Consider the following 144179-nt stretch of genomic DNA (forward strand, 5'->3'; position numbering starts at 1 on the left):
CCGTTCTCTTTATCCAGGTGTTTGTTTATCTTCCACATATGAGTGAAATCATGCAGTATGTATTTCTCTGTCTGGCTTATTTCATTTAACATCATACCCTCAAGGTTTGGATAGGATTCTTATTGTTTGACCTGGAACCTTGAATCCTTGAAGACTAGGCTGGACAGAATATTTTTTTAATAGTTCACTAAAACTATATTGCCTTACATTTATACAACTCCAGACACTTACAAAGCACCTACAATTTTTTAAAATTTTTAAGTGAGAAAAGTAAGGTTTAAGGAATAAACTGGCTTGCCCAAGGACACAGAGAGTTGACAACAGTTGTTTATTCAAATATTCAAAAGTTATTTATTTACTGAATACCTGCAATTCTATTTTTTCGCAATTTTAAGATGTAAAATTTTTTCACATTTTGGCATCTCTGTAATCAGGGTGAGTCTTAGAGCTGTTGCCCACTAAGCACTGACTGCCCTTCAGCATCAAAACTTGCAGAGTGAATGTCATCATCCAAGAATAAAATCTCAAAGACAATCACACAGCAATCTTTTAAGAAATATTGCTTCACCAATGCTCTTGATGGCTCAATGATATTGTGTGGAAAATAGGGCATAGTGACAACTTTTCATTGAAAATTAATCTGAAGAGTTTGACTCTGAGTGAGAAGTTGTTTCAGGAATAGCTTAACCAATTTTATTTTGGTTACATTCTCAATTTTAGAGTGTACAGTAAGATATATGATAAATCTATGGTCTTTCTAAATAAATCTAAAAGAGGTCTTAAGTACATAGAAATAAAAAGTCTAAAGTGACAAGGCATTATCCCATAGCTTAAATGGTGGCGTTTTTTATTTCATACAGTAAAATGATGGTGTATCTTAAAATTGATGTCAATTTTAACTTTTTACTCATAAAATGATGGTGTATCTTACAATTGATGTCATCTTAGATTTGATGAGATATAGCATATTCCTGGCTCACCTCTGATGCTGGATATTCAGAAATGATAAAGTCTCTGAAGCTTAAATTCTAGAAGGATGCTCAAAAGAAACAAACAAGGAAAATATCAAGAGTGAGTGATAAGTGCTATGTAGAGAATTGGAATTAGGTGACGTGAAGAAAGTGACTTTAGATTATCAAGTTTCTCACCTCAAGGAGGTGACTTTAAGCTGAAGAAGTAATAATGCTAGACAGGTGGAAGAGCCAGGACTGGAAGAGGCTCCTGAATACCAGCACTCTTGCCAACAGACCTCGGCAGGCTGATGGTATAGTTATTGTACCAAACCTTATTTACAGTTTTTCATTTCACTCTAGTGGCATAATTCTTATTTCAAAGTGAATGTGGACTTTAAATCATACCACTCCTTCATCTGGTCATTTTAAATGGAAATATAACGATCTTAGATGGGTGGTATTTTATGCAACAAAACACATCCAAATTTTGATGCAGTAAGTGACATTGGGAGAATGAATCTTGAAAAGCCCTGTGAAATGCAGAAAATAAAAACAAGGAAGGAAGGAAAGAAGGAAGAAAGAGAGAGAGAAGGAAGGAAGGAATGAAGGAATGAAGGAACGAAGGAACAGAAATACTTAACGTTGGCAGCGCACTCGGCGTCCCTGGGATCTGTCTCTTGCTTCAACAGTGTTTGAACAGAACAGACCCCTGGGACTCCCCTTCTTCCAGCCTCCAACCACCCTCCAACGTCTTTTCCAGTCGCAGCCTTCGGACCGACTTCTCAACCATCCCCTCCCTCAGGCGAGACCAACCAACACTGTTTTTTGAGCTCGGCTCCTTATAGCCAATCAACCACGAGCTCCCAGATCAGTCAGAATTATTCTACCGAAGTGGAGGTCGCCATCCAGTGGAGGCTGCCTGGTTAGCCTGTATCTGTGGCCCTCCTCCGCCTACCTCTCTCTGGGCTTCTATTTCGACCGCAGCGATGTGGCTCTGGAGGGCGCGTGCCACTTTTCCCGCTAGTTTGCGGAGGAGAAGCGCAAGGGCACCAAGCATCTCTTGAAGATGCAAAACCAGCGCAGCAGCAGCATGCTCTCTCAGGACTCACAGAAGCCGTCCAAGGATGAGTGGGGTACAACCCTGGGGGCGATGAAAGCCGCCACTGTCCTCGAGAAGAGCCTGAACCAGGCCCTTTTGGATCTGTATGTCCTGGGTTCTGCCCATGCAGACCCCCCCATCTCTGTGACTTCTTGGAGAGCCACTTCCTAGACCAGGAGGTGAAACTTATCAAGTAGGTGGGCAACCACTGACCAACATCCAGGGGCTCGTTGGCCCCCAAGCTGGGCTGGGCGAATATCTCTTTGAAAGGCTCACCCTCAAGGATGACTAGGAGCTTCCAGAGTCCAGCGGCCTTTGAGGGGCCTCTCTGGCATCCCCCGGTGTCAGAGCTTCTGCCTGAGCCTCTCCCTGCAGCCGCTGGATAGCTTTTTAACCACCCTGGAGCCCTTGGCCAAGCCGTGGACCAAATGGAAATAATAAAGCTTTTTGCAGCCGGGGGGGGAAAAAAAAAAGAAAGAAAGAAATACTTAACGTCAACTTTCTTACTCATGAAAACTTTTGCCAAAGCTTTAAATAATTAGACAAAACCAATATCAGAATTGAAGAATATCAATTTGGAGTTTGGGCAAAGAGAGAATTAATCTCATTGGGTTTTTATTCTTTGCCTGATTGATTGCCGTTTAGATAACAGGTATTTTAAACCAGGATGTTTATAAAAGAATTAACTAAAAAGTTCTTGGCCAGCAACCTTAGTTTTAAAGTATCAGGTTGTGATTCCAAAAAGAAGCTTACAAAAGAAGTGATAAAATTTTAAAAGATCCTGAAACATTTGGATCAAAGAATAATAAAATGTTAATAAAAAAGACACACAAGGTAACTCATAGGATAGATTAAAATTCAGATAGCGTGACACGAAAATGGTTAACAAGCTGTTAGGGACGCATAAGCCCTAAGAGAATTAACCGCTTTTTAGCCTAAACAGTTTTATGCTTAAAAGTTTACCTTGGATCCTAAACAATAACATTTCAATTTTCTTTTTAAAAAAAGCAGAAATAAAAGTTTTCATTCATTTTACATGTAATAAATATTTACTGTGCCCTAATATACCAATCACTGTGCTGGTGGTGGTGGAACTCTTCTTAACATGCCAGGATCAGCTCAAGAAATATAAAAGCAACTATAAACAGGTTATTAATAGTTTAAGACCTAAAACCTGAGGGGTAAAGTGGTACCTATGTCCATTCCAATTGAGTATCAAAGAGAATTGGTCTTTAGTTGGGACCATTAAGTGGCAATCCCATAGCCTCCTGCCTCTGGAACATGACAAGAAATAAATATGAAAGCCTTTCTGGGAAATGCCCAAGGGGACAAATAGCAATCAAGCTGCTGAACCCAGCTGCTCCCCACCTCCTTCACCCATTACGAATTGATGTTTCAGCTTTTATTTCCACCATTATAACCACTTTGGTAAATGAGGTGTTTGTGCCAATGTGTGGAGGAAAACTTTACAGACCAATAAGCATTTCTAATATCTACACTGAGAGCCAATCGTGGCTGAGTAATTTATTTCAAAGTGAAGGATTAGGAGGCTGATCAATTTAAATTCTGAGGAGGCCCATCAAACATAACTGAGTCTGGCTAGACAAAAATAGAAATAATTTTTCCTCAATTTCAGAAAGTGAAAAAGAGACAGGCATGACATCTGTAAATAAAGCAGCTTCTCTAAGTAAGCCTAGCAAACACCACCCAAGGCAGACAAGAATAATTTAACTGGATTACTCTGCTATTTAAACATATGTGTGTATTTGTGTCTGGTAGGGCATGGAATAGTTACTTCCGTCCTTAGCCAAAAGTAATCCATCTTGTTCCCTCAACATGATTCTAGTAGTTTCTCTGAAAATCTTATCTGCGAGGATAAAATGCTGTGTGTGACTGACTGCAATGCAAAAGGAGAAAAACTTTTCTAACCATTATAGATTCTGGGTCATTCTTCATTCCAAGCTTCATCTGTCATCTTCTCTACAGATCTCATCAATTCCCTTAAACAATCTCAAATAAATAATTTCCTGTCAAGAAAACATTACTGCTAGGAATATCAAGTTTTCCAATTAACCATTTATAGTTAAAGCCAGCCCTGGTGGTTAGCAGTTAAGGTTTGGTGCTTTCACTACGTTGGCTGGGGTTTCTTTCCCGGTCAGGGACCCACACCACCCATCTGTTGGTTGTCATACTATGGCGGCTGCGTGTTGCTGTGATGTTGAAAGCTATGCCACTGGTATTCCAAATACCAGCAAGTTCACCCATGATGGATGAGTTTCAGTGGAGCTTCCAGACTAAGACAGACTAGGAAGAAGGCCCTGGCCACCCACTTCTGAAAAATTGGCCATGAAAACCCTATGGATAGCTGTGGAGCATTGTCTGATACAGCGCTGGAAGGTGAGAGGATGGTGCAAAAAGACCCAGCAGGGTTCCACTCTGTTGTACCCCAGGCCACCAGGAGTTGGCATTGACTGGACAGCACTGACAACAACTTAAAGTTACTTCAAAAATCATCACAATGAAAGTGCTACATTGACACACTGGAGGAGAATCTTCAAATACACAATATCTATTTTTACTCGTCCTTTTTACTAATTGATATCATTAAATTCCACAAGTAAGAGTTACAGCTATGAAACATAATAAAATGATTCTATCATTTAGCAATGAAAAATAAACCAACCTTATCAAAAATTCGGAATCATTTACAAGACACATTATCAAACTCAATAAGTGGATGTAGATTTAATTCAGTATTTTGGAAATGTTTCTCAATTGATATTAATTATTTCACAATAATTAACCGTTCAGAAATTGTATGATTTTATAATTAACAAAGAATTTTCAAATTCATTCTTTTCTTTTTCTTTTGAAATTCACAGGATGCTGTGAATTAGGGCACAGATTATTATTCCCATTTTCAAGTGAGGATGTTATGATAAATGGCTTTGCCAAAGCCAAGTTGTAATAAGCAGAAGATCTGGCATCTAAGGGCAGTTCTTCTGAGTCCTAATCCAGGATTATTTTCACTATTCTGCCCTCCTAATATCTGTAAAGTACATTCATTCATTCATCTCTGGGTGTCTGGTGCTTTGCTAGGAAGAGTGGCACAGTTCTGAGGAAAAAGTATTGTGAACCTAGAATTATATAATCCACCTACTACTTCGAGAGTGAAGGTGGAATACAAACAATTTGAGACAAAAATTTTTAGATACACACAGAACCTGCGTAAACTAACTTCTCATAAATATACTTGAGATACAAGAATGAATGAAAAGGAACCCAGCAGAAAGGAACGGTATGTAAAAAAGTAATAATAAGTAGACACCAGGAAAGCACATTGGTAATCTAAATTAGAATTTAAAAATATAAAACAACCACAATTTGTATATGTTTAGAAAGGTTAGAATTAAAAAATCATAGACAACATTAAGTCCTTGCTTATTTGGGAGAAGGATAGAGATACTCCAAGTTTAGACTTGTTAGAGAAAAAAATTATTAAGAAGGTAGATGTGGGGGCTGGCCCTGTGGCCAAATCGTTAAGTTCGTGTGCTCCACTTCGGCAGCCCAGGGTTTCGTCGGTTTGGATCCTGGGCACGGACATGGCACTGCTCATCAGGCCATGCTGAGGTGGCATCCCACATAGCACAACCAGAGGCACGAATAACTAGAATATACCACTATGTATGTATTATGCACCTAAAGTCATAGCCTCAAAATAAAAAAAGTAAAAATGCCAAAATCATAAAGACAAATTGACAATCACGTAATTACAGTACAAAGTTTTAATGCTATGTATCAGCTAGCTGTTGCTCCATAAAAATTACCCTCAAATTTTCCATCTTAAAATAATTGTCATTGATTATGATTCATGAATCTACTCATCAGTTAACTAGTTCAAGTGCAGGATAGGCACAGTTAGGATGACTTATCTTTGCTCCACAAAGTTTCTCATCTTCTAGAAGTCTAGCCATGGCTTGTCTGCATGGCATGGTAGAGATTCCAGAGAGAAGGCAGAAGCACACAATACGTCTGTGATCTAGGCTCAGAGCAGGTACATCATTACTTCTGCTGTATTCTCTTGGCCAATGCAAGACAGATGGCCAGCTCAAACTCAAGACATGGGAAAATGGATTTCACCTCTTGATGGGAGGAGTTGCAAAGTAACATTGTTAAATCCATGGTTACACAGAGGTCATTCTTTAGGGCCATCAATGTAATCAATATACCACATTCACCTCTCTTAGAAATTAATAGATCAAGGGGATAGAAATATTGGTAAGGATAGAGAAGATTTAATAATGTAATTAGCAAGCTTGGTTTTATAGCTACATGATGATGGATGATAGATGGATGACACAGAGATATATAACCTTGCAAGCAACAAATAAACAATGTATTTTTCTTTTCACAGGAAACAGTTAAATTGAACAGAAAAGCAACCAGCGAATTTTCAACAATTCCCAAAGAACTTGTCATTTACATCAAAATATTTCATCATGGTACAACTTAATTAGAAAACAATAAAGTGAAAAAACCCACACATTTGGAGACTAGAAATACACTTTTAAAATAATTTACTGACTAATGAAGAAATCATAATGGTAATTATAAATATTCAGACTTAAAAGATATAAAAACACTGCATAAAACTTGAGGGATGATAAAAGAACAATTTCAGGGGAATTTATAACTTTAGATATGCTTAGAAACTAAGAAAGACTGACAAGGAGCAAGCTAAGCATTCACCCCAGGAAGCTGATAAAGCCTAAAGGAAGTAGAAAGAAAAAACTAAATAATAAAATTGATTGCAATCATTCAGAGAATATTCTCCAACCACAAAGTAATTAGGCTAGTTTATGTGAAGTAAGAAAACTATAATATTATTTAAAGGTAGACTGTGATAAATTACAAATATATATTGAGCCAGCCCTGAAGGCCTAGTGGTTAAAGTTCAGTGCACTGTGTTTCTGGGGCTGGGGCTCAGTCCCTGGGCGTAGAACCACACCACCCATCTGTCAGTAGCCATGTGCTGGTGGTGGCTCACATAAAAGAACTAGAAGGACTTACAACTACAATATATGTCTATGTACTGAGGCTTTGGGGAGGAAAGAAAAAAAAAAAGAAGGAAGATTGGCAACAGATGTTAGCTCAGGGCAAATCTTTCTCAGAAAAAAAAAGTATACATTGAAAAGTCTAGAGCAAACCACCAAAACTTTTTGAAGAAGAGGCATAACTTATATGTCAATAGTGGGGATAACATGAATAACATGAAATTGGAAATACCTTGAGGGCATTATGCTAAGTGAGATAAGCCAGCCAGAGAAAGACAAATACTGTATGACATCCTTTATATGTGGAATCTAAAAAAATGAACTTTCACGGTATAGTAATAATGGAAAACAGTACTGTATTATAAACATCAAACTTACTGAGAGACTAGATCTTAATTATTCCCACCACAAAAAAGAAATGATAATTATGTGATGTGATAGCTACATAATAATGCTATGGTAGTAATCATGTTCAATATATAAATATATCAGATCAACATGTTGTACACCTTAAACTAACACAATGTTACATGTCAATTATAGTGATAAAATAAATAACCAAAAACAAAATTAAAAAATAAAAATCAGAGAGAATAGTGGTCACCAGGCGCTGGGGAGTGGTGGATTTGGAGAGATGTTGTTTAAGGGTAAAAACTTGCAAATAGTAGATAAAAATGTCCTGGAGATCAAACGCACAGCATAGTGATCATAGTCAACAATACTGTATTATAAACTACAAAGTTGCTAAGAGACCAGAACTTAATTGCTCTTACCACAAAAAATATATCTGGAAAATCCTTAAATATTTGGAAATTAAACAACATTCTTATAATTAACTCATTAGCCAAGGAGGAAGTTAAAAAGAAAATTATAAAATATTTTGAATTTAATGAAAATAAAAACAACATATCAAAATTTGGGGACCCTATTAAAGTAGCGTATAGAGAGTGTATACAGGAAAAGGTATCACATTAAACACTTATTTTAGAAAAGAAGAGAGGCCTCAAATCAATGATCTAAGCTTCTCTTTAAGAAACTAGAAAACCAAGAGCAAATTAAACCAAAAGCAAGTTTAAGGCAGGAAATCTAAACATAAAAGCAGAATCAAATAAAATTGAAAGCAGAAGAAAAAGACAATAAAGAAAAATCAATGAAATCAAAAGCTGGTTCTTTGAAAAGATCAATAAATGAGATGAACTTCTAGCCCAACTGATCAAGAAAGAAAGTGAGAAACCACAAATTACCAATATCAGGAATGAAAAAGGACACATCACTACACATCCCACAGATCTTAAAAAGATAATAAGGAAAGAGTATTAATAACATTATACCAATAAATTTGACAATTTAGAAAAAAAAGGACAAATTCCTTAGGCACAAACTACCAAGGTTTACACAAGAAGAAAAAGATAACCTGAATAGCCCCATACCTATTAATAAAATTAATTTATAGTTAAAGACATTCCAATGAAGAAAACTTAAGGCTCAGATGGTTTTACTGGCAAATTCTATCACACATTTATGGTGTAAAGAGCATCAACTATAGATAAACTCTTCTGGAAAACAGAAGAGTGGGGAATGTTTGGTTTAACATTTGGAAATCAGTAAGTGTAATTCACCATATCAACAAACTAAAGAAGAAAATTCATGTGATCATCTCAATAGATGGAAACTAAGCATTTGACAAAATTCAAAGTGCATCTTAGAAAAACCCACAGATAGGGGCTGGCCCCGTGGCCGAGCGGTTAAGTTTGCGCGCTCCGCTGCAGGCGGCCCAGTGTTCCGTTGGTTCGAATCCTGGGCGCGGACATGACACTGCTCATCAAACCACGCTGAGGCAGCGTCCCACATGCCACAACTAGAAGGACCCACAACAAAGAATATACAACTATGTACCGGGGGGCTTTGGGGAGAAAAAGGAAAAAATAAAATCTTTAACAAAAAAAAAAAAAAAAGAAAAACCCACAGATAACATCATACTTAATAGTGAAGACTGAATGCCTTCCCCCCAAGATCTGGAACAAGCCTAGGCTATCCACTCTTACCACTCTACATTATACTTAATAAGGCAATTACTAATAAGGCCAATTTAGTAAGGAATAAGAAAAATAAATAAAAGTAATTCAGATTGGAATGGAAGAAGTAAAATTGTCCCTATGCACAAACATGACAATGATTATCTACAGAAAAACCCCAAAGAATCACACCAATCAGCAACTAGAATCAATACATGGCTGTAGGATACAAAAGGAATGTAAAAGATCAATTATATTTGTAGACACTAAAAATAACTACTGGAAATTAAACAGTACCATTTATAACGGAAACAAAAAACAAGAAGTACTTAGGAATGAAGCCCCTCCCCAAATGTGCAAGATCTGTGTACTGAAAACTATAAAATATTGATGAAAGAAATCAAGCAAGACCTAAATAATCAGAGAGAAATGGCCTCTTCATGGACGGGAAGACTCAACATTAAGCTGCCAGTGCTCCCCAAACTGATCTAAAGGTTTGACACAACCTCAACAGAAAGAATACAGCAGGTTTTTTCATATAAAAATTAACATGTGATTCTAAAATTTATATGGAAAAAACAAAGGAACTAGAATTATCAAAAAAAACTTTTTAAGAAAGTTAACAAAGTTTTGTCTCACATTCCTTGATTTCCAGACTTACTATAAAGTTACAAGAATCAAGACAGTGTGATATTAGAAAAAGGATAGATACATAGAACACATGAGTCCAGAAATAGACCCATACATACATACGGGGTCAGTCAATTTTCAACAAAGATGTCAAGTCAATCCAACGTAGGAGTTAGTCTTTTCAACAAATTGCGCTGGAGCAATTGAACAGCCATATGGCCAAAAAAAAAAAGCCTTGACCCATACCTCACACCATACACAAAACATAATTTGAAATGATCATGCACCTAAACATAAAACCAAAAACTGTGGGGCCAGCCCAGTGGCTGACTGGTTAAGTTCACGTGCTCCACTTTGGCGGTCCAAGGTTTCACCGGTTCTGATCCTGGGCATGGACATGGCACTGCTCATCAGGCCATGCTGAGGTGGCATCCCACATGCCACAACTAGAAGGACCCACAACTAAAATACACAACTATGTACTGTGGGGATTTGGGGAGAAAATGCAAACAAACAAAAAACCAAAAAACTGTGAAATTTCTAGAAAATCTTACAGATGTTGAGTTAGGCAAAAATTTCTTAGACAAAACACAGAAAGCACAAACCACAAAAGAAAAAAAAAGAATTAGACTTCATCAAAATTAAAAGCTTCTGTTCCCCAAAGGACAATGTTTAAAGAATGAAAAATAAGCCACAGACTGAGAGAAAATGCTTGCAAAATACATATCTCATTTTAAAACATGCTATCTAGAATTTATAGGAAACTCTCACAACTCAATTGACAGTTGGGTTGAGCACTAGGAAATGAACTTGGCAGGCTTCCTTAAATGAAGTAGGCATGGAAGAAAGAAGTCTACCCACTGAAGAATCCTGGAAAGCTACGAACGAGTCTTGGCCAGTTTGTCGCCGTCACTGGGAAGACCAGCATCTTCCGTTTTGCTGTGTGGAATTCATTCCAACAGCGACACCATGTGGCAGTGAGAAGCATATGCAACAGCGTACCAAGGTGGTAACTCCAGCAGGTTGGGTGTGGAAGCTGAACTCAAAACTTTTGGGGACTACATTGAGTCCCTAGAGTTCTTGGAAAATTCTAGAAGTGGAGACGACCTCAAAGGCGGGAGAGTCTGGATTTCTGCTGATTAGTCTGGTGGGTGTTCAAAAAGTTAATTGGAAAAATAAGAGAGAGAGAACTGTGCTTGTACCCTGAGTTTGTGAAGCATTTCCTGTTACCATAAATAGCACAACTATATGGTAACTTTATATATCTCTACAGTTTAAATGTAAAAGAATTTGTATTAGTTTTCTATTGCTACCATAACAAATTATCACAAACTTAGTGGCTTAAACAAGTTTATTACCTTACAGTTCCACAGGTCAGGGGTCTCATAGGGGTCTCGCTAAAATCAAGCCATTGGCAGGGCTCTGTTCCTTTCTGGAGGCCCCAGGGGAGAATCCATTTCCTTGCCCATTTGAGTTGTTGGCAAAATTCAGTTTCTTGTGGTTGTAGAACTGAGAACCCGTTTTCCTACCTGGCTGTCAGCTGAGGGCCATTCCTAGTGTGCAGAAGCACCCACATTCCTGGGCTCGTAGCTCTCTTCTTCCTTCTTCAAAGGCAGCAATGGCAGTTTGAGTCCACCTCTCACAGAATCTCTGACCTACTCCTGTACTCCCTCCCTCACATTTAAGGATACACGTGATTGGTAGATTCTAGGACCCTCGCAGATAACCATGGATCTCCCCATCTCAAGGTCTCTCACTTTGACCACATATGCAGTTTCTCCTGTCATGTAAGGTAATACATTCCCAGGTTCTGGAGATGAGGCTGTGGACATCTTTGGGGGTCATTTTTCTGCTTACCACAGATACAGGTTTTTTTTTTTAATATTTAAAAATCTAATCTTAAAAACATCTTGACTTTCCTACTGAGGAAAAGCCACACTTTTACGACTGTATTTACTCAGCCATTCCTAATGTTTCCTTCGGCCTGGTACCTTACTCCCCTCCATTCATCCTATACTAGAGTTAACCTGGGGTCAATGATGGGCTTCCAATAAACCTCCTGAAGTAGTGTGCAAAATTTCACATGTATGCTTATTTTTCTGGGGAAAAGGTCCAGAGTTTAGATCAGATTCTCAAAGTACCCTATGAAAGATCTTCCCCTGGGGAAAAAAAAACTACTACAAAAGTGTTTGTAAATAAGTGTGTTGCTTTCACTCAACGTACATTTTCACGCACCCACGTTTCTATGCATCTCGTTCTATGAGACTGGGTGGTGTAGTGGAAAGAGTATATAAGCTTTGGCTCTCCTTCAGGTATCTGACTCAAGCGAGAAGTGGCTAAGTGGTGACGGCATTTATCTAATAAGAAATAATGAAGGGTACGAAGCTTGATGGGAGGCACCAGATGAGAGCAATTCAGGACATAAGTTTGATGAACCTTCAAGATAGCCCCAAAAGCAAGAGGACATCATCTTACCTAAGGAAAGCTAAGAAAGTCATGTTGTCCATAATAAAATTAAAAATTTGGACATGATACAAGCTACCATAGACTGCAAGGATGGACAACAACATAAGGGGAAATTCTGTCACACATGTAGCAGATTATCAACAGAAAAAGTCAACCCCACAGAACAGAAATTCAATTTCCAGAGAAAAGTGTGAACTCAAAAAAACTCTCTTTATTCGTAATAGGCAAAAATGTCATCCATCTGTGGATGCATCCAGAAACCATTATATTAAGTGAAAATTACCAAGCACAAGATCCCATTTACACAGAAAGGGAAGTGGGCTGACTGAAAAGGAAACAGGAGAACTCTCTTGGGGTGAGGGAAATAAATGTTCCTTATCTTGGTTACACGATTGAATCTATTTGTCAAAACTCCTTGAACTGTACACTTACAATAAATTAGTTTTACTGAATGTAAATTACACCTCATTAGATTTTTAATATGTAGGGATACATACTAGGTTATTAACATGGATTGGGAAGGATGTGATGGGGAAGAAGAGAAAGTCAGGCAAAAAGGTAAAAAATAAAACCATTCTATTTAAAAATTGTATGATCCCATTTATGCATTTATGAAAAATGATATCCGTACGCATAAAAAAGCTTGTCAGCTATCCAATTCTGCAACACTGCAAGCCAATATTTGCATCCTTGGCATGTTCAAGTTCAGTGGCAGAGCAGGAGATGAAAGCCAGATGGTAATGGATTATGGAAGAGGAGGAGGAGGAAGTGGGACAGGGAGCGTAGCAAATTCACAAAGTGTTGGTTAAATTGTGTAGTTTACCCTTTGGGGCAGCAATGAAGAATGAAAGAGATGTGAGGGATGCTGTAAATACTGCAAGTGGCCTCAGGATATTTCCAAGAGTAAGTCCCAGCCCGTGTGTTTAAAATGATCATGTTTCTGAGAGAATCCACACATAGGGGAACAGCAGCAGCTCTTGGGGCAACAGAGGGTGACACTGGTTTTTCTGGAAGAAGCCAGTCTTGACATGGGCTGATTGTGTTTCAAATGCAGCCCGCAGGAACAAATGGCCCGTGTGAGCAGACAGCCAGCAAGCCTGAGTGGTTAAAGAAACTCCAGCTTTTCTGGAAGTCAGCCTGGGCCACTGTTGAGTATACAACTGTTCGTACCAAAATGAAGATAGTGCCACCTGGCTAGTTTTAATTAGTAATAATGTATACGCACAGAATATGGCACAAAACACGTACTCAGTGAGTGATACAGTTATATAATTATTCCCCTGCCTAGATAGGACTCTGAAACATACTAGGCAATCACAAAATAGCTGTTGGATGGATGAATAGACGAACGGATGGATGGATGGACGGACGGATGAATAAAACTATGAACAAATAGTCAATTCCAGTGAACTATCTATTTTCCCTGGACAGAGCTTAAACATCCTTTCCTCTGGAAAGCTATCTTCATCCCAGGCTACAAGCATTTTCTCACTTAATAGTAGAGGTTTCAGAGCCAGATTGCCTGTGCTTGAATTTCCACTCGACTACTCCCTGTACCTTTGGGCAAATCGCATAAACTCTCTACTCAGCTTCCTCAACTATAAAATGGGGCTTTACAATAGTACCTATCTCACAGGGTTTCTGTACAGATTAAAAGGGTTAGCACAAAAATATATTTATTAGACTGCCTGGCACATAGTAAGCATTCAATAAACATTAGCAATTGTTCTAATACTATATACCACATTTTACAAATTATTTACTTGTGTAGCCATTGAAAATAAGCTCCATGAGAGCAGGAACTTAGGCATGTTCTGTTCACTGCCTATAACTGTGCCCTGGCATTCAATAAATGGTTGTTGAATGAATACCTACCTACCAAAATGCCACAATTACATATAAATATGTATCTTTTTTTTTTCCTCAAAATTAAGACAGGGCCTTGCAAACAGTAGCTACACCACAGACATTTGTTGACTGAAGGAATGAATGGAGATGAACAGATGGAAAGTGATTTCAGACTACAGAGAGTACCACATCGAGGAGGCAAAAAAGCGATTTAGGTACATTCCACTTCATCTTTATAAACTTTTTATTTAAAAAATAAAATTATAAACAAAATACAGAAAAATATTGACACCTGTGATAACAAGGAAATGACTCCTAATCTTTAGAGCAGTTTGTTATCGTGGAAGAGCAAAACCATGAGTTTTATAAAGAAATTTTATTGTGCAAAGGAGGAATGTACTTTTCAAGGTTCATTTATAACAGGTATTTGGCATTGACCAAAAAAGTATTTCTAAGTATACATTCATCATTTTGTAGCATATTTACATTCAAGTTACGTTTTCAAATTCTATGCCAAATACAGTCTAACTCACCTTCAAAAATCCCTAAGATATTACTAGAATTCTGCTTATTTGATGGGAGTGCAGTATGATTTTATTAGAAAATAATTTTATATTCCTACCAGATCACTTATATTTTAACTACTTCAACAAAATTCACTGACCTTTTCTTCCCAGCTGAAGTCAAGCCTCTTCTAGACAATGAAACACTAACTGAAGTTTGGCCAGTAACAAAGTTACACGGTAATTTTTTTCTTGCCTCCTTAGAGACATTATTAAAACTTTGAACAGAGGGACACTAGCTCTGATAAATTACTTTTCCGTTTACAGTAGTTAGGACATATTACAGATATAAACTGCAGAATTTTCACTTCTTTTGCTGAACCACTTTCCCTTCCAGTTGTTACCAAATTCCTCATCAAAAGAAAACACGTTTGAAAACCCACATACTCTTCTGAAAACTTTTCTCCATTTTCCCCACACATTCCTCAAATCAGATTATTTATTTATTAACAATTTGTGAATTTCTTGCTTGGTTTGTCTAAATTACACTAGGGTAGCTATCCTAATTTGCTGATAATCTTACCATTTCATCTTTTAAATTAGGATGTTATTAAAATCAACATAAATTACAAATAGCTTCCATCTTTGCTATGGTTCTCTGAGAAATTTATCTGACCTTATTGCAGGGTCGAGATTCCATGGGGCCTGACTGTCTAGGCTTGGCAAAGAAAACATCAAGATTCGAAAATTCTATGCCTCCAAGAGATTCCAGACAAATCAAATCCACCCATAATTCTTTCTTAATTATCTCCAATAAAGCTCATTTTTCTAGTAAGAAAATTAATGACAAAACCATGGAGACAGATGGATTTCATTTAGCTGAGCTCTTTCTCATTTTCTTCAGGTCGTAACTTCTCCTCCAGTACACGCTGGCTGGCAGTTGGCAGCGGGCTGCTGCGTTGACACCACTTCTAACTCAGATTCACGAGCAAAGACCACTGCATCACCACTTACGTTTATCAGACACTGTGCCTATAAGAACGACAGGACATGTTCCGTCACAAACTCAACAATATGCTTGTATTCTTCTGTTAGACTAGGTGCGGTCCTGTATAGCCGTAAAAGCACAGGCTTATAAGTCATTAGAGAAAAGATAGACAAACCAATAGAAACAATGAGCAAAGGATTAGAAGGTAATTCATAGGAAAGAAAACTCAAAAAACCATTAATACAGTTGTTTAATTTCGTAAAGGAATCTTTAACAATTTTAAGTAAGTTATTATGTTAACAAAACTGATAAAAGAAATGTATCCTAAAATTTAACCTAAGCAACACTCCTTTGCCCCCATTAACAGAATTATATTAATTAGAAATAAACAGTGTGGTCCCATCATGGCACTTGGAACTGGAGAGCATCACAGTCCAAACTAGAGAGCATCTAACTCTCCTCGTCAGCCATCACTGCACAGTCAAGCATGGCTTAACCACGGGCACACGTTCTGAGAAATGTTTTGTTAGGTGACTTCACCATTGTGCAAACATTACAGAGTGTACTGAAGAGGAACAAAATTTGCCACCCCAAAATGTGTCTCCTTAACATGAGGATTATTTTAGGCTGATTATTTTTAAGTAACAAAAGACTCACAAAGTTTTTCTTGTTACCTCCCCCTTAACTGCCTAAAAGAATTCAGATTAAAAAAAGTCTGTCTCAAGAAGTGAGCTATCACCTTAGCATACCAAGAACTAGATGGTACACAGGGAGGAACCTAGAGAAGCCTGTTTGTTGGGGCTCCCCTCTGTGTTCTTCTGTTTCTGTGTGGTCAAACACTTGTTTTCCAAAAGTCTGCTCCTTTTCATCTTCTGTGAATTGCCTTCCTTCCCTTTGAAGTCCTTGACTCTCCCCACTCCCAACATCTTTTGTCTTTAGAGAGGATGATATGTAAAGTGAGAGCTTCAGCCATTTTTGGAGAGTAACTCAGGTTTCCTGGGTTTCTCCCATGTACATATGTTATCAAACTTTTGTTGGTTTCCTCTTGTTAATCTGTCTCATGTCAATTTAATGCTTAGATGAGCCAGAAGAAACTAGAAGGGAAAAGGAAAATTTCTTCCTTTCCTACAGTACTTACACAAACTAGATGGTATAGCCTACTAAACACCTGGGCCTTATGGTACTAATCTTATGGGACCACTGTCACATACGTGGTCCGTCACTGCCCGAAAAGTTGTTGTGTGACGTATGACTGTATTCCAAAGACCCACCAAGAAGATGGTGGAAACAGTAACTTCCAGAGGCATTTAAGAATAATAACTAGTCACCTGGGATGTAAAAACAGCATCTGACCTATGTATGACCATGGTTATTAATAAATTCATTAACATGTTTTAAGAATCTAGAATCAAAGACCTCTGAAGAGTAATTCTCTTTTGGGAAGGAGGGTGGAGGTGGAAAGAGCACGGGAGAAATTCAAAGCCTCCCCCACCAGAGATTTTTAACTACATCTCACCTGGTTTTTATTTGGATTCTCCATGAAGACACACTGCTTCATTATGTAGGAGACAACAGCATTCCCTCCTAACGCAGCGACATGAGCTCGCACCATTGCAAACACTTCAGCAATGAAAGCATGGAGAAACCCACTGACTCCTCCCTCCTAAACAGTAATGCACAAGAAAATCAAACTATGCACATGTGCACATGAATGTAGATAACATGTCAAAGAATATGTATTAAAACAGCTTAAATGGTCTTAATATAATGGATGATAATTTTAATTTCCTTCATAACGGAGATTTGCTGAATGAATGAACAAACCAACCAAGCTTTACTGAGCAGGTATCTATGATACAGATTACTATCCTTACTCTACAGATGATGAAATTGAAGCTCAGAGAATCTGTAATACGCCCATGACTAGCTATGATCACAGAGCTAGTAAATAAACGGCAGGGGAAGAATTCAAATTGTTCCTCCATCTTCACCGTCTCCCTCTATCAAATTGTTCCCATCATCATTCAGATAAACTGATGGGAAATATAAACAATGAAACTTCTCTGTATCCACATCTGCCATTCTGAACCATGTTCCAGTCACATTTGGTTCACTGTTTTTCAGAGGGAGAAAATGATAGAGCTAAATTACATAAACTATCCTCATAGACATCTATCTATAATATAGTCCCTTACTGTTTATAAATGTAAACTTTTAAAAATTGCTATTTAAATATATCTCAGGCAAATAACTACTGAGAAAACAAAGCTGTTCTTTCAGGGCTATTTGAAACCTCGAATCAAACGTAAATAAATCTGTTTTATTTACCATACGATAAGGATGTGGAATTTCTAATAATAAATGGGTTTAAACCCAACATAATTCTTGTGATAATACTAGCTACTATATCAAATTTGATAAGTGTAATCTAGAATCATCCAGATTACTGAAAAAAATTGCGTGTTACTTTTAGTAAAAACTAACAATTTGAAACCTGTTTGGTTTTGTTACTAATATCTTCAATCAGAGAAAATTCACAAAAACAATGAAATAACATGTATAAAATTACCTCACGAAGAGAAGTGGTTTCCCGAATAAAAAACATGTTGATTATCCCAAGATATTTAGTTATTTTTGCTCCCGGAATGAAAGAAAGAGGTGTCATCTTAACCACCCCAACTGTAGAATTTGCACAAGGTGCGGCAGAACGATTCCGGAAATTTCCTTCACCCATTGGACTTGTTTTTTCAACTGTCACAGCTAAAATCAGAGAAAGAGAGAAAAGCCTCAAGATCAGACGTGGATAACTCAGTTACTCCCTAAGGTTTCCAAAGAAGTGGTGACAACATTCAGCTCTCTGTGAGGCTAAGCCATGTCACGAAAGAAAAGAAATGCTCATGCACCGCATGCAATTAAAAAGAGAGAAAGAAAAACAGAAGAGGAGATGCTGGTATGGAAGTCTTTTGGAAGAAAAATGGCATTCCTGCAAAAGAAAATGTTGATGCCGTGTAGCCACACACACAATGATCGTTACAAAGTGAAGACAAAGAAAAAGCGGTACAGCATTCAAAATTATCTGCTGGAGGAACAAATTATTACAAAGAGAGTGTGAAAGTTGTTACATTTCCCAGTGCAGTTTTTTCATCTTTTTCAGAAGACTTCATCATTGTCAACTTGTAGATAAACCTTATGTTAACTAGTTACAATAGGTTCCTTTCCCAAACCTTTTTGATCAAACTCATAATTTTAAAAACTTAACAAATGATCCTGGCTGTCTAAAAGTTGTTTATAAAATAACATAAATAATAATAGCTACTGCTTGTCAAAGAACTACTATAAGCCAGAATATATATATCTAATTCTTACAACAACGCAGCAACATAGGTATTATCATCCCCATTTTGCACATGAGGAAACTGAGGGGCAGAGAAGTTAAATAACTTGCCCAAGGTCACACAGCTGTTAAAATGGCACTTCTAGGATTCAAAACCAGATCTGGCTGGTTCCATATCCTGTGAGTCTTTCCTCTAAAACATAGCTCTTTCCCTTTTAATATACTGTAAACTCTTTCACTCAAATACGTTTACCTCAAAGTCTACCAAAACACATGGAGTATAAAGAACATATAAGTAATGATCCTGATTCTAGCCGTGAGATAAGAGTTAAGCACTTTCTCTCTGGAAATCTCTCGTTTTCTTAGCCTTCTGGTATCACTCTCAGGAAACTGACATGCCATATACTACATGTACCTTGGGTCCTGGAAGTCTCTTCAACAAGATAGCTCATAATTTCCTTCCATTAGAAGGACATAATATCTATTTATATACTTTTAAGAATACCTTCACAAAAAGTAAAATTTTAGAACACAATTCTACCGTTAAAATGAACAAATCTAAAGGCCCTTCAGTAACTTTTGCTAAGTGACCATTAGAGTCTGCAGCTTTCACACTCCAATACATGGCTGATTGGCAATGTTATTACTGGGAGTAAGGTCTAGCCTTCCCCACTGGAAAATCAGGGATACGCTTCTCAGATCATAACGTGGTAGAAACATCCGCCTACTTGTCTTAATTGATCCGCGCCTTATGGTCTGAGCTTTCAGTTTAATGAGCTCTATCCAGCTGCTGCATCTGTCTGCAAAGGAACTGTAATCAACTGACGTTGCTGAAAACACAGACAGAAAACAAAAGAAAAAACAAAGAAAAAATATGGATGACGTCTCTTACTCGTCATAACACTCCTTTTGATGATGTAATTTAACTGTAACTTAGAAAAAGAATGGTCCTTTTCAAGTCAGGTAAGAGAGATAGTAAAGAGTCAAGCTTTAGACACTGATTTGTCCAAAACCAGGTTCTCAGTTAGTGGCTGAGCGCTTTTGGTGATGTCACAGTGGTGTGCTCTCTGACAGGGAATCAAAGTGGGGTCTAATGGAAATAGTGAAAGGACCATACACTGTATTTTAACCAACTTTATTTCCCATTCTTTTTACTTTAGAATGTTTTAGCTGCTTATATTTCAGGACTTTAATTTACAATCCAAACTTTGTGAATAATTCCCTTCCCTAGTTTTACCCTAAAATCAAAAATAAAAATAATGCGAATCAAATGTGGAAGAACATATGAAAAAAAAAACCACCAGTTGACTTATCTTTTTTAAAATACCTTCTTTCTACCATCAGTAACAGGAAAGCCAAAGGGTCCTTTTTTTCAATGTTCTGTTTCCATGCCAGACTGGCACCAAAGCTTCTGATAATATGGAGATGGGGAGGTGGGGGGTGAGCCTCATAAGTTTTCCTTTTAAAAAGAACTTTTACTACTACTAAGCTGAAAAAATAAAGAGCTAAATTTTATTTTTAGAAACTTTGAAACTATTAAAATCCTAAAAAATTTGAATATTACTTTAATAAATATTTTTAAGACACATTCTAACTACAATAAAGCCACAGTTTGGTGTCTATTCCACTGTCCAGTGCATTTCTCCAATGTCTGTATGTTTATGCACCACCACACTAGAATTTCACACCTTTGGTGACTATTTGCTTAATGAGACAAACTCACCTCTCTGTGCAGCTGGTATACCTGAGTTAGAACTTGCACTCTCCAGGTGTTCTAATAAGACAATATGAACAACATTAGCTTGGATGCTAAGGACAAGCCAGTATCTCTTCTTTGCTGTTTGTTAATACTCTCTATAACCCAGATGAACAGACGGAAATCTTTACAGCTTCATTATAAAAGCAAACCAAACAGAAGTATTTAGGTTTCAAATGCAGTTTCTATCGAAATACAACAACTAGCTCGGTTAACAAATACCATGCCAAGGAAGACTACTTGTTACTCTAACACAAAGAGAGTTTCAGAAACTTTACAGACACGAGAAAATAAACACAGGAACAATTGTTAGTAGGATGAAAGCAGGATGTGGGAAAACTGAACAGAGAAAAGGGTCAATGTGTTGGGAAGAAAATCTGAAATGAAACACGGAAGGGCAATACTTGTGGGGAGAAGAGCCAGTGAGATTAAAAATTAGACAAGGCAATGACCTGTGTCTCAGAGATGAACACAAGCTGCTTACTAACTGTACCCTCCCCTCACCACCAACCTCTTCATTCAAGGACTTCACTACCAACAGCTCCCTCTGGTGGTATCAAGACTTTATGGAACTAAAAAGCAACTGCTCTCCACAGAAATAACCAGGAATCCCAACTAGAATCACTCCCTCTCCAGCAACCTCATCAAAGCAGCATCCAGAATTTTCCCTGTATTTTATATTTTTATTATAGATACCTGAGGTATTGTACAAATTTAAACAGTACTATAAAAAAATTTCATAATCTATTTCTAATGCTCAGGCTCTACCCACACAAGCATATTTGAATGTTTGTTTCAAAGAATTTTTTAACTGAAGGAATAGTTACCAAGTTAGAAACAACTCATAAAAAACACTGAGAATAACTTGAGTCAGCCAGTTTTCTAAAAAATTTATCAACTAAGTAAATATATATTTTTGTCTGCCTAATGTGTTGATCTTTCGGTAATAGTCTTAAATGAATAAAAATTATACTTTTCAAAAATAAAATTTGTACAGAACGTTTCTGCTACTTGGGTACAATGGAAGTATGTCCCACACCCCCTCCCCATTTTTATAAAGCAAGTGACCATAAGCCAACACTGGAGAGCGTACAATGGTTAATATTCCTCTTACATACACAGAGTTGTTGAATAAAAAGGGATCACTAGGTAGGGTCCATAAAATGTAAGGGTACCATGCTGTGGACATGCCCTGACCATCATGCCCTCACACTGTACATTTAGATGGGAGAGTCTTCCTAATTCAGGATCCTGAGGGGCACTGGAAGCCTAAAAGGAGATAGAACCTACAGGAAGAAGACCAAAAGAGAACCGACATTCCAAGGTTTACCAGATCTCTAGCAACCTCAGCACCGAAAGAGACCCAGTGCAGAAGCTGGGAGAGCAAATGGCCTACCCTAGGCTTACAAATCCCAGGAGGGTCCCAGGGCTCTCCTGAGCAGTATTAGGCTTGGTGAGTACAGACTTATAGAAAATACAGTCAGCATTAGGAATTCTGTAAAGATTTAAAAAATGCAGGGATAGAAGGGAAAAGCTAAAAAAAAAAGTGAAAATTACTAAAATGAAATTATCTTCTACACTTCCATATTACCTAGATAACATGGAATTCCCCAGTAGCAGCTGTATATAATGGCGAATGCCCACAAAAAGAGCTGAAATACGTAGAAAGAATCTGCTCCCATGTATAAATATATCAAGTGAAAAAACAAAGGTACACAATGATCCACAAAATATTTGTATTTTGCTTGTTTGTTGTTTTTTATGGGTTTTTTTGGTGAAGAAGATTGGCCCTGAGCTAACATCTGCGCCAGTCTTCCTCTATTTTTTATGTGGGACACCTGCCACAGCATGGCTTGATGAGTGGTGTAGGTCCACACCTGTGATCTGAATCCACAAACCCAGGCCACCAAAGCAGAGTGTGTGAACTTGGCCACTACACCACCAGGTCAGCTCCAAATATCTGTGTTTTTTTTAAAAAAAAAAAAGGCTAAACAGACTATCTTTGCAGAGTAGACAATAAGCTGTTAAAAATAGCTCTTTCTTGGGAAGGGAAATGAAGGGAGCTTTATTTTGGACTATTTGATTTTTTTTGTAAGATTTGAATTTTTCATAATGTACATTTATTACTTTTCCCGAAAAATTTTACAAAGGGTGGAGCACAGAGGGGAAAAAGTGAGGGAAAATGTTTATCCCCTGCCCTCAAATATGCATGTATTGGAATTAAAATCCGAAAAAACCAAGTTTTTAAATTGGAGACATATTTAAGAGAAAGTTGAAGAGAGAAGATTTTTTACCTCACTTAAGGAGACCAGGGTCATCTTCTAACATGCCTGCTATAATCTCAACTTTCCTCTCAGAGAAAAGGCCCAAGATGAGCTGGTCCTGGCAGCAGATGAGCATCGGCACCTCAGACTCGTCTGAATACCTCAACCATCTAACGACCTCCGACTGTCAGCTCCTTCTGATTACTGTCTGGCTTCCCAGGTAATAGGCTTTTCAAAAGAGAAGGTACTACAGATACAAGCCGTCTAGCTCACTGACAAATTAGTAATTCCAGTTAAAAAGAAATAAACAAATGCAAACACAATCTCTAAGCCAATACTGAAAAAAAGACAACCTATTTCATACTCGAGGCAAAAAGCTCATTGAAAGTCTTTCGGGCTTCGTTGAGGAGCTAACGCTCAGTGTGGGCCATTTGCGTATCTATGTGGAAGAGTTCAAACACTTCTTATGGTAGGTCCCCATTCGGACTGCAAAGTATCTAGACCAAGCCACACAGCAGCCCACTCCTCTGACGATCCCCTTTCCCACTGAACACAGGAAAAAGACGATTGTGCTTTTTTAAGTCACCAGTAAGTGATAACCCTGTTATCCCCAAACAAAGAACCCTAGAAAGTGAGCGAGGCAAACAGAATATGCAGTTTATTCTCTTAGTATATTCTAGCAATACTTAACAAGTCCTAGTGGTGTGGGGAGATGGACTAACCTAGGTTAAAGTCAGTTTGGTGGCAATGAGCATATTGATGACAAACAGAAAAAAAATGTGGCAAGGATTCTTCCTCCCTCAATTATACATGCTCCTACGCTTCTAAAGTTTGAGACCTCTCCATTCTCCTAAATCATTTGTCATAACCAATGACAAAGGTATTATCAAGCTATGAGAAAGTTCTACACTGACCACTAACTCTTCTGACAACTTATTCACTGTGTAGCATTAGCATTTACAGATAATCTTTGCTCTGAACACAGTCATGCGACACATAATGACATTTCGGTCAATGATGGACTGCATATATGATGGTGGTCCTCTAAGATTAGTACCATACAGCCTAGGTGTGTAGAAGGTTCTACCATTTAGGTTTGTGTAAGCACACTCTAGGATGTTCACACAACGAAGAAATCGCCCAACAAAGCATTTCTCAGAATGTATCCCCATTATTAAGCAACGCATGACTGTAAATAAAAAATATTTGAGACAATCTTATTTGGTCATCTTAAGAAAATTACTAAAACTAAAAAAATTCCTGCAAATTCTGAAAAGATTCTCTGGTAGATTAAAATACAATATTATAGTTAAAAATAATTAAGGCATAGATAAAAGATATAAATAGCTTCAATTTGGATAGTCTACTAGGGGAAAAAATTCAACTATAATACACAGATAATATATACCTTAGATGACAAAGACAATTAGCTTCTCTATTTGGATCATTAAAGCTTCCAACTAAAGGTGTACAACCTCCTAAGCCGCTTGTCTCTCTTCTTCAATCCCTACCTGTGTTTCCCTGTCTGGTTCCAGGCAGCCACTCCTCCTCTCACTCCCATTCTTTCTATCTTCTCTTTCAAATCATCCCTGTTTTCTCCCAGTAACCCCATTCAATTTTCTTTGCTTTTTACTCCCTCTTCCTCTGACTCTGGATTTCACTGTCTCCAAGCTGCCTTGGAGAAGCGAGGATTCCTTATTCCTACTTCCCCATCAATTCTCTTTCCCTCCTTCCTTCCCATTTCTTGGATGAGTTTTTCAATCATTTCCCACTCTTCAGTTTCTGTTTTCCTCTCATTCTCCTTCCCCTTGGCATCTCCCTCCTTTCAGGACCTCCTAGTGTTTGTTGTGGCCGTCAATAACATGGAGAACTTTAGCATTTCTTATTGTCACTACCATTTGGCCATAGGACTAAATAAATATATTAAAACAAAAGAGAGAGAGAGAAAACAGACATGCAATGAACTGTTAATACACAAAGATATTTTTAGTCAGTATAAAGAATTATATATACTTGTAAGAATTCAGAATCATTAGTTGGCAGGAAAAAATAAAAACTAACTTTTGTAGTTTCTATAGATTTATATTTCTAATTGCTAGTTTAAAATTTGAGGCAAGTCACTGTAATTTAACAAGTTAAACTATCTTTTAAAATCAAATTTGGTTTAACAAAAAGTAACTCATATCACCTACAATAAAAATAAAGATAAAAAACTTCAAATGTAGATACCTAATTATGTACTACAATGCATTGAGGGGATAAGCCAATTTGTTTTCTTTTATACTGAAACCCAGAATTTGACCTACGCTTGTCACATCAGTCAGCAGCTGCTTAATGAAAAGAGTACTCCTGCCAGCCTACAGCTTACGCCATTGAACGTCAGGCTATCAGCCCAGCGTACAGCAAATGAAAGAGGAACAAGCTGGGTAAAAAAAACTTGTCTTCTATACAGTTTCATTCAACAGTATATAAAACTAAAATTGCCTTAACTAAGCCTTTTTAAAGCCTTAAATTCTCAGAATCTTAATGAAAACTATTATCCTATTATAGATTAGATTTATAAAGTATTTGATATATATTTATAAGGGTATATGATTGACACACCTTTGCCTAATATAAGTTCTTAAGCCCCACAATATGGTGTCTATTATCTCGAGATTTAGGTCTTTAGACATGTATCTAAAGTAATATACTAACCTTTTATAACAATTACATGCATAAAATCTATTTGGAAATTAACTACAGTCTATGAGAAAAATCACACTGATTTTCTTAATCAGATTATATTCACTCAGATTCCCTATTTTTACTATATTTGCTATATCTCTTTTGGTCTCTATTTTTTTTAAAGTCTCTTGAACACCACTTCAGAATAAAGTGGTAGATACTCAGAAAACTGAAGTGTAGACATTAATGATGAGGAAAAAGCATGGAAGTGGTACATAAAGTCTATTATAGCCACCTTTTTTCTCATAACACAGCCTCATATGAAAATAAGTAATTTATGTTGATGCCACATCACCTATGTTCCTCATAGTATTCATCAAAGAATTTTGATGACCTTCACATGATACTGTTCTTTAAGAAATCACTCAGGCTCAGCATCTTTTAATATTTCAAATCAGAAAAATTAAGCTAACTAGCAAGGTAACACCAAACCAACCATAAATTTGAGACATACATCAAACTATTTTGTTACCTTGAGAAACAAAACCAAATATAACAAAAGATGGAAGGAAAAAATTGAACGTGGATGGACAATTCAGGCCCAGGCTTACTCTACACAGTTAATTAGGATTCATGTAATTGAAGCATCTTTTCTTCATGTAATAGTCATTCATTTTCAATAACATGAAAAGATAAGGAAAGGTTTATCTACAAGTGAAAAGATGGAAGTATTAAACATACTGTGCATGGCTCTTGAAACCTCTCTGTCAACATGAAAGGAAATGAAAAATTTTAATAAATCATCCTGCTTGTCATAAGAACATTAAAAAGAATTTGAATTCAAAGTTTTCAGAATTAAAAAAAGAAAAGGGTCTATCAACTTAGCTAACTGACCTAACAAAACTATAAAAACTATATATTTATTTACTTAGTATCAGTAGTTGACTTTTAAGCCTCTTGTGGTTGCATATAAGAAAGCAGAGAAGTTTTTTGAATATTTATTCCTAACACTCTTACCTTCCTCTCTCCTGTCTGTTGCCTCTAAAGTGCTAAGCTTAACTTTTTCCAAATATTTCTATTCTCTATTCACAGCCTCCCTTCATGTTACAATGCTTAATTACTACATTGATACTAAAACATTCTATTACTACATTCTTCAGACATTTTCAAACCCCATTCTATTGTCAAACCTTCTGAAACACTTTGAGATAACTTTTCATATATATTTAGTATAGCCCATGTCCTCCTGAAAAGACTTGAGGGAGCAAAGACAATAAATAAGCATGCAACATAAACAACAATTTACAAAACTATTTACGAAAAGGTACAGATCAACTGTTGAGTGTTTATGCAATAGTCAAGGAAAAGCACATGGGTTTTGTAGTTCAACACTGAGGATGAAAAGTTTCATATCTATTAATATTAGATGTGACGATGTTGATCGTTATGAAGATGATGGCAATGATGAGGATAAAGGCGGCATGATCTGATTCAGCGGTTTTCAAACTTTTTAAAATCCCTCCTTCCAACAAAATCACATGCTGGATAGAGACCAACAAGCAAAAGCACACTGAATCGAAGCTGCTCTAGCTCTGGGGCAGGGGCCCAAAGACCTGTCCTGGCACTTCCCCACCCTCCTCCGCTCCCTTCCCACCCTTCCTCCTAGAAGACCATGAGGCACCTCTGAAGAAACTCTATGGCTTGGAGGAGCAGAGTTCACAAATTATTGGTTTAACTGATTTGAAGCTATTGGGAAAATTTTATCAATTTAATTAACAGAAGCTCAGTATGTCTCAGGTATAATTTAGCTTTTATGTTTTTAATAACAGGAACATGTTAATAATTGAAGGACCATGAACTATAGAAACCCAAGGAACCAGAGAATTTTAAAGACCACAGAGAATCTTAATCCTTTTGAATTTTACAGATGAGGAACCGAGGCTTAACTGGCTTAATTAGAGGCTAATTGGGCCAAGTTCTCCGACTTTATCAGTAGTAGAACTGAGAAGAGAACCCAGGTCTGTTGCTTTATTACGCCAGCTCAGGGCCCCTCTCCACGCTCCTTCAATGAATTGCAAATATTTTACTATTGTTCACATACGACTTATTCCTCTCAAATTCTTCTTTCCTTGTTCCTCAGATCACAGAGTATCATTTGTACAAAATACACTCATGACCACAATAAGCACTTGTTATAATAACCTTGGAAAACATTTTGAAAGCTACTGGAGAAACTATAAATTATCAACTGTAAGAGTTTAAATCTAATCTTCTACAGAATTCAGTAGCTATTAACAACACGGTAAAACTGAGCTAATAGGGGCTCCAAATCCACAAATACATATTCCTATGGCTTGGCAATTGACCAAATCTTTTTTGTTGCTAATTGGGTTTTTGGTTTTAACTTTTTCCCCCCTGCCTCCACCCTCAACCCTGACCTCCCCCTCCACCCAGCCCTGTCCCTTGCAGGATAAGGACACATGCAATGATACCTAAAAGTGGTTTGGAACTAACTCTGTGTGAAACAGAAGTTTCTGTATAAAGCCGGTGTTTTAAAAAAGAAAAAAAATTCTGTCTAGTCAGTTCAAGGAAGATCTTGACAGTTCTGCTTTTTATTCTGGAAGTTATTTTTAATTCATAAATCTGAACTGAGATTATCTTTGGATTTGATTTTTCCTCTCTATTCATTCTTTCAAGGAATTGAGGTATGCTAAAGTTCTCTATGGAGTTCTAAACTAGAATTTTAACTCAGAAGAAAAGGAAAGAGGTTACCAAGTTAGAAAGCTCAGAATCTGAAAGTAGCTTATCTTTTCTTCTTGAAAACATGAAACAGGATCTTTATCTACACAGATGAGCCTTGCGCTGATTTAGTAAAGACTCTATTGACATATATGCAATGTGAATATAAAACAATTCTGTATTATAACTAATTTGGTTATAACTTAGAAAGATAAAATAATTAACAAGTAGAAATCATAATTTCACTTGTATTATAAAATGTAAAACTTAGAAAAGCTAATTTGATTTTAAATAACAAATACATCATTTCTCAGAATAAAGAATTTAGGAAAAAACACAAATTACATTTATTATATATGTGATGCTATAAAACAAGGTACAGCAATTCTGGAAATTTTCATAATAAAAACTGTACTGAAATAAGAAAAGAAATGGAAAAAACTACCTCCCATTTTTCTCGAAAGATTGTACAGATCTAAGTAAATTTACTGCTATTCAGTTAAGGGACAATTATTTTGCATTTGAAAAAATGGCAGCATCCTGTAAGTACATAACAATGTTTCTCAATTATAACCAAGGCACCAAAAGACAGAAAGTTCATCCTTTTCTCATTGTACTGCCCCCACCCAAAACCTGTCTACATATCTTCTGAAGAAAATAAGTATTGTCTACGAAAACCCAAAAATTTTTGTAAAGGTTTGATTGTTGCTGGAAAAAAATTTACTGAATAGAATGTAAATATAAACTATACCATGTGGGAACAGGAACTTTGGGAAATCCAAACCTTTGAAAATAAAATTTAACACATTTGAGGAAGAAGAAGGGAATATCATATGAAAAATCACCTTATTATGATGAGATTACTCAAGAAACTAAAATGAGACGAACATTACTCTCCCCCCGTTATGAACATGAAGAAATATACAATGAGGAAATGAAGAAGAAATCCTCATCCCAAGATTAAGTAAGACTGCCTACGATGAAGAAGCAAGTGCAAGGAACCAGACACTAGGATTTGTGTTTGCATTTCCCTTGCTTAACCAACCTTTAGCTGGTGGAAAAGGATGAGAAGGAAGTGAATCTGAACAGAGTTCCAGTGGAAACTGCAGAAGTTCTTCATTATCTGTAGAGGCTTGGGAGGCAAGAAAAACACTAGTTATTTAGTAATGATCTATTATTAATTTTTTAAAAATTAAGAATCTGGGATAACAGACATATTCCCCCCCAAATCCAATTTATTCTGGTTATTTTCTCTTTGGTCTCTCCATGGGGACCCCTCACCTGTATGGTGTTGAGAGTGATGCTATCTTCCCTGGCAAGACTGTTGTGAGATTTAGAAAGGATAATGTGTAAATCTCTTAGCACAGTGCCTTGCAAATAATAAGCACCCAATAATTATTATTATTATCCTACTCTTGGTACCATACTAGTTTCTATGATACTTAAATCAGTTATTATCTATCTTTTTTGATAAATATCCTAACACATAATCATTTAATACACCTATCTGACAGTAATTCAATGCTATACATCTAGAATGTAATCAACTTAAAAAATTTCAGATCAATCATGAATATTCTATTTAGCCAAATACACTATTTCCCTCTCCTTTTTTTCAAAACAGATAAATGGTTCCTAATAATTTGGGTTTCTTTGGAATATATTAAGAATGGCACTTCCTAAATCTTACTGGATAAAGGACAACTCTGAGAATCTGCTGAATATTAAGGGAACTTTCCCGAGAAAAATACATGATACATTAGTAGGTTCTCAAATGCCTTAAGGACCTCCTCAGAGATCCTAGGATAGGAACCTCTAAATTACTGCAGAATTAAGCTATAATCTAAGTCTAAAAACCAGTAGCATTCTCTATGTAAATATACCAGTCAACTACGTATTCATGTGTGAAAAATATCGAGTCAGCCATATGCATATCCACACAGTTATTTCGACAAAGATAAGCAGAAAAGTGGCAGTATCTCTTCAAGAAACACTATCCTCTATATGTTATCACTGAACGATAAATGTAGATAGACATGAACTATGCTCCCAACCATCACAGGTTTACCTCTTTGCAGTGACTTCTCAACATGTGCTTTAGTGGTCTGTAAAGCCTGATTTTTGTCAAAAGTTATTGCAACTGCTGTGACCGTAACCTAGAATCAGAGAAACAATGATCAGCAAAACAACCATTGCCCAAAGAAGTTTCCCGCAAATCTTCTTCAGCACCATGGAACAACTTAGACTAATTGGCTAATTTGCCCTTCCTGCTTAAGATTCTCAAGGAGAACGACACATAAACTCAGATATTCAGACTACAACTAAGTCCAATATTTACACCTGAATCTAGATATTCCAGAAAGAGCTCAAGAACCTTCTCTAAACAATGGGACTCGAGGAACCCCACAGGAGGACACATGCAGTTCTGTGTGTATACCTATGTATACATTTGCTAGAGCACACATGTCACTCCACCTTCAGATAACCGGAGTTCAGAAAGATGAAACACATACGGTCTGATTCACACTAATACAGTTAAAAAGATTTTGAAGTAAAACAGCTTATACTTATTTAATTACAGTAAATTTATAATATTAAAACAGATCAGATAAAAGCTAAAATCTTCCTTAATGGTAGACTGAATCTTAATTACCTGAATTAACTCATCTTCAGGCAGGGATACTGTAAAATTTACATGGCAAAGGCAGCAGGGGATCATCGACCGTAGTTTAAAATACAGGCTCTAGACAATAGAAAATATTAGTATTATCACTTCTGTTAATTTAAAAATTTATAAAAACTAATTTTTTAATGCACATTCTAGAAAATGGAAGTTGAAAAGATCAAAACAAAGCTGGTCCACTTCTGTTTTGTCTATTCTCATATTAAGAATACATTTTTCATATTTAAGCAGACAATAAGATTAAATCATATTTATCACTAAGTCATAAAAAATAATCTAAGAAAAAGGTTTTTTCATACATACATATGCAATAGATGTTTCTGAAGTTTAAAGCTATAACACTTAAAATATATTTCTTTTACAGTATGCTATATTAACATGGAGAGGACAACTTTAGCATTTTACCTGATAGCAGAGTTAAGATTGACATGTAAATAAAAATAATCCAGCCCACAACTCTGTAAGGTAGTCCAGACAATATATACACTTTTCTTCTTTTAATTTCATGATTCTTAGAGTTTTAACCAAAATATAGTTATTCAGAAGGTTCCTACCTTGAGCAAATTTTCACAGAGGTCATTAAAGTTCTTATTGAGGGCATGATTAGTCAGGTTAAGGCTGCTTAACCGGATTACTCTTACTGATGTGAACATCTAAATACAGAGAGACATAATAGCAGTTATTTTATTATTTTTAACTGAAAACTGTAACAGTTAATAGAACTGCCAAGAACGAAAAATAATAACTAATGTGGTATGAAAAAGGATAACATTTCAGTTGCAATAAGGAGGTCAAAAAGAAAACACATATTAAGAAGGAACTTGCTAAAGTCAAGTATGTTTTATTTGCTTAAAATTAAGAATGACATGTTTACCTGTATTTCAGATGTCCAATTATTTATACCAGGCATAATTTCTGTATTACAACTATAAAAGCCTGCCAAAATAAATTATAGTTAAAATATATGATAATATTTCATTTGGTTTTGTGTTAAAGAATAACATTTTTCAATTACTACATGAAGTTCTAACTGTAAGATCCATTCATTCTTTTTCCCTAAAACTCTATAACTTCAGGAAACTTTAGACCATCTTATTAAATTATCAGGTTTTTTTAAATGTATAAACAGAAAAGGATTTATTAAAAATCAGTTCATCTAAGTTCTAACATAAATATTTTTAAACTGTATGTTCTCAGCCTTGGAGCAGCAAAGCACCTAACAGGATGTGACACTGATAAAGTCTTTAAAGTAAAGTCTATAAAGTAAGTACTATAATAATTATGAACTAAAATACTGATATGCAAAACTAGTCTCATCTCAAAGATAATTTTCTTCTGTTCACCTGAAGGAGGAGGAACGTCAGTGAGTAGAGAATGTACATCTTCCATAGCATCTGTGTCATCAATCTGAAAATAAAAGGATTAAACCACTACATAAGTAGTAAATATATAATCATTTCAAGTTTTTAAAAATAATTTTTAGTTACTATATAGAAAGCATAAGAGTCAAGGAAAAGTAGAGCCATTTTCCCCTAAGTATAAAACTTGAAAAAAATCTTTTTAACATCTGTACATTTCTCCACAGTAATAATTATAAACACTTCTAAATGAAATATTTTACATTATGAAGTATACTGAGTTGGGAAAAAAAAAAAACCAAGCCTTTTCTCAAGCTGTTATGAGGGTATGTTTCAAAAGACTTAACAAAGATACCATAAGCAATCATTATCTCTATTTGTTAAATTAAAGGCGTACAATTTAAAAAAAAAATCTTTTGACTAAATACAGAACTGCTTTAAACTAGAATTGAGTAGGGATAAATTTAAAAGCATGTCTAAAAACGGTAAGTCCAAATCCTCTATTTCTTACATCACAATATTCCATCGTGAATAATAAATAGTGAAAATATCCAACTGGACATTATTGACATTCATCTGTACACTGGGGGTCTAAGTCCTGACTCACACACTCTAAGCATCCCCCCCACATCACCCTTGGATGTTCCAGAACCACTTCCACTTCACTTTAGCTACCCACAGTCACAGCCATACCTCAACCCACTATTCCCCAAAACACTCCACACCCAGATGTCAAGTATACTCAACTACAGTCCCTTCTCTTACTGAATGTGCACCTTGCCCTCAGTCTTTCACCCACATCTGCAGCACTTCTGTTCTCTACTTAGCCAGGATCCCAGGATCAGAAATAACCAATAATGCTCTAGATCAAACTTCTGGTAATGCTAAAAATCACCTGGAGAGTTTGTCAAACAGATTCCTGGGCCCTACCCTGAAATTTTCATTTACTAGGTCTGAAGTAGGGGCCCCAGAATTTGCATTTCCTACAAGCTCCCAGACCGTGCTGAGGCAACAGGTAGTCACAGCACACTTTAAGTAGCCAAGTAACCCGGAACTCTTTACCTCCTGAACCTGACGTATTCTTTCCCCAACCTCCACTTCCTTCCATTCTCAGTCTGTAGAAAAACATGAGAAGGCACAAATCCATACAGTTTGAGATTTTTTTACAAATTAACACCCTCATCTCAGTTAAGCCCTGTGTATCTCCCATGGCTGACATCCTGATCACATTCATGGGCACCGTTCTAGACTCTTCCAACCTCCAATCCCATCCCAATATAATTCTACCATTAGTTCCTGCTTTACTGAGATCAAAGCATCTGATTTCTTCTCTCAACTGCTACCTTACCACAACATTTCTGAGTATCCTCATTTATTTTCTTTTCCTTCAATATCAAAGGAAGATCATCTATCTCTTTCAAAGCTCACCATTCTACAGGGGAGGGGAGGGGAGCCGATCTGGGAGGGAGCAGGCAGGCTCCATAAACCTTTCATGCCACATTTCTTCTCCAGAGACGTTAGTTCTGAGTGTGTTTTTATAATGCAAGTTCATTTATAGCTTCCGAATTCAGAAAACGTTACACCCAGAAGTCACAGTGCTTACATTATTATAATACATGTAAAAATGTTATAATTATAGTAACATGTTATAACATATAAAGCAGGTAATAATTATAGTAAGTGAAAGAAGCATACTTTAATTTATTTAAATTCATTCAGGCTTACGAAAATAGCTCCAAGAGTTTAACATTATTTTAATTTTGTTTCAACCCATACATTATTTTTTCCAGAACCATCTCCATTATTGTATCAGTAATCTGGTATTACTAATATTACAAAAAATTACTGGTATTACAAAAAAATATTACCAAGATCGATATTTTCAGGTTTGCTGTAACTTCTATAATAAAATATTCTTTGATATTTATAGCAGTTATAATGATACAAAAGTATCACATCAATTTAGGATTTGATGGTAAAAATGTACACCTTATCTCCCAAAAACTCTAAGAAATTAGTCCAATGCAATAATACCTCCAAAACAAAAGCATCTTTTTTCCCATGTGAAAGGTCCAATTCCGTAACTTCATCAGAGCTTTCTGATTGAGATCTTAAAAGTCTTGAGCGTTGTCTAGGTTCTGGGATGGGTGATCCTATAATCTCTTCAGATATCTCCTGAAAGACATGTAATTGCTCTGTACCATATAAGACTGTCTTTTTTAGTTTGTTTTTTGGGGTTTTTCTTTTTGGTAAACTGCAATCTTTTCATTTTTTTCATTGAGGTATAAGTGACATATAACATTATATTAGTTTCAGGTGTACAACAAAATGATTCGATATTTGTATACTTCAGTTTGGTTTTAAATTTTTATATTAATAGACAATTACCCGTGGGGGAAAAAAGTTTGTAAAATATATTCACTGTCTATAATGATAACCTTTATAACTCTAACTAACTTTTTATAGAGTACATAGGAATTTCCTTTGATTGATAATAGCAGCCTTGAAACACTAATCCAGAAACTTCATACTATCACAGACACAGAAGGCAATACTGACATCTAGTGTACAGAGAAGACACTAAAATGAATAGGGAATCGGCAGTCCTTCCAGCTCTGAAGTATTTTCTACTCAGTGTTTAAAAGTCCTAATAGCTCATAAAGAACTAAAGATTTATGTCCCCAAATAGGATTCTACTCTTTTATATCTTTCCTTATCCAGCGGTAACTTTTCAAAGCTCCACATAGTAAAATATAGAACATGATAAATGTATGTATATGTATGTATGTATACATAATACATATATTATGCATGTATTTGCTGTGCAACTTACTAAGCTAAACAAACTTTGGCAGTTACAATAATAATCTTTTAGAGGTAAGTGTATGATGAAATCTTATATGGGTCTGTGAGCTTTCACCTATTCCACAGCCAAAGAGTAGAGCTAACTAGAGGTTCTAAATATCTGTTGGCCACAAGGAATATCGGGAGAATGTGGATATGTGAGCACAAATGCTAAAGGCATAGCCTATTGTTGGCGTAACAAAGCTATCTTTTTAAAAAACAAGGAAATTATAAGAAAACGTTTTTCAAAAACATAGCTTTAAATGTTCACTGCTAGTACACACATTACAAAAGACTACCACGAGTTTCATAACAGCTATCTATGCATTCCTTTCACATCCATTTGTTTTATTTGCACTCCAAATTAACTTGCCCTACACAAATTTGACAGGGAGCCTACTATAATGACTATAAAATGAGAAAGAACTGCAGTTCAGAGGGAAAGCAGTTTGCTGGGTTTGAAAACTAGCAAGTGAGGAACCTGTCTAGAGCACTTCTTTTGACTCTGAGTGAAATGTCCTTCCCACTAGATTTCACCTTTCTTTTTGTAACTTTACAGTAGTTTAAAATTCAGTTATGCCTCTGTTGACTGTATCATGGACCTAATAAATTAACTTTCTGGTATTTAATATATTTTAGATTCATACCGAGGTTTTATCTCTGATACTGTTATTCTAAAAGTTCTGCACCTTATTTTGATACCTCTGCTTGACAGAATTATCTCCATTTAAGTGGTACTACACTACTGCATTAGAAACATCTTGGGGGGCCGGCCCCGTGGCCGAGTGGTTAAGTTTGCGCGCTCTGCTGTGGCGGCCCAGGGTTTCGCTGGTTCAGATCCTGGGTGTGGACATGGCACTGCTCGTCACGTTGAGGCGGCGTCCCACGTGCCACAACTGAAGGACCTACAACTAAGGTATACAACTGTGTACCGGGGGTATTTGGGGAGATAAAGCAGGAAAAAAAAAAAAAGATTGGCAACAGTTGTTAGCTCAGGTGCCGATCTTTAAAAAAAAAAAGAAATATCTTTCAATGTATTGAGAAAAATAATCAAGCAATAGCATTCACTTCAGCTGGGGCACCTTCCTAAGAGAAGGAACACTCTGACCCACATTTTCAAGGTGAGAATATGTTGTTTTAGAAAATTGAAAAGACAGAACTGTAATCTGAGTAGTGGCCTGGTACACTGACTTTGTCAAACAAATTCTGAGATGTTAAGCTAAAAGACTGTAATAAGTCAGTATCGAAATAAGGAAAGACAGTAGCAGGTTCATAAGTTGATTAGTCCTTTTTGCGGAAATACAGTCATATAATCAACACATGAAATCCATATACGCTGAAATCTTAAAAATCATAACAGATTTATTCCCTCCTCTGAAATGTACTACTAAAATAGGAGAAGTTCAAATAAATTACTGGATGAAGTAATTTAACTCACATTCTGATTTAAATACGTCTCTGTCTTCAAGGGGCTCACACTATAGTAAAGGAAGACAGACATGTAAAAAACAAGCACAATAATATGTAATAGGTACTAAACAGAAGCACATACAGCTACAACAGCAACACAATGGAACAGGGTCAATTCTTCCTTTGGGAAGCCAGGAGGGAAGAAGAGAGCTGATAAACACTGTTGAGCAAAAGCATTCGGCTCATATCAATAGAACAGATAAATGGAGCCCTAACACATAGCTTTGCAAATTCTTCTCCCCAACAGGCATAAACACTGTTAGTAGATGTTCAAATATCAAAACATAATTAAACAAGAAAAACAATGTATTGCAAACAACGTACTGCAAACAGTCTACTGTGTTGTGTGAAAAGCTTTTACGAAGACTATTTAAGTATTAATATATTAACACATCGACTTTTTTTTTTTTGAGGAAGATTAGCCCTGAGCTAACATCTGCCGCCAATCCTCCTCTTTTTGCTGAGGAAGACTGGCCCTGAGCTAACATCCATGCCCATCTTCCCCTATTTCATGTGGGACGCCTGCCACAGCATGGCTTGACAAGCAGTGCACAGGTCCACACCTGGGATCTGAACCGGCAAACCCTGGGCCGCCAAAGCAGAACGTGCACACTTAACCACTGTGCCACCAGGCCGGCCCCCACATCAACTTTTTCAGATGTTCTATATCAGCACAATAGAAATACAAAGCAAGCCTCATAAGTAATAAAATAAAAAAAGAAACAGAATAAATTTCAATAAAATATTTCATTTAACTCAATATATCCAAAATATTACATTTTCAACATGTAATCAATATAAAAAATATTCATGTGGCATTTTACATTCTTTTTCATATTAAGTCTTCAAAATCCGGTGTATACAGTATTTTACTTACAGCACATCTCAATTGAGACCAGGCGCATATCGAGTGCTCAATAGCTACATGTAGCCAGTGTCTACCACACAGAACAGTGTAGCTCTAGGTTATATCCTTAAAATTCCTCCCAGCTTAACAACTTTGCTAGAAAGCTATAAATCTGAAGCTAGAACTCAGATCCACTGTTCCAGAAGACCAAAATTCAATAGTATATATAAAATATAATAAACAACGTTATTCAAACACTTTCCTTTTGTATAATATTTCCTTTTGAAATACTGTTTCAGAAGTACTTCATTATCAGAGACTCCTAAAACAAATAGTTTCTTTCTCACTCTAACACATCTTTCTTTCAATTCAGACCACACCTCTAAGGCATCCGTAGGGTAAGAGGCATTGTTATACCAACTGGACACTTGGGCAGAGACTGACTATGGAAATGACTGGTAGGAATATTGTAAGAAAACAGCTGAAACTGAAAAACTCTGTATTCTATCACATTTTTACCATAGATAAGCAATCTTCCTTTTTACTAAAAAAGAACATTTTAAGCCATTTATTTAGTCATAGCATTTATCAAGAGGCTACTACTAAGAGGAACTGTTCTGGGCATTAGGAATATACAGCTTTGATGGAGCTTCATTCTACTGGGTGTAACAAGCAACAGACGAAAAGCAAAAACATATCTCTGTGTACACACACATACAGAGATAAGAGAAACAGAAAATAATAAAACACTGAAGGGGGATAGGAAGTATCAAAAATTGATGGGAGAGTTACAACTTTTAAATAGGATGGTCAGAGTCAGTCTCCCTAAAAGAGACATTTGAGCACAGACGTAGAGGGAGGTGAGAGAATGAGTAATGAGAAGAGCAAATCTAAACAGTAAAAAAATATCTTTTATGTCCCAAATAAGATAAACTAAAAATACACTAACATCTAAACAATAACTTACGTATTCATAACGTAGACTTATCTTACTTACCGGAGGATTGATTTCATATAACTCTTTATTCTTAGCAATCGTGTCATTTATCTTCTTTTGCATATGAGATATATGCTGTTCATATGAACCATCATTAGGAGTCTTCCCAGCAATCTGAATACCACCAGGAGTTGGTAAAGCTGCTAAATAGACACCTGTAGCCGACTTGTAAAAATAATGGGGAAATAATCAGAAAAAATATCTGAAGAATAACAGTCCTGAAGTTTTCATATTTATTAATGTGGTCTTTGCCCTATAGGAAAAAGAGTTAGCATCAGTGTAAGCATAGGTCACATGTGGAAGGGCACAGAGAAACATTAACCAGAAACGGGGTTAGTTGCTTCCGGCTAGAAGCCCAGGTAGATTTACTTTTCACTGCATAGCCAACTGCACTTTAAAATGTTTACTCATGATTGTAAAAAATAAATTACATTGAAAAAACAGCTTAGAAAAAAAGATAAAAAGTTGTTAGAAAGTAAATTTTTCATGAATGAGTAATTTACCTTTAAAATGCAGAAGTAAAAGGGAAACTTTTTTTTTTTTTTTTGGAGGAAGATTAGCCCTCAGCTAACTACTGCCAGTCCTCCTCTTTTTGCTGAGGAAGCCTGGCTCTGAGCTAACATCCGTACCCATCTTCCTCTAGTTTATACGTGGGACGCCTACCACAGCATGGCTGCCAAGCAGTGCCATGTCCGCACCCGGGATCCGAACCAGCGAACCCCGGGCCGCCGAGAAGCGGAACGTGCGAACTTAACCGCTGCGCCACCGGGCCGGCCCCATAAAAGGGAAACTTTTTGCAAAGCAAGTAAATAAACTGAAGTTCAGGAGATAGGAAACTTACTCAAGATTACACTGTCAGTAAAGGTGGAGAAGAGATGTGAACTTGTTTCTCACTCCAAAACACAAGAACTTTTCACTATCTCACCCTACCTCCATAATGACCAAGGAAGAAAACTTTACTTGATACAGATTTCTTTTAAATATTTAATCAAATGACTATTAATTTCTGACTCTGTAATAGTACTGCATGCCATTAGTGCTTGAAAACTATTAGGGGAAATACAAAACAAGATAACACACACATACACAGACTTATGTGCGCTTATGTATAAATATGTTTATCCCAGCAAAGCAAAAAATATATATAGAAGCATAAACATCAAATTGTGAACATCAAAGGAGTGGAACAGGGAAAAGAGAAGATGATTCTCCTAATTCTAGATATTTGTGTATTTTGAATTGTTTGAGTTATTATTATTTTTAAATTAATCAACTGCCAATTTTGTAAAAGTTCATCCTAAAAAGGGTATGATACTCTATGATGAAGTCTGCACAGTAGATGAAAGTGATCCTCAGACGCTCTCTCTTGGTTTGTTTTTTAGTGTCCCTGACTGCACCAATGACCCAGTCTCTGATGCCCATCCTCAGAATGCCCTCTGCACCACATGAAGCCTTAGTGCACCATCTCCAACACTTTCTCAACTGCATTCACTAGAGGCAACAACCCAGAATGGCTGAGAACACAGACTCTGGGACTAGATAAGCCTGGGTTTGAAATTAAGTTCCAGTACATGTAACCATATCACTCTGGACAGGTCTTAACCTGTCACAGCACCCATTTTCTCCTCTTGTAAAGTGAAGATATTACATTCCTTCCGAAGTAGCATGTGCCGGATACCCAGTGGGCACTCATCAGAGATTAACCATCATGGAAGCTACTCTTGGGACTCTGAGATTTAAGTGCACAAGCTAAAACAGAGCACAAAGATCCAAATCTCAAACAGCTGTAATTAGTGTCACTAGTGATCAAGAAGGAAAAGATTAGTAAGAATCAGAAAAGGTGGCATTTGAGGCAGGCAGGAAGAATTATACCAGGATCACAAACTAGCTTCCTGGGACTCAACCCTCAGAAGAGTTTGATACAGTTGGCACAGTGTTTTTTAAACCTCTGAGTTTGAATCAAGCTCTTAGTTCCCATAGACACCTACCAATAAGTATCATTTTATATTCATCCCAAATTACATATTTATATTATGTCCTCACTTAAGCAAGTTTTTAGATGAATGAATTATAATGAACACTATTTTCCCACAAGTTAATCTAAATATCAAATACCTTAATATAAATCAGATTACTTTCATTAATTATCACAAATTTCTCCTGTTAAAAAACTGTGATTACCAAATTAGTTTATCATCATCACACATATAGAAATTTACATATCTGCTCTTATAGAAAGAAACAGATGAAGCAGGAAACAATTTAGCATACCGAGAAAAATACTACATATTAGCATACTACAAATGCATACCGAGAAAAAGAATCCAAGTTCCATAAATTTTTTTTGCTTTTTCTCCCCAAATCCCCCCAGTACACATTTGTATATTTTTTTTAGTTGTGGGTCCTTCCAGTTGTGGCATGTGGGACACCGCCTCAACATGACCTGATGAGCCGTGCTATGTCCTCGCCCAGGATCCAAACCGGCGAAATCCTGGGCCAAGGAAGCGGAGCCCGGGAACTTAACCACTCAGCCACGGGGCAGCTCCCTATAAATTTCTTAAAATGAAATTTCTACACATGTCTCAGAAAGATGGCAGAGAATTTCAAGTGGAAAAGTGCGAGTGACATAGACAAAAATGTTGGCTAGCAAAGTGTCTAGAATATGAGAAGATTTCCATAAATATTATTGATCAGATTTCATCTGATCGATATCTATTTTGCAGGCATCTAGTTCCCCAGGTTTCAGGCTACTTATAAAGGCAAATCTCACTTTCCCCATTGACAACTTTCTTAAGTCAGAACTTATTTTCTAACAAGCTAAGGTGAACATGAAGCTGAGATAAAGAGCTTTTCACTGCCTCACAATTTATGAGCACTTAAGAAACATGGTATCATATTGCACATTCCATTACGGACCACAGGTGCCCGTTATGATGAAACTTAACTCTCTGTCCAACAGTAGACAGTGTCTCACATGTATTGCTTTATTTTCTCCATTAAAACTAAAGATTGTTTTAGCACAGTGGTCCACCCCCTCAGGAGTGATTTTGCCCCCTCAGGACATCTGGTAATGTCTGCAGACATTTTTGGTTGTCACACTGGAGGGAAGCTATTAGCACCCAGCGGACAGAGGCCAAGGATGCTGCTAAACATCCTACAATGAACAAGGCAGCCCCTACAACAAAGAGTTACCCAGCCCTAAATGTCAACAGTGCCAAGGAGAAACCCTGTCTTAGCAATGTATAAACAATAATCAAGTCCAGAACAATGGAGGTCAACTTACTAAACAAACCATACATGATAATTTTTAGAAATCTGACTATTGAGGTTACGGTCAGAATATAAAAATATAATAATAATATAAATGTAAATAAATAATTTCATATAATAATTAATTTAAAATAATATAATTGATAATACTTTTATAATAAATATAAAAATAAAATATCTGAAAGCCTATCATCAGATTTTTTACTTCCTAAAATGTCTCCAATCCTTAAAGGTCTTGATGCCAGTTTCTTTAGGTAAGTCTTTTGAAAACACTGTGAATTAAATGAAATCGAATCTACTACAACTACAGGAATTGCAAAACAAAACCGAAACATCTAAACTTACCGCTAAGCCCATCAACATATTTTCACCCACTGTGATCTGAATTCTCAGTCCAAATAAAGCGTTCATTCCTTTGAGTTTTAGTTTATTCATTAGCTGAGTATGCACTTCATATTCCATAAATGGCAACAGATTACTGATAGCTGTGGCATTTGCTTCTGCCTGTGCTTTCTTTTTTAAGCGACACAATCTGTTAAGGAAAATAATTTAGACAGTGAATGGTGTTCTTGGTACCATCTTAAGAAATGTCCAATTTATAAAGCTTTCCAAAAGTGTGCTTGATAAAACATTTCGTTATTTCAAATGGGCTTATTAAGTTATATCAACAATCTTCCATTTTTTTACTGTCTATACTTTTGCTAAAAGTTCTATTTCAATAAACAAAAAGGAAAAAAATCTCAAAATCTCTAGAAATGAAATAAATACTGATCAAAATTACTAGAGAATATAATTTAAAATCTTAGGTTTCATAACTCCATGTGATCATATAATGGATGGATAGCAGGAAAAAAAAGTTAATTTACTCATTAAAAGAATAGAAACTTACTTGAGCATCTACCACATGCCAGGCATGGTGTGGGTGGTGGGTACTAAGCAATGAACAAAACACCAAGTGCCTGTTCTCATGGTTACATTCCAGTGGAGGAGAGTGGGGTGGGAATGAACAAAGACATGAAGTAAGCTCAGAGTGTGTTTAAGAATCAGGTGTCTGAAGAAAATAAACCAGGAAAAGTGAGGGATAAACTAGCGAGAAGGCCTCACAGGTGAGCTGGGGTCTTAATGACATGATGGAACTGGGAGAGTTGGAGAAAGACAATTACAGAATGCAGCTCACACATTAGAAGAACCAAAAGGAGACGTAGCTAAAGTGAAGAGAACAAGGGTGAGAGTGCAGCTAAGGGGCACGACCATGATAGGGTCATATGGGTCATGGTAAGCAGTTTGATCTTAATCTACCAGCAATGGGAAACCCCAGATAGGTTTCAAGTAGTAACATGATCCAATATATATCTTAGGACATCATTTATATTGCTACAAAGAGAATGAAATAAAATGACAAATATGGTGTGGGGATGGTAGACAAGAGGCTATTTAGGTGAGAGACAATGAGAGCTAGTAGTAGTTCTCAAACTTTAGCTTACATCAGAATCACCCAGAGGGCTTGTTAAAAAACAATTACTGGGCACCATCCCCTGAATTTTTGATTCAATAGGTCTGAGGTGAGGCAGGAGAATTTGCATTTCTATAAATTCCCATGAGGATGGTGAAGCTATTGGTCTAGGGACCACACTCTGAGAACCGCTGATGGAGCTAACCTCATCCTCCCTAAAACAGAAATAAATTAAATTAATTATATATTTTTAAAAATCTTCCCAAAAGCATCACAGACAAGGGCAAAGGGGTATAAACATAAGGAGGGAGTATGAGGAAGTTCTTCTGTGGTGGGGAACAGTTCTGTGTCTTGACTGTAGTGGTGGTTACACAAATCTATTTGTGGGATAAAACTGCATAGTACTATACATGTACACGCAAATACATAAATGAATGCAAATTTAAAAAATTGTAAAAACTGAATAAAGTCTGTAGTATAGTTAACAGAATTATACCAATGTCAATTTCTAGTTGATACTCAACTACAGCTGTATGAGATGTCACCAATGGGGAAAGCTGGGTGAAGGGTACATAGGACTCTTTGTACCATTTTTGCAACTTCCTGTGAGCCTATCAGAGTCAAAGGAAACAAAATGACAAACAAAAACCAGCAGAAACAACAGAAAACAAAGAGATTTCAGATATTAAAATCATCAGTTACAGAATCAGTCACATGATATTAGATTTGAAAAAGAACAAAATAAAACTTCTAGAAATAAAAAATAGATTGCCAAAAATTAAAAACCCCAATTATTAGGCTTAATAGCTTATTAGAAACAGCTGAAGAGAGAATTAAAGATTTGAAATATAGATATAAAGTATCCAAAATACAGCACAGAGAAACAAAAAGACAGAAAATACAGAAAAGAGAGTAACAGACATAGGGGAGGCAGTGAGAAAGTCTAACATATTTTAAATCGGAGTATCAAGAAGAGAGGACATGAAACACAGGAAAACTAATATATAAAAATTTCCTAAAACACATGAAAAATACCAATTTACAGATTTAAGAAACCTTCAATTATATATTCAAAGAATATTTAATTGTTATATATATTCAAATATATAACAATTAGGATAAAGAGAACTCCATACCTAACACTTCATAATGAAACTGCAGGAAACCAAAGACAAATAGAATAGCTCACACACAGCCTAAGGAAAAAAATAAGCTATCTTCAAAGGAACATCAGTTAGTCTAATAGGTTACTTTTCAACAGTAGCAAAGAAAGGCAAAAGGCAGTGGAAGCATATCTTCAACATGCTGAAAGAAAATAACTGCCAGCCCAAAATATCTTTTAAAGATAAAACAAATACATTTTCAGACAAGCAAAAATAGTTCACCACCAGCAGATCCACCAAAAGAAATACTAAAGAATATACCTCAGGCAAAAGGAAAACCACCCCAAATGGAAGGTCTAAGATGCAAGAGGGAATGAAAGCAAAATAAATGGATTAGAAATATATTTTTGAATAAAATTCAGTACGACTTTGTAATAGATTTGATGTGGGGAGGTTAGGAAAGAGGACAGTATCAAAGAATACCATATTTGGAATGACGAACTGGATAAAGCAAGGTACTATTTATTAAAATAGAGAAGGCTAATATGAAAGAAGTGGGGAAAATCAGCAATTAGATTTGGAACAAGTATGACATGCCTATGACACATCAAAATGGGATATGAAATAGACAGGTAAGTATATGGGTCTGAAGCTCAGAAGAAAGTTCTAGACTGGAGTTATAAATTTGGGACTCACAGACATATAGATAGCAGACAGACCTATAGGAATTGATGAGTTCAACTAGGGAAAGAGCTTTGAGAAGACGTCCAGATCCATGGTGCTCAAGGATCAAGAAATGAGGAGGAATCAACAGGGAGACTGAAGATTATACATAAAGGCAGGAAAAAGCAGAAAGTGTAGAATTTGAAGTCAAAGGAAGTTCAGGAAGGAGAAAACCATCAACTATGTGACTACTGCTGAGATGCCAAGTAAGATGAGGACAGAAATACTCAATGGACTTGGTAACCTGGCAGTGGTTAGTGACCTAGACAGCTATAGCTGTTTCCTGTATGCCTACCACAATTTAGCGTTTCCTACTTTAGTACATTTTAAAAGGAACTCAACAGCTAAATGAAGTAGTAAAAGAAACACTACATAGCATTGTTCTTTAAAAGAAAAAAAGTCAATTTCCAAAACGTCTTGCGTATTCAATGTCATTAAAGCATACTGAGTCACATTCTAGCCTGCAACAGGTTAATTAATGATCCTCATAATAATAAACATTTGTACAGAATTTAAATGTTTAAAACTGCCTTTGTTATAAATTTGTTATAAACTTGAGTTTTATAAAGAGGATATTTTTCCTCCCAATTTTCTGTACAGTAAAATGCAAGGTTCAGCTGGAACTGTCCAACCTGCCCAGGGTCACAGGTAGGAAACTGTGGAGCAGATATTTGAAAATACGTCTGCTTGACTCCATTACCCATCCTCTTCCAGGGACCCCAGATGTTGCTTCCACAAACATACCTTGCTTGAATAAGACAACCTTTTCCAATAACTGTTGCATCTGTCGGAAGGTCTATAGTTGTAAAGAGAACATCAGGAACTTTTTGTTTCCTGCAGTTATAGCAATATGTGAGATGAGCTGGAAATGGCATGTTCAGTTCATCATATGGGATATGGCAAAATCCACAGCCTGCAGGCAAATTTTCTTCTAGCCTATATGAATACATGAAGAAAAAAAATACAGCATTCTTGAAAATTCTATGCATTTCTTCAAAAACAGAGATTGCGTATACAGTACTTGTATACAATTGACACAACTTCTACCACAGCAGGTTCTAAGAGTACTATTGTGACTGATAAAAATTACCAATGACCATCAGGGTCTGGCTCCATGGCCGAGTGGTTAAGTTCTCACACTCTGCTTTGGCAGCCTGGGGTTCACCAGTTTGGATCTTGGGCACAGACCTACACACCACTCATCAAGCCATGCTGTGGCAGCATCCCACATAAAAGAACTAGAATGACCTACAACTAGAATATACAACTATGTACTGGGCTTTGGGGAAAAAAAAAAGAGAGAGAGAAAGATTGGCAACAGATGTTAGTTCAGGGCCAATCTTCCTTACCAAAAAAAGCATACTTGAAAAAAAAAAAAAAAAGAATTACCAACGACCATAAAATCAGAACCATATGCTTTCCTATGAGAGAAAAGGCTTATACAAGGAGAAAGTCATCTTGCATCAATTCATATGTTTGATGACTTAGCACCTGATAAAAACTACTATTATCCCGGTTTTTTTCTTTGGGATATAACACAAAAAGAAATGGTTAGACAATAAGGGTGACATTTTCCTACTGTCTGACCAATATACCACAAATATAATCACAAAAAAATGCCCATGAAAAAAAATTTTTCAACTACACAACCTAACAATTTGAAAAAAATTTATCATTAAAAAATAAATCCTTTAAGAATACAAAAAAGTAAGTCAAATACAGATATACTCTAAAATTTCTAATTTCCAATGACTGTTTTAATATTTCTTAGAAACCAAAACACCTGTTTCATAAACGACACACATATCATAATTAAACCACAAATGAACAACCCACAACCTTCCCCTTCATTGTAAAATGTTTGTTGTTAACATGCTGTTCATGAATTCCTTTTAGAATGATTAAGCATTTTTTCACTCATTAAATCTGAGGAAATCGGGAGAATAAGAATGCAAATAGAAGGAAGCTCCATGGAGAACTCCAGATTTTCACACAATCACAAGTCCTAGGGTTCTGGAAGATGTGGGTTCTCAGTTCTCTCTAACCTAAAGCAATCCTTTAGAAGCTGAAACACGGCAAGCAGACAAATTAAAGAGGAGAAAGGAAACTCACCCCATACCTACTAGGAGTCAGGCTTTCTGCAGAGTCTTTATATACATTATTTCACTGAATTTTCACAATAACCTTCTAAATCAAATTAAATTACTCCCAAATATTACTCTTTTATTGTTGAGATGGCATTCTGATATATTAGAAGTAACAGGGAAATCAGACAGATCTGAGTAGAGCTGTGTGACCCTGAGTAAGTTATTTAACCTCTCAGAGCCTCTTCTACAAAACTGGAATCACAATTTTATAGGGTTTTTTTGTGAGGTTAAGTAAGAAAACTATGGCTTAACACACACCCCCCTCCCAATCTAATGCCAGCAGACAACAACAAACACCAGGTCCACGTGACCTGAAACCAACCAGAGACACGAAGTAACTTGCTCAGTCACATTAAGTACTAAGTAGCACACCTCAGATCTTAATGCCAGTTTGTTTGAATCCAAAGCCCATGTGTTACAAGGGAGCACAAAAGGATGAAAACTGGGGCAATTTTTAACTAAACACCTCATGGAAATTTGAACGTAAGTGGTGCGACATCATAAGGCTTAAAAAATAAAAGTATCAAAATGTATGAAAGCATTCGAAATGTGAAATGTACAAAAGGGATTGCCTCTGAAGAGTGAGATCATAGGGAATTCTCTCTTCCTTCTACTCTCCTGTATTTTTCAAATTTTCTCTAGTAAGCCCTAATCATTTTACAGCAGGAAAAAAAAGGACATTTTCCTCTTTTACAAATAGGGATGGTATCTGCGGCATCAGACTGCCATGGAAGAGAGTTCACTGTACCCATTCAAGCACAATACCGAAATAGCTGCCTGGGAAAGGTCATTTCTATCTACTCAAGAATGAAATCTACTGATATGGCTGAGAACTACATTGTGGCACCGGGGTAACTCACTGGCAAAGTCAGTTTTCTCAAGAGAACATTCCAATTGTTTAATATTCTTGAAAACGTCCCACCTTCGCTTTCCTATTCATGATGACTTTTAATGTTCTGGAATATATTATGATCAAAATCCACTTTTTAATACTGACAAAAGAAGAAACTGACCAATGTCTTCTATGTGCCTACCAGACCTAAAAGATCTTTTTTATATAGAGACTTGCAAACTTATACTAAATTTGATCACATAGAGAATTTTTTTTGCTTTCTTCCTTAATGTATATTAATATAGTAATACTGGGAAAAAAAGCAAACATGCATACTGTGGGATAAGGAGTAATTAAAATTTATATTATCTGGGTGGAGTCTTGTACCAAACTAATGGTTTTCTGTCTATATATTTGATAATTTCACCTGTTTATGGAAAGCATTTTTGACATTTATAGAAGCTAACAGATTAAAGGGACCAATAATCAAATCAAAAAGTAATCTCATTTTATCTAATGCTTTCACTTTCTCACTCTCTTTCCAAACATTAAAGTCACACTTCACTTTCCATGAAGCTTTTTATATGTCATTTCGGTACAAAATAGTGTTTTGATTGTTTTGCAAATTAAGAATTTTCTCTATAAAAATTGTTTCATGGGCTTTTTCTGTTTTGGAGGTAAGACAAAGGGAAAGGAAAGTAAGAGAAAAAGCAAATAAAAGAAATTATTTCTATAGTGTAACAAACAAAAGATGCATACTTCAAATTCTTCAATTGGTAGTCATACATGTCACTTATCAAGATACCAGAAGTCAAACTGTGTGTCATACGGTGCAGAACCCAATCCGTCTCTGTTGCTGTGGGTTAGGTGAAAACCAGCAAAGCGCCTGGTCCTGATTTCTACCCTGCACCACTGGAACCCACCCTCCGAGAGAAGAACTAGCCCAGCTCTGGAGAAAAACAGTCACCCTCTCCCTTCTCTGCTCTTATGGACAACAAGCCAGGCTGCCATGACAACCTCTGTTCCAAACAGCCCTCCACGGTGCCGTCCTGCAGGAATCTAGGGTTCAGGACCGCCGCCGTGCCGGACGCAGACAAAATACAGACCTCTTCACTACAAGAGAAAAAACGTAAACACGTTAACAATTTCAGGCAATCCAACTGTGGCAAATGTTAAATATCAAAGTGTTACAAGGGTGACAATTTAACTTCAAGTTAGACTGTACTAAATATTAATAATATCACAGGCTTACCTCCTAAACCTAGAAAATAGAAGTAATGTAACGTTATTAAAATGGGGAGGGTAAGAATTCTTTAGTACTTAAAAATTGTAAAAGATAAAGTATAATATTAATGACAATAGATTCCTTTAAAATTGGTAAAGCTGATAAAGACTGGAATGTTTCCAAATAAAACTAGTTACAAACAACATTGTTGAATCCAGCAATAACCCATTTGATACTCATATTAAATTTTATTAAAATTATTCTAAAAGCACAACTATGCACTTATCTATATTGCTATAGCTGAATTTAAACAATAATGAAAAGGTATCTGAAACAAATAATATCCAAAATATACTAAATGGAGTTTACGTTATTATACATATGATAAAAACTGATTTTGAAAAGAATTCTTTGAAACTCTTTATGATATATCACCCAATCCGAAAGCCAAAAAATTAAACAATCAACACAATTATTGAATGAGATCACCCAAAGCAAATGAGAAAAGTAGGGGCCTAGGGATGAAATGCTGGAAACAAAGTGCAAATGGACCAGAAGCCTAAGAGGGCATGAAGGAAATGGACACTTGATCTGTAACTGAATAGAGAGAGGCCAGGCTGAAAACGTTTAAGTGGGCACTGAGAACATGAGGAGGAATAGCAGGGAGCCACTGAAGGCGTGGAATCGAGGAGCTGTAAGAGCAGAAGTGAATTTTAAGAAGTTTAATCCAGTAATAGTATGTAGGATGGGTTAGAACAGAAAAAAATAGTGAAGACTGGATTTAAAGACAAAGATTTTTTGAAGTCTAGAGGAAAAAAAGGAGTTTGTGTCAGATTAATTGACACTTCTAAGTGAAATTAATTGGATTCATCTCTGTGGACTCCTGCATCTGTGACTCATCTCCAGCAACACTGAACCTACAGCTCTGGCTGCTCCAGGTGCTATTCTTTTAGCCTTGACACTCTCCCTATGCCTCTTCCTTTATACATCCCGACTCATCCCCGAGACTCAGTTCAAGCTTCAGTTACTTCATTAATCCTTTCTTCCAACCTTACTTCTAACCTCCAACCCTCTGGGATCCCAAAACATCTTGGGATATCTCTATCATATAATGTATTACACTTGTCATAATTTTCCAGTAGAATGTGAATCTGATGGCCCATATCTCTAGGACCTGAAAGTGTATGACATTAAATCCATGAATGCGACCAGACTATGTACTGAGGATAAGCATAACAAAGGTAGTAGTTTAACAAGAGTAGAACAGCTACAATGGGAACAGAACAGTTCAAGAGTATAATACATGGTCTGCAAAGGAAACAAAGGGCCCTCAGAAGATGAAATAGCTTGGCTCTGTAATGTCCACATTTACTACAGTCAAATCATTTTTCTCTAACAATAATGATCAACACAAGTGCAAGAGAATTATCCATGTAATAGCTGGCAGTAAGAATTATCTTCTTACTGTTTCTAGATGACATCTGTTATAAACTTTTGAAGAGGCTGAAAGTAGGGTTCAAGGATGGCAGAGAGCAAATCAAGTCAGAACCCAAGTAAGGAACTGGGAAACCTCTTGGTTAAGTTAAGGGCCAAAACAAACCAACTGTAAATAAGCAAATAGGATGGGTGAAAAAATACTAAGTTGTGATCCGAGAGTGAAATTTCATAGTTCCAAATTTTTAAAGAGGAACAGTTATTTCAAGAAATAACGAAGTACAAAATATGGTTGAAAGTCAAGTGAGGACAGAGGACTTGAGAATGAGAAAGCACAATGCCAGGATGTCAGAAGAGAATCGTGTAACTGGAGGAGATGGCAGAGAAGTAATTAAGGAAGGCAGGAGAATGTTTTGGAGGTAGAAAAGTCTGAACTGTGGAATGCATGGACTTTAAAGGCAGAGAGGTTGTTCAAATGAAAGGTAGGAAAAACAGGAGTCGAGAACTAAGAGTATGAGGTCTCTTCCTAATTTCACAAAGTTAGGAAGGATGACTTGTTGGCAGGAGAAAGTTAAGTCACAATTAGTAAAGGAAGGCAAAAAGAGTTTACAGACAAACTTTAAAGACACATGGCAATTCATTTACAGTAGATCAAGGGTTTTAAAGATCTGAAAGGAAGAAGTCAGAAGAGTCAGTATTATATTCTCACTTAATCCCTCAATAACCTTAATTGACAGGTGGCTATTATCTCCATTTCAATGTATACATTGAGGCTCAGAGAAGTAGACCAACTTTCCCAAAGTTTCACAGCAATTAAGTGGCAAAAATGGCGTATGAACCTCAGTCTGATGTACTTTAAAATCCATGCTCCTGGATCACTCTACTATTCTTCTTTTCTCTATATTTGCACAAAGCTTTTCCTCTTTCAGTTGACAATCTGTAAATTACACCATCTAGAAAATCAAGTTGTTATTATCATTTACCAGATGCTAGTTGATTCACTGTAGCCCACTACAGCATGACAGCCTAAAGCTTTAGCATGTGACTTTATTTCTTGTCTGATTTCTGCCCACCACGCATCTCGAGTTTCTGGTTCATCTGAAAAATAAATTTTAAATCAGTTCACTACTCAACAGCACATTGTCTGGATGAACAAGAAATGCTTAAAATAAATATACTCCGGAAGACAAAGAAATACTGTTCTACAGCAGATTTTAAAACTTCACAACTTTAAAATGCTCCTTCTCAAAAATTTCAACATCTTAATGTAATGCTACTTCTCAAAATGTTTAACGTTTTAAACTTGATTGCCAGAAAATAAATCACCTAGTTCTATTTGCTTTATTACTTTAAGGGACACCAACAGGGATGTATTTTAGTAAATACAACTTAAAATGGAGACCCAGAGTTTCCAGATTTTAAGCTTAAAGTGAGAGGATATCTTATGTCTCACCTCACTGAGTGAAGACTTTATGAGTCATATTCATAATTTAATTTAAATTCTGATTTCATTTCCTGGTACCTATTTTTTATAACCCACTATATTCTGGGTTCTTTCCAAGGCAAAGATTTGTCGATGTTAAAGAAGAGAAGCCATCTATAGGACCCAACCTTCTAAAGAAATGTGGGTCCTAAAGCAAAGTGACAAGAAATAAAGGGACTAACCAATTCAAAATAAAGAAAGCAAATACATTTAAAAGATTAATACAAATATTTTGGTTAATGTATGTAAGGACAAATTTCAGATAGAAGACTATAACTCTATGTATGGCTCTGTAATGAAGAAAATGCCTTAGCATCACAGAATTGTATTAGATTGTCATAGAGGAGTCCAATATTGCTTGTAATGGAGCATTATAAATGGAGCATCTGTCACATATACTTCCTAATCACTCGCATTTGGCTGCAAATTACTGGCGAACAGCAGCTGCAAATTATAGTAACTTTTTATGTGCAAAGATGCTAAAAACAGAAGCAGTCTATAATCAGCATATCATAATTTGGTTTTTTTGTGGCCAATTCCGTCTGGGAAGAATCTGAGATTAAAAAAACTTACTCGACTCTATACAGGATGCTAAGTTCTTATTGTAAATTTTCCACATAAAAGGCACTATTAAAACTGAAAATCAATCCAAAAACTTCCTTTTTTGAATTTCAGTATATATCCACTTACAAATATGTTTTCCAAAATAAGTAGAATAAGTAGAATTATACTCACTAGGAAAATACTGCAGACAGCAAAGTAAAGAAAAGTTACAAGGCTTGTGATAGCTCACATTCCTATGATGTGATTTTGTTTCCCCCACAAGGAGGAGATCAGCAAAAGGGAGAATTGAGCAGATAAAAGCCAGAACTACAAATGACGCCAGCCAGTTCTTGAATTAAAGTTTTGGATCCAAGACAGAGCTACCCTAAAACTTTCTTTCAGAAGAAAAGAAAGAAATGCAGACTCCAGGAAACTGAGGAAAAGATCAAAGTATGAGATAAAATGAAGAGAGAGAAATAGAAAAGACTACAATACGGTGTTAGCAATCAATATTATGAATTAAGAAATGTGTGAGGCAATTAAGTGGCCCTATTTTGCACATACTCGCTCAAGTTAAAGCATTTCTTCATATTCCTAACTGAAATATAGACATTAACAGCACAAATACACTTGCAAATCCATGCTCTCTGTTTCTTTTAGGACATACATGTTTCCAGACCAATTCGGACATCTATTTAACATCATCCTTTCCTAATAGGGAATTTTTATATCATAAAGCAAACTTTCATTTAAGTAGTTGCTAAATCTATGAAATTATTTATGATCCTTTGAAAAGAGACATAAAAAAATAATAGAAACATATCTCAGTTTAGAAAATAATTACTATCCTGAAAAACTGTAAAATAAGCAGTCTAACTTTTCTTAAATTCACTAGTAAAACCTGCTATTTACTTTTTACACTGTTCTGGAAGTTTAAAATAGTATTTGCTAAAGCAAATAACTGTATACTATGTTTATATAAAAGTAGATTTTTCTCACGTTAGGTCTGCCTACATCTGTGCCACAAGTAATACATGGTAGCTTTTCTGTTTTAAAACGAATTTTACAGGAAGTAATCCATAACATTATTTTTTAAGTTAGCAAAAAAATGGAGGAAGCTAGTTATTTTAAGTTCAAGATATACTTATTTAGAAATGGCCAGCATGTTCTAAATGGAAAAGTATGTAATAATAATTACTATGAGATACATGTAACCACATACAATACAAAGTTTACTTACATCAAACTTACCTTGGTATAACACATAAAATAATCAGATAATTAAACCAAACACTATGAAAGAATAAGTGGCTGATTAAAAAAAAAAAAAGCTGAATGCAGCGCAAGTGGAGCATTCATATTCTTCTGACAAGTTCACAAGCAGCCTTTGACACGTGAGCCACACACCGCACATGGGGATGCCATCGTTATAGTAATAAAGTATTTACAAGATTAATAAAAGCTAAAGAGTTACATAACATGGCAGCTAGGGAAGCAAATGGCATATGTCCACACTCTGAAGAATTTCTTAAATTTGGTTTTTGGCTAAAGCAAAAGCTCAAAGAACAAAGGGTTTTGCAAAGCAGATTCAGCAGACAAGAGCCAGAAACAGTGGATATTCGGGCGCATGCTTGGATCAGGTGACAGTACAGACTGAAAACTATGGCAGCTCACTGAAATGAGTTACAGAAAGTAATGGCCCTAGATTCTAGGTGAAAGCAAGGCAAGCATACAGTAGGGAGCACTGGATCACAAACTAGGAATTGGATTAACAATAATTATCTACAACTGTAAGCAAGAAGCCAAAGGATGAATTTTTTGGCTATTAAATTTAGGGCTTAATTAAAAAAAATTAAGATTAATCAATTTATTTAATATTAAAGAAAAATTAAATTTATCTTCAAATCCTTATTATACTTAGGCCAGAGCTGAGCCAGAGAACATTCAAGTAGTAATTATGATTCAGACTAACTCGTTACAACTGAAAATTCAGAAATATCACAGCATTTAATCTCCATAATGGAACTTCTGAACCTTAAAAACTGCTAACCACATCTTATAGGAGACGCATGAGTGAATTTGAATTGTTTTATTCACCCTACAAAGTCAAAACTGAGGATCTACGACACTTATATAAAAGGCAAAACAAAGAGTCTGGCTTAAAAATTTATGGCAACAGTCCATGCCATAATGAAACTGGATACAATTTAGTCATTTGAAAGATAGACAGCTGAGATGTGAGGGTCCCAATTAATAAATATTTCAGAGACGTCAAGAAAAAAATATCTTCCCTTTAAAATACCATGCTCCTCCCAATAACCTATAGAATTATTTATAATTATAAAAAGATATTTTAGGATAGATTAAAATTTATTTTATACAAATTATATTTCACACTATTTTATGTTTTTCTTCTATGGGTCAAAACTCTTCTTAGATAATATCACAAATCTTTTAATATATTCTTTTTAATTGTAGGCATGAACTGAGATCTCCATCAATACCTCACTGGTGCCTCTTTTAGGGGTAACATCAGCATGCTTGGGTTGACATCACAATTAACTTATTTTACTACTGTTACTTTTCTAGAGCATGGCCATAGCTTGATATCTTGCCATCTTTTTAGCATTTTATCTTGCTTCTGAAATACATGTAGAACTGGTAAAGATGCCTAAAAGGACTGTAATAGTCTATATCTCAGAAAGTAAAGAAGTAAACAACTCAACATAATATGCCTTTATAAAACTTAATCCCGTTGAGATTTTAGGCAATCACACACTTGTCACTAAGAAACACTGACTACCTGAAGTGTTAAATTTAGTTCTATTTTTAAATAGCTCTGGGAGAGAATAACTCTGCCCTCGAGAATCTGTAAATCTGTGAAAGAAAAAAAGGAAATGGATAGTTATTCAATCTAATTTTCAAAGGAACAAGGAGATAAAGTGTTAACCAGGATCAAATGAAGGTTTTTAACACAATGACAGTCTATCTAGTTAATGGACAGCATAAAAAGTTACATTCTCAAATACCTGAAAGTACTGTTCTAGCCCAAAACAACCTTTTGAAGAAGATAAATTTCCCCTAATGAAATAGAAATTAGACAGTTCAGGTTCAAGGGAGTATACAACCTCAAACTGGGTGGGGGTTCAGTACCAGAACCAGGAAGAAGAGCTTCATCACAGAGGGAGTGACGTGCAAATTCAGAACAGACATCAAGACAAAGTAATTTGGGATGTTAGGATGGTAGCTGGAATATAATCCACGTTGGATCAAACTGGAGTCTTCACTATTTAGGAAAAAAGTAAGATATGTAATCTACTCCTTAATTGTGAAATTTCACTCTTTATATATATATGATGTATCTGGAGACCAGTTACATGACAGAGAGAAAATTATATATTACATTTACATGTTACGTTATAATAATGCAATGAATATCCAGTTACATTTTATATATAATAAAGAGTGAAATTTCACAATTAAGAAGATTACATATCTGACTTCTTTGTACAGATAGTAAAGAATGGGTAGTAATGAATATCCAGTTACATTATATAAAGAGAGAAAATTATATATTACATTTACATGTTATATTTTATAGAAAGAAAAGCTCACATATCATATATGCTACATTTATGCCTTCTTGAATTCTATGTATCTACTTCCTGAAAACCTTATTAAAATGCTGAAAACCAAAAACTGCTTAACTACTTTAGGCTTAGTTTTGCACATCTCTCATGAGTACCTCTCAGATGGAGTAAAAACAATTGCTGAGATCATCAGTAGAATTCAAGTTCCAAGGAAGCTTATCTCCATTTAACTAATACACACACACAAACACTGCAAAATCATGTAACAAATAGTCTAGACTGGGGATGTACACAGAGTGTCTGCCTGGCTGACCAGTGGTGTTCCCGATCCCCGACACTGTGCTCAACACATGGTAGGCATGCCACAAACATCCACCGAATAAAAGGTTTTTACTTAAAACTAGAAAAAAACCCCACCTTGGACATTCAGATTGATATGTATATTCTATAAATATTTCCTTACACATCACCTGACACATTTTGTTAAAACTAAATATTTTAAAGTAATAATTATATTCATTTTTCTAGGTTTTAGCTATTAATTTTTGTCCCCCAAATAATTTGAATTTTCTAAACAACTATAATTCTGATAACTAACTAAAAGGAGGAATATTTTCTAAATTCGGACCACTAATCTAAAGTTTGCTTTATCACTAGCAAAAGTTTATTATAAGATTGAGAAAATCTTAAGTATGTGTCATAAAATCTACAATCTGTCTAAAACATATACAAAAACTTTTTAAAATACTCTCAAAAACAAAAGAAAAGTTATCCAGTTTTAAACAACCTGTTTTACTAACTTGGGACTTCAAACATTCACTCTTAAAAATACTGTCTGAGTTTGGAAGCTATTTCAAACCAGTGCTTTTCAAACTGTATTATATAACTACTTTATATTGCCCCTTGTCACTTCCTGAAAAAATATCTAAGTTGACAAGCATCCTATACAAAGAAAGAACAACAAATTTTCCTCAACTACACTGAGACTACTGCTAACTAAAAAATCTATGTACGAGCCATTCAGAAATATTTTTACTGATAAACTCAGGGAAAAAAAGAAGATCATAGCCATGTGGAAAACAATGAGCTAGCATTATTAAAATTTACTCTTAAAATATTTCTTACAACTCCACTTTCAAAGAGACTTGAGTTTCCAAAAGAGAGGACTCGATTGCTCGCTGGGATTTTAAACTTTTGAATATGTGGAATAATCATGATCTTTCTCTCTCTCTCAGCTCAAAGTTGCCAATAGCCTGTTTCACTCGCCACATTCCAGTAATTACCAAGTAATTACCTGTCGATTTTACATTCTAAATATTTTGTAAATTTATGGTTAAGACTGTAAGCCCTGAAGCCAGAGTAGTAAGGTTCAAATTTTGGCTCAGCCATTTCCTAATTTACCTTGGGAAAATTGCTGTTTTGTTTTGCTAATCTACAAAATAGGAACAGGGTGTACCTTAGAGTTGTGTTCTGACAATTAAATGACCTAGTACCACAGAACACTTAGAAAAGTGCCTGGCACACAGCAAGTGCTCTATAAACGTTAGCTCTCCTATCACCACCAAATCCTAGGTCACTTATCTGGCCAGGACTACTGCAGTCTACTAACTAGTCTCCCTGTCTCTAGTATTGCTGCCTTTAAATCCATTCTCTATCCTATAGTCAATGATCTAATGCAAATGTGACAACGGGCTATCGGTCTTATTCCTATGCCCCTCCAACGCCTGCCATGTCACACACGATATTTGTAAATGCTGCACCTGCACCCTCCCCTTCCTAGCAGCAAGACTCATCTTATCTTTCTCAAAGCCTGTCACCAGGCCTGAAACCTAAGAAGTAAGATAAGAAAAGGTTTAGAGTGAGATGTGTGTTAGTCAGATGATAGAACAATCTTGGAAAGTGGAAAAGGCAAAAGTTAAACCTTATAGACATAGTAAAGACTTTGTCCACGTAAGCAGAAGTACAGAATTTGGCAAGGAGAAACATAGTTGAGGAAGTAGTATATCTTGCCATCTTTTAAAATAACAAGGTTTCAACTCCTTAAACTATTAATGATCAAGGTTTCAACTCCTTAAATTATTAATGATCAATCTGCCCTCAATGTCCTTTTTCTATATAATTACTTTTCTCTTCCCACTACAATAATCCGCCTATGTTTTAAAAGTATATTTATTTTTATTAAATGAATCCAGTAAGGTATTTTCAATTTATCACTAAAAATCAAGTATAAAGCATTACATTAAAAATGATTCTTTTGGGGCCGTCCCGGTGGTGCAGCGGTTAAGTGCGCACGTTCTGCTTTGGCGGCCGGGGGTTCATGGGTTCGGATCCCGGGTGAGGACATGGCGCCGTGTGGCAAGCCATGCTGTGGTAGGCGTCCCACATATAAAGTAGAGGAAGATGGGCACGGATGTTAGCTCAGTGGCAGTCTTCTTCAGCAAAAAGAGGAGGATTGGAAGATGTTGTTAGCTCACGGCTTATCTTCCTTGGAAAAAAAGGATTATTTTCCTTCTAAGCAATGTGATACACGCTGGCAAAAACTTGGATAGGAAATAGAGGTGATTTCCCTAAAGATTTACCAATTGATGTTGGTCTAAATCTGCCAAGTTGGGGCCTGATGCAAGTGTTTACTAGACTGAATTCAGGTAAATCTGCATGATGAACATGAGTTACTTCATAGTCAAGCATGCATTACTTACATCAGAACTTACATCCTGGACTCCTAAGAACAAAAAGTTTATAATATTGAAAAGATTATGAGATATTATCTAAAACGCAGAGCCTCTTGGAGTTTCTGTTCTTGTTTTTCTGTAAATAGATATACTTTCTGACACAAAGAACTGAAAAAGTTCTAAATTCTAAAATGCAAATAACGTAAAAGTTCAGACATTTATATTATTAAGAGAATATGCTTTTATCAAAAAAAGAATTGGCTTTGACTCTAAACCACATCATCAGCTGTAACATTATCTTAGTTTAGTTTCCTTAAAAGCTACAAACTATATCCATATGAAATTACTAAAAAAGAATAATTGTATTTTCGTGTGGAAGGGGAAGGAAGAAAGCTTATGAAAACTATTAATCTCCCAAAAGTCGTTTTTACTTACCAAATTTTGGAACACTTCTAGAATTATACACAAAATTCTAATAGTTATGCTTTTAGAGTATTTATAGAACACTAAATGCATTATATTCAAATCTAAAGTGAAGTTTAAGTATACTTTAAGATTATCAAACGAGTTATTTAATACTTATAATACATTTAACAACTAGTATTTCCTTAATCGTAAAGCTAATGCCTATGTCATTTTCCTGACACGAAAAAACTGTCCAAAACTATTTAAAATTATCATTCTGAAAGTTAATCATCTAACAAAAGCCATTTGTAATTTAGGATATTTCTATGGTTTTGATTAGTTCACTTTAGTTAACACATTTTAATATTTGCATTTCCATGGAAATTACAAATTACATGTATTGCAGAATGTAGCTGTATAACTGAATTGACATTAAAACTATTTAATCTACAACATTTCTAAAAACTTCACTGAGCTGCCATAATTTTTGTCAGCATATGTAGTACTGAATGACCATTAAAATACCTGAATTGAAACTATTCCAGTCTAGCAGTTTGTAAGATCTTGTGTTACCCATAATTCCGACAAAGGCTGAGTTCAAAACAGCAAATTAGTAGATCAGTTTTAGGTGCAGAATAGTAGGAAAAAAAACAAAAAGCACTACAAACAAGAACACAATTGACAACACCACTCGACAGGAACTGGAAAGACACAGACAGCAGAGTTAATAAGAAGTAGAAATAGAAAGGAAAGGAGGAGCATGCTATCATAATCTAACATTAACTAAAGTCTATTATTTAAGATAAATTACCTTGATTTTTAAAACTACCCCATTCTTTCCCTTATTATATGATCCTGTTGGCTTAATACTTAACAAAAAAGGAAGTTCTAAAACAAATAACTCCAAAATAATAATCCATAGAGTTAGCAGGTGGTAGTGGTTTTAAAATAAGACTTTTTTTCCTTCTACACTCAGTGTGAAATGAAAGTTTCCCATATTCAGTAGTCAAAAAATAGCTGTAAGATTCATTTGAAAGTGCACATACAGCTCTTTTAACATTAGCACATGCATCTCAGTCCATAAGTTTCTCTCAGCAGAGTTAACTCGGTGGCATAAAGTCAACACATTATCAGTATGGTAGATGCTAATCGAGAGCTTTGTTTTGTTTTAATGTTCAACTTTTCTCAACAAATTGAAATTTTTCCACAAATAATTTTTAAGGGGCTTGTAGATTAATAAAATGTCCTTAAGAAAATGTTCCTTTTTAATGCATAATACATATATAAAACAATCTAAAGAATGTGATATTTATATCAAAATAATGCAATGTCGGAACCATTAGAACATATAAATTGATTTGTATTTAACTGAAAATAAAACAAAACTAAAATATAACTTATACACCATTACAAGCATTTACATGTATATGACCATAATCTTTTGGGAAATAGTCCATTAGTAACTGAGAATTTCTACAGGTGAAGTGAAAAAATATTCTGAAAGGGGAAGAAAGGAAGAGAATGGAAAAGCTGGTAATTACAATACACAAACGTAGTTTGTAATAAGGATTCCTATTTTCTTCCCAGGCCTGGATTCTTACATTTCTTACACAGCTAGAATAAACTGGCAAATATGAATAACACCCAAAAGTCGCTTTTAAAAAAGTAAGGCAACTTTAAATACAGCTCTCTACTTAAACTTATTTAAGTAACCTTCACTTGTTCTCCCAGACTCTACAGCTTACTCAGAGTACATGGAAGCAACAATAAAAGTGAAATGCTTTCAGGAAACAGAAGACATCACCAACAATTGAATATATTTGTGAAACTATTGTTGGAGCTATTATACCAGTGGGTGTCATCTATCAAAATATTTGAGTCAATGGTCCACGGAAACATGGGTAACTAGCCTTGGGTCACACAGTTAATGTCAGGTATCTTAAAGCAGTATTTCCTTGCACTTTCCAAATAATTCAAGTTCCTAAACACAAAGCTGTGGAACTTGGTATAGCCTTCAAGGTCTCAATACATTAAACTGCGAACAGTGTAAATTTGTCTTTAATTACTACAGAATATACAAATACTACATGAAGAAAAGATCTTAAATTGACCAGAAAAATAAGGAACAGGGAAAAAAAATAATAAACCACAGAAGAAAAAGAGAAGACTGATGCTCACAAGATGCATTTGCTCAGCTTCAGTGAAATAATCCTAGCTAGTACCGCTTTTCTGAAATCCCATTCAGGGTCTAGAAAAATTCCATTCTGTTTCTCTGTAATTATTAACTCAAATGACATCAAACCACAGGGCATAGATTAAATTTTTTTAAGTCTTTTAAATGGTAACGCTCTGTATCCTCAAAATCACTATCCGCAATGTTTTGCATACAGTAATTTCAAAGCATTTTACTCTTCTTATAGCTGTTAGTACAAGCTTCAGGAAGAGGTTACTGGAAGTGACAATTTAAAATTTTAAAAACTAAATATATATGTGTGTATATGTATATATGTATCTATGCCAAATAAGAATACTAATATAACTTCAGGTTTAAGGTATGTCATGAAAATAGTAAGTGACCGGAGCAAGTTACTGGGCATCTAATCAATGAGAGATACAAGAGCACATTCCATACAGCAAGTTCCTACTACACTTATCACGCTTATTTTAGATTTAGAAAAATCACCAAAGCATTTCTCATCCAAGGGCCTGAAATTATTGGGACTTTGATGCCTTTCCTCCTTTACAAACATGGCCCCATGTTTTAAAGAAGAGAGCCTGTTTTAAAGAAGAGAGCCACTATTTTTACTTGTCCACTTATATAGCACACACAGCTACATAAAAGAAACTGAGGAACCACAGACAGCAGCTTTTTAAAAAATTCTTTGATATTCTACACAATGTTTACAATTACATTTTAAAAGAATGCTTCTTTTAGGAACAAGGAAGTTACTCAAATAATCTATAAAGAGTTACTGCTAGCAAAACAAATTAACTTAACATCTTAATGGCCACAATGGTCAAATTATAATATTTGTTATCTGCCTGGGTCAAAGAAAACAGCTGACCCAAAAGTTTCTTAAGGATCCCTCAAAGTGATACCCTAGCCAAAAACGAATGAAAATTTGTTTTGTATAAAAAAGTAACTAAAATCTACTTCTACTTAGTTTGATTATTTTTAATTAAGATTACTGCAAATGTTTTAAAGCAACATGTGCCAGTTTATATCTTCTTTTTCATTTCTCTTTTCAGATAGATTTGGCTTAAAAAAACAACATTATAAAAATCATGTTTAATAATCACCATTTACGTAAATGAAACACGGAAAACAAACTTCTAAAGAACATACCAGGATTGTGGATACGATCCAAAAGCTTCACAGAGCGTGCACTAACAACGCCCCCAACGTGCACGAGAAATCCAGGGGGAAACGCCGTCAAGGTAAAAAATGGAAATTCCTAGTAGAAAGAACGAGGGAAAAATACAACTCACCATGTGCAGAGTACAAAAAATATGCTTATTAAAAACCTTGTCATAACGAAACGAATTCTATCCCTTAACAATAGGTGACCAATTATATATTATACATGCTCTGTAATTAAAAGTTTCTTTGGATGTTGAGAATTCTAAATCCATTTTCCCATATATAATCATGTTATTCAAAATCCGAACACTCTTTTTATCAATTCTCAATGAGAAAAAAAGTTCTCAGAGTTCCAGTTTGAGATATCTGAACACACTCCTCTTTCCTCTCTCAAAGTCCTACTCTGACGCAACTTAACAATGAGATGAGGGATTCCCAGCCCCCTACCCCATATCTACTTCTCAATGGGGTAGACTCCCCCTCACATACACACCCAACTCCAGGCTACTGGTAAAGACTCTGAAGGCCTGGGGCAAGAGATCTAAAAGAATGTGGGACGGAGGGAGTGAAGGGGGGAGGATGAGCACTGTGGGTTAGGAGATGTGTAGAAAGGTGAAGCTAAGGGCAAATACCAAGTTGAGGTGGGTAGAGAATCGCTGTGTGGATTATTTACTCTATCAACATCAGGCCAGCAGGAGAAAATGTAAGCACACAAATGTATATTAAGAAGGGGAGAGGGAATACAATTCCACAAGTTCTTCCAAGCTTATTCTCCCCTTTTCTCTCAAGGACATCAATCCCATCAATTTAAAGACAAAGACAAGCATGCAAGAGAGAAATGGTAGAGAAAGGAAATTTACTGAAATAGCAGCCAGGAAGAAAGGGGAGCTCCTGTGGCTGTACAAATATAGAGGCCTCTCAAATTACACAAATTGGGTGCAAGTAAGGGAAACTTAGTATCTGACTTGTCTGGCTGCAAGATTAATGTAGCCCACTTAACCAGAAGTCACTTACCAGTAGCCTCAGCTATTCAGAACATAACTGAGAACTGGAAAATAAGCAAAACAGGGCTCTCAGCAGTCAAAAGAACTGTTACAGTTCCAAGTACTAAAGTTTATGTACTTCATTCATAAAAGATCCCCACAGATCATATTCATACAATTATATATAGTAATTATAAATATATAGCTTTAGGAACATATTCTAAAATCTATCATTATCTTTTTTTCTGGACCACAGCAGATTAAATGCAGCAAATAAAAGCTGGGAGATAAAGAGATACTGAATAGTACTAGAAGCAGGCACATTAAAAGCAGCAAGATTACTGACTGGCTGCTTAAAGCATGGAGAATACGAACTCACCAAAGCATAGTTCACAAAGCATAGCAACTTGGAGCCATTTAACACAAAAGCAAACAGTCCTGCACACCTCAGTAACCCATGAAGATACACTATAAAATATATATACGTATATGTGTATAAATATATACACACACATATATTTAGAAATAAATTCAGTTAGAATTTAAAAGTAATCTTTAAATTAACAAGGGCAAGAAAAACCTAGGCTATGTGAAAAAAAGTAAAAAAGCAGTCTATGAAAGTGGATAGGCAGAGCCAGCCCTGATGGCCTAGTGGTTAAAGTTTGGTGCTGTAGCCCAGGTTTGGTTCCCAGTCACAGAACCACACCACTTGTCTGTCAGTAGCCATGCTGTGGTGGTGGCTGACAGAGAAGGACTTACAACTAGAATATACAACTATGCACTGGGGCTTTGGGGAGGAAAAGCCAAACAAAAAGAAAAATGAGGAAGATCGGCCACAGATGGTAGCTCAGGGTGAATCTTCCCCAGTTAAAAAAAAAAAAAAAAAGGTTAAGTTTGGTCCAGCTGATAGGCAGAGGGAAAGGAGGAGAAGGGAGAGGACGGGAGGGGAATTTCACTTAGATGTATTATAAAATGTTTAGTCAAAATGCCTCCTTATTTCCATGTGAACTTTTTAAATATAAGTTTTAAATGAGAAATGTACAGGTAAGCTTATCTTCTCAGAAAGTTAAGTATTAATAAGTCTGGTCTTTAAGTTTTTTTTCAATTTTAAGAACACAAGTTTTAAAAGTTCCTCAAAATACTGAAGCATACTATAAAAAAGCATTTTACATTTAATCTTTATACTTAAACATTTTAAATATTCTGGACAAAAGTCACTGAAAATAAAACTCTTTAAAGCTAAATGGAAAGCAGTACCTCCTTCTAAAACTGAGAAATAAATTAGGTAAAATTAGATATTGGAAAATATCCTCATATAAGACTTTAGGTAAGTATGAAAAATCAAATCTAAATGATCTCTCTATTGGGAATCCTTGACTCCTCTCCCCAAATCTGAGAAGATGGGATAAAGGGACGAGAGCGGAAGCATCCCACTGGGGGTAGAAGTAACAGAAAAAGAGCCAGCAGCCCACTCTGCCAACTTCAACTCTGCCCTACATGTCCCCAGTTTATCTAACAGCTCACCCACACACTTTAACACTCAAAATTTAACCTGGAGTAAATAAAAACAGCAGTTATTCAACCAAAACTACGGCTTCAGACAACGCTCTCAGAAGGGCTACTACCGACACCTACAGCCCACTGTTCAAACTCCTACCATCTCCACTATCAACACCAGCAACTACTATGGTATACTTACAATGTGCCAGGCCCTGTGCAGTGTCTTGAAACTATCCTTCATAATCTTTACCATACGCTGAGAGGGAGGTACTATTATCTCCACGTTTTAGGTGAAAAAATGAGGTCAAGAGGGCCTAGAGTCTTTCTCAGCAATAAACTTATCATCTGGTGAAAACACTGAGTTAAGTCAATTTTAATCTCTAGTCTATTACTATCCCTGATGAATCCATAGGTTCTCTTCCATTGAAAAGGACAGCTTCCTTAAGATCAGCCCAAGCACACACTACTTTCAATGCCTAGATGAGAATTTCAGGAACTGTAGAAGACATTTTCTCTGGGAAGTCCTTATATTTAAAGTACCTTGCCTTCTGCTACCAAGGTAAGACTTCATAACTTGATGCTTTGACATTAAGCCAAGTGCATGCAGCATAAATCCATTTAATAGCATGTGCTCAGAGACAGGCTAGTTGAAAAATCTGAGGGGCTGGCCAGGTGGCACAGCAGTTAGGTTTGCACGTTCCGCTTTGGCGATCCGGGGGTTTGCTGGTTTGGATCCCGGGCACGGACCTATACACCGCTTGGCAAGCCATGCTGTGGCAGGAGTCCCACATATAAAGTAGAGGAAGATGGGCATGGATGTTAGCTGAGGGCCAGTCTTCCTTGGCAAAAAAGAGGAGGATTGGTGGCAGATGTTAGCTCAGAGCTAATCTTCCTCAAAAAAAAAAAACACAAAAATCTGAGAGCACAATGAGAATATTTTTTTTAAGGTTTAAATAGGATTTTTCTCAAAGATACTTAGTTTATTTTTTAATCAAATATTCTTTTTATTATCCCAAGAGACCAGAGTAAACTTCCTAGATAAGAAACTCCATGCCAGATTCCTACCATGATTTATTGTATAATTTTACCCCACTTCTAAAAAAGTTCATAATTTATCAAGAGTTTGCTTTACATCAATGTTTGCCAAAGTGTGTTCCTTACTAACAGGTTTTTTAAATGGAAAACTCCCTGGTAAAATACATTTGGAAAATACTAGATTAAATTATGTCAATTGGGTTTCTCTCTTGAAGAAAAATATACATCCCAGAATTTAAAAAGTAACTTCATTTTTCTTACAGGTGAAAGAAGAATCATTGAAAAGTAAATCTATTTGCTTTACATTAAATAGTTCATAGGCAGAACCTAAATCTAAATAAAACTTTTATCTCCATTTCTCATCTCCCAATAATCTAACACCTATTACCAAGATCTTGTCAATTTATTTTTTAATGTTTTTGTGAAAGAAAAAAAAAAATTTATTTTTGAGAACTGCTACGTGAATAACCCATTTAAATAAAAGATGTTGGACAAATAGTTTCTCTTTTCCTCAGGAAGAAAAAGCCAAAGAATTTTATTAAGGGTGACAAGGGGTAGAAATGAGTATTTTAAAAATGAATATAAATATTTAAAAAATTAATATAAATATTTTTAAATGATATAAGTAGATCATGTGTTCAGCTGGATCTAGTGTTCAACTTGGCAGAGATAAGGGATATCTGAATATATATGAGAAGAATTCTTCATAGTTCTGTACAAAATTTTTCCAAAACAAAGCCATACTAATGGCAGCCGTAGGCGAATGGGGAAGCCAAAGATGATAATGCTTTTTCCATTTATTATGTACACAGGGTAGAGAGGTGGTCCCAGAAACTCAGCTAACTGCTGCTGCAAGGTTAGGTAACTTACATGTATTGCCCACTCAGGTTTTACAAAGTTGTAAGTGGAAACTGTAGTTTGCCACACCTCTGCTGTTAATTCCATGAAGATTATCTGGTAATGTATGCCCAATGCGTTAACATGTCCAAACTTTTAAGAACGTTTAAAAGCATATTTGAAAGTATAAACTTTATCCATACTAAATCCAAAACAATTTCCACTGATTAGTATTTTTTCCTTTTAAAGCTGGATGCTTTTAAAAGTTCTTAGTACAGAGAGTAAAGTCACAGGCACAACATACAGGCAAAATCTCATTCTATCAAACGTTAAGACAACCCAAGTTTTCCTGTTCATGTGAATTCGAACAATCTAATTAGATTACAGGAAATATTCCTAGCATAAGGGACTCTGTAGAAAATGTAAAACTGGGAGGAGGGAGGAGATAAGAGCATTCTGACCTAAAAAATAACTGGACACACACAATTTCACTCTACCCTCTTCTTCATGTTTTTAGTCTTTCTCTGTATTTGAGTTCAATGGAGGGTTTGAATGCTTAGCGGGGCTTTTTGATGGCAGTAGTTGGCATGCCTGCAAGTGCGAGAGCAGATGAAAGGCAGTTACTGCTTGATAGGGTCTAAAGCAAAGACCTGGGACCAGCTAAATCATCACTCTGCTGAGTTCAGCTCTGCTCTCCCCAGCCTTGTCTAGAAGGCCAGGAGTGCATACACAGATACTTTGAGCAGAAGGAAAGAAAGTCTAATAAAAAAAATGGTTGTATTATTTATAATAATAGGATCTGAAAAACACTATTCTCAAAAGCCAACCTCTAGAAAAGAAATACTTTTGTTTTATGAAATGCCTTCTTTTACAGGTACTTGCTATGTTTCATCTTTTTTTGTAAATGCTAGTGTAAAATGCAGTATGTAAAATAAAATTCTGTAAACGCTTATAACTTCCAAATGAGACATAATGAAAGCTATGGAACTGTGCCTTAAAATAACTAACATGACATATAAAATCATGCACTGTATTAGTTAAGTAGAAAAAAGAAAACGAGCCTCATAGAGCTACTAAATTAAAAAAAAAAAAACACATTACGAAAAGAAAAAAAGCTGGCAACATTTGTTAAAAGCTTAAATAAAACTTAAATGATCAAGATTAAAACTAGAAAAGCTACCAATACAACAGGCTTTCACACATGTTCAGAAACATACCCGCCTTCTACAGAACCTATGAGGTGATCCTCCCTTAGCAATGAAGTTTATACAAAAAAAAAAAAGAAAAATCATCCAAAAACTTTATTCATTTCCCATGTAACATATTTAACTAAACATTAAACTTACAATAATTAAAAGAGATTTATTCACATACTGAATAACTTATTATTTATGTTAATCTGTAGAAATATGGAATCTGTGCATTTCTTGGCCAGTGATGACAATAATCTCAGCAAATAAGTATATTAATAAAGTAAGGAATTATTTTTAATATATTACAACTAAAATGTTTTTCTGGAAAAAGTATCTCCTTTTATATAACGTTAATGTAAAATTAGAAATGATTTTACTATGCACAGGATATTTCCAAATAAACTGTTTCTAATAATAGATAATAGATAATAATAGATAATAAGATTGGAGGACAAAACAAAAATGATTATAGAATTACTCCAAATTAAAAATAATGATTCATAATAAAATATTCATCAATAAATAACACGGAAGCGTGATAATAAAATCCTATTAACAGTGTAAGAATAAAGAAGGTTGAGAGACTCTTACCCTCTGTTCCAATGCTGACTGGGTCTGTTGTCTTAAAAGGGCTTTAAATGGCCCCCCTTCTTTTCCAGCACTACCACTTCCCATTCCTACAGAACATCAGTACATAAAGAACAACCAAAAAACAACTAAAGAAACAAAGTTGAATTGCATTCATCTTCACAAATATCATGAGTCAAAATCTGTTCCTATAATCCAAACATTTAAAACATCCGGGATACAACTAAACACATATTTTACTCTATTTTATTCACAAAGTTTTCTTTAGAAGCAAGACGTCAAAGTCTTACTGATTGCAGCTAGTTTTAGACTTAGTCTAAAAGTTATTTTAAAAATTATGTTGTATATTATTTTTGTATAATATTCAGTTTTTGAAAGTTGAGTCTTCTAACAAAAAATAATCAAGATAACACCAATTACTTACTATGCTAACAATTTAAGAATAAGAGAAATATTAAATGTTCTTTTACAAGTAAATATAGAAAGGAAAACATTAATTGTGCTTTCTTAAAATATTCTAAAATTCTCTAAATAGCATGAATTTTAGGCAAGTGTGAAATATAGTCAAACCTATTTTCTGATAACTTCCCATCCCTACACGTAAGATTCATGAAAAACAGTATTCATTTTCATAGTTTTCAACACTCATTTGCAAAAATCAACATAAAATTTTTTTTAAAAACTAAAAATCACGGACAGATAAGACACACCACAAATGTACAAAGTTATGGATGAAAGAATTATATTTCCCAAGCTCTTAGATGTATTTTTTAAAGTCTTGATTTTAAATTTCTTTCCCTACCTTATTTTATTCTTTTGATAATACCAATAGACCAACTATGGTCAAAGGATTATAGAAAGCAGGGGACAGGTGAGAAGTCAGTGCTCCACAGACTAGAGTTAACAGTTCAATCCCACCCTTTCGAAACTGAAGCTACATACAGTCAGATTTACTACAGTGGCTTAAAAAAGGAACTAATTTACTTTTACATTTTTAGCTGTTCTTGGATAAGGAAACAAAGGTTAGCATGTGTATAGTCTCATTCTGTTCTTTAAAAATAAAAAAGAAATTTTTCTTGTAGTAACCTACACATGATTTTTAGAGACTATACAATACTAAACAGAAATGAAACTAAGATCTTCATATGAAGCATATTGAAAGCCGTAAAATAAAATGTAGTTTGGCAGAGATAAATGAAATATCAGAAAATACAGCAGAATAATTTGTAAATTAAGGTAATGGGCATAAAAAAATGAAAAATGAAAGAATATCACAAAAATGAGACTTAAACTGATTCAAACAGAATAATTTACTAACGTAACCGTATGGTTTAGCAACATAATGGTACAGGTCCAACGTGAATGGAGCCGGTGTGAAGGGAAAGAAAGTAAAGTATCTAAAACAGAAACTCTAGTAATAAAAAGTTAATAATTAATGGAAATATACAGCTTTATGTTCTCAGATATATAATTTTTTAATACATAAAATAATTTTAGCAAAATATTCATAATTATCCATCAAGTAATCCTCAATCATGTCTTCATGATAATTCTAATCATTTAACTCTGTCTGCCAATAAGAAAACAAGAGTACATCTTGTGTAAAATACCCAATATTTCTTTATAGTATGAACTAATTAATTTCTTTTAAGATGACTTAAAATACAGGGATTAAAAAGCTGACATAATGTAATCCTACCAGAAGCAGCCAGGAACAGCTCTTCACTGAAAGAAACACTTTTCCTCAGAACTGGGCTGACAAGGCTAGAATGATGAGGGGGGAGGCTAGATTCCGAGAGGAGGAGACAGGACTTTTTAAGATGAAGGGACCCACAAGAGAGAGAGGGGGAGCTGGGACACAGGTAAATCCTAGGCCCTTGTGGGTAAGGTGCTGTGGAGGAAAGTAGCAGAGAAAAGATGCAGATTCAGAAGATGACCAGAAAATGCAGGATAAGGAAAGCAATGATGAAGCAAAACATAACAGTAAAAATGAATTTTAAAATGCATACACAAATTACACTAAGCATATGAAGTCATTAGCAAGACCATCTATTCAGCATAATATAAATAAAAGGCACAGTCTAAAATTTAACAAAACCTTTACAAATTTTGCATTCATTAAAAATTTTTAAATTACTAAATAGGATTTTATTCAATTCTAATCACTTCTAGCTGATTTCTTAAAAACACTTAAATTACCCTCCTTTTTTTGCTTAAGAATGTGTAAGATTAAAATGTAACACATTTTACACATTTTTAAGGCTAGAAACTTGTTGCCTCAAATATCAACACTTATTTGAACTGGTAAAACACATATCACTTATGAGTATTTTAACTGAATATCCACAACAAAAAAACAAACAGTACCACATTAAGCAGTTGTTATTATTAATTTTAAATAAATAAAATATTAACTTCTTTCTGTTCAGCTTCGAGATAATATGTTAATACTTTTCTCTTTTCTCTAACATTTTCAATACTCAAATCTGACACAGTACTGACTGCATTTTACACAGATTTGAGTATTTAAGGGTCAAATACCCTTTGGATCACAAAAACTATACATGGCTAAAAGCCTGACTAAAAAAAGTAAAAATTAGCTTGAGTCAGGTGTCAAAACAATATCCTAACACGAGCATTCTAAAATCCTACTTCTACTAGTTGAGTACTTGGGGAAAAAAAAGGAAAGTAAAACCCTGTAAAACGGCAAAAACTAAAATCTACAGAAATAACTCAGTATGAAATTTTTTAAAAACGAGACCTAGTTAAAAAACAAGTGATAGTTTTAACCACAAATAGAAAAACTTTCTCAGTCTCAGCTTGATTAAGTTTATTCTATTTTTGGCTCCCCAGTTTACACATAATAAATCAATCATACACAGCTTCTCTATTCTCAGGATTTCTCAAGAGACTGATTTCGTACACAGGTAAATTAGAAGGCAGAGAATCATGAAACATATGATGAATTACAGTTTGAGAAATTTTAGAACAATCATAATTTTGCCATTTTAAATCTCTACAAGAAATAGGAATGCTGCTCAGGAGTATTCAAAGATATTTAGGGACTCATGACAAGGTCAAAGGACTAAAAATTGCTAATATCCTATAAATATGCTACTGAGGTAGTGAATAATTACAGGCAAAACAAAATAATTTATTTAGAGGCAGCTTATAAATACAGAAATACATGAGAATAATGCCTCTATTGTAAAGGAACTTTTCTTTTCTTTTTTTAGATTTTATTGTTCCTTTTTTCTCCCCAAAGCCCCCCGGTACATAGTTGTGTATTTTTAGTTGTGGGTCCTTCTAGTTGTGGCATGTGGGACGCCACCTCAGCGTGGCCCGATGAGCAGCACCATGTCCGCACCCAGGATCCAAACCGGTGAAATCCTGGGCCGCCGAAGCGGAGCGCACAGACCTAACCACTCGGCCACAGGGCCAGCCCCCTAAAGGAATTTTTAAAAACTAAAAATCTGGAGCTACAAAATAAAATGCAAAGAAGTTTTCACTGATAATACAACTGATTGCCTACTAGAAAGCTAAGGGAAGAAACATCTGGTTGAGTTAATTTATTACTTGACAATCTTCTTTAGGTTTGGCCTTTTTGGTGAATTAAAGAAAAAGAAATAGAAAGACCAAGGAAATACTTTCAAAAATTTGTCTGTGCTATAGCAATGAAAAATAAAGGCAAGAATATTGGAAAGTGGCCTGGAATATACAAATAAACAGCCAGTGCACAAAGTCTCAAAAATATTTTCAAGAAAAATTATTCTTCAAATACTATCCTGTCTTTCTTGTTTCGATTGTCATGAATTTCAAGGCCAGAATCTCATTCTTTATTTAAAAAAAACAAACACTTCACTACAATTTGAATGGTTCAGTTTTTATGACATGAATATGGTTAAGATGCCACATTCCAAAGCATCCATTACTATCAAATATCACATTATTTTTAGATGTTATTCATAATCACGTATATGTAAAAATAAAGCTTTTCTCTTCAAAGAATTAGGTATTCATAATTATCTTCTTTATATTTTGTGACATTTATAAAAATAGATATTAAATCTACAGGCTTTTTTTTAACATCCTTTCTTTACTTTGGAAGTAACACTGGTTCTAGAATTAGATTTCTTTTTATTATTTTCATAAAATCTGGAGTCATTTTATAAACTTCTTGTCTAGCACAAAAATAAGGTTATTAAAGATGATAAATTAAAAATAACACAAACAAGAACTATGCAAAATGTTTTCATCAATCTGGAGAGGAAACTGCCAGACAAAATCATTTACAAAAATTGCAAACTATTAATTTTTAAACATTTTATTTATTTTTTCTTAAGAATAATAATTTATTGATTTAAATAAGCTAATTCTGCTTTCAGGAGTAGGAAACTAATTTGACTTTTTTATCAATTTTTTTATCATAAAACATAAAAACTCACAGAGATTATCAAAATACAAATAAGAAAGGGAAAATTATAAATTTAATACACTGAGAAATATGCAAGAATAAGTAAAAATGCTATTTTATAACCTAGAGAGTAAGCCTAGCAAAACCAAACATTTTAAATAACAAGAAGTTAGTAAATAAATAGATGTATGTACTTCAATATAACCATTTCAGTAGTTCTTAAGATTTTTTTCATAATAAAATCTTAGAATTAAATTCAGAAATGGAAAGAAACAATGAACTCAAAAATGCTTATACTGTATGAGGAAGCGGATTGCAAGCTACCAGTGTTACTTTCTATTCAAATGCTTTAAGACGTTATTCCTTTTAATGTGAGCATGAAATGAAAAACGTCTACATGCAAAAAAACATCTTTGACTTTACATCTACCCTACCATTAAATCAACAAATGTAGATCTCTGAGCAAGGAAATCTCTGAACTGTACAAAATGTTCATATTTTAATTGTAGTAACTGAAAATGATCAGCATTTACATTATCTTTTAACTTAAATGCCAAAAACAGGAAGAAAGGCTTGGATGGAAAGCCAATAAGGAACAGAAACAAATTTGAAAAGAAAAGACAAAAAAAAAGATGGGTGGAAGCGCCTTACCAGTTTTGGGTGTCAAACTCAAATCTGTGTCAGAAGAAGAGGACTGTCGACTGTAGGACTTGGAAGGTGAAAAGGAATAGGTTTGGTTTTTCAGAGGGGTTGAGGGTCCTGATGAGTGAGTATTGGGATTGGGATCTTCATTGAAGGGAATCCTGCCAGAAGAAGGTGGAGAAATATTAAGCAATCATGTGCCAAGGACTTGACAGAAGGCAGCATGATCCAAACACCAGGAAAGTATTGGGGCAGGGCCAGCAGTCATTTCTTAAGTGTGGAGCTGGGTCTGAGGCCAAAGACAACCAAATGCTGTTTAACCATTCATCATTCTCCAGATAAATAATTATCTGCATTGAAACAGTTAATAAGCCAAGTTAAAAAGCAAAAAAGCATGAAATGACAGACTAAGGGGGTAAAAAATATTAAAAGGAGAAATAAACAAAAAGAATAAATACGTGACTAAAAACATTTTCAAATAAACAATGCTCTTTTAAGTTACGAAAGAAAAAATGATGACTGTAAATGGTGTGTGTAAATATTCACAATCGTTTTTATATTTGCACACACACATAATCTTCCAAAGAAAAATATGTTTCCTTATCCTATAGCAACAAGAGTGCCACAGCTAAAAACAGAGCAGAGTGGAAAATGAATACAGCTACACAGAAACAACTGCATTTGATGCAGAATAGTCGCTTACCTGTTTTCCAATAGTTCTCTTCCACAGAATCAAACAGACCCTACTGCAATAGGTTTTGTACATAAAGAAAATGAGCAAATCAGAAGCTTTGGGATCTACTTCATTTAGAATCCAATGATCAATTTCATTTCTAGCCAAATGCAGAAATAATGGCAGAAACACACACTGGAGGAGTCTCCTAAAAACTCACAGTACACGTACACAAGATAGGGTCCTTAGAGGGTCTATGGAAGAGACTTTGGAAGCCAGAAGAACACTTTCACTTCCACGTAGTTAGAGCCTCTGTGGCACCTAAATACAGTGTTTCTTCACTGCGGCTGGACTTCAAGTGAGAAAAGGAGGAAGCAAAGACTCGTGGTATCTGCCTGCACTACCTGCCTGCCTGCCCTCGGCAGCCACTCTGCCCGTGGTCTGCCTTCCCCAGCTCGGGAGTCTGAGCAGTCTCGTACCAGTATAGATGAGAGTGGGAACAGACACAGAGAAGTTCTGAGTAAGTCGTGAGCCAGTAGCAGTGTGAATTGGGCTGTTGTGAGTCGAGCGGCATCCATGGCTTGGAGGGTGAACCAGCGGAGACCTGAGGGAATTTGTGGTCAAAGTGGAAGAAAAGAACACAATACATACAACAGAGAGCAAAGTTATGTTAAAATAATTTCAAAGGACCTTTAGTTAAGGAAGAGGAATTATTTCTCAATCCCTAGCATGCAAAAAACAAGTTGCAATTAAAAAAGAATAGCTCAATATTAATTTGTTAGGATAGAGTTATAGTTTTAAAGGACCAGATTAATAAATTAGGACTGTAAGAAAAAGAGCAAGCAGAATAGTCAGTGGAATTAAATAAGAAAAAGACTAAGATTCGGATTTTAAGTTGCTTTAAAATGTTATTATTTTGATCACCATAGAGCTTCTAGATGGTATTTTAGAGAGAAAACACTCATAAAGGGGAAAAGCCACATATAAAGTTCTTATATTACCTTTGAAACTGAGATATGAATAATTGCTGATATAATTAATTATATTTTTCAATGAAGAAAGTTTAACTAACAGGACTGTTTCTGTCTAGAATCTCAACACAGGGGCACTTAACAATATGAAAAATGACAGCATAAAGAGAGATGAGTGAACTGAATGGATATAAGCAGACAGAAACATTCCAGTATTTCCGGACACCAAGTACTTAGCTCAAAACCAGGTTACACTGGGAACAAAACAAAGCAAGGGGACACTGCTTTAAAAACACACCAATACCAATGTACATGTTTTTTGTCCAGCTCTCAAACAGAATATATTATTTAAACATAAATAGAACTTACCATTTAAACTACATTCTGAACTGAAATTTTGTAAGATACAACTTACACATCCTACAAGGACCATATCTACGCACATGTAGATATATTTGGATCAGATACACTAATAAATATTCATACACAACATTTAAATTTTTCACAAAGAAATCTGGCTAAAGGGCATAGTTACATTGGAGGGAAAAAAAAAGGTCAATTATATAACTAAGAATCCTGGACTTCATATTAGCAGTTATTTCACTGTGCAATGCCTTTGCTTACATACAAGGAGGGGGAAAGAATCACATGTGAATACATTCTGAAAAACTACCATATCCCCATTTTTTTAGAATTCAAATTAAAAGCAGGCCAAGAGCCCAACTCTTCTTGGCCTTTTCTTTTCTATTCCCAGTGGCCATTTCCAACAATCACAATTGGTCAAGGTTCAAACATAAGCTATCATTAATTGGCAGTAATGGTCTTTCATAGAGTCCACAGACTACTTTCTGAAAATATCACTGATTTTACATAGGACAAATGTTTCTGCTTTTGCTGCTAGTTTAAATTAAAAATGTGCTTAATATAACTGATGAAAGTCAAATATCTCATTGGTGACATTTATATTCAAACAACTGAGTGAGGTTTTCATTTTTGTTTTTTCTTTCTCTGTTGAAGTGACTAATGGAGTTTCTAAAAAGTCTAAGGACCAATGCTGTAGAAAAGAGAAATTACGCCTAATGTCTATTAGGAAGAACTTTTCTTTTTAAAGTAGAGAAGCAATAAATCATATTTAAAAGCACTTCTACCATCAAGATAGTTCAGCTACGAAACACCCAAGAGATTTATACTATGCATTACTAAACATCTAAAAGAAAAAAAACAAACTGATAGAGTAGAACGTACCATTAATAAAGGTAAAATAAAATGAACATTGTAAATTGTTCACATTATGATATCAAATTAAAATCCAAATACACTGGAGCATCACCATAATGAATTCTTGGAGTTCTAGTTCTCATCAACCTTGCAGGAAAGGTTGCCTTACAATAATACCCTAGTGGTATTTCTAATATTAAATCCATTCAGATGGGAACATAATCCAGACTACCTTTTATCAAATCTCTGTCTAGAATCAACAATGTTATAATTAAATACCAGAATAATTATAATCAGCTGAATCATAAAACAATTTTAAACTAGCACCCAAATTGATTCATTATCAACAATACAAAGAAGCTGGTTGAAATAAAGCAGCCTGAGTATTGAGGGTTTGTTTTTTTTTAATAACATGACTTAGATAGTAAGCTGCCATTCAGAAAATCTTAATGAAGCAACTTAAATGCTTCACGGTGTGAATCTTTGACAGTTTAAGGCAATGGCTACAACAAAATGAAAAAGGAGAAAACTTACACAATCTCAGAAGATTTACATTAATGGAACTCTTCCTGAATGCAGGCAAAATGTATTCCCCTACTATCCACACAGCATTCTGAGACACCAACACGTAATATAGCTTTCTCTTTCTGCTAAGTAATTTTGTGAAAAGAGGAAAACTTCAGACAACACAGCTGCAAAAGCCAGGCCCCTTGAGGCAGTGCAGATAAAGCTGGAGGGGGGCAGGAGAAGGAGGAACCCAGGCCTTTACTTAAATTTGCTATGCTAAGAGAAAAAAAATCTGAATCCCTCAAAAAGTTACCTGCAATCTGACTTTACCCACAGCAGCAGGCAGTTCATATCTTTTTAAGACATATTTTAAATGGAATATAAAGCAAATTCACTCTTCAATTTATTTAAAAAATTATTTCACTTGTCAATGTATTTCCAAATAAAATTAGGCAACATATGTAACCCTGTACTCCTTCTTGCGACTAAAATTTAATCCAAATAACTAAAGCCAGCAGAAAGGAAATAATTAAACAAAAACAAAAAGCTTAAGACAAACAGAAAAAATTCATTCTAAAAAAGATTGTTTAATGGGACCGGCCCCGTGGTGGAGTGGTTAAGTTTGTACGCTCTGCTTCGGCAGCCCAGGGTTTCACTGGTTCGGATCCTGGGCACGGACATGGCACTGCTCATCAGGCCACACTGAGGCGGCGTCCCACATGCCACAACTACAGCGACCCACAACTAAAATATACAACTGTGTACTGGGGGGATTTGGGGAGAAAAAAGCAGGGGAAAAAAAAAAGATTGGTAACAGTTGTTAGCTCAGATGTCAATCTTTTTAAAAAAAAAAAAAAAAGGGTTGTCTTGTAAACATTCCATGGCCAAGAATCCTGTATTTCCTTTGTTAATTAAGATCACTGGTTTAGTGCTATTAAAAAAAAAAAAGATTGTTTTAAAAAAAAGATGGTGATTGCTTTCTAGTCAACCTCTCCTGACTACTGCTGAAGTGGGAAACATTTCTGGTTTTCTGACTACAGAATTCTGACTCTCTGATGATACAGAGCAGGGGTCAGCAAACTACACAGTACAGGCCAAATCCATCCTGCCATGTTTTGTAAATAAGTCTTACTGGAACACAGCCACACTCTTATTTGCATACTGCTGATGGCTGCTTTCACACAACAGCAGAGTTGAGTAGTTGCTGTTAGCAAAGACAATTATTTTACCTGTACCTTCTAGTCATTTACAGAATGTTTGTTGACTTCTGATCTAGAAGAATCTCCAGATCAACGGTTCTTAATGAAAGTATTAATGGCACTGAGTATGGAACAAGTCGTCTTATGCAGTCAAGCATCACTTAACCACAGGGATACGTTCCCAGAAATGTCATTAGGCTATATCGTCATTGTGGGAACATCACAGAGTGTACTTACACAAACCGAGATGGTATAGCCTACTACACACCTAGGCTTTATGGTACTAATCTTATGGGACCACCATTGTATACACGGTCCATCGTTGACTAAAATGTTGCTATGCGGTGCATGACCATACAGAGTTGTCCCTTGCTGTATAGGATAGTCAGCACTTCCAGTCCCCAGCAGGATTGTCCCTCTCATCTCACTCATGACAGAAAATCTTCGTTTCAAACATTCCCTGTTGACAGTACCACCACGTTTAGAATTCCTGCCTTAGACACAAATGATGACACATAAGCCAAATCCAGTCAACAGAAGTGTTCTGTTGGATCACACATACTTTTTAAAAAAAATGTATGAGTCAGCGGCCACCCCTGTGGCCGAGTGGTTAAAGTTCTGTGTGCTCCACTTCGAGGGCCCAGGTTTGGATCCTGGGTGCAGACCTATACCACTCATCAGCCATGCTGTGGAGGCATCCCACATACAAAGCACAGGAAGATTGCCACAGATGTTAGCTCAGGGCTAATCTTCCTCAAGCAAAAAAAAGAGGATTGGCAATGGATGTTAGCTAAGGGCGACTCTTCCTCACAAAATAAATAAATAAGTAAATAAATAAAAATAAAAAATGTATGAGTCTAAATTCCTTTAGATCAAGAGTAGCAAACTGCTTATTTTAGTCAACAGAGATAGAGATTATATATATGATCAGTACCTGAAATATTTACCATCTGGCCTTTTATAGAAACGTCTGTAAAACCAGCTTTACTCAGTCTCCAGTATTCCCTATTTAATTATACCCCACTATTTTATTTATATAAACAGCTTGGCCTCTGTAGACATCTGAGAATGAAACCCCTGCACAAGTCAATCTTTCCGGCCTTCTATACTATGTTGCTAATAATAAGCCTAACTGGATTATCAGGTATAGAGTTTTAAGCATTCTCCAAGAGAATTAGTAAAATTCCACACAATGCATAAACATTCATTTATGCCTTAGATATACAGTTCTAAAGATCTGGAATGAGTTTAATTTTACATTGCTTAATTTGAATTTCATTATCAAGACAGTATAAATAAAATATTAGGAATATCTAAATAATTTTAAGCTTTCAGTTTTGACAGTCATCTCTGATAAGAACAATCACCAGAGAACCAAATGTACATTGAACAAATCTACTAAAATGTTTCAAATCCAATGAAAATGTATAGGTTAAAAGATAAAAAGCTCCATAAGAACAATTCATTGATTCATACTTACTCCTTCATTTCTTTGGATGGGGAATTACATGCAGGAAGAAACGCTGCTGGGCTACTTAATTTATCCAGTGTACACGCTGTTCCTATGGCTCGTACCACTAACCCAGATTCGCCTTCCAGATCAAAACACTGTAAGTACCCAACAACCGCATTTCCTCTCATTTCAAGCACTTTCAAGCCAATCTTCCTCTGCAGTTCACCTGCAAAAAAGGGAAGAAAACTCATTCTGCTTCATATTGCCACATAACATAATACAAAGCTGGAAATGGCAGTAACAGAAAAGAGTCCAAAAAATCATAGGTTTTTAGAACATGAAAGGAAGCTAAAAGATGATCTGCCTTCTACTTTTAGGGAGGTAAGACTATGAGCAACATTTTACCAATGTGGCAAGTAAGGTTCACTCATTCATGCGTTCATTTACCAAGTCATTTTTGGATGTGTACTTTGTACCTGGCATTCTTCCTTTCTAAGTGCTAGAGATGCAGAGATGAACAAGAAAGATACAGCCCCAATTCTAGTGGAGTTTACATAACAGTTGGAGAAACAGACAAAAAACAAGTAAACAATATAAATAGTACATATAATATAAATATAACATATAGAATATATAGCATATAATATATTCTAATTGTAATATATAATACATTATATATGATATCACATAATACAAATATGTAGACTACAAACATAACATATAATTAAATATACTATATTAAATGACATTATAATGACTTATAAATATTAAATATAATTAATATAAGTATTAAGATATTTATATTTTTCTATTTAAAATATATAAATTTATTATATATAAATACATCTATACTTATTAAATATAACATTTACACTTATTTATTGTCTGATATATATGTGTGAGAGTGTGTGTGCATATATACACACTCACATATATATAAATATAAATTTTACACGGTAAATAAGTTCTTCAAAGACAAACAAAGAAAAGTAATGAGGTAAGAGTGGCGGGAAGGGTAGAAGGAGCTACAACTTGTCAGAGAAGGACCATGAAAAGACAACATTAGAACAAAAAGCATTAGAGTGATGACCTGAGTTCTGATCACAAATAAATGCTAGAGAGGAGAAAACTAGAGCCCATTTCCAACCTCCTTGCTCTGGGCACTTTCCACTAGGCCACTTCATGAGCACAACTTCCTTTACTACCTAGTTAAGAGGAACTATAAGATGCTGATTCAGATTTCTTCTTGTTCTAAAATGGCAATTCAGGGGGATGGGGCCAGAAGTAAGGAATCAGTCGCTTACAATTCAGTCTTCGTTGCCAAATTTCAGGTGGCATGTCAAAAGGAAGCGAAAAATTTGGGAACATTAAGTCGATCAGTAATGACACTATCTTTTTTAAATACCTGACATTAAAGAAATGAGTCTCTGTCTGGCCTCATTTGACGCCCTTGGTGTACGAATTCGATCAATCCATTGATATTCCGGGTCTTCATTGACTACAAGTTCTTCTACAAACCCATGAATTATCACAGCTCTATAGCACTTTGGAATAGATGTTGCTGTTAAGAAAAAAAAGTCTGTTATGCTTCTACTTATCACAAGGTGAAATTCAATTTTTAAGAAATGTACAATTAAGCTCTTACCTTTAGGATACAAGTTACAAGAACATCTTTTACTGTGATAATCTCAATATAATTATAATACTTCCAATCAAACAGTCGTCTAAGTTCCATTTTATTCTTAGAAATAATCATTTTCTCTCATGGAGACTCTCACCTTTCTCATGTAAGCATAGTAGACATAAATTGCATGTTTATAATTTAGAAAACAGCTATAGACTATGTTAAATACCTTTCAACACAAAGTTTAAGAAATCAGTCAGCTAGATGATTATTACATAAATAGGTAGAAGGCAGATAATGCATACAAAAAACTTTAATTATTCAAAGCGCTTTGAAAAAGTTCTTCGGTACACCACGTACTGCAGCCTCAAAAATCAAATGACCTTTCTGACATATCTGAGGAGCCATACAGCCCTCAGTTTCTAATAATCCATGGTATATGGCCAACTGGTTCAGCCGTTACTACTTAACAGACTCATTTAACACAAAAAAACCCCAAATGTCACTGGATTTATATAAGATCTGGTCAGATTCAAAAAGAGGAGAACCCGAGAACACCTACACCAAACTAGTCTCTTATAATAGACATTCGTGCCTTGAAGCTAACTCAACTACCTAGGAGTCTGCAACCCTATTAATCCAGGCTGGCTATGAATTGCCCAGATCTGCCCAATTCTGACCCGTATTTCACAGCATTCTCGGGACTCCATACCTGTAGGAGCTTATGTCATTTTGGATAGCACCACAGTGCCTGGCTATCATGCTCTGCTCCTACCTTTCAGTGTCCTATACTAGAGGATATACCACTGGATTTTTCTCTTTTTTTGATAGCCACACAAAGTTTAATATAGTTACATCTTTTACATATTTGACAAAAGTAGTTTGTTCTAATTTATGAACGAAAAATTTAATAGTAATAAAATATTAATCTCTGTGAAAGTAATACGACAAATATGTGAAAATTGTCTTAGAGCTTGTTTTTCATTGCTGTTGATCTACTGGTACAGAAGTGAAGTCTGCATTAGATGAGTAAAGCTTCTCCGTAAGTTGGTGCCCAATAATTCTGCTTTTTTAAGGCCACCGGAGACTTCTGCAAGTTACAAACCCATCCACCACAAACGGCTCCACACCTGTACTGTCTGGTTTTAGACAGCCCACTTGAATTAAGTCTAAATTTGCTACAAACGTAGCCTCAACAAATCTGTTTCCCCAAATGTAGACATTAGAGAGTGTGGGATTTGTTTCCGTTGATTAAGAAAGTGCAACAAGTCCTCCTCCCTCTCTGTTGTGGCTGATGACTGACGACCAGCTGACATCAAGATAGTGCCCGCCACTGTTCAGATACAGGACATCACCTGTTTCGTACCACAATTTTTTATATCATGCTTACACACGTGTAGCTCCACAAGGCAGTGATTTTCTTTCAACATGTGGCCTAGATGAACACTGGGCTCTTCTTGTTTGCCACATAGTATAGGTCGGTTAGGTTTATGCCCTTAATTGTTTGGTTTTGAGTTAGGACTGTAGCAAATGCTATCACACTTTCCATTCCCAGATCACAGTCACCCAGACACGTCATTTCTCTAAGGATGAATTAATTTGTAGCACTACAGGGAAAAAAAAATCCCACCTTTATTTTTCATTTTGTTTCCAGTCATTCATGGGTATTTCAGAATGGTATTCTTAAGGAATGCTTTAATTTTTAATCAATTCTCCAGCTTCAGACCCAATAATATTAAACAGAAGGTTTAAGTAAATGAGATTAAGTTGTTTTATTAATATACAGACTCTTCTATAAAAGCCTGGAAAGAATCCAAAAATCGCCACTTCTTACTCTTTCTACTGGCATTAAGCGACTGTTACCAGCAACGTTTCATGGGATTCTTTCCGGTCACGTTCATAGGTGGGATGGAGGCTGCAGCAGGGGCTGGAGAAGGGGCAGCACCAGGGGCAGGAGGGGGAAAGGCCAGCCTGGCACAGCCTCCTCCTGGCCTCTGGTGGTGTTGTCATGACAACCACATGCATGCATGCCCCATTGGATTTTTCTAAGAAAAATTTCTATAAACTTGTAAAAAATTAGATATCATTTACTTTAAAATCAGATAAATGGTCCCTAGAGCTACAGTAATTGTTTCTGAAAAATTAACAATTTTCTCTTTGGCATTAAAACCAAAGTATAATAGGTTTTCCATTAGCCTTCTGAAATATTAATTTGATTTTCCATATTTAACAATTATTAAATTTCTAAGTGAGTAATAAAATGTATTTACTTACTGCAAAAGAATTTGACTCCACAGGACGACTGCCTAAATCGATTTAAATCATTAAAGAGGTCTACTTTGACAACTACATTGATTTCTCCACGGATACCTATAATTACAAAAGGAAAATCAAGTTTCTACTGTTAGAAAATAAAGTACAATTAAATAACCAAGCAAATAAGTGCCAATTAATGATTTCAAAATAATGGATCAATCATAACAGCAATGCTCAACTTGCTTCCCAGTTACTTTGATTCTAAGTGGGTTTCTTTATTACATTTTCTGAAGAACATGTATGCATTAGAGAATGAATAATTTTCATTTTTACAACAAGTCTCCAATTATTTGAACCAAGACTAACCGGAAAGGAGTCCCATTTAAATTGAGGAGGATGATGATGACGATGACAATGACATTTGCTGAGCACTGATGATGTTCTAAGTGCTTTACACTAGTATCTCACAGTGCTCACACAACCCAGGAAGGGAATTTCTGTAGTAGTATTATCCCCATTTTATAGAGGAAGAAATTAAAGTTTAATAAAAGATAACTAATTTACATAGTATCATTAGCTAGTAAGTGGTGGAGCCAGGATTAAAAGTCAGATCTTTATTATCCCAGAGTAAATATTCTTCACAACTAATGTAAGAACCCAATTTAACACAAAAGAGGTTTTATTCTTTACAACAAATATAATCAGTTAAAGTAAGCTAACTAAGAAATTCCAAGAATAAAAGTTTATCAGAAAATATCCTAACAAATAAAAATGACCCAGGCCCTATCTCTAAACATTTACTAAACATTTTCGCTTGACCATCCTGACTTCATGTCAGATTCATGCTTATGAAGGAAGATCTTATAAGAAGAGTGACCTGTTCATTTACCCACTGAAATAATACAAGAAAATTATGTTACTAACAAGGGGCCCATATAACATATTAAACCAACTATAAACAATATTTAATATAAAAGGTTCAGAAAATTCATTCACTCTTATAGCCACTGCCTTTAATCCAAGCCCAGATTAATTCTCCAGTGGCTTTTTTTTACTGGTAATGTAACATTTGACTGGATTTTATTTCCTGATTACAAAGATAATACATATATTATAATACATATACCATAGAAAATATGGAAAAAAGCAAAAGAGGAAAATTAGTATTACAGTCCAGAAATGAAACTATCCAAGGATAAACATCTCAGTATGTGTTCTGCCCATTTACCCAATAACATCATATACATGCAATTCTTTTGTTTCTAAACAATTCGGGATCATCTTATGATGTTTTATAATCTGAATTTTGCAATTCTTAATTTATCATGCACATTTCCTGATGCCACTGTATTCTGAAAATATGCTTTTTGCTCTGGCTGTATAATTTATGGTCAATATATGCTCTAATGTAAGTAAATCTTGCTTTCCATTTTAGACATTAGTAAATAATAACAGAAGGTAAATAATGTCACAATAAATATACATAAATCTCAGCAAATATCTTATTTTCTTATAAAAAACTACTATCAATGGAATTGCCAGGTCAAAAATGTAAAATAGGCAGAAAGATGCAAGACTGTAGAGAGAAGCGCCTGCCTGTTCCTTATGGGTCCATGTGCCATTCTAAAGAGACAGCATATTTTTAGCCTAGCTGTTCTCAAACGTTTTGATCGCAGGACCCCTTTACAATCCTAAAAATGACTGAGGACTTCAAAGAGTTTTTGTTTATGTGGATGATATCTATCAATATTTACCATATTATAAATTAAAATTGAAATTGAAAAAAATATTTACTTACTACTTAATTTAAATAAATCCATTTATGTTAATATAAATAATATTTTTTAATAAAAACTATTTTGAAAAACAAAAAGAAATTTAGTGATAATAGTGATAAGAGTGGCACTGTGTTACCTTTTTGCAAATCTCTATAATGTCTAGCTTAATGGAATACAGTTAGATTCTCATTTCTGTTCTACATTCAGTGTATGGTAACATACATCATAAAAGTTCTAGAAAACTCCATTGTACACTTGTAAGAGTGGCAAATGACATATAAGTATTCTGCTGAAAACAGTTCTCATTTCACCTCACAGAATATGTGCAAGTATCTCAGGGACCCATGGGTATCCCCAGACCACACTTTGAAAACCCTGCTTCAGGTAACAAAAAGCCTTTGAAGAATTTTAAGCAGAGAAATATCAATATTGTCTATTTGAAAATGTGTTTTACAAACACAGAGTACCAATACTAGATCATTTTTAAATAATGGATTCACTTACTATATTGTACAAATTTAGCAGGCATTATTTCAAATTATGTTGAGAAGTGCAACAATTCTACCAATGATATTTTACTACTACATGTCTATTAAAAAGACAACATCTTTTAAAGATACATACTTCAAAACCACTAAGCGTAACACAAAAGTCTTAGGATAAATTTAAAAGGTGGTGATTTATCTTCTTAAAATACACTCCTTACCATGTATGGTGTCATAAATTGGAAACCATCCCGAGATGACAGTTGCAGCTTCACTGTAGAGTAAAGGATCGATATCAATGTAGACTTTACCAATGGCATCATTCGCACTGTAGGTATCATGGTCAAGAACTGTGATCTGTAGAGGCTCGTCCTGTAAATCTTCATCATCCACCTAAAAGTATACCTTAACATTAAATCTTATCATTTAAAAATCTTCGCTACCATAAATGTATACACACACCAAATGTAAAGGATTACTTATTTCTGGAAAAAAGAAAACCTTATAGATTTATCTCTAAGCACAAAGGTAGAGGGATTAATATACATAGAAAAAGTTATAACTCTTTGCTACAGTTAAAGCTATAAAAAAAAAAGCTATAGTTTACCTCCAAGCACAAAATTAAGACGATGAACACACAAAAAGTATTAGGTTTTAATTCCTTTTTCTACATATAATCCTGTGTTTTACTACTCTACCAATGGTATCCAGCAAAAATGCTTAAGGAATGTCATAATAGAGTCCACATATCATATACAGAGAATAAGGATGCTAATAAGCACAATGACACCATAATTTCTAAGGACAATGTCAGACAATAAAACTGTAAGCAAAACTAACATACTATTTGTAAGAGAAAACAATTTAAGTCCATGAAATAAATGTCTACCCTCTCTCCTTTTATTTACTTATTATCAAGTACTTACCATGTGCCAAGCACTGTGCAAAAGAGAGACTGCAATGGACTGAATGTCTGTGTCCCCCCAAAATTCATATATTGAAGCCCTAATCCGCAATAGGATGGTATTTGGAGACGGAGCCTTTAAGAGGTAATTAGGTCATGAAGCTGGAGACCTCATGAACGGGATTAGTATCCTTTAAGAAGAGACAGGGCGAGATAATCTCTCTTCTCACCATGTGAGGACACAGCAAGAAGACAGCCATCTGCAAACCAAAAAGAGGGTCCTCACCAGAACCCAACCATGATGGTACCCTGATCTCAGACTTCCTAGCATCCGGAACAGTGAGAAATAAATTGCTATTGTTTAAGCCACCAGTCTCTGGTATTCTGTTACAGCAACCCAAATTGACTGAGACAAAGAACAAGGCAAAAAAAAGATTGCTGCCTCATGGAAGACACGTTCACTATTTTGGCGGCCATCCTCTGCATACCATGCCATCCTCTAATTTGCCAGTTCTCCTTATCAAATATAACGGCTAGATGGAACACAACATGATAGACAGCAATAAGACGAGGACAGAATACAAAAGGATTATTTTTTCCTCTAACTAAAATATTATACTTTTTAAATGCAGTCTATGAATGTTTGCCATTACAGCAGACATACCACACTGTTAACTAAGACTGAGTTTGTGGTTAACTAAAATCTCTCTATCTTCCTTACATATGCTTTGGTCAAGTGGTATCTCTGTAATCCTTACACTTTGGTTAAATTTTTTTAACTGAATTTTGAAACATTATGCCTTTCCCCATTCCCTGTTTAATTTCTTGTTGATTTTAGGCTAACAACCAGCCTCTGAAGAATTTTTTTTTTAAAGACTGGCACCTGAGCTAACATCCGTTGCCAATCTTCTTTTTTTTCCCTTCTTCTTCTTCTTCTCCCCAGAGCCCCCCAGTACATAGTTGTATATTCTAGTTGTAGGTCCTTCTGGTTGTGCTGTGTGGGACGCCGCCTCAGCATGGCTTGATGAGAGGTGCCATGTCTACACCCAGGATCTGAACTAGTGAAACCCTGGGCCGCCGAAGCAGAGCATGCAAACTTAACTACTTGGCCATGGGGGCAGCCCCCTGAAGATTATTTTAAGAATTAAAGTGCATAATGGAATTATTGTTGATATCATTGATGTGATAACATAATGGATGATTTAAAAAAGGGGTCTTTCTCTATAAAAGAGATATAATTAAAATTTTCTAGATAAAATTACATAGTATCTTTACTTTGCCTTAAAATATTCCTGCCTCCCCCCACAAAAAATGCGGGATAGGGTAGCAGATGAAACAAGTGCAGAAGAATGTAAACAACTTTGGGAGGTAAAGGTAAAAAGTAGGTAACAGATCCATGAGATGGTTCAACATACTCATCTGTCTACTTGCATGCATTTTTTAAAATTTCCATAATGAAATGTTAAAATAAAACAATTCTTTTGAATTCCAATCCATTCTGAATCATCCGTCATCAACGGCATTCTACCACTACTGCACTACTATATGCTTAACAAAAGGGGGTCATAAACTAAGCCATTAACCATTCCTCCAAAGATGTCCCTCCAATTTCTAACTCCATTAATAATATTTTTGTGTACATTTATCCAGCCACTACACATCCACCTATGAGTACTACCATTCTTATCTCATGAGACACTACGGTATCCCTTCCCTGATATTATAGGGCTCCATACCGATTGGGTGACTAGAAATAGTTCATGATACATATAGATAACTAATTATATGAAAAATCTGAATAGAGAAGTTTAGGAATTAATTTTAATTATGAATATTTGAGGAGCCAGCCCAGTGGCATAGTGGTTAGGTTCACGCATTCCACTTCAGCAGCCTGGGGTTCATGGGTTCAGATCCCAGGCACGGACCTATATACCGCTCATCAAACCATGCTGTGGCAGCATCCCACATACAAAAGAGAGGAAGACTGACACAGATGTTGTTAGCTCAGGGACAGTCTTCCTCAAGGAAAAGGGGAGGATTGAGAACAGACATAAGCTCAGGGCCAATCTTCCTCAAAAAATATACATATACATCTAATAGAGTAAATGAACCAATTTCAAACCAATAAACTGAACCAATTTCAATCATAAAATATTATAAATTAAGAGTTTCTCAGAGATGTTTCAAGTGTTTAAAAATTTTAGCTGCACAGCAAGATGCCCAGCTAAAAGACTACATTTCCTAGCCTCCTTTGCAACTAATGAGATACAAGTGTAAGTCATTACGTAGCTAGATAGGGTGGGGAAAAACTTAAACAGGGCTTGCTTAGCTGAAAAGCATATGTTAATTCACCACCATTCCTCCTATACCCCCCTTCACTCCAGCTCCTTCTTCAGCCTGGAACACTGACGTGAACTATAACTCCAGCTGTTAACTTGGAGGCTAAAGTGACCTTGAGTATGGAAACCATAGGCTATGGATGACACAGGAGAAAGACAGAAGGATCCTGTGTCCCAAATGACTGCATGGAGCTACCAAAAGACCCTTACACTGCCTTGCTCAACATTTCTTCTACATGAAAGAAAAGTAAACATCTATTTCACTTAAGATATTATTTGAGAGTTTACAACATATATAACTAAATGCAACTGACAGCTGATAAACAGGGTCAAAAAAGAAGTATATAATTACTGTTAACTCTAAACGTAAAATTTCAGAACATTTTTCACACAATATATACTACTATTACAAGTACTAGCCAAAATAGTAAATGTTAAGGGAAATGGCTGGTAACTTTAGTTAATAAAGTTCATTAATATTATAAAAATCTCATTTCAGAGAAGTACAAATATATTATTTTTTAAAGTTATTTAAGCTACTTGAGTACTTTGTAGCTTTCAAACTTATTAGTATTGTGTCATCAATAAAATGAAATATCCATTTTCTTAAATAGTAATGTCCTATTATCATGAAAATTACTAATTCATAAAGCCTGCCCCTCCTACCATTCCAATAACAATGTAATTGACCAAGAGCATTCGTTTTTAGCCATTTCTAGGTTGTGGAAAAAAGAAAAAGCCATGAAAATGAAGCTATATAAGTATTTAACTGTTTTGCTCGGGTAATGAAGATGTACTTCATAATTCTAATTCCATCTGAAATGAGCTAAGCAAGTTACTTTAATTACATGTGTGACTCATATATTTCACATTTTTACACTAATAGCACAATAGATTTAATACATGTGCAATAATTTATGGGTCTTTCAAAATACATGTCCTTTTGGAAACAACTAAAAAAACTTTATATATACAGAAAAGAAAACAAAAAGGGAATCGAAATGCCCCATGACAAAAAAATCAACCCAAAAGAAGAACAAAGTTGTAGGATTCACACTTACTGATTTCAAAACTTACTATAAAGTTACAGTAATCAAGAAGTATGGTAATGGCATAAGGATAGACATATAGACCAATGGAATAGAATTGAGAGTCCAAAAATTAACCCATACATCTATGTCTAACTGACTACTGACAAGGGTGCCAAGACGATTCAATGGGGAAAAAAGTCTCTTCAACAAACAGTACTGAAACAACTGGATTTCCACATGCAAAAGAATGAAGGTGGATGCTTACCTCAAACCATTACAAAAATTAGGCCAAAATGGATCTATGACCTAAAGGTAAGAGCTAAAACCATAAAACTCTTAGGAGAAAACACAGGCGTAAATCTTCATGACCTCAGATTTGGCAATGGATTCTCTTAATTGACACCAAAAGCATGAGCAGTAAAAGAAAAATTGATAAACTGCATTTCAACAAAATTAAAAAGTTTTGTGTATCCAAGGAAATTATCAAGAAAGTAAAGACAACCTACTGAACACGAGAAAATATTTGTAAATCATATATCTGATAAGGGTTTAACATTCAGAATATATAAAAAGAACTTGTACAACTCAACAAAAAGATAAACAACCCAACTTAAAAATGGGCAAAGGACTTGAACAGATAGTTTTCTAAAGAAGATATACAAATGGCCAATAAGCACATAAAAAGATACTCAACATTATTAATTAGGGGAACACAAATTAAAACCAATGAGATACCACCTCACATCTACTTTCTTCATATTAAGCTGGCCACCAAGTCCTGGTAAGTCTACCACCATAATGTCATCTCTAAATGTCTTCTTTGGAAGGTTAAAATACGAGGAGATAGTTCAAAGTAAAAGAAATGCAAATGGTCCTTAGCCACAGAAGTCATAAGTTGTCTCATTCAAAACAAAAACGCCTCATTCGTAATTAAAATTATACATGACTATCACTTCAGACCTACTAGGATGGCTTACATCTTTTAAAAAAACAAATAACAAGTGTTGACTAGGATATGGAAAAATTGGAACTCTCATACATGCCAGTGGGAATGCACAATGGTAAAGCCACTTGCAGAAAACAGTTTGGCAGTTTCTCAAAAAGTTAAACATAGAATTTGCCATAACACCCAGCCATTCCACTTCTAGGTACACACCCAAAAGAAGCGAAAACAGGACTCAAACAGATACCTGTATAGCAATGTTCATTGCAGCATTATTCACAATAGCCAAAAGGCAGAAACAACCCAAGTGTCCATCAATAGATAAATATGATAAACAAAATGTGGTATATACAAACAAAGGAATATTATTCAATCATAAAAAGGAACGAAATTCTGATACATGCTACAACATGGATGAACCTTGCAAATGTTATGCTAAACGAAAGAAGCCAAACTCAAAAGGACAAATACTTATAATTCCACTTATATGAAATATTTAACATAGGTAAATTCAAAGATATACAAAGTAGATTAAAGGTTTCCAGGGGCTGGGGAGAGGAGAGAGTGGGGACTTACTGCTGAATGAATAGTTTCTGTTTGGAGTGATAAAAAAATTTTGGAAATAGGGGCCGGCCCACTGGCACAGTGGTTAAGTGCACACATTCCACTTTGGTGGCCCAGGGTTCACCGGTTCAGATCCTGGGTGAGGACATGGCACTGCTTGGCAAGCCATGCTGTGGTAGGGGTCCCACATATAAAGTAGAGGAAGATGGGCACAGATGTTATCTCAGGGCCAGTCTTCCTCAGCAAAAAGAGGAGGATTGGCAGCAGACATTAGCTCAGGGCTAATCTTCCTCAAAAATAAATAAATAAATAAATAATTTTAAAAAAATTTTAAAAAACCATTTAATACAGTGATATCAAAAAAAAATTGGAAATAGTGGTGACTGCACAACATTATAAATGTAATTAATGCCACTGAATTGTACACTTAAAAATGGTTGAGTGGGCCCTGATGGCCTAGTGGTTAAGTTTAGTGTGCTCCGCTTCAGCAGCCCAGATTTGGTTCTAGGGTGCAGAACCACACCATTCTTCTGTCAGTAGCCATGCTATGGTGGTGGCTCACACAGAAGAACTAGAAGGACTTACAACTAGAATATACAACTATGTACTGGGGCTTTGGGGAGGCAAAAAAAGAAAGAAGACTGGCAACAGCTGTTTGCTAAGAGTAAATCTTTAGAAAAGAAAAAAAAGGTTAAAATGGCAATATTTATGATATATATTTTTTACCACAATTAAAAAAATTTTTTTAAATCTGTACATTGTTCTTAAGCGATTTTTGGTATAAGTAAGCCCAGAGAAAATTGCTATAGTAATAATACTTTTGAGGAATTCTATTTTTTTTAATCTGGGTTCCCATATTCATCTATTATATTTTCTTAACTGCAACACAATTTCTTAAAAACTCAATATTCCTAGGAAATATTTTTATGTTGTAGAAAAACTCCTATACTTGAAATAAAAGGTACTCATCGTTCCTGGGGAAAAGGGTCACTCAAAAAAATACACTCACAAATGCTGACATTTAAAAACTTACCTCAAATTTAAACCATTCAGAGTTCCACTGAGGGTTGAGGGATTTCGGATACACGTCTGTTTTAAAGGTGGTATTACCAAATTTTACCTAAAAACAAATAAGAAACAATTCAAATATAAATATCCAAAATGTGAATAAAAATAAAATTTAATGTCAGCCACCAATGGGAGGATTAGCCACGGAGGGGAAAAAAGACAACTATCCTGAGACCAAAGGGAAGAAAGTATGGATGGGTCCAGGTAAGTTTATAGAATACATCTGGAACAAGAGATTACCCACTGTTCTGCTTGACTAGCTCCACAGGGAAATTAAAAACAGAGACCATTATGTCAGCACGGAGGAAGGAGTCGGTATGGCCTTTACTAAACACAACCTCAAACGAAAGCAGAAAGTCTTAAGAGCAGATGACCAGCAAAAACAAAATCAGAAGGTAAAAGGCCAGCTGACTCTTACTCTACTCTTACAGTGCACGGTGACCAGCACGAAACTAGGATCATTAGCGGTTTTATGTTTCTACCTTCGGGGGCAAGAAAGGGGATGGATGGGCAGACTATCTTATTTCATAGCCAGTCTTGGCAAGCACTAAATCATGAAGACCCAAAACTACGTAAATCAGAAAGAAAGAAAGGCAGAGAGCAGGCTAATCCCTGGGACTCGCTTCCAACAGCGAATGGAGATTGTGAAACCTCAGACTCGATTTGAGAAGTGGTCAGGAAGCTTAAGAGCTAATTTCCTCCATTTCTAACAAGTTCGTACAAAGCAATAAGAAAAAGATCAACAAACCAACAAAATAAAGGGCAAAAGCCATGAACAGACAATTCAAAGAAATGGAAATAAAGATGTCTTTTAAATATAGTGAGAAATGATCGACCTCATTCATGGCAAGAGAAATGCAAATTAAACCAACATTTTTACTTATCAGGTTGGCAAAGATCAACAAGTTTGAAACCACAATGTTAGGGAAGCACTTTCATACTCTGTTGGTAGGAGTGTAAATTAGAACAATTTCTATAGAGTGCAGTTTGACAATACATATTAAAATTTTAAATGCCTATATCTCTTAAGTTCATACAGAGATGGTCAAGACATATATAAGCAGCATTATGGTAGCAAAAGACTGGAAACAACCCAGATGTCCATCAGTTTGGAACTGGTTAAATGCAGTAAATAAAGCCACACAACGAAGTGCTAAAGAGAAGACTGAAGCAGTTCTCCATGCACTAGGGTGGAACAGCATCCAAGATACATCTTTCTACTACAGAACAGTGTGTATGCCATTCTTCGCGGCAAAAAAAAAAAAGGACAAAATGTTATAAGGTATATAACAAATGCCTATATATGCACAGATTATTTGTAGAAGGATATACAAGAAATTTTTTTTTTTGGTCACGAAAATTGGCCCTGAGCTAACATCTGTTGCAAATCTTCCTCTGTTTTTTTTTCTTTCTTTCCTCTTCTCCCCAAAGCCCCAGTACATAATTGTATATCCTAGTTAGAGGTCATTCTAGTTCTTCTATGTGGGATGCTACCACAATGTGGTTTGATGAACAGTGTATAGGTCTGCTCCCAGGATCCGAACCAGCAAACCCCAGGCTGCCAATGCGGAGCAAGGAAACTTGACCACTCGGGCATGGGGCCGGCCCCGACAAGAACTGTTAACAGTGGCCATGACAAAGAACAGAACAGCTTGGTTAAAGGAAAGGCCATGAGAGCCTGATTCATTTTATACCTTTTGAATTTTGAACCATGCATATATATTAACTATTTTTTAAATATATTATTTTAAAATTCAAAAACATCAAAAACTAAAACAAAATTCAAATGGCAAAAACTTTATTTTGATTCAAATTATAAAATTCTCAATTTACTTCTGGGAATTTATCCTAAGAAAAGCACTTTCACATAAGGCCCCCTCCCCAAAAATATACAAAAACCGAAATAGTCATTCAACAGGAAAGTGAATAAATGACACGCTCCTACTAAAGAAGGAAGTCAGTCAGACGTACTGTTAGGGGAAGATCTCAGTGACATAATAGCTGAAAACACCAAGTAGCAGAATATATAATGTAAGATTACATCTGTTTCTAAAAATATGATACGCAAATTTTTTTTTTAAAAGAGGGGAGAAAGAGTAGATGAACACACGCCAAGAAACTGACAATTGTCTCTGAAGAAGACTGACAGGGTTAAGCAATACCATACAGTGTAGAAAGTAAGAAGTGGGGTTTTCAAGTTATATTTCTAAGTATTCAAATCTTTTGTAATGGAAGCTATTCATGGATTACTTGCATAATTTTTTTATTTTCTTTAAAGATCAGCCCTGAGCTAACATCTGTTGCCAATCTTTTTTTTTTCTTCTTCTTCTTGTTCTTCTTCATCTCCCCAACGCCCCCAGGACATAGTTGTATATTCTAGTTGTAGGTCCTTCTGGCTCTGCCATGTGGGACGCCGCCTCAGTACGGCTTGATGAGCAGTGCTAGGTCCACATCCAGGATCCAAACCCGCAAAACCCTGGGCTGCAGAAGCGGAGCAAGCGAACTTAACCACTTGGCCACAGGGTCAGCCCCATTTCTTTTTATTTTAAATCATAAATGTTAAAGAAACAAAATTTAGGGGCCAGCCCAATGGCGCAGCAGTCAAGTGCGCAGGTTCCGCTTCGGCGGCCCGGGGTTCATCGGTTCGGATCCCAGGTGTGGACATAGCACCAGGTGGCACACCATGCTGTGGTAGGCATCCCACATATAAAGTAGAGGAAGACGGGCACGGATGTTAGCTCAGGGCCAGTCTTCCTCAGCAAAAAGAGGAGGATTGGCAGCAATTAGCTCAGGGCTAATCTTCCTTAAAAAAAAAAAAGAAAATAAGAAAATTTAATGAGGGAAAAGAAATTTGAGAATAGAGGCTACTGCTCATTTACTAACCTAATTTTCACTACATTTCAATATTCAAAGTATCAAAGAAATACTGTTTAATTTACCTAAAAATTGCCTAATTTGAAGTAAAATATTGTTAGTATTTATAAAACTTAAAACCATTCAAAAGCCAAATGTACTTAAGGGTTTTGGCTCAATTGCTAAAAACAGCATACCATTTTTCAAGTTATGATTTCAGAGCCCTCTTCAGTTTTGTCCCACTATATTGCAGTGCCATATTGTGCCTTTTTTTCTTTTTTTGGTCAACTGTCCATTCTAGATAGAGTAAACACCTGATAGTCTCCACACTGCATTAAATAAAGAGAAACAAGATTTTAGAAAAAGAAAAAGGCTGGAGTGTGTATTTTGCCAACACTGTGGTGATTCTCCTTCTAAACAAGAGTCACTGTTCATTTAGTCTGATTTAATTCAAAGGAGATTTTATTACTCAGCAATTAAATGAATGCCTTACAACTTTGTTAAACACCAGGGATTTTAATGAGATTCCCTAGTAAAGTAAAAGCATTCTTGCTCCCCACTCATTAGCTAAATTACCTTGAGAAAGTTATTTAACCTGTTATTTAAGGCTGCTTCCTCTCTGAAGAGCAGGGCTGCTGTGAGCCTTACAAGAGATTAATGCATGTAGAGACCCAGCAAAATGGCTGGTACATAGAAAATACTCATTAAATATTAATTTCTTTTCTTCTCCCCGTTCCCTCAAAGGCTCCCGGATAAACACAAAATGAAAATGTAGGTTAGCGGCAAGAGTTTGTAACATGCACATTAATATGGAGATATATTGCCATTAGTACTTCCCTTGTACGGAATCCCATCCCATTCATCCCGGAGATTCCTGCAAGAATAAGCATCTTCAAATACTACTTGGTCATCTTCAATGGCTTCCTAAACGCCTCACATCACATACAGTAGAAATTCCCTCAACCAATGCAATCAGGACCAGTATTTGATCAGATAATCAAGTCATTTGGTTAAATCAGAGAAATCATTAAAAATGATACAAACAGTAAACATTTTAAGATAAAAGATATAAACAAATATTGATCCCTCTATCTTTTAATGAAAGACTAAGGCCTCTTCTTTGAGTAAAGGGGCACTCTGTAGAGTGCTGCATCATCTTTTTTGTGTAAACCACACGCCCATAATGTATCATCTGTGATTGCCACTTTGGGTTTCTTTAAAATGTGGTGGCAGAACTCAAAATCACTTGTAAAAAACTATGAACATAGAATCCTAGATTTTTTACAATCTTCATCTAATTGAAGAGTCATTTTTAGTGAGTGTATCCAAAAGTCTTTACATAGCATTATCAACTTCAGTTTCATGCTTATTTCACCAACTTATATAAGGTTTAAACAAATTACAGTAACAAACAGTTGGCATAAACAAGTTCGGAATAAACACAACTGCCTCTTGGTGAAGTATAATGGCCAACTGACAGGAGAAGCAGCCACTCAGGCACACTGGAAAATAATCTAAAGACATGAGGAATTCAGGACTGTGCTGAGGGAAGGAATGCAGAGCCCCAGGGACTGTAACGAGTCAGTTAATGAAAGTTGGTTAAGAGCTTCTACTGTACAGACTTCTCCCCCTGCTTTTCAGACCACTTGGTAATCTGTAACGCCCCCTTACCTAGTCAAATTTTGCTTCCCACTTCTATTCAACAAGAACCCTCCCTTCAATTACAAATGCTCTATCCTTTCTCTTGCTTTTACCAAGTTTGTCCTATTCATCTGAAAAATGCCCCTTTTTCCTCTCTGCCTATGGAACTGTTACCATCCTTCAAGCTTGGCACAAAGATTTCTCCTGACTAGCCCAGGCTTCACCATGTCCCTCTCCTGTGAGCCTCCACAGTACTCACCGTCTCCATCACACAATTTATCCCTTTGTTATATTGTAATCCTCCATTATGCCCTTTTTCCTGCATCAATCTTTCCCTTTCTGCTGGACTATTCCTATTAGCACACAAATATGTTCTAATAGCTTCTAACATATTTTTTTTAAAGTACTAAAAGCTACATATTCCCCAAATACCACACTATTTCTCCCCTGCCCTTCAGAGCCCTATTTCCTGAAACAGCTATTCCTGCGGTTCCTTGCCTCCCGTGTACTTTAACCCTCTTTAACTCACTCCTATGGGCCTCTGTCCTTATCACTCCTCTCCTCAAGATCAGTAACAACTTCCATGTTGCCCAATACAGTGATTCTTCTGTCCTCTTACTTGACCTTTCAGTGTCATTTTATAGTTGAGGGTTTCCTCTTTCTAGAAACTTCCTCTCTTGCCTTCAGAGAAATTACTTTCCTGATTTTTCTGCCCCCTTTTAGCTGACAATCTCAGTTTCCTTCCCCTCTTCCTCTAACAGACCTCTTACTGTCAAGTTTTTTCAAGGATCCATCCCTCTTCTCTCTCTCCCCCTAAGCCAGAGGTTTGCAGAAAGGAAAGAAGCAGGTCCTAAGGAAGCTTCAGAAATTTCTAGGGGCGTTTTTTGGGGGAATCGTAGTAGTATTTAGTGAGGAAGGGCCAGAGATGCTAGGTGTCCTGCAATGCAAGAGACAGGCCCCAGCAATGCAAAGTTATCCCATGTCATGACTTTCAAAAGTCCGACCAGTCACATGGGTAAAAAACCTACCTAGAACTTAACTCAGTTTTACAGACAAAAGTGTTGTGATGGGGTTTTAAAATACATAGTTGTCAAGAAATGCAACCATTATGTAAAGTAAGGGGCAACTCTGTTTCTTTCCCGTAAGTTGACTATATTGGACAATCAGATAGCCGATGACAATGAGGACCCACCTGAGATGCCAGAACTACTGGCTCCCTTTGTGTAAGACTAGTCGTATTCACGTGATTTGACAGCTAGGTGAGGCACTCCCTACCCCGGTCCCCTGCTTTATTTTCTCCCCAGAGAGCACTTCTCACCATCTAGTATACTTTATCTTTTACTTAATTTTCTTCTTTATGAACTCCCTCCTCGCATGAAAATCTAAGTTCCATAACTACAGAAATCTTTGTTTTATTCATTGCTATATGCCCAGTATACTGTACTATATCCAGTACAGTGCCTGACATGCACAAAGGCTGAATACGTATGCATGGATTCAATCTGATTACTTCATATCTTCTACTACGGTCATGAGCAAGTGCTTCCATACTGAAATACATATTAAAAAAATACTTTCAGGGCCAGCCCAGGGGCATGGTGGTTAAGTTCAAGTGCTCCGCTTTGGCAGCCTGGGGTTCACAGGTTCAGATCCCGGGTGCAGTCCTAGCATCACTTGCCAAGCTACACTGTGGTGGCATCCCACATAAAATAGAGGATGACTGGCACAGATGTTACCTCAGGGTCAACCTTACTCACCAAAAAAATAAATAAATAAAACTTTAAAAAATTTCCTTTCTCTGCCTTATTACAATTAGAGTATTTGATTTTGTTTTTTTTCAGGAAGATTAGCCCTGAGCTAACATCCATCACCAATCCTCCTCTTTTTGCTGAGGAAGACTGGTCCTGAGCTAACATCTGTGCCCATCTTCCTCTACTTTATACGTGGCACGCCTGCCACAGCATGGCTTGATAAACGGTGCATAGGTCTGCTCCCAGGATCTGAACTGGCAAACCCCAGGCCACTGAAGCGGAGAATGCGAACTCAACCGCTACACCACCAGGCCAGCCCCTAGAGTATTTGATTTTTTTTAAACTGTGAGCATAGATGGTTTATATTAGCTATGAGTAACATGCCAAGATAGTAGAGGGTAGACTTCAAAATATCTGCTATATAAAGGGGACACTGGGTCTCACAAAGTTGAGAAGCACTGGCCTGTAGGAGTTCATTTTTAACTCACACCCCATTTCTGAACACCATACTCACAAACCAAACTTCCTCCTTGCCAACTCCCATTAAAGGTCCTAAAGACATCTTAAACTTAACATGCCCAAATGGAAACTCATTCTCCATCTACTCAATCAATGTCTGTCACTCCCATGGAGTCTCAGAAATTACCCCAAAGACTCCAGAAAACTAAGAGTCATCTTTTAGTCTCCCTTTCCCTGGTCCCCTATCCCAAACTACCAACGAATCCCCTCGAGTCTATCTGCAAAGTGTATCTGGAATCATCCGCTTCTCTCCATTACCAAAACCATGACCTTGGCCCTCACCACCTCTTTTTTGAACTGTTATCGAATCTCGTAACTAGCTGCCTGCTTCAGCTCTTGCCCCGCTTCAGTCCATTCTCCAGAGAGCAACAGACGTGCTCATCTTAACTGCTTCCCACTCAATTCAGAATAAAACCCAAACTCCTAATCAAGGCCTCTGAGGTCCTGCACGACTGGCTCCGTGACTAACTCTCCCACTTTATCTTACACCACTTCACTCACTACCTGCCAGCCACACACGTCTTCTTTCTCTTCCTAAAACAGAGCAAATCTCCTCGGGATCTGCCCTCTGCTGAGACTCCTCCTCTTCCAGCCTCTCGTCTGCCCCACCCCTGGCCTACACACACAAATACACTCCCTGAGCAGCCAGGTCCTTCTTGTCCAACAGGTCTTTCCTTCACTGACACATCGTCAGAGGCCTCCCCTGATTACTCAACCTAAAGTAAATATTCCCTGTTACTCTCTTTCTACTGTTTTCTTTCATGGCATTCACCACAATTTGTAATTATATATTTAATCACTTCTTTACATTTTAAGGTCTGTCTCACCCATCAAAATATAAACTCCATAAACGTGGGAACCAAGTCTATTTTGTTCACCATTGTATATGCATGGCTAGACCAGTGACTAGCACTGGGCCTGGCAAATAGCAGACATTCAGTAACTATTTGTTCAAAGAAGGAATTAATGAGTTACTCTTGAATCCGACCCCTCCTTCACCAGCAAAAACCATCTGATACCAAGGTCTAACAATTTTACCTAAGAAACGTCCCTCAAATTTTTCTCCTCTCAACCGTTGCCAACGCCACTGCTCAATGTGCACATATCACCTGCATAATTTTACCACCTTCTGAAGTGATCTCTCTGTCGGATCTCTCACCTGTCCAGCCCGTCAATAATGTCACCATTCAAGTAATCCTATAAAGAAACAGCCTAATACAAACACCACTTATTTCATTTCTATTTAAAAAGCTCCCCCGTCTTACTCCTGCTTATAGAAGGAGAAATTCTTTAGCACAGAAAACGAGGTTTGGTTCCAACCTACATTTCCAGCCTTATCCCCTACAACCTTCACTACCCACACATCCCCTTTGACTCCAGACACATCCCAAACTAACATGGTTTCCTAAATATACCATGTATTCCCTTCTGCGCCTTTGATGTTCCCTCTGCCTGGTAAAACCCTGGCTGTTCTTTGAGGCCCAGCTCAAATATCACTTTTTTAGGAAGCCTCCCTAAACCTTCAGAGACAGAATTAAGCTTCCATATTCTACAACACCATTCATCCTCTTGTCTGGCAAGGCAGTATTAGCACAGTGGTTAAGAAAACAGACCACAAGGCTATAGAAATTTACAAGGTTAAGTAACCTGAGGCAAATTATTTACTGTTCCTAGGCCTCAGTTACGTCAAGTGTAATAAAGGATAATAACAACACAATAGCAAAACTGTTGTGGAGACTAAGATTTACAAAGTACTTAGTACATACCTGGCAATAATGAGAACCAAGGCACGCTGGCTATTAGTTATTAACCTAACCTGTGTGGTCAGTCTCTGATCTACCTGAACGCAAAGACTATGCTTTGGTAATCTCTGTGTCCACATTACCTAACATCTGGTCCAGGAACCCACCCAGTAACTGTTTCTCAACTGACAATGAACTTGTGACTAAGAATTACCATGGAAATGTTTGGGGGGAAAACTTCAGTTTTTAGGTCAGAGAACCCTTAGGGAACATAAAGAATATTCTATATTGAGATGAAATCTGGCTATATCTTATCACGTATCTATCAACTTTAAGCATTAACAGCCCAAATGATTATTGTTCTAATGCTCTGACTCATCATGTCAATTTTTACTACAATTTTTACCTGGCTTCTTTAAGACCACATTATTACTTTCCGGGCCCTAGGCATGCGCTAATTTGCATGAGTCTTAAACTAATCATTAGATTTAAAAAGCAATTTTGCAATTTAAATCCATGGCACTTAATTGGCTTCCTACCGCAAGGGACTAAATTACACTGAAACAGCTCATCAGACCCGCCAGTCAATACAAGAGCAGAAAGTGTTACAGTTGCCTTTTAGAACTTGCACTGATGATTCAGAAAACATCATCCTAGAGCGTGGATCTCCTCGCCTTGTAGGTTTCCAACTGCCCATAACGGACTGGATCTACATTCTTAAACATCTCCATCACTCTAGCGTGAAGCGCCGCCCCTCCCCAAAAGAAGGGCGTGTGGATGTGTGTGTGTTTCAGTGCCCGCGTGGCCACGCCTTGGGATCTCCTGACTGGCAGGTGGCCTGTTAAGAGTCCTGACATCAGGGTCACCCCAGCATGCAGAGCAGTAACAGCCTCCCCGCGGGCGGACAGTGCCGCGGACGCCTGCGAGCCGTGCACCCATCGCATGGGCTGCAGTGTCGGCAGGCAGCCCTCGAGGGACGACTGGACAAGCACCACATACGGGGGGCGGTCAAGGGGAATGGGCTGAGGGGCTGGGGCCAGGTGGGTAGGATCCTTCACAGGGCTTGGCGCTCCTGGTGTTTTGAGGGGCAGGACTTTGCACCAACCTCCACGAAGGCATCAGTCAGGTCACTAGCTCGGTCCATCACGGGCAAATGGCGCCCGGCCACGATTTTCACCTTCAGCTTCCCGGGCATCGTCTCGGCTTTGGCCTCTCCTCGGGCTCCTGCAGAAACAAACAAGCGAGTCTGCGCCGAGCGCCAAGCGGGCGGGGGAGGGGCGGGAGCGCGCGGAGAGCGGCGCGCGCCGGCGGGAGCGCGCGGGGTAACTGACAGCGGATGGCGCGCGGGGGCGCGCCGCGCCGGCGGCGGCCACTCACCCTCGGAGGAGGAAGGGGGACGTCCGGCGCGGGAGCCGAGGCCTCATTCCGGAGAGGCAGCCGGACGAGTGGCCCTGGTGGATTCTTCTGCCCCGGTCCCACAATGCTGGCAAGAGAAGCAAAAGCCAGTCAACATCCCGTTCAGCGTCTGCCGCCCAGACAAGTGTTTCTCCTCCCCCCAAGATGGCGGCTCTCGGGGCGTGGAGGAAGCATCGATCATTCGGCGCTCGGCCCCCTTCGCGGGGGAGAAATGAAATGCGCGGAGAAAAGAGCTAGGGGGAGGGGCGGACTTCGAGGAAGCTGGAGGACAGGGAAATGGGTCGAGCCCTGCATCATCCACCGAGTCGGGGCTGTAGCTTAGTCTCCTGCTGCCCTGCAGAAAACGTGCTCCGTCCTCCGGGACCAGGCGCTGGTGTGGCTCAGTGATTTCTCCGCGGGCCGCTGCCACGCCACCCGCCAGCGACGCGTTTCCGAAGGGCTGTGACAGAAGAAGCAGCCGTGGAGACTGCTAGAGGACCTATTTCAATCTGCCTTTCACGACCCATTAGTGGTTATTAAAATCAATTTAACTTTTCTACCTGGAAGGAGTGGAGTTTTTCTTTTATATGAAATAGAGGAAGAAATTTCAGGGACATCTCGGATGGTCGAATAAGTGCTCTAGAGTAACATTTTGTATTCAGTCATATACACGTGTACTGTGCACTGGGTTACAGATGTTGCTGTAGGGCTTGGGCAAAACAAAAACTTTGAAATTTCAGAGCCACCGCTTAAAGGAGTTTGCCCTGTGCTCCTAGGTGGTCTCAGTGTGCTTATTAAGCGTCTACAAGCTTTATCTTTAGTTAAAAACCAGCGGTGCTGGCAGGAGTTCAGGATCTCCTACTACAGGAGATTATGGTCAACTACAAGAAATGGACCAGATGAGCTAAATTAAACATCTTGAAGAATCGACCCAAGTATATATATATATACATAAAAGGGCTAAAATGAGGCATAATCTGTAGGCTCAGGCCGTGAGAAAAAGATTAGGGAAACTGAGGCACACACACAGGACGTAACACAAATCGCTCCATACCGAATATCAAAAACAGCATTAACAATACATGCCATATCAAATACCAAAATCAGCATTAAAATTCCGGTGGGAAGATTATGCCACTGGATTCATCAGGAATGGAAAATTCCCGAATGAAGGTATCAGGATGATCTTTTTAACTCTAACAATGACTCAGCAGGTTAAGTGGTCCAGGCACTGGTGGCGCAGAATTCTCTTTTCAAGGCAAAAATTCCTTCTCCTGTGGAAGTCTTGTTCACGTAAGTGAGAAGTTGGGTTCCCAAAAAGAAAAGAAAAAGGCTACCTCAAAATAAGAATTTAAAATATAAACCTCTGACTTGTTGGACTAGAGAAAGCTTTATCCATTCAAACTATGACAAAAGGAAAGAAGCCACTGAAGTTCCCATGCAAATTTCCTTAGATCCACCTGCAGCTGTTTGTGGAGGCAGACTCTTAGCCACACTCTCAAGGTCAGCCACACTATGTTATCAGCTAATTCCGGTGTGTTTTGTTTTGTTTTGTTTTGGTGGTAGAGTTAAAATAGCATTTTTACTGAAGTCAAAGTATTACCATACTAGCAGTTCTTTTTTTTTAATACCGAAACATAAAAAAATCAGAAAACTGAAGTTTAGCAACAGTCAATAGGAAGTAATGCACTGTATTACAAGATGTTGTTAAGTAAAAAAATTTGCAAATTGCACAATTAGAGGTTAGCAGTTGGGCTCCTAATTAGTAGCCTGTAAAGTACTTGTACATACCTGTTGCCTTAGGCTTCATCAGCAGGAGATTATAATTAAAATGCTTCCTGAAGACTTTTTTTAGTAGAATTAAGCCTGACCAGTTTGCTTTGTAATAATTGTACTAGTTTATTTTAATTACTGCTGGGAACAATGCTGACTTTCCTGACAAATCTGTCATTATCTGGTTCTTGATTTTCTTCTTTAGCTTAAGACCTTGCCACTCTTTTTGCATTTCAGAGCCTGCAGTAATAACAAGAGTTAACATGTATTGAGTACTTGCTGTGTATCAGCTACTGAATTCAGTGCTTCACAGCTTTGAAGCCTCCCTAAAATCCTACAAGATAGGAATTACCAGAAATCAAGGCTTGGCAAAGATATGGTGATTACCCAAAGTCATGGAACTGGTAAGATTGAAGTCAGGTTTTGTATCTAGACAATGTGATTGGAAGAACCCATGGTCTTTAAAGGCTACGTGTAGTTTTCCAATAAACTCTGTTTTTCTCTCTGCCTGGAATGGCATTCCCATAGTCATCCTAGCAAACACTTAAGAATTCATAACTCAGCTTAACTGTCACTTCTATTGTGTTCCCTGATCTCATTACTAATAAACATACATACTCTCCACTCTCACCTATATGCTACCGCTGAATCTAGTAAGTACATCTGTTACTGCATTGACCATATACATAATTATTGATCCATCTCTCTCTCCTCTATTAAACTTTGAGCACCTTGAGTGGGGGGACCTTTTCCTACTCATCTCTCACTTCTCAGTTCCTTGCCCTGTACCCTTCATGTGATCCACAAATGCTTGAGGCCTCAAATTTGAGTAACGTTTAACGCCCGTACTATCACTTTACTCTCTCGTCTTTCTTGGCTTGCTTTCTTGGCTTCCTAAAACCTTCCTTTTATCTCTCTCCATCCCTTCAAGGTTAAACTTGTCAGGGGTGCCCTCTCCTCACCTCCCAGGCACTCCTAAAACTATTTCTGGGCTTAGTTACCATCACTCTACCAAAACAGCTTTCTCCAAGGCCAGCAGTAACCTTTGATTGCTTAATTCAGTGGACAGTTTTCATTTTACATGACTCTCAGTAGCATTTGACCCTGTTGGTCACACTTTCCTTGAAATACTCTTTCTCTTGGTATTCAGCTACCATGCTTCTCCTACCTATTCTGCTGTATACGTCTGTCTTCTCAGCCTGTTCACGGTCCTTAACAAATAGGTGTTTTTCTCGGTGTTCAGCTCTTGGCCCTTTTCTCTTCTAACTATAGTCTCTCCCTAGGTGAGCTCATTCATGTCCATAATTTCAATTTCTATTTCTATCTGTTTAGCAAAGGAGTCTCACATTTTTATCTTTTTTTTTTTAAGATTTTATTTTTCCTTTTTCTCCCCAAAGCCCCCCGGTACATAGTTGTATGTTTTTAGTTATGGGTCCTTCTAGTTGTGGCATGTGGGATGCCGCCTCAGCATGGCTTGATGAGCGGTGCCATGTCCATGCCCAAGATTCAAACCAGTGAAACCCTGGGCCGTCGCAGCAGAGCACACGAACTTAACCACTCGGCCATGGGGCCGGCCCCTCTCACATTTTTATCTTTAGCCCACAACTTTCTTCTAGGATCTGTGCCCATAGGCAACTGCCTAGTTCCTATTTCCACTTAGAATATCAAAGTGACCTTAAAGTCAACATATCCAAAACTAAACTTATTTTCTTTACGTCTCCGCAGCTACAACAGCAATTTCAACAACAGAATAAAAAGCCGGGTCCTCCTCCACTATGTTCCCCATCTCAAACAGTAGCAATCCCAGCTACTTAGTCAAGTGCCCAAGCCAGAAGCTCACTGGTTTAAGTTTGGGGGTGGATACAGATAACTGCTCGAACTCAGTTCAGTTATATTTGTTTTGATTTACTTCTAAAGCAGCAAATCAGTTGAGTAAAGGGTAAAAATGAACCAAATAGGCAGCTAGGTAGGCTCATCTTCCCGTTGTTTCCCTCACATTTCATAAAGGCATGTCTAATGTACAGTGGGCATAGTGGCCACATTGAGTACAGTGTTCTCCAGATTGGAAGATTCTTGAAACAAAACACATTGCTTTGTATCAGTTCCTGTCAACGCACTCAGTGAGCCATGTCACCCCCATGTAATGACCAGGTTTTAGGCCTTGCCTTTCTTATGGTGCCAGCACCTGCACAAGCTCCCTTTATTAGTACCTGTACTGCAAATCCTGCAAGTTTTCCATTTATGTCTACTTAAGGCCTTTGTGGAAAACTAGCCACAATTGACCATTATGGTTGAATCTTCCTCTTCCTTACCCTTGACATCCGACTAACCACCAAGTCTTCTTGTTTATAACTCCTACGGATCTCTCAAAACCGTCTGCTTTCCTGCATTATTTATCACCTGGAAGACTGGTATCCCCACTTCTACACTTTTTGCTTCTAATCCATTCATCATAAAGCAGCCCACGTGATCTTTTTAAATAGCAAATGTGTTTGTATTGCTCTGTTTTAGGGAAATTTTTTGTCCAAGATCAGGAGACACTCCATTATTCTTGTCAGACACTTTTCTTTATAAGAAAGTAAAAATGTTCAGAACTTAAAGGGAGAGACCTCAGTCAAAAGTGGGTTTTTATCTTATTTTTGCCTTGCTGGGTTTGTTTAAAGTCAAACTATAACTCTTCACCATGGTAATCTATCACCTTATGCTGGATTATTTCAACGGAATTGTTGTTTGAATGAATTATTCAATTTCAGTATCTACAAACTGAAGTAGGTCCCAATTCACCTCAGTTCATGGGATCCAAGTTACATACTTGACCCTTAGAAGTTTTAACTCGACACTGTATTTCCTGTTATGCACACCATTTTTCCTTGACCAATTAGGTAGCACTAATAGAGTTTTTATGATCCTATAAGCCATTATCTTCACAGAGACACTAACTGTAACATTAGTTGAATTAATTACTTTGATACTTATTTTCCCGACCCCTTTGTTAACTTCCATTCTTTTCCTGTTGTTAGTGGACTGGTCCAGTAATGTATCTAGTGTACCTTGCAAAGCAAAGATAGATACATATATTTACTAAATTTGTCAAGAGCAAGATTTAACTTCCAAACTGAACTCACTGTGGGCTAGTGTTATTTAAAGGAGGAGTGCTAACAAGTGTGGCAGTAATTATTAATTACTGCAATTGATGGGAAGAGCAAAAGCAAGCTGAATCTATGGCTAGTGTCCCTGCATAGCCCACTGTGAGATGATGCGTATTCATTCTATTCCAGACAGCTGCCTAAGGGATTTCTAAACCTGCTGTAGGTTCTGTTGCTTCCCACAGGAGGAAGTAGTTTCACACATTACAGCTACCGTACATGTAGACAGCTATTGCAATTCAGATGAAGTGGGTTGAAATTTTAGCAATACTTATGGGAACCATATTGGACCAAGAAAAGTCAATTACATGTCTTTTAATACTAAAGATGTTGGGGCTTGAATACATATTCCAAGTATAAATTCAGCACATACCCTGGGACCTAACTCACTGCTTCTCCCCTGTGGCTTTGTCTTTCCTCCCATTTGGGTAAAGAAACTGACCCACCACCACTAGCCCCAGCTAAGGGAGGTTTGCTCAAACATCCCCTGACACATACTACTCTTCAGTGTCTGTCTACTGCTATGAAGATAAAAACCAAAATTTCTCATCTGTACTATGAGATTCTATGTGATCTGGCCCCTGCCAACTTTACTAGCTTTATTTTTCATTGACCCTGCCACTGACTTATTCCAACTGCATTCGTCTCTTTTCAACTGCAAAGCAACACCATGTTCCATTTCTTAATAATTGATGTTGGGATAACTGAAAGCTGTATGGAAAAAAGGAAAAGTTGAATGTATTCCTCACAAGATAATAATTGAAATTTATATCACAGACAAAAAATTAACATCTTTGATATATAAAGAGCTTCTAAAAGAGCTTTTGAAAAATAGATAAGAAGAGTAAACAGATGGTTCACAGAAAAAGAAAATCGAATGGTCCTTGACCATATAAAAAGATGCTCATAATAAGAAACATGCAAATTAATACCATAATGAGTTGTTGTTTCTTGCACATTGGATAGGGAAAAATCCAAAAGTTTGACAACATACTCTGTTGGCAAGGCTGTGGGGAAATGGGCATCATACATTGCTGGTGGGAATGCAAAGTCGTATAACCTATATGGAAAAGAATTTGGCAATATTCAGCACAGTTTCAAATTGACCCAGTCATCTCACTTCCAGGACCCTATGCCAAAGAAACAATAACAAAAGCACAAAAAGTTGAGTGCACAAGGCTATTAATGGCAGCACTCTTTGTAACAGCAAAAGACTAAGAACAACATATATGCCCATCATAAAAAAGACTGGTTGAATAAACTATGTTATTTTGCATAGTTAAATAATATGCTACTATAAAATGAATGAAGACCATGTCTATATACTACTGTGGAGTAATCACCGGGATATACTGGGCAAGCATTAAAAAGAAGCATGTTTAGAAAAAAAAGCAAATCTCTTTTTTTTTTTGAGGAAGATTAACCCTGAGCTAACTGCTGCCAATCCTCCTCTTTTTGCTGAGGAAGACTGGCCCTGAGCTAACATCCGTGCCCATCTTCCTCCACTTTATATGTGGGATGCCTGCCACAGAATGGCTTGATGAGTGGTGCCGTGTCCACACCTGGGATCCAAACCGGCAAAACCCAGGCTGCCAAAGCAGAATGTGTGAACTTAACCGCTGCACCACCAGGCTGGCCCCCAAATATCTTTTATCTAAGAAAGGGGAGGAATAATAATATGGAGAAACATATTTGCATATATTATTTTTAAATGAAGGGTAAACAAAAACTAATAAAAATGGATACCTATTGGGGCATAGAGAAGATAGGATGGGTGAGATAGGAAAGCTAAACTTTTCAGAAAAGTACCTTGTTTTATAGCATAGACTTTGGAAACATGTAAATGTTTTACATAATTATAAAGCAAAAAAAACCCAAAACATTTTAGTTGAAAGCAAAATGAAATAAATAAAATTAAATATGTAGAGAAATGGCACATTAGCCACATAGAAAAGAATTATTCCAAGTGCCAGTAGAACCGTGAATTTATCTATACATCCCTACTGAGAAATATCCTAAGGAAAAAATAACTGAAAAGAAATCTTTTTTTTTTTTAAGATTGTCACCCGCGCTAACATCTGTTGCCAATCTTTTTCTTTTCTTCTTCTTCCCCCCAAAGCCTCCCGGTGCATTGTTGTATATTTTAGTTGTGGATCCCTCTGGTCGTGCTATATGGGATGCCGCCTCAGCATGGCCTGAAGAGCAGTGCAATGTCCCCGCCCAGGATCCAAACCAGCGAAATCCTGGGCCACCGAAGTGGAACCCGCCAACTTAACCACTTGGCCACAGGGCTGGCCCTGCAAAGAAATATTAATCTGTTTTGGTAATCATATTTTAGTAATATTGGTGCTGTATATCTGAAATTATATTTATATACATACATATTATCAGAATACATCAAATTTAATAATACATATTTTTTTACAGGAACACAAACAATTTGTAAAAATCCAGAGTCCATAAAGATATTTAGAACAGCAGGGAAAAAAAAACCTCATTGATCCCTTTGGAGAATGCTAGGAAACCAACACATTATTCTGAAAACAGAAACTAAATAAAGAGAATGAATGGAGCACTTACCCTGCCTTTCCTCAGAGAACTGCACCTCAGTGTAACCTGACGTAATAATTTATGAAAGAAAGTTTCTCTATATAGAAATTTTCCAGTTAATAAATGAAGAAGAAATGGTAAAATTAAAACATTGCCCATCTGTCGTCCCTCATGAAATCCTGGATTCAGGCAATGGAGATCAATGGCTGCTGACATCACAAAGGAGAGACAGTTAAGTTAATATGTCCCCTGATATGATACAAGAGGATGTATGCAACACCTATGAAATATTCCTGTCAAAAAAGTGGAACCTGAGTCTGTGAAAGATGACATGAGTGGAGCCATATTAAAAGAGAGCCAGAACTGCCATTCCAGAGGAATTGGCTTGAAAGTATTGTTTTTTTTATCTTCTGAACTGGACCAAACCACCAACATTCCAAGAAATCAGTAAGGGCAAGAATATCCTGTCTATAAGGACTGATGGAACTGGACCTTGCTGGTGACTGGATTGTTAAGCAATCGATGAAGTACAAGTCTAGCCTTTTGCCTGGTGATTAGAACTCAGACCAATCTATGAAGTACAAATCTAGGCCCCACCTCGTCTAGTAGCAATGATCTCTTCTTTAATACAACTCACCTTATCTTCCCGTTTTCCCATAAAAAACAGCAAGACCCTCTCCTGTAATTGGGACACTGTTTGGGTCTCTACATGAATCTGTGCTCCTGAATTGTAATTCTTTGATCCCAAGTAAACACTTTGCCTCTTAAACTGGTTTCTGTTTTTGTGAGTTGACAAATCTGATTAAATCTCTATACCTAATTACCAGTTTCACAGAAAATACAGGAGACAGAGGAACATGTTAAATAACACCATGCGGATGCAATCAGGACAGTCCAAAATAAGGGCAATTCTATAAAACAAATGACCCAATTTCTTCAACAAATATATTGCAAGAAAACAAAAGAGATGATGAAATGGTATATATTTTAAAAGATTTAAAACACAATTCTACCAAATGTAGTGTATGAATCCTGATTGGATCCTTGTGTTAAAAAATCAACATTTCTGAAACAATCACAAAAATTTTAATTTTGACTGGATATTTGATAATATTTATTATCAAGTTTCTTAGGCATAATAACAGGATTATAGATAGTTTAACTCTGTATGTTAGAGTGAAGGGGAGCAGAATATGCCACCCTAAAATGTGCCACTCTGGCATGTGGGTTATTTTGAACTGAAGGTAATCAAGACCCAACAGACTCAGGGAAAACTTACCTCTCCCTTAACTGCCTAAAAGAATGTAGATAGGGGGCCTGGCCCAGAAAGCGAGCTATTGCCAGAGATAACTTTTTATCTGAAAGACTTACCTGCATGGCAGGGCAAACATCTGGTTACCAAACATCTGCTTTTCTTATCTTTTTGTGAATTGCCCTACAGCCCTTTGAAGCCCCTATCCCATTCCTTAGCTCAGGATGTCATGTAAGCCTCAGTTGCCTGACTGCCTTTTGAGTCTCCCTGTCTTTGTGGGGCACCCATACATACGTAATTAAATTTGTTGTTCTCCTGTTAATCTGTCTTATATCAAAGTAGTTATTAGACCAGCCAAAGAACCTAGAAGGGAAGAAGGGAAAATTTTTCCATCCCTACAAGAGATATATACAATAATAAAAGTTTTCTTTTTTTTTTTTAAAGATTTTATTTTTTTCCTCTTTCTTCCCAAAGCCCCCCAGTACATAGTTGTATATTCTTCGTTGTGGGTCCTTCTAGTTGTGGCATGTGGGACGCTGCCTCAGCGTGGTTTGATGAGCAGTGCCATGTCCGCGCCCAGGATTCGAACCAACGAAACACTGGGCCGCCTGCAGCAGAGTGCACAAACTTAACCACTCGGCCACGGGGCCAGCCCCATAAAAGTTTTCTTTTAAAGTTTCTTCTACCATGAGGTATTTTACTCACCCTGTGTCTAGGACGCTCATGACATTTAGGTTAAAATCTGAAAGACGATTAGAAATCAATTTCAACACAAATGGGACTTCCTCAAAGAAACCTTTCCTGAATCCCCAGACTAGGTCAGTTTCTCCTGTTATGTACTTTTATAGAACTTTAAGTTGTCCCTGCTGATACTAAAATAATTGTAACTAAATAATTAATTATGTAGGTAGTTATTTAATTCTTCTGCCATAATGGTATATAAGACCCGTGAAATCAGGCACTGTCCATTTCTGCCTCACCATTGCATCTCTGGCACGTTGCACACAGTAAGTATTTTAATGCACTTTTATTGAATGAATAAAATGTCACATCTCTCTGTAAGATGAGCCTATGGTGGATTCCCAAGTCCAGTGGAATTTCAAGGACTCATGAGTCAAGATCCCTGGATTCAAATCTTGACTGTCATTTGCTAACTGTGTGAGATTAAGTTACTTACCCCTTTCTGTCAAATAAAGGATTGTTGGGAGAATTAAGATAATGCATTTAAAGTTTCTAGTACACAGAATTGTCCAACAATTATTTTCTATTGTTTAGTTATTCTAATTCAACAAACATTTTTATGTAGCAGGAAATGTTCAGGGAACCAGAAATTTTATGGTGAATGAGAAAAATGATGTCCCTGCCCTCATGGAATACATTTTAGTAAACGAGAAGTTAATAAACAAGTAAATGAATACTATAACTTTGGGCAAATATATATATACAATAAAGAATGATAGAGAGGGGCCAGCCTGGTGGCGCAGCGGTTAAGTGTGCACGTTCTGCTTCTTGGCAGCCCGGGGTTCACCAGTTCAGATCCTGGGTGCGGACATGGCACCGCTTGGCACGCCATGCTGTGGTAGGCGTCCCACATATAAAGTAGAGGGAGATGGGCATAGATGTTAGCTCAGGGCCAGGCTTCCTCAGCAAAAAGAGGAGGACTGTCAGTACTTAGCTCAGGGCTGAGCTTCCTCAAAAAAACAAAAAAGAATGATAGGGAAACAGTAAATAGAATAACTTGAAAATAACTCTCTAAGGAGATAATAACTGAAAAAAAGGAAGGGACTATGCAATGCAAAGATGTAAGGAGAAAAGGGATGGTAAAGAAATTAGCTTCTCCATAATAATCTGCTATGATTGTGGGTGTATTTATTTTCATTATTGTTCTGTCAATCTTTTTACTTTATAATTATTGAGCCTATTATTCAGAGCATACAGAAATAAAGTTGTGACATCTTCCTGATGAACTGGATGTTTCAAGACTACAAAGTGACCTGCTAGTAATATTTTTGCCTTAAAGTGTATTTCTTTTATGTTAATATAGCTAAACCAGCATTCTTTTGGTCACTATTGTCATAGACTGTTTTTTTCCTAATTTTTCAACTTTTGCATAAATAATTTTTGTTTCTTGTCAGGCATATTTCCCCCAAAATCGTGCCTATCTCATAATGGGCACTCAGTGTATTTGTTGAATAAATGAGTTTGTTGTCTGACAGCACTATGTGTCAGTTGTTAGAGGAAGTTAAGGTCTCGCATAAATAGTAGTTTCACAGGGTTTTACTGGACCAACTATAAGAGTCTTTCAAATATATGCAAACAGCACCCATTTTAAAGAGCTCTTAGGAACTTTTGACTACGGGGCTCTCCCTTCCCCCATCCTGCTGGGTGTTAGAAGGCATTTCCTCCCTCGCTAACCGCAAGGCAACTCTGGGGAGATGGAGGAGGGGCATAGGTATAAAATAGATCCTGTAATTTCATATGTTAAGGAACTGGGGTATGGTGGTAATTTGCCTACGGTTAGTGAACACGCCCCCTCTTTCCTTCCTGTAAGACAGTTCTTGCAAACAACAAAGTAATTTTAAAATTCTATTTTGGTGATCATATTTTCCACCACAAGTGTAAAAGTCCTGAGGCAAAAATGAGCACCATTGTGCCTTGGAGAAAAGTAAGCCAGGGGAGGAACATAGCTGAATGCTGCTTTTGTTGTTGTTATTATTGTTAGGGAATTAAATTGACCCTTTATTTGATGTTATCTTTCCCATCTCTGGAACAAACCATGCATTTTCTCACTTTGTTCCTCTTCTTCCAGAATGCTCCTTCTCTCCCTACCTTCCCAAATCTTACTCCCTCCTTGAACAGCAATTAATATTTACTGACAATACTTTATACTTATACAAGGCATAAGATATGGATCTTCGTCTCCAGAAGGATGCAGTTTAGGTGTGTGGCTAAAACATTATTATTCATAAAAAACGTAACTATAATAAATGACTATATACTGGGTGTTAACTGAATGGCTTGGACGATAAAATATTAAAGGAGTTCAAAAATTAATCTGGGAATGGTCAGGAAAGCAGCCTCACATAGAAGGCAGAATTTGAGTTGGACATTTTTGGATGAGCAAGATCTAGATAGTGGGGATTCTTTTGAGGGAAAAAAGCCAAGATCAAATGTATTAAAGAAAGAATGCTTATAATATAGTCTAGAAACAATAACTAGGCGAATGTGGCTGGAATTGGGGTTTTTGGAGAAAAGTGATAATTTACAAAAACAAAAACCAGATTAAGAAGCAAAGCATTTATTTCAGATCAAAGAATTGCAATTTGGGGAGAACAGATTCGAGTAGAAATCCAAATAGTGTCCTGCTAGGGGGTAAAAAAAAGCCAGGGGCTTTTAAAGTCAAAGAAAAGAGGTTGTATTACAAAGAATTTTAACTGGAGTTGGACTCAGAGAGCTAGTCTTGGTTAAACATTGATTGACTATTGATTCTGTCTTCAGAAAGTCCACAATCCTCAGTCTTTGTGATCTCGATGCTCATTCTCCTGCTGGCTTCTCAAATAATTGCTTGTAAAACAGATGTTGTTTTGGCCCAGTCCAAGGTTCAAGACAGCATGGCAGTTTCTCTGGAAAGACGTCTCCGAGTCCATTTTAAAAAATGCTCCGCTGAAGTCAATTCTGACAGTGATAACTCAGAAGAAAGATAGCTTATGCCTGGAAAGTTACATCACAAGCAGAATTCGGAGGAGGTGATTCAACCGATAAGGCTAAGGAGCAAGAACATTATTGTGTAGGCAAAGGAAGCCATTTAAGGACTTTTGCTGGAAAGAAGCATAATTAGAGCAACACTTTACTACAATGACAGTTTCATGAGGATTCAGGATGAATTGAACTGCTGAAGACCAAAAGCAGAGAATCATTGCTGTACTTTAGTTATTAAATAAACATGAACATAGTGACAGCATTAATAGAAGGGAGCATTGAGAAGGAAATCATTAAGGAAGAATTGATGAGATTTAGATACTGTATATCATGGAGGGAAATAGAGAAAACAAAGAAAAAACATGCCTCTGTTTCAGAACAGAGTAAAAGAAATGGTGGCACTGTTATTGGAAAAAGTGAAGTCTGCAAGTCAAGAAAAATGAGGCTAGTTCTGTACATGTTGAGTTCCATGAAGTCTTCCTCAGCTATTCCAATCTGTTTTGACAACCCCAAAACTTGGTGATTTAACAAGAATTTATTATGCTCAGAGTTCTGTGGGTTCCTTGGATGGTTCCTCCGTTGGTTTTGCTGGGCCCACTCATGTAGCTGCATATAGGTTGGCTAGGATGGAATGTGGCCCTACAGGTCTGGCACTTTGGCACTGGCTGTCAGCTTGGGGTCTCAGGTCTCCTCTGCATGGCCTGCTATCCTGGGGTAGGACAGATTGGGTCTAACACAGTGGTTTCAGGCAGCATTCCAATAGGGCAAAAGCTATCTGCTGGTGAAATTTCTTGCCTTAATTATTTCCAAAGTTTGAAAAGTGTATCTACAGTCAGGACCCATTGTTATATCTAGTCACATCTTTCCTCGCAAAGTGAACTTCATGTCTAAAATGACATCAGATTAAAACATTTTATTTTTTATATTTAGGGTCTTGAAAGGTGGGCTTCCTTTAACTGATGTGTTACATGCATTTGTTACCAAACCAGGTTCGTTTTTGCCCACCACTGAGAAAGCCAAACACCAAGATGACGAGATTGCAGCAGAAAAAGAGTTTAATCACAAGGCAGCCATGTGAGGAAGCGAGAGCATGACCCTCAAATTCATTTCCCTGAAAACAGGGACTCAGGGATATTTGTGGGATGGGGGCAAGGTGGTCTGAAATGTGGAGGTAGGTGATTGGAGATGAGGAGAGGTGAGGTAATTGATGATCTGTGCAAGCGTAGTCAGACTTCATGCCTCTTCATAGGACCCATGTTCACAAAATGGCAGCATTAGCATGATCTGAGGGTGGAGTTTTTAGCCTCTTGATGTCAAAAGGTCACCTGTCAGACATCTGTGTAGGCCCAGTTGATGAGTTGGTGGTCTCAACTGGCGTGCAGTGGACAAGGAGTTCTAATTCCTGAAAAACAGCTCACACAAGAGTCCAGGGAGATGTTATCTATAGGAGCCTAGAGGGAATCAGAGAGCATATTGCCTAAGCAGCAAGTTAACAATGGGTGTGTTAAATAGCTAAAAGCTATAATTGGTAATTGCAAAAAGGAAAAACCTTTAGTACCTAGATACTTAATCATCAATGACTGATTTCTGGTTTCAATCCCCCCTATTCTTTGGCCATTCCTCATTCTTGAAGGATTCGGGGTAATGACTGAGCTAGCTACTTCCTGCTGAATTGTGGCATAGATCTGGGTTAATGGAATGAAGCTGTTTAGCACTCATTTTGAAATAGTCTCTTATTCCTGGCTTAACAGAAGCATAAGAAGTATAGAACATCTAAATTTTAAAAGTCCCTGAAAAATAGACCTAATCCCAGTGAGGCCTCCATCTGATCTCCAGGTAGGGGCAGCGATCTGGTCTCAGTTCCTGATAGTCTTTTGTTTTACTGCATATGCATCAGAGACCAGAGCAACGGCCTATACCCTGATCTTTCAGTTGTCGTTGATGATGGCCATCAGCACAGACTCTCTGCCTGGGGGTCATCACATTCCTAAGGAACTCAAAAAAACAAAGTCATCAACTTATAGCAGCTGAGAGGGTCCATAAAATCTACAGTGCTTCTCTGGGTTAGTTAATCAGAAGTCATTCAAAGTTACAACATGGTTTCTTTTTTACAATATGGCTTCCCTTATGTCAACCTTGTGTTGACTGGTATCAATCACCCCTTTTGTTGTTCATCTTCAATCTTGAGGGGTTATCCTGTTGATGAGGGGCATAGGTTGTTGCATCTCATTGAACCATTCTCTTAGGAAGATGGTGATGCAGGTGGGCTCCCAAAGTTCAGCCTATATTGTGTTAGCAAGTAACCAGGTATTTAATAAGAAGTATTTCTAGAGAGACAAAAAGAAAAAGTTAATGGTGGGAGCAAATTATAAACCTTTCTGAGCCCAGGTGGGAGCCAGTCAAAAGATTTCTAGGTCTCAGGATCAAAGCATCTTTGGCAGTTTGAAATGTCTCTGATGATGTCATTAGGTGTTCAGGTATCTTACTGAGTGTCTTACACAGCAACAGACATGAGTCTCTATTAAGTTTATATCAAATTGTCCAGCTTCAGTTTGCAAGGCTTCAGGAAAAGGGCAGGTTCAGTTCTCAATGATTCCAAATGAAAATGATATGGAAAAAAATTGAAAACGTTAATTTGGAGATTGGTAGCCAGATATTTCAAGACACCAGAAGAATTCAGGATCCAGTCAAGTTAACAGATATAAAATAGAAACTTCAAAGACAATTATCAGAACTAGAACTTAATATCCGTGAATGTGTACTATAGTTTTTATTGAAACATAATTTTTCACTCTAAAATCACCCACATTTTTACCAAAGATAGCCAAATTAAGACTAATCGGTTTGCAAAATGAGTTTAGTTTCAATAAATTTGGCCCAATTATTTACATAAGTACAGCAAGAATAGCAATTGATTATATAGGTTCTTTCAAATCTGCTTTACTAGAACTCTTTCTGAGGAATCTCAGATTGAACTTTAAAGGCTTCTTGAAGCCAGGAAAGCCAAGCCAAGGACTTGTCATCATATTTTGACTGCAATACCTACAGATTTGGGTGGGTTCCTCTCTTCTCTTGAGGTTCCCCAAAGTATTTCAAGGTTTCAGGCAACTGCCAGATAAGTGATCTTCCTTACTTACCCAGGTTGCTGGAATCCTTGTAAACAAGGTACCAGGCCAATATTTCCAAGTGGCTTTATTCCAGGAAGTCAACCTTTATTCCTCAAAATCTGTCTTGTCCTATCTGAGTCTGTATATTTCTCTCAAATATGACATTCCAGGCAAAGCTTTGGTAAGATAACCAGTATTTCCAATTGTGTCCTGTTATAAGGAGAACAGATTCTTATTGAATTTATGCAAATAACCATATTGCCATGAAAACAATACTCGGGGGCCAGCCCTGTGGTTAAGTTAGCACACTCTACTTCAGCACCCCAGGGTTTCACCAGTTCAGGTCCTGGACGCAGACATGGCACCACTCATCAGGCCATGTTGAGGTGGTGTCCCGCATGCCACAACTAGAAGGACCCACAACTAAAATATACAGCTATGTACTGGGGGGGTTGGGGAAAAAAGCAAAGAAAAAAAAAAAGAAGAAGATTGGCCACAGGTTTTAGCTCAGGTGCCAATCTTTAAAAAGAAAAACCACAATACTCACTCATTAAGAGTTTTCAAATCCTAGAGGGATCAGGTAGGGAGAGAAATAAATGTTTCAAATCTGCTTAAAAAGGTATAATTTATCAAATTGATGTAAGTTATGGTTAGCATGAGAGAAAAAGACTTCCTTAAATATGGAAACAAAACAGAACATCAAACAATCAGCAATATCTCAAATGAAAAGTCATATAAATCATAACCATCCTCATCAGTTCATTCAGTTGTATGTAATCAATTCTTGATCTTAATGTTCTGTTGGCAGTTTTATGAGGTCATCAGTTTCTCTGTTAGAGCTCTATAATTTCTTACCCAGTTCAGTTTTAAAATCTGAAAGTTTATCAGAAACCTGTAGAGTGTCAGAGTCCTTTCCAAAAATTTCTCTGAAGATGAAACATATTTTGCAAAAGCATCAGAGTAAAACATCAACTGTCTGTAAACAACAAGATTCCAAAATGGCAACTCACAAAGAAACTTGGTTAATTTTTTGACATATAATACTTTGAAATAATAACCAGAATTATGGCTGACAATCAGGACTGATCAGAATCTTAGGAATGTTATATAATTTTTAAAACATTTATATCAATGACATTTATCCACATAGTACCACCTAAGAAAGTTTATCATCACTTATTTGACAATGCTTCCCATGTAATTTAACATACCAAATAAGCCTAATTAGCTTAGTATCTTCCTCCTTAGAGGAAGAGAGAGCAGATCTCTTTGAGAATTCTCAAGGGCCCTCTGAAAATCCTCAGAGAAATTCTCTTCCTTCTTCCAGGACCAAAGAAAGCCTTTATTCAGGATTTGAATGTTTTGGCGGGGGGAGGGGGGAGCTTGTCAAAAATATGAAAAGGTTTTAAAACTCTTGCTCAGATAGGGAACAATGCTCAGTTATCTATTCAAAGTGACAATAGAAACAGTCAAGGGCAAACAGTTAAAACAGTCAAAAAATCTTAATAGAGAGAGTAGTCTTTCTGAACATAGGAAATTATTTTAACAAAACAGATTTTCTGTCTTTTAGGTAGACTTTCTCAAAAATAAAGGAAAAAACCTTTTGTAACCTCTTTATCAAGAGCAGACCAAAAGTTCAAGAAAATTATCCTTTTAAGAGAGAAAACCAAATTTTAATTTTTGCACCAGCTCATATATTTTTTTACATTAAAACTCATTTACTTAATTTGATTTACTTTAATCTTAGCCAACTTGTCCAATCATAAAACTCCTTTCAGAATTTCTCTTTCACAAACCTTCTATAACTTTCTTTTTACATTCAGAATTTGTCCCATGCTTGCTTTCTTCCTCCTAGTACTTAAGGACAAATTTATCTTTCTTAACCCAACAAACAAAAATACTGCCATTCTTTATACTTTCTTAGTGAAAAAATACATTTTAATTTCCTCGTATACAGAGCTGTTTGCCTCATTAATTTTTAGTAGCTTTAATTACATATATTAATTAGAATTTTTAATCCTTACAGGTCCTAGTAAAGACTAAAAACTAAGCAATTATGAACTGTCCTTTACATGAGCATCTTGTGGCTTGGCAAATTTATAAATATGTTTTATAATTTCTAGAAACATGCTACTTCATGGTACGATCTTAATAAAATACAAGACATGTTTACTAATAGACCCAAACATCTTTTAGTTTCTTTGTAATAAGAAGCCAAAAGTAGATAAACCTAGATGTGTCTAATGATAATGTTTCAGTATTTTATCTTATTTGAAAAATGACCCAGTGAGTTTTTTGTCATTCAATTTTACCTAGCAACACTTCAAAGTTTCAAGTTACCAGAAAGATTTTGGAAGTTATTTTAAATATACATATCATAAGACATATTAATCTTAAAAAGTCCACCCAGCACTTTTATCTTTTTCACATCTATTTAGTTTACTCATTCCCAATAATTATTTAGATTGCCTATAAAATTTCACGAGACATTAGACAAAATTAGCCATCATTTTAAATTATTATTTTTGCTAACCAGTTTTATAATAGAGATAGCATCATCTTATTTGACCAATCAATGTAGAATAAAGGCTGTATGTCAGCATCATATCCAGTGCTAACTCTGGAGGACATGTCCATTTTAATCAAACCAACTAATTTAAATAAGCTTTCATTTACCAAAGATTAATTTTATATCATGTTAACTTAAAAGACATTTGCGTTAATTTCTTTTCCATTTAGAAATAACTTAGGTAAGTGCTTACTTTAAGCCAATTAAACAGAGCTCTTAATTTTTGGCCATACCTCACGAGGTAAAAATATCACACACATATAACATACACATAGACACACATACACAGAGACTGCACAGCTATTGTTTTAAAATTACTGCCATGAATCAGGTACAAGGCTCCCTAGTTATGAATCCAAATTTTGTTTTGAGCCTTTTTACTAATATTTGTGGAGAAAACACTCAAGATGCTAGATTTTTGGTGAGGGCACTCTCCTGGCCATTTTTTTGGCCTTTTTCCTTTTAATTTTCCTTCAATCTTAGGAATTAGTCATGGGCTAGATAGTCCGCAGAGGATTTTCAAGCTCTCAGAGGTAAGGGAAATGGGTGGAACTGCCTCTAAAGCTGCATTTCCAGTCTTACAAGGATTTTCCTAGGACACTTGATCTTGATTTCTCATAAGTTGGGTTGTAACTCAAATGACATTATGGGTTGATCTACCTGTTTAACCATACATAAAAGCACAGAGAAACCACTCAAGTTTTCTCCAAGATGGAGTTTCTGGGTCATAATCCATCCAATGTTGAAGGTGTTTCCAATTATTTAAAATGCACCCAATGGGTGAATCTCAGGATGCTTGGTGTCTGGGTGACAGTGGGCTGGATAAGGGTGCAGAACCCAACTGCAGGTGTCAACATAGTTATAAGATTTAGTCAAGTCCCATTCAGCCCAGGCACTTAGTCCCTGAGCCAGCACAAGGCAAGCCAGGGAGGCAAGAGGCAAAGGCCTGGAGCTGGCCGGGGTGGGCTCCCAATACCAGGGTTGAGAGTTAAGTCCCTAGCAGAAAGTTTTTCAAGTTTTGATTTTACAGAAGGTCTAGGTTCTGCTCAGGTCCAGCCTGAACTGAACCCCAACTTGATGACAACAGAGAAGGTGATAAACGAGACAGACAAAGAAGGGAAAAAGGTGATCAGACCTCGCCCTGCCAGCCTCTTCCCAAGAGTTATCAAGATAAAGGGCAAACAAACAACAGTTCCTGGGCAAGATAGTTTACAGAATAAGTTACCAGTCTCCTATCCCCACAACTGACTTAGTAGGTGCCTAAAATCCTCAACAAGCTCTTTTTTTTTTTAAGATTTTTTTTCTTTTTCTCCCCAAAGTCCCCCAGTACATAGTTGTATATTCTTAGTTGTGGGTCCTTCTAGTTGTGGCATGTGGGATGCCACCTCAGCATAGCATGATGAGCTGTGCCATGTCCATGCCCAGGGTTCAAACCGGCGAGACCGTGAGCCTCTGCAGTGGAGTGTGCAAACTCAACCACTTGGCCACGGGGTTGGCCCCTCAACAAGTTCTTCACAGGAGCCAAAAGAGAGTTCCAGATTGTCAGTCAAAGAATTGACCAAAGGGCCAACCTGGAATCACTCCAGGTGCCCAAAAACCAGAGGAGAGCTCCCCAGGGGTGGAATGAGGACTCTCTGAACCCAGGCAGAGGAGAGCTCCCAGGGGTGGAATGAGGACTCAGTGAAACCAGGAGAGGAGAGCTCCTTGGGTGGAATGAGGACTCTTCAAAACCAGGCAAAGGCGGGATGGGGGTGAGGTGTGGAGCTTTCATGAGCATCTGTAAGACCAGGAGCGGAAGCTGAGATTTCAAATTTGATTAAGTTCTTAAGACTAGTCATTTTAAGAGCTCTCTGATTGTGGCCATGTCGTGTTACAGAAAAATACCATCTTTTTCTTTTTCATGGACTCGTAATAGAAAGTTGTCCCATTTTCAAGAGTGCAGCCTCGGGGGCTGCAGGTGGGAATCAAATTAGCATAATTTAGACACGGCTGGTCAGAGTATACTTATGCTGCAGTTAGAACCAGATCTCAAAACCAAACCAAACCAAGCCAAGAGCACTTCTGCAAGTGGATCCCCTAATTCTTCCTTATTATCCAGCGTCCTCGAAACCAAGACCCTCACAATGAAGGCCAGACCAAGGCTTCCTTTTGGAAGTCAGGCTTAAAGGAAGAAGAAATAAGAATGCAGTCACTTGTACCGAAGTTACTCACCAAAAAGACATCTTCCAAACCCAGAAACCATCTCTCTACTGCAAAGTGAAAATATGCGCCAAGCAGTCAGCCATGCCAAACCGGGAAACAATCCAGGAACAGTCCCAGGAGAAACACTCCTGGCAGCTGCTGGACTTGCCAACAGGTCCTTCGCCCTGGCAAGGGGCTCACGAATCTCGGGCAAAAAGGTCCATCTGGACTTAGCTCCTGGCTGGCTCGCCATTTGTTACCGAAGGCTCGTTTTTGCCTGCCACCCAGAAAGCCAAACACCGAGATGACAAGATTGCAGCAGAGAGAGAGTTTACTCACAAGGCAGCCACAAGAGGAAGCAAGAACATGAGCCTCAAATTCGCTTCCCTGAAAATAGGGACTCCGGGATATTTATGGGATGGGAGGCAAGGTGGTCTAAAGTATAGAGAACGGCAGTTGGAGGTGAGGAGAGGTGAGGTAATTGATCATCTGCACAAGCATAGTCAGACTCCATGCCTCTTCAAAGGACACACGTTCACAAATGGTGACATTAGCCTGAGGGTGGAGTGTTTAGCCTCTTGACTTCAAAAGGTCGCCTATCAGATATCTGCCTGGGCCCAGCTGATGAGTTGGTGGTCTCAACCAGCTTGAAGTGGACAAGGAGTTCTAATTGCTGAAAAACAGCTTACATACCCATTACCGTGGTGGCCCAGAGTCCAGGGAGATGTTATCTATAGGAGCCTAGAGGGAATCAGAGAGCATATCGCCTAAGCAGCACAGTTAACAATGGGTGGGTTAAACAGCTAAAAGCTATAATTGGTAATTGCAAAAAGGAAAAAACTTTAGTACCTCGATATTTAATCATCAATGGCTGTTTGCTAGTTTCACATACAAAAATTCTCAAGACATAGGGAAAGATACAAAGGGGCTGGCCCAGTGGCGGAGCAGTTAAGTGCATGCGTTCTGCTTCATCGGCCCAGGGTTCACAAGTTCGGATCTCGGGTGCGGACAAGGCACCACTTGGCAAGCCATGCTGTGGTAAGCGTCCCACATATAAAGTAGAGGGAGATGGGCACAGATGTTAGCTCAGGGCCAGTCTTCCTCAGCAAAAAGAGGAGGATTGGCAGCAGATGTTAGCTCAGGGCTAATCTTCCTCAAAAAAACAAAAAAGGAAACAAAGATACAAAGACAAAACCATCCTTCATACTGTTTCCCTAGACCTTGTCTTAGTTTTAAAAGTTACATATGGAGAATCAAATAATCCTAGCTTTGGGGCACCTTCAACTTCTAATGACAGTGTATCAAATCTATTTCTTTCCAGGTAAAATAGAGATTGTCACATGGCCCATGATGAAGGTTAATGTTCCAGGAGTCCTTGTCATCTGCAACTTTCTCCACTTTTTGTTTTTCTGATTCAGAAATAGGAATGATGATTTCAGATATTCCCTGAAGTTTAGTAATTTTATGAAAAATAAGCAGAGATTAGCAGAGTGAGGACACTTTCGTCAATGACCTCAATTATTACAGGCTTGGAGTAACGATGCGTATGGATTTAATAACTAAGATGTAAGGAAAAAGCTGATGGGTGGCATCTGGAACTTGCCTGAAAAGTTTTTGCTTGGGGTCAAATAGAAAAGATGTTATGCAGATTGAAATCAGTCTTAGAATATGCTACTTTTATTTCGATGTTTCATTATGTAACAAAATTTAATAGTTTAAATACATTTCGTAGTAGAAATCATAATTGACTGAATCAAAGGCTCATTTCAGCTCTCATCTCACCTTGCCCAGAGTGTAACCTATCCACAGAGAAGGACACATTGATGGGCTTCCTCTGTCACATGGTAATGGTGACTGGAGTCAGAGAAGTAGTGTCCAGGAGAAAATAGGCATGTTGTTCCTTGGGGGCTTTAAAAGTTTTTTCTTGTCTTTCTCTATTAAGTGGTCACAAAGGTTACAATATTTTTGCTTAAAATATCTGGTTCTCTGCATAATATAATAGAAACTTAGAAAAGCTTTGGATTTCTAATCTTCTAAACAATGCACAAATTCCAAAAAATGAATAGTCAATTTACCTACTCTGTAAAATCTGGAGACTGCCAAGTCAACTGAGGAAGAGGCTGTCTAGAACTTTTGCTCATCTTTCATTGAGCTCTTATCAGATTCCTCACTTAGGGTGTTACAAACCCTCTTTCCACTCCTCAAGCTTCCAATTCTATCCTGCCTCCATTCATGCTTCTTTTTTTCTGGAAAGAGAAAAACCAATGCCTGCATTCCAGATATCTGACATGTGGCACCTGGATCTAATGTGTCACTAGAAACCAGATATTTTTTAAATTAAACTTTTAATTTTGAGATGAAATTTGTAGATTCACGTGCAGGTGTAAGAAGTAATATAGAGAGAAATCCCATGTACCCTTTACCCAGTTTCCCCCAGTAGTAACATCTTGCAAAACTCTAGTCCAATAACACAACCATCACCTGGTATTGTCAGTTCTCCCAAAAAATGTTTTGTTGTTGTTTTATGGATTAGCTAACTCATGTGAATTCATCAGCCAGCAGGGGTAGCCTGCATAGGCTAATTACCCGCCACCATCATTGTGTAATCAATTGAAGTTAAGAGTCTTGCTGGAAGAATTAGATTAGTCACACCGAGTGAAACTAATTATATAATTGTAAGTTCAAGTTTAATTCTATTAAAGGAGTGGTTCTCTATGGGAATGTGGGGAAAAGTATTAAGAAAAACCTTAGGTGTTTTTTGTTTGTTTATTTGTTTTCAAAATACACCCCCTTTCCTTATCCTGATAAACTTTCATGGGTAGTGGTATGGTGGGCACAATTCTAAAATGGCCCCCAAATTTTCCACTCACATGTTGTGCATGCCCTGATAATCCCTGGGATAGGGAATAGGATTAATTTTCCTCTTGTAATTATGTTTTTACATGGGAGAGGTGCCCTTCAGATAAGGAGATAATCTAGGTGGGCCTGACCTAATCTTATGAGCTCTTTAAAAGTAAAGAGTATTCCCTGGCTAGTTGAAGAAGGGGAAGTTCAAGAATTGTGCTCTGACTGCCTAGAAGAAAGCAGACGCTGATGTTGTGAAGTGACGATGGTGGCCACGGGGAAAGGACCTGTGAGCAGCCTTTATTTGCTGAGAGCAGCTCCCAGCTGACAGCCAGCGAGTAAACAGGACTTCAGTCCCACAACTGCAAGGAACTGAATTCTGCAAACTACCCAGTAAACTTGGAAATGAATTTTTCCCAAGAGCCTCCAGACAAAAACTCCGTCCAGCTGACACTTTGATTTCAGCCTTGAGCAGAGATCCCAGCCACACCATGCCAGACTTCTCAACAATTTGACAAGAGATTTTCACATATTGAGGTGTATGGGGTAGCTATTCTGGTTCAAAACAGATTTGACTTGAACTAAAGAATCCTGACTTGTGGCCAATCAAACATACACTATACATCTGCTTTTACCATTAAAGTAAAGAATGCCTAAACATTATCTCAAAGTAAAAGATTGTACTCTTTTAGATAAGAATGCCTACTTCTCCTACTTTGGCCAGTATCAGGTACTAGTCCTCCTGAAGATAGATTCCCTTTCCTGGAATTCAGTGTTATGTTAGCTTGCTAATTTGCAGCTGAATATCTCTTTGAAACTTTGATGAATATGTATCCTGAGTGTGTTTAATGTATGTTCTTTGTTCTAAAACAATATAAAACTGTACTGAAAACCATGCTTCTCCAGAACATTTTCTTCCTTTGTGGAGACTGCCTTCCTGGGTTATAATCCTCAGGTTGGCTCAAGTAAAACTCGCCTTCTCTCTCATCTATAGAATGGTCATTGGTTATTTTGCAGTGACAGATTGGTGAGGTAGAGGATGGGAGAGAAACTCAGGTGACTCTCTCATGACCCCTCACAATTCTGTAATGACCTCTCCCTTTGAAAATCAACATACTTAAATTACATCATAAAACCAGAGCATAGCAAGGATTTACAACAAAATGAAAATAGGAATAAATAAAGTGTCCTGTGGCCCTGACTCATGTTGGAGTCATATCCAATAGTAGCAAGCCCAGCACAGCCACATTCAGTTCACCCTTATCCTGAATAAAAACTTCTGGTAGAGGGCACGTATGTCAGGTCTAAGTACGTGTCTTATTCTGTAAAAAACATAAAAGGCCCTGTTAAACCTCAAAATTTCTTAATTATTTCCCTCTCTCTTGCTTTGCTGCTTCATAGGTTTCTCTGAGAAAAGCAGGTCTCTCATTGGTGTCAAGGTAACCACTCCACCTGTGTTCCTGGGGCATTTGGGAAAAGCTCACTCCGTGCCTTTTTTATTTTTATTTTTTCTTGCCAAGAAGACAAGTTCAGTTGCGTTTTAAACTTAATAGCCACTACACGTGATTTTAGCATGAACACAGTCTCAGCCCTCTTTGATTGAGAAGTCACATTTATTCACTCACCCAGCAGATGTCTATTGAGGGGCAGCTGTGTATCTTTAAGTTAGACTCTGGGAAGACAGAGGACCGACATGATCCCTGTCAAAGGAACGTACAGTCTAGAGGCAGAACTAGGCTTCTAACTGAGAAATGCAATGCAGCAAGGCAGGTACTACGAGAGAGGCGAGGCCAGGGCGTTGGGGCAGCATGGAGGAGGAGCATCTAACCCAGTTTGGGGGGATCAGAAAGGCTTCCCTGAGAAAGTGTTTCCTATTGCTGCTGTAGGAAATTGCCACAAAGTTAGTGGCTTAAAACAACACACATTTGTACCGCATGGTGACTATAGTTAACGATACTGTATTGTATATTTAAAGTTGTTAAGAGAGATCACAAGAAAAAAAATTTTTAACTGTGTGTGGTGATAGATGTTAACCAGACTTATTGTGGTCATCATTTCACAACATCTACAAATATTGAAGCATTATGTTGTACACTTGAAATTAGTATAACGTTATGCCGATTATACCTCAATTTAAAAAACACACAAATTTATTATCTTGCAGTTCTGAATGTTGGAGGTCCAAAATCAAGATGTCACAGGGTTGTGCTCCTTCCAGATGCTCCAGGGGACAATCCATTCCTTGTCCTTTCCTACTTTTTTTTTAAAAAAAATTTATTGTTGTCTAAATAGTTTATAACACTGTGAAATTTCAGTTGTACATTAATATTTGTCAAACACTATATAAATGTGCCCCAGCACCCCTTGTGCCCACCCTCCTCCCCCTTTCCTCTGGTAACCACTAAATTGTTCTCTTTGTCCGTTAGTGTTTATATTCCACATATAACTGAAATCATGTGATGTTTGTCTTTCTCTGTCTGGCTTATTTTGCTTAACATGATGCCCTCAAGGTCCATCCCTGTGCCTGTGAAGGCAACGATTACGTCTTTTCTTATGGCTGAGTAGTATTCCACTTTCTATGTATACTATATCTTCTTTATCCAGTCTTCAGTCGATGGGCACTTGGGTTGCTTCCACATCTTGCCTATTGTGAATAATGCTGCCATGAACACAGGGATAAGTAAGTCTCTTTGTACTGTTGATTTCAAGTTCTTTGGATGAATACCCAGTAGTGGGATGCCCTTTCCTACTTTTGTAGGCCACCAGCATTCCTTGGCTCATGCCACCTTCCAGCAATAGCAACACTTTGACCTCTACTTCCATGTCACAACTTCTCTCTCACTCTGATCTTCCTGCCTCCCTCTTGTAAGGGCCTCTGTGATTATATTGGACCCAGCCAGATAATGTAGGATAATCTCCCCATCTCAAAATTCTTAACCTAATCACATCTATTAAGTCTCTTTTAGCATGTAAGGTAACAGGTTCCAGGTTCAGAGCATTAGGATGTGAACATCTTTGGGGAGCCATTATTCAGCCTACCACAGAAAGTAACCACAGAAGAGATTGGAGAATCTTCCAGGCAGTGGAAACACGTGTTAAACTCTGAGACCTAGAGGAGGGGAATTGTGAAACTTTATAGCTCAGTGTCTTGGCTATAAAATAATACAGAAATAAAAAAATATTATTTACCCCATCTAATAATAGTATTTACTCCACTTCGTCATATATGAGATAATACATGTAAATCTCTAAGAACAGTGTGCTCATTCTGTGCTCATACATAATATTAGTCATGGATGATGAGTAAAGGAGGAGGAGGAAATCTAGAAAAGAGGCTAAACTAGTAACCAGGGACTGGAAAAAGGCTGATCTTATTGAGGTCTTGTTGAATTAGCCTGAAAGGGATCCATTGAGGAATTTTAAACAGAAGTATGGCATGATTACACCTGTATGTTATTTATTTATTTATTTATTATTTTATTTTATTTTTTTTTTTTTGAGGAAGATTAGCCCTGAGCTAATGTCTGCTGCCAATGCTCCTCTTTTTGCTGAGGAAGACTGGCCCTGAGCTAACATCCATGCCCATCTTCCTCTACTTTATACGTGGGACGCCCACCACAGCATGGCGTGCCAAGCGGTGCCATGTCCGCACCCGGGATCCCTGGGCCGCTGAAGTGGAACGTGCACACTTAATGGCTGCACCACTGGGCCAGCCCCTACACCTGTATTTTAGTTGATTGCCCTCCCTGAATGGAAAACTAACTACAGAAAATAAGACTAGAGGTAGTAAATAGGGCTGGGACAAGGGTGAAATGAGTGAGGCACTTCTTTATGCACAATTTAAGGAGGCACCAAAAGACTCAGTAAACAAGATAAATGATAGCTTAATGCAATATTTTAAAAAATCAAAAGTAATGCAAAAAAATCCACAATGCACGACTTATGAAAATTTTAAATAAAGGCAGGATTATTAGGGAGATCATTGAAAAGATGTTATAATCATCCAGGTGAGAGAATAGAGAGCCTCAAGCAAAGGAGTAGCACTGATATGAAGACAGGTGGATGGATCAAGGAAACCAACGAAAGGAGCGGCAGCAGGGGGAGGGTTGGTGATGTGTTTTACTAAGAGAATATAATCAACAGGAGGGAAAAATTTAGATGGGGGAGATGATAGAGTGTGTAAAGGAGGACATTAAGTTCTGTTTTGGACGTAGTGAGTTTAAGAAGCCTCTGACACGTTCAACTGTAGATTCCAGTAGGCAATTGAAATATATGAATAGGATGAAGCAAAAATTGTTACTGCAACTTTTCTACTCCCTCGCCTGTTGGCTTTTGAGTTTCTTCACTATTGTTTCCTGCCAGACCAGTGCTTTGGGAAGAAAGAAAATGATCTTGAAGGACCTAATTCTTTGGGGTGTAGGAGCAAAAAGTTGGAAGCTAATTTTTGGAAAGGAGATGACCAAGGAGTGTCAAGCGTGTGTTAGAGTGACTAATGGATCCTCCCTCTGTCCCTGAACCATTTTCAGATCATTACACCTTCACCCTCTCTGTTCCTTTATTGTTCATGTTGTCAGCTGTATCAACCTCTAACCTTTGTCATCCTGTCACTTATCGACAACTTTATCATTCCCTCTTTCTCACCAAAGACTTTGACCCCTAAATGAGCCAAACACATCCTGTTTTTATTACCTGGAACTCCTCCACTCTAAAAATCTTAAATTCAAACACACCACTCTAAGACTTTAATCTTCCCTCCCAACTCTTCCTTCAGTCACTCCTATTATGTCAGTTCCTTGAGCTCATTAAGACTTAATGGTCCTTGACCCGCTCAACTGGGTATCTATCATCCCCTTTCTATCTTCACTTCTATTCCTATCCAGCTGACACTGCAGTAGCACATCACTTCAGCCATTTTTGTGCCAATATCCTCAATTCCCATGCTTTGTTTCCTGTTGTCATCTCATCTGATAGACTCTAACTCTATGAGAATCATCCCTTACATAAGTGCATGTTGTGCACTGCACAAGAGCACCCTGCAGAGGTAACACATGGAAAGCAATCCAGGTTCCACTCAGAGTCCTGGATTGGTTCTTCCCAGAAAGTACAACTTTTTCTAATCTGCCACATAGTCTAGTGCGGAGGTTCACAAACTATGGGCCCCAAAGACCAAATTCACCCGCTGCCTGTTTTTGTATGGCCCACAAGCTAATAATTATTTTTACATTTTAAACGGTTGAGAAAAATCAAAAGTAGAGTAATGTTTTGCAACACATGAAAATTGTATTAAATTCAAATTTTAGTGTCCGTAAATAAAGTTTTATTGGAATAGAGTCATACTTATTCATTTCCATATCATCTATGGTTGATTTCACACTACAGAGACAGAGTCGAATAGCTGTGGTAGAAACTGGATGACCCACAAATCCTAAAATATGTACTGTCCGGCTCTTTAAAGAAAAACTTGCCTGCTCCTGGCCCAGCAGATCTGTTGTCTGTCTTCCCTGTACCAACACCTGGGCTGTTAAATATTTGCAAGAGAAAATCCATCAATTTTATAGACTGCTGCACTGGATCATACATTTATGATTCCTAACCCCACCTAGAAACTCAACATTACCTGAATATCCTCTAATTTCTGTAGGCTGCTCTTTCTTGTCTCCTTTCAATTTTTTCTCTCTTCTAAACCTCCACACACTTCACCCACTTACCTCAAAAGATGCCTCACCTACATCTCAGTAAAAATAGAAGCCATCAGATTGGCACTCCCTCAGTTTCCTGCTCTTGCATGTACAAATTTGCCTACAGTTGCCCTTGTCCTTTGTTTACTACCTCTTCTTTCAGTAGAAGTGAGGACTTTTCACTCATTTAAAGCAAATTCTTCAACCAGTGCTCTGGATGCCACCACCTTCCTCTTTTCCAGTGTCCTACTGCAAATGATCAGCCCTCCTTTCCCTCGAAGCTCTGTCTCCCTGTTGGTCCTTTGCCATTAGCACGTTGACAACACTGTTATCAGTTGACACAGTTAACTTCACAGCGTCCTCCTTGAAGCAATTTCTTCACTTGGCTGTCAGGACATGACTTTCCAGTTTTCTTGCTTCTTCATGAACTGGTCCTCTTCTGTTTCATCTGCTGGTTCCTTCTCCTGTCTCCAACTTCTAAACCAGTAGTTCTCAAACTTTTTGGACTCCGTTTGCATCTTAAAATTATTGAGAACCTCAAAGAGCTTTTGGTTATGTAGCTTATATCTATTCATATTTATTCCACTGGAAATTAAAATTGAGGGTTTAAAAAATTATCTATTAATTCATTAAAAAAATAATAATTATAAACCCATTAGATGTTAACACAAATACTATTTTTAAAATTTTTAAATTTTTTTATTGAGATATAAATGACATATAACATCATATTAGTTTCAGGTATACAACAAAATGATTTGATGTTTGTATATATTGAAAAATGGTCACCACAATAAGTCTAGTTAACATCCGGCACCATACATAGTTATAATTTTTTTTTCTTGAGATGAGAACTTTCTCTCTTAGCAACTTTCAAGTATGCAATACAGTATTATTAACTATAGTCACCATGCTGTACATTACATCTCCATGAGGTCACATGGAAGTTTGTACCTTTTGACCCCCTTCACTCATTTTGTCCCCCCACCCCCTGCCTCTGGCAAACACCAATCTGTTCTCTGTACTTATGAGCTTGGTTTTTGTTTTAGATTCCACATATAAGTGAGATCATATGATATTTGTCTCTCTATGTTTGACATTTCACTTAGTGTAATGCTTTCCTCACTGTCCATTCATATGGTCACAAATGACAAGATTTCTTTCTTTTTTTGTGGCTGAATAATATTCCATTGTATATATACACACACACACACACACACACACACACACACACACCACATTTTCTTTATCCATTCATCCATTGATGAGCACTTAGGTTGTTTCCAGATCTGGGGTATTGTAAATAATGCTGTGATGAACAGGAGGGTGCATATATCTTTTTGAGTTAGTGTTTTTGGGGTTTTATTGGATAAATACCCAGAAGTGGAATGGTAGTTCTATTTTTAATTTTTTTTTAAAGATTTTATTTTTCCTTTTTCTCCCCAAGCCCCCTGGTACACAGCTGTGTATTTTCAGTTGTGGGTCCTTCTAGTTGTGGCATGTGGGATGCTGCCTCAGCATGGCTTGATGAGCGGTGCTATGTCTGCGCCCAGGATTCGAACCGGCGAAACCCTGGGCCGCCAAAGCAGAGCAGGCGAACTTAACCACTCAGCCACGGGGCCGGCCCCATCTATTTTTAATGTTTTGAGGCCCCTCCATGCTGTCTTCCATAGTGGCTGTACCAATTTACCTTCCCCCCAACAGTAAACAAGGGCGTAAATAATATTGTTATGAAAGAATCCAACTGATGTTGTTTTACATTTTTGAAAAATCTCTTCACCCTCCAGTTTAGAGGTCCAGGGGGCAACAAACTGTGGCCTACAGGCCAAATTCAGTCCACTGCTTATTTTTGTAAATGCAGATTTATTGGAACACAGCCATACATACTCATTCACTTTCATCCTGTTTATGGCAGCTTTCTCATTACAGTGGAAGAGTTGCCTTTTTTGTGACAGAGACCATATGGCCTGCAAATTCTAGAATATTAGCTATCTGGACTTTTATAGAAAATGTTTGCCTACTCCTGGTCTAGTTTAATGGAAGACAGCTGGATTCTCATTTCTGCTTCTCCTTCAATGTATTGTAATATGTCGTTTTGATTGAAGCATCTGAAAAAAATCTGACCTCATACAGATGTGTATTTGGAAAAGGAAGGAGTATTTTAATGGCCTTTCGAGCTAATTCTGGGTCTTCTCCTTTGATCCTATGTCTGAACTCCAAGTGGTAGTTTCTTGAAGATTAGTTGTAAAGTACAATCTGAAACTTTATCAATAAACTTTTTATACTCAATTACATTGAAATCTATTGGTCTATCTTGCACTTGGAATGGCTCTCTTACCATTGTAACATTATGCATTGGTCATTTAGAAAATATTGTTTCCCTGAATTATGCAGATATTCCAAATGTTAACATATCTCATTATATGATACCATATTTGCTATTATCACCACTGATCTCATCAAACAAGTATTGGAAATGTATCAAGCTCACAGGGGCAGATATAAGTTTTCCAAAATTCTAATTTTTGCTTGAAAGCTCAAATTTTATCCCGGCAACAAATGCTGCCAGTTGTTTTCCTCAAATTGACAAGGTCACTTGGTTCATTTTCAAGAAAATGTCTGTCAGAAATCCCAGTCTGAATAAGCATAGTTTTTTCTTAGTCATTTTTTCAAGTACAAATTTTGTTCCATGATAAAAAGCAGTTAGTCCAACTTGCAATTCAAACAATGGTACAAGTGTCTTTCCTCAAGGCAACCATAGATCTTGGTTTATAGCAAAAATGCTTCATAAGGACTTTCTATGTTGATAGAATGTTAAATAAATGTGTACTGAAAGGTCAAGATTTAATAAAGTCAGTAATGTTTACTCTCTCCTTGAGGACATTCTTAAGTGAAACTGGCACTCTTTTTTTTAACTACAGGAGCAGGGGTGAATGGGGCCAGCCCCATGGCATAGTGGTTAAGTTCAGAGTGCTCCGCTTCAGCAGCCCAGGTTCATGGGTTCGGATCCTGGGCACAGACCTACACCACTCCTCAGCCATGCTGTGGCAGCGACTCACATATAAATTGGAGGAAGATTGGCACAGATGTTAGCTCAGGACTAATCTTTCTCAGCAAAAAGAAAAGAGCAATGGTGAAGGCAACAATAATTTCTAATAGAGTTTGATGCCACTGTCTTGATTTGTGCTAAAGTGACAGCAGATTTACTCACCACTGTTGTTGTATTTTCAGTGCAACTGTAAACACAATAAAAAGGCAGGTAATGTCTGTGTATTATTACAGAAATAGTTTTGACCTCCAGGACCCCATGAAGGAGTCTCAGGGAATGTCATAGGGCTACAGACCATACTTTGAGAACAGCTCCTCTAAACATTGAAGTGTCCCAAAACTTAATCCTTGGATCTCCTTTTCTCAATTTACTCTCAATCCCTAAAAAATTCAATCTAGTCTCAAACTTTAGCTGTTGTCTATACGCTCACAGCTCCTAAATATGTATCTCCAGCCTGAATCTTTCTCCTGTAGACTCGATGTGTATAGGTATTTCAAGCTAAGCATTTTAAAAAAGAATTCTTAATCTTACTAGGTCCTTCTCCAAATTGCTATTTCCATTTTTCCCCATCTCATCTGGTGATCTCATCATCTCTCCACTTGCTCAGGCAAAGAATCTTTGAGACATTTTATTTTGTACTGAATATTCGGTTTGTCAGCAACCCTTGTTTGCAAATTCAGAAACCCAATTCTTACCATTTCTCATCATCTGCACAGCTACTACCCAAGTGGTCCAAGCCATCATCATATCTCATCTAGATTATTCCACCACCTTTCTAACCGGTCTCCCTGTTTCTTTCCTTGGCTACCTATGGTTTTGTTTTTTTCAACATAGAAGCCAGAATAATCCTTTGAAAGTCCAGATCATGTCATTCCTTGGCTCAAAACCTTCTACTGTGCTCTTTTCTGTATTAGTTAGCTTGGGCCACCATAAAAAATACCATAGACTAGGTGGCTTAAACAACAGAAATTTATTTTCTCACAGTTTGGAGACTAGAAGTCCAAGATCAGGGTGCCAGAATGGTTGGGTTTTGGTGAGAGCCCTCTTCCTGGCTTAAAGATGGCTGCCTTCTCCCTGTGTCCTCACCAGAGAGAACAAGCAAGCCCTCTTGTGTCTCTTCTTTTTTTTTTTTTTTTTAAGATTGGCGCCTGAGCTAACAACTGCTGCCAATCTTCTTTTTCTTCTTCTTCTTCTTCTTCTTCTCCACAAAGCCACCCAGTACATAGTTGCATATTTTAGCTGTAGGTCCTCTGGTTGTGCTATGTGGGATACCTCCTCAGCATGGCTTGATGAGTGGTGTTAGGTCTGTGCCCAGGATCTGAACTAGTAAAACACTGGGCCGCCAAGCAGAGCACACAAACTTAACCACTTGGCCACAGGGCTGGCACCTGATGTCTCTTCTTATAGGGACACTAATTGTATTGGATTAGAGTCCAACCTTTATGACCTCATTTAACCTTGATTACGTTTAGAAAGTCCCTATCTCCAATACAGTCACATGGTAGATTAGGACTTCAACATATGAGTTTGGGCAGGGGGACACAATTCAGCCCATAGCACCATCTCACTCAGAGTATAAGCCAAAATTCTTACAATGGTACTCTAGTTGTCTATTGTTGCATAAAAATCAACCCCAAAACTTAGCAGCTTAAAACAACATCCATTTTATTTGCTTATGATTCATGGATCAGGACAATTTGGGCTCAGGTTAAGTGGAAGATCACTCTGATGCTCTTTTTTGTGTGTGTCTGAGGAAGATAGGCCCTGAGCAAACATCTGTGCCAATATTCCTCTATTTTGTATGTGGGAGACCACCACAGCATGGCCTGATGAGTGGTGTGTAGGTCTGTGCCCGGATGCAAAGCCGAGAACCCTGGGCAGCCAAAGGGGAGTACGTGACCTTAACCACTAGGCCACAGGGCCAACCCCTCTTCGGTGGTCTTGCCTGGGGTTACTCACGTGTCTGCAGTCATCTGGTAGCCTACCTAGAGGTGAAGTATAAGAAGACCTTACTCTCATATCTGGTTGGCCATATCCATTGGTTGGCCACAGGATCCCGCATGCAGCAGACTAGCCCAGACTTCTTCACATGGCAATCTCAAGACTATAAAAGAGAGCTAGCCTCAATGTGCAAAGGCCTTTCTAAGCCTCTGTTTGTGTCATGATTAATAATGTACCATTGGCCAAAGCAAATCATCGAGTCAAGCCTAGAGTCAGTGTAGAAGGGGACTATGCAAGGGTGTAGATCAGTGGTGTGCCGAGGGTGGGATGGTGGGTGCAGTCTACCCTGGGAGCAGGCACAAAGTGGGTATTTTAAAACAATGCTAAAATCTACTGCCAGTTGGTTTGATTTTTTATATGGACCATGACGGTAGCAACGACAAAATACTCCTCCCTGAAAAATTCTTGTTGTTTGACAATTTAAACTGTTGTTATAGATACTGTTGAGATGTAACAATGCATATGTAAGCTTTGAATATCACATTTTCGTCAGTTTTTAATTAATCGTTTTTTTCTACATGGTAGTAAGTGAAGAGAACTTCCAATTATATCGTCACCTCCAATGCACGTGGACTCATGGATTAGTTTTCTAAAGCTGAAATAACAGAGTACCACAAACTGGGTGGCTTAAACAGAGAAATTTATTCTCTCTCAGTTCTGGAGGCTAGAAGTCCAAGATCAAGGTCTTGGTAGGTAGGGTTCTTCTGAGGGCTGTGAGGGAAAATCTGTTCCACGCCGCTTCCCCAGCTTCTGGTGGTTTGCTGGCTGTCTTTGGAAGTCCTTGGCTGGTAGAAGTGTCACCTCGATCTCCACCTTCATCTTCACATGGCATTCTCCCTGTGTGCGTTTCTATATCCAAATTAACCCTTTTTATAAGGACGTCAGCCATATTGGATTAGGGGCCCACCCTACTCCAGTGTGGCCTCATCTTAACAAATTAAATCTGCAACAACCCTATTCCCAAATAAGGTCACATTCCGAGGTGCTGGGGGCTAGGACTTCAGCCTATATGAATTTTGGAGGGGAACACAGCACAGTTCAACCCATAACATACATGTTTATTGAGAAATTAAGTATTATTTTTCCATTTCTTGAGAATATTGATCATAGAAGTATAACTGGCACATTTGCCACTATTTAGATCCACCATGGGACCATAGTGAGGGCACTGACTACTGAAAATCCAGAGGACACAAATTAGTTGAAACGGCATTGGCTTCTACTTCAAATGCGAGTACTTATTTAAAAAGAACTATGTCCAAAGACAAAAACTTAACATGTGCAGGTGTAGAAAGTCCATTTACATATCACTTTGTGATTCACTAAATCAAATGACTATTTCAATTAATTTCACTCAGTTCTTTTTTTTTGGTGAGAAAGATTCACCTTGAACTAACATCTGTTGCCAGTCTTCCTCTGTTTGCTTTAGGAAAATTCATCCTAAGCTAACATCTGTGCCAATCTTCCTCTATTTTGTATGTGTGTTGCCGCCACAGCATGGCTGACAAGGGTGTAGGTCCCTGCCTGGGGTTGGAATCTGTGAACCCGGGCTGCTGAAGTGGAGCTGAACCCAACCACTAGGCCATGGGGCCAGCCCCTAATTTCACTCAATTTTTTGTTGAAGCTTTTCTTGTTCACTTACAAAAAGTGGAGTAATAGCTATTAATGTGTTGGCTCCATTAACAGAACAAGAGCTTTACAAACCGTTAAATGATGCCTGTTTTTATGTCAGCGTTATCAGTGCCTCAAAGCAAAAATCAGTTCATTTCAATAATAGTTTTTTTCATCCAATTCCTAGAATCAAAATAAAGTTTTTGGAAGGTCATTCTGTCTAAGGTGAAATTTCTAAATATCTAACAAGATTGTAGAAACTGCTGTGAATACCATTTAAAAATCTCAGCATTGGAACCTAATTTTTGCGAATATTACTCAAACAAATACTGATGAATCACAGAATCATGGCAAAAACAATGACCTTAAATTAAGAAGTCTGTGGAGCAAAAAGTGGTTTTGTTACACTAATATTTATAATTATGTACAAACACATACTTCACAAGAAGAGCTGGGAATGTCAAATAAGTACGTGAAAAGAGGTTCAATCTCGTTATTCACTAGGGAAATGCAGATTAAAACCACAATGAGATTCCACTATACACTTGTATTGGTCTGTTCCGGCTGCCACAACAGAATGCCACAGACTGGATGGCTTAAACGACAGAAATTTATTTTTTTACAGTCCTGGAGGCTGGCAGGGTTGGTTTCTTGTGAGATCTCTCTTCCTGGCTTGCAGATGGCTGCCATGTATCACTGTGTCCTCGCTAGGCTTTTCCTCTGTGTGCCTGCACTCCACTCCTGGCATCTCTTCCTCTTCTTAGAAGGACACCAGTCCTGCTGGATTAGGCCCCCACCCTTATGACCTCGTTTAGCCTTAATTACCTCCTTAAAAGCTCTATCTCTAAACACAGTCTCGTTGGGGCTCAGGGCTTCCACATAAAAATTTGGGGGGCAAATTCAGTCCATAATAATACCTATCAGAAACGTTACATTTATTTAAAAAAGACAATACCAAATGCCGGCTAGGATACAGAGCAATTGGGACTCTCATACATTGCTACTGGAATACAAATTGTTCAGCCATTTTAGAAAACAGTTTGGCAGTTTCTTATAAAGTTAATTAATTTCACAAATAACATACTCTTAACATATAACCCAGCAATCCCACTCCTAGATGTTTTCCCAAGAGAGATGAAAACTTGTGTCCATACAAAGACTTTTGCATGAATATTTATAGTAGCTTTATTTATAATTGTCCCAAATCAGAAACAACTCAAGTATCTATTAGCTAATGAATAGAAAACAAATAATGGTACGTACATACAATGGAATACTACTTAGCAATAAAAAGAAATGTATTTGCTTATTCATTCACTTATTGATGGACATTTAGGTTGGATCCAGTTTATGAGCTACTATGAATAAAGTTGCTATAAATATTCATGGTCAAGTCCTTGTATAGACGTGTTTTCATTTCCTTTGGATCAAAACGGAGGAGCGGCATTCCTGGGCTGTACACTGTGTATGTTTAACTTTATAAGAAACTGCCAAACTGTTTTCCAAAATGCTCACACTATTTACATTCCCCTCAGCAATCTATGATTTCCAGTTGCTTTATTTTCTCCCCAACATTTGATGTTTTCAGGTCTTTTAAATTCTAACTACTCTAATGGATGGGCAATGGTATCTTATTGTGGTTTCAATTTGCATTTCCCTTATGACTTATCGTCTTGAGCATTTTTTTCAGTGCTCATTTTTTTAAATAGACTTTTTTTTTAGAGCAGTGTTAGGCTCACAGCCTTCCCTGGACTCTGGGCATCCTCCTCCTATCCCTTTCATATTGAATTTCTGAGGCTCTGCCCCAGGCCCTCTTCTCCCTACTGTCTTTTCAGATCAAGCTCCTTTGCCGGCTGGGCTTCAGGTACCATCTAGATGCTAATGATTTTGTAGTGTTTAATAGTAATAACTCTGAATACTTAATAAACAACATGTCTCATCTCTGCTACTACATAATGATACTTCTGAAACTAGGAAGAATGTTCACCTTAGAATCCTGACGTTGCCTAGCAAAGGATAGGCAGATGTCCTCTCAGCATGTGAAACTGAATACCATGTGCTTCCTCCCTTCAATATGTGACTTTATACTATATTTAAAAAATACAGTTGACCTAACGAAATAGCAAAACGCATGAGCTAAATAATCATGTGACCAGTAGATGCTTTCAGACTAAAGAAGACTTCAGATGGGGTGTTCAGTGAAAGCTCTAGGAGATAATAACTCTTGAACACGGCCTTACAGGGAAGGAGCAATTTCAACAGGCAGAGGAGAGAGCAGTGTATCCCATGCACAGGGGATGCTGTGTGTTCGGTATTATGGAACTGTAATTAAGTGATGAGTACAGTAGTACCTCTCCTGTGAACTTTAGAGATCCTTTCGCATCCACTTGTTCAGCTATGAAATAACTTTATCAGGTTGGCTGAGTGAGCTGTACTATGTCCACTTAAGAGGGGCTAAAGTGTAGTCACACACCAGGTAAAAGGCAGAGCCAGGACCCAGGACCAGTACCCACTCTCATTAGTTTTCTTTCTAAAACTGCTTATCATCCAGGGCATTTGTAGAAACCAAAGCCCATATACTTAGATAGTTTTGTTTCCAGCTCGAGATAGGTTTACTCTTGAAAACCTTGTATGTAATAATAAAGACAAGCTAATTGCATAAATGAAAAAGGGTTATCTAGTGCAAAAACACCTAATTTGCAGCAATAGCCACTTTTATTCTTAAGATATTTTTCAGATCTGTCATAATTTGCTGATAAGAACAACAATTTCTAATTTAATTATCTTTCTAAGTCTCTCATATTCCCTTTACACATAATTGTGACTGCAGGGCTATATCTTACGCTTCCATTGTATTTGATCAGGATAAAATTTCAAATTAATTCCCTCATAGCTGCGTTTGAAAGAGATGTAAAGTAATAGCACTGAGTTGCAACACAAACAGTAGAACCTGAGATGAAGACGGTAAAAGTGCGTTCCACCGGGTCACATGGTGTGGTTAAGGAAGAAGATTTATTTGGTAAATAAAAACAAAAAGTCAGCAAAAGGAGACATATAAACTTCAGGCCCCACAAAACCTAGATCCACCGCTTCCTAGAGATCTTGGGAAAAGTGTAATCCTCTGGCTTGGTAGAAGAGGCCACCAGCTAGCGGATAGCTGGGTTCAATTACAGTCCTGTCCCCTGGGACATAGAGCTGCTTATTGTCTGGGAAACCAACAGTGAGTTCTCTGGGCCACTTTTGAAGAATTCTGCTCCTTGCAGTACTCAAAAAAGAAAAAACAAAATCTTTCTCTTAGCAGTTTATTACTTAAAATATTTAAGTATTGAAATAAAAATTTTAGCCATTAAATTAAACAAATAGAAAAACAAAGAAAAAGAACGCACACACATACATGATAGCATTTTATTCCCTTTTAACAAAAGCTATATCTAACATTGATGAACTCTTGATCCATTTTATGTTAATGAGAATATTTTGCTGTCCTTGACAATGACACAAGAAAAGATTAGTGGAGGTTATTAAAATTAATGTTTGATTTATTAATGTTAAAAATTTAAAAACATTTCTTCTGAAGCTTTTAACTTCACTTATAGATCAAATTATTAATTTATAAATCTGCAGATTTTTAATATTTACTTTTAAGAGAACTTTGATTAATATTTGGTCCCATTTACAATTTTGGTTAAATATTTCAACTGTCGATTGGCAAAACTTCCCAAGTATTTAAGTAACTCATAAATCTAGAAAATTAAATATGTATATATATTTATATTGAATCTCAAATTACTTTAAAAGTTATAATGGTATTTATAAACCTAATAACATTTTCTTACGCCTTTCAATGTGTCTTATGTCTTAAAATTGCAAACCGAAATCAATGAAACTTTTTATACTGGAATTATAAGGATAATCTGTAAAATGTTAAATATACCAAACTCCTTAAAGCATTAAAACATAAAACATTAAAATATACCAATGAAAAATAGTTTATTCCAAAACTTCATAAAAATATTAATACTACAATTGTGGTTTGTTTCATTATCTTAATGTGTATTTCTTAACGGAATTCTGCACTCCCATCATGGAAGAACTATATATGTTAAAATGACATTCTAATAAACGTTAGTACATTTGTCAGAATGTGACTTATGACTTACATCTATTGTAAGATATCACTGATATCAAGGCTGTTGGGAATGGGGGTGGGGAGGGGAGTAGGGAAATAGCCCACCTACCTCTAATCGCTAGAAATTACCAATATTTACAGAAATATTCCGAAAATTGCTAACTGGCCAAATTAACTCGTCATCTTGAAACACATTGCCTTTCAACCCCTAGCACAGTGGCTGGCACGTAACAGATTATCTGTAAACAGTTGTTGAATAAATCAATGCTTAAAGTATTATATAAACATACAATCCTCTTTAACTCCTCTGAAAGGTGTTATCAATCTGACAGCAACACATTTCTGTTTGTATATCTCACTCTGATCTCAAATTCCACATATTTGAGTCCCTAATTATTAAATCATTCTCTACTTCCCTAAATGTATTCCACCATCCCAAAAATATTCTCAAGCGCCCTGTTTTACTTATTGTTGTTGAGTAGTAAGCCACTCCAATGATTAGGGGCTTTTAAAAATAATTAGGGGCATTTATTTGTTCATGATTCTGTAGTTTTTTGCAGGGCTTGGTGGCAATGGCATATCACTGTTTCATATGGTGTCAGCTGAAGTCGTTCATGCATCTGGGATCTAAGCTGGGCTGAAATATCCAGGCTGGCTTCCCTCACATGTCTGGGGCTTGGCAGGGAGCTCTGGAAGCCAGGACTTCTCTTTTGAAGTCTCTGCTCTCTCACTATTTAGTAGTATAGCCCAAGCTTATTTATACGGCAGCTGGATCCCAAAAAAGCAGAAGCTTCTTAAAACCTGTGCTTGGGTGTTCTAGAATGTCACTTCTAACACATTCTATAGGTCAAAGCAAGTCACAATCCAGCCCAAATTCTGGGGCCAGGGGAATTACATTCTACCTTTTGATTGGTGGAGTGACATGCACCTGCAGAGATGGGAAGAACTGTTGGCAGCTGTCTTTATAAACAATCTACCACAGTCTATTCTCTAGAATCTATCTTCCCCTTACATGGGAAATACATTCATCTCTCCTTCTCCCCCTCAAATCTCATGCCATTACTCTGCTAGCTCAAAGTCCAAGATCTTGTCATGCTTATGAGGTCCAGATGTGGAGGAGATTCTTAGGTTCATTCAGTTCATCTTTTTTTGGGGGGGAGGGGGGAAGATTAGCCCTAAGCTAAGTGCTGCCAATCCTCCTCTTTTTGCTGGCCCTGAGCTAACATCCATGCCCATTTTCCTCTACTTTATATGTGGGACGCCTACCACAGCATGACGTGCCAAGCGGTGCCATGTCCGTACCCGGGATCCGAACTGGCGAACCCTGGGCTGCCAAAGCAGAATGTGCACACTTAACCGCTGCACCACTGGGCCAGCCTCATTCAGTTCATCTTTATCTAGAGAGCTGTGAGTTGAAACGAGCTGTCTCCCCACCACGCCTGACCATACCCAGTATACAATAGTAAGAAAAGGATAGGATAATTGCAAGAGAAACTCATTTGTTCTAAAAGTTGGACACGAAAGACACATAGTAGTCACTGGGTCATAGCAATCTGAAATCTGGCCAGTGCGTGTGGCCCATTCCTCAAACTCCAGAGAAAGGTCCCAGTTCTGTTCTCTGGGAGATTTCCAAATTCATTGTTCTATCGATTCTTGGTTTTGGCTTCTGTGGGATCTTTGTGCCGTGTAAGTCATCCTTCCTTTTTCCGTAAGTAATTCTCACAACCT

At 37.0% G+C, this 144179-nt stretch overlaps 1 protein-coding gene and 2 pseudogenes across 50 annotated transcripts; 1 reads left to right on the plus strand and 2 right to left on the minus strand.

The window, feature by feature from the left end:
• The first annotated feature begins 1182 nt into the window (after positions 1-1182).
• Positions 1183-2344, plus strand: LOC100068386 (ferritin light chain pseudogene; annotated as a pseudogene).
• An 11947-nt stretch (positions 2345-14291) lies between these two features.
• Positions 14292-103117, minus strand: C2CD5 (C2 calcium dependent domain containing 5). 50 transcript variants are annotated; one of them, XM_070270044.1, is made up of 30 exons: positions 102845-103069; positions 102573-102691; positions 92927-93013; positions 86334-86505; positions 83868-83963; positions 81375-81530; positions 79997-80195; positions 73958-74109; positions 70592-70783; positions 68896-68981; positions 68329-68361; positions 62742-62850; positions 59921-59986; positions 51686-51800; positions 49061-49156; positions 45809-46000; positions 42131-42317; positions 38516-38680; positions 34392-34529; positions 32343-32406; positions 31874-31935; positions 31554-31652; positions 30970-31059; positions 30385-30472; positions 29362-29448; positions 20614-20664; positions 19619-19720; positions 18126-18316; positions 17073-17219; positions 14292-15600 (listed from the first exon to the last, which is right to left on the minus strand). In XM_070270044.1, exons 2-30 carry the CDS (start codon positions 102660-102662, stop codon positions 15469-15471), a joined length of 3444 nt encoding a protein of 1147 aa, XP_070126145.1. In that variant the 5' UTR covers positions 102663-102691; positions 102845-103069; the 3' UTR covers positions 14292-15468. The 50 variants fall into 50 exon arrangements, with proteins under 50 accessions (XP_070126145.1, XP_070126146.1, XP_070126144.1 ...); XM_070270045.1 differs by having other exon boundaries at positions 19619-19690; positions 34392-34532; XM_070270043.1 differs by having other exon boundaries at positions 34392-34532.
• LOC111773817 (leucine-rich repeat-containing protein 34-like) lies at positions 82442-83463 on the minus strand (annotated as a pseudogene).
• Positions 103118-144179: the final 41062 nt, after the last annotated feature.

This window comes from Equus caballus, chromosome 6 (genome assembly GCF_041296265.1).
Source record: "Equus caballus isolate H_3958 breed thoroughbred chromosome 6, TB-T2T, whole genome shotgun sequence".
NCBI lineage: Eukaryota > Metazoa > Chordata > Mammalia > Perissodactyla > Equidae > Equus > Equus caballus.

Excerpts from the sequence above, each read along its gene's own strand:
- C2CD5 (XM_070270043.1), bottom strand. The coding sequence starts at position 102,662 with ATGCCCGGGAAGCTGAAGGTGAAAATCGTGGCCGGGCGCCATTTGCCC. Across the intron at positions 32,407-34,391 it reads AAGATGCTTTTGTTTTGGAG|ATTGATGACACAGATGCTAT; the intron begins GTATTATTGCAT and ends TTTTATTTTCAG. Across the intron at positions 15,601-17,072 it reads AGAATCCAAATAAAAACCAG|GCACAGTGTCTGATAAACGT; the intron begins GTGAGATGTAGT and ends TCGTTCTTATAG.